At 40.2% G+C, this 143330-nt stretch overlaps 4 protein-coding genes across 13 annotated transcripts in view; 3 read left to right on the forward strand and 1 right to left on the reverse strand.

Moving 5' to 3' along the window:
• HEATR3 (HEAT repeat containing 3) overlaps nt 1-4298 on the forward strand; it is a 24671-nt gene extending 20373 nt beyond the window's left edge. For all 5 annotated transcript variants that reach the window (XM_071440365.1, XM_071440367.1, XM_071440364.1 and 2 more), the window contains exon 15: nt 1-4298. This exon is cut by the window's left edge and continues 1752 nt beyond it. The gene's annotated coding sequence lies outside the window, so the exon portion shown is untranslated.
• Nucleotides 4299-4879: 581 nt separating this feature from the next.
• TENT4B (terminal nucleotidyltransferase 4B) lies at nt 4880-46473 on the forward strand. Its single transcript, XM_071440371.1, is given in 14 exon segments — nt 4880-5125; nt 5127-5188; nt 5191-5563; nt 26310-26433; nt 31523-31569; nt 34333-34453; nt 35461-35568; nt 37569-37697; nt 39012-39225; nt 39560-39686; nt 39787-39890; nt 41354-41541; nt 42116-42280; nt 43485-46473. Coding segments are annotated over 14 exon segments (2046 nt in total). The 5' UTR covers nt 4880-5021; the 3' UTR covers nt 43665-46473.
• Nucleotides 46474-57012: 10539 nt separating this feature from the next.
• On the forward strand, nt 57013-117540 carry ADCY7 (adenylate cyclase 7). 5 transcript variants are annotated; one of them, XM_071440373.1, is made up of 29 exons: nt 57013-57167; nt 74945-75097; nt 75990-76021; nt 83976-84520; nt 86312-86512; nt 88585-88746; nt 89519-89668; nt 91930-92078; nt 92399-92510; nt 94803-94930; nt 95148-95306; nt 98794-98926; nt 100198-100383; nt 101645-101688; nt 102254-102334; nt 103245-103317; nt 104101-104198; nt 104826-104910; nt 106464-106601; nt 107731-107793; nt 108426-108464; nt 109677-109834; nt 110977-111058; nt 111623-111778; nt 112444-112590; nt 113030-113137; nt 113897-114011; nt 114505-114629; nt 114747-117540. In XM_071440373.1, the coding sequence occupies exons 4-29, from the start codon at nt 84350-84352 to the stop codon at nt 114891-114893; spliced, it is 3210 nt and encodes a 1069-aa protein (XP_071296474.1). In that variant the 5' UTR covers nt 57013-57167; nt 74945-75097; nt 75990-76021; nt 83976-84349; the 3' UTR covers nt 114894-117540. The 5 variants fall into 5 exon arrangements, with proteins under 5 accessions (XP_071296474.1, XP_071296473.1, XP_071296475.1 ...); XM_071440374.1 differs by lacking the exon at nt 75990-76021 and adding an exon at nt 57584-57618 and having other exon boundaries at nt 57020-57167; XM_071440372.1 differs by lacking the exon at nt 75990-76021.
• Nucleotides 117541-118724: 1184 nt separating this feature from the next.
• On the reverse strand, nt 118725-132210 carry BRD7 (bromodomain containing 7). 2 transcript variants are annotated; one of them, XM_071440377.1, is made up of 17 exons: nt 132055-132210; nt 131500-131708; nt 130914-131043; nt 130479-130536; nt 129227-129371; nt 127960-128070; nt 127450-127634; nt 126578-126701; nt 125891-125966; nt 125266-125373; nt 124511-124643; nt 123649-123760; nt 122438-122494; nt 121538-121649; nt 121250-121393; nt 120047-120190; nt 118725-119231 (listed from the first exon to the last, which is right to left on the reverse strand). In XM_071440377.1, exons 1-17 carry the CDS (start codon nt 132101-132103, stop codon nt 119167-119169), a joined length of 1962 nt encoding a protein of 653 aa, XP_071296478.1. In that variant the 5' UTR covers nt 132104-132210; the 3' UTR covers nt 118725-119166. The 2 variants fall into 2 exon arrangements, with proteins under 2 accessions (XP_071296478.1, XP_071296480.1); XM_071440379.1 differs by lacking the exon at nt 132055-132210 and adding an exon at nt 131803-132006.
• Between the last annotated feature and the right edge of the window lie 11120 nt (nt 132211-143330).

Consider the following 143330-nt stretch of genomic DNA (forward strand, 5'->3'; position numbering starts at 1 on the left):
CTGCTCTCATTTTTTGGTACTATATTAAATTGCAAAGTTCAAGATTGGAAGGGATCTCTGGAGGTCTCTTAGTCTAGTCCTCAGATCAGAGCAAGGCTGACTTGGGAGACAGGTTGTGCTAGGCCTTGAGCACCTCCCAGAATGGAAATTCTGCAACACTGCATGGACAGCCTTTTCCAGGGCTTGACTTCTCTCACTGGAAAGACTTTTTTTTTTCCCCTTTTCCCCTTGTGCCTTGTAGGACTTTCCCCTGCTGCAAAATGTGCCTCTTGTCCTTTGACTGCACACGACCAAGAAGAGCCTGGCTCCATCTCCTAACCCCCACTTGGCAGCTGAAAACAGCAATTGTATTTCCCTCTTCTCCAAGCCAAATAAACCCAGCTTTCCCAGCTGTTCCTTGTACACCCTCTCACCCTCCAGCCATCCTAGTGGCCTTCTGCTTGACCTGCTCTGCTGTGTCTTGTACTGAGGCCCAAAACTGGACACACTACTCCAGATGTGATCTCCTAGGTGCTCAATAGTGGCAAGTGATTGGTTTTCTTGTCCTGCTGGCCCTGCTTCTGCCAGCACAGCCTGTTATTTGTTAGCTGTTGTCACTGCAAGGGTGCCCTGCTGGCTTCAGCTTGCTGTCCACCAGGACCCTTTGGTCCTTCTCTCCAGTCAAGAGCACTGTCCCAAATGTAGGAATTTGCATTTTACAAGTGTAGCAGCCACAATCTGTTTCCTGGGGACCATTAGAAAACCAAAGTATGTTATTTTTTGTTTTGGGTTTTTCTTTTAGGTTGATAATGACAAGAAACATTTAATCTACAAATACAAATCTGGAAGTTGCAGATTAATATACAGAAGATAAGGCATCCACTAGAAACATGGTTTTCTTAATATAATCAGTTAGACTCTGGTTTTTTTTCCTTCAAGTGAAAAAACAGACTGACATTTAGATCTTAAACTGTTTTGGCAATAGGACAGCACAGATTATTTTTTTGCTATGCACTGATTAGCTGAATGTCTTGAAAAAATATTTTCACAATGAGATTGGTGCATAGTACAAACCATATCACTTAAAGAGGAATATTAATGCATCTATGGAAGACAAAGCAAGTTATGAGTAAAGAAGCATCAAATCAGGGACTAAAACCAGATGAGATACACTGGCACAAAAGAGCTAAGCTACAAGATTGGGGCTACAAAAGTTATTCTTACACAACTAAGGAAAATCAAGGCAGCAGCAGAAGTGATGATAATATGCAAATTAAATGTTTTGGGGGCTCTTTGAACACTGGTTTATTTAATAGGTCTAGGGTAAGCTTCAGACAAAGACAAGATCCTTTACAGGCTACAGAGGGCAAGAGGGATCTTGATGGCAGAAATTGGACTGATGTAGACAGTGTGTAGCATAAGTAAATAGATACTAAATATATGTAAGTGATCTTCATCAGTTAATCTGATCACACAGATAAGACTGGTATCAAAACAGGTATCTGAATTGGGTTGCTTATTCTGGTCCCTAAGGCATCATCTGTCTGCTTCAGTTAAAAACCACAGTCCTTGGAAAGTATGGATTGCTGCTCTGCTTGTGGCCCTGCCTGATGCTGAGCACAGCAGACTGGCTCTGAGCTGTGATACCAAAATAGGTGCTGAGCTTACCTTGCTCTGGGATCAAGTAGAGGGTGAATGAGGCTGTGGGTCCCCTGCCCTGTTCAGGAGCAGCAGGACCACTGACATTTTCTGCTGCCTGCAAAATGTCAAATTCCCAGCTCTAGAAACAAGGAATTACCACTTGTGTGCTTTTATTCTTGCTCTCTATGAAAAGAAACAAGTGGCAAGCTTTAAATGTGTATTTGTTGTTTATATATCATGCCTTGACATTCAGAAGCAGAAGATGGCTGTATACCACAGTCAAGTATACAATAGTTTAACTTTTTGGGGGTTATGGTATAGTAATTTTTTGCACAGTATGGAGTTTTTGGTTTTTTTTTTTTAAGATGGTCTTCCTAGAGGAACAGGAATAACTTCAACTGGTAGTACTTGGCTTGGTTTGATGTTTACATTTTGAGAGACAAATACGAAAAAAAAATGAGAGCACAATAAAATTACAAAATGAGAATTGTGTTGGAGAACTAATGAGTTTAAAATTAGTTTGCAGTTTAAGTATTATAAATTAAATTCATATCTTGTGGAATATTAACATAAAACAACCAGCCAAAAATGTCCATAACCTCAAGTTCTGTTTCCTTAGTGAGGGATTTTCAATAAAAACAGTCCCAAGGATTGGATGGAAAAGTCTAGCCTTACATTTACTGTCGCAAATTCCAGTTCAGGCAATGGTAGTGGTAATTGAAAATAATGTAATTGTTCCTTTCTGGCACAAGTGACTGGAGCAAACAATCTATATATTGTTTGTTCTGGACAAGCTGTTAAGATATATAACTTTAGGATAATTGGCAAACTCTGAGGTCTCTGACAGACAGCAAATGAAGGAACTTGAAGTTTTTCCACCAGGGCTGACACATAGTGAGCCTTTCTATTTGAAAAAGCTTTTATTTGAGTGGTGGGGGTTTTTCCGTCTAATTTTTAGATATTTTGAAACTTATTTTTTGTATCTTCTGGGATAAAAATTGAAGGCATTGAAGTAAATTCACTTTAATTTTGTTTCTGTATAATTCTGTAAGTTTCTTGTCTCTGTGAGAGGCGTTTTGTCAAACACACAGACGTAATTCAGTGACCACCTAAAGCCTAGTTTGAGGCTTGCACACATGAGGATATAGGAGCACGATTTTTTCTTTTGAATCTGGGTGTCAGGAGCTCCTGGCCACTACTGTTACCTTATGGGTTTTAATCAGAGTGTTTGGGAACTGCAGTGAGATCCCGTGGTAATAATCTGTATGGTATGGTATCCCATGGTAATAATATCTGTGGCTGCTGTGTGTTCTCAGCACAGTGAGGTCCTGATGCAGCCCTGGCGTTGTGAGGTGCTCACATAAATCCCTGCACAAAGATGTGGTGGGCTTTCAGTAAAACTTCTGGTTTTATGTTCCTGCTATGATAAAAATCCCATTTAGAATTGTTTTCTTTCTCCTCTGATGTGAGGTTTTTTCCAACTTTTAAGGAATATTGCATTAGCTTCTTCCCTCCTCTCTGCCCCTTCAAATGGAGAGTGAAAAGCACTTCAGAACTTGATGGAAGAATGGCTGATTCAGCTAGTATATGCATGATGTTTCCAGATAACCCTTCCTGGGAAGTTCCATTTTTAGTAAATAAAAGTGTTAAAATTCAGAGCAGCAATAAAAAACCCCAATTTTACCATTTTGATATTAAAGTTTTTATGCCCCCCATGGCACACTTGCTAATCTAAAGCATTTGTGTTACTACACCACCTGTATTGTGTCTTGGCTTGGCACATTTGCTTGAGACTAGGGTTGCTGCTGAGGAATCCTGCAAATTAATAAACCTCAGTCCTATAACAAAACCTGTTGACCTTTATATAAGGTCGTGCTATAAGTGTAGAAAATCACGGATTTTTGCAGAATTAGCTTTATTAAAAAAGAAAAGGAAACAAATCAGTTATTTTTCCTGTTGCATTACCCTTCTTAAGGGTAATGTAAAATCATTTATTTGACTTTGCTTTGTTGCATTTTTAAAAAGGTTTGCTAATTGAAACTTTTTTATTTGAATTTTTGATGTGCAGGGAATATCGTTTAGACTCTTCTTGTTACCTTTTCCTGCCATGCTTATAAATATCAGAATAACTGAAGAATGTGGGGTTTGGAAAATACGGTTATTCATAGTGGTTATTTTCCAATTCCAAGATATGTTCAAGTCCCACTAGCTTCCATTTGGCTTTCACTGGTAGTTTTAGGTGCAGGTCCTAATTCTCAAAGCAATTAAGTTTGTCAGCTTAACCCCCAAATTAACCATCTTGCTGTGGTTAATTTTCTCTTGGGCTACGCAGATCAGACATGCTGTGACATAACAGAGGAGTGCTGAGGACAGTATGTTCTGCTCTGGGGTGGTGGGGAGAAGCCAGAACTTCAGACTTCGGCTGTCACCAGGAAATGGTGCTAAGTCTTCCTTGCAAACTGTTCACTTCACGGAATGCTTGAAATTGGAATGTGACTTTTTAATTCTAAACCCTCCACCTCCAGCTTCCTAAAGAGAAATCATCTCCCATGCAATTCTGCAAGTGGGGGAAGCACCAGGCCCTTCGTGCAAAACGCTGGAAACTTTGTAGCTGATATTAAAGATGTTTTAAAGCTGTAGTATGAAAACACTAAAAATAAAACCGAGTCTGACAAGAACTGGTACTACTCACTGTTGCTGTTTGGGGTATTGTGTATGTGATGTATTTTTCCATCCACAAAAAAGGCTGCACCTAGGCTGCCTTTGCCCCTCCTCTGGTGCAGAATGAAAGGAAGGAAGACCCTGAACTACCCCTACGCGTCCTCACAAGAGTTTTGGGGTGGGGAGGGCAGCGGCAGCTGTCGGTTTGCCCACAGGCGAACGCTGCTCCGGGTGTGCCCACAGGGGAACGCTGCTCCGGCTGTGCCCGAGCCGCAGCCCGGCGCTCTGGCAGCGGCAGGGCCGGAGCCGCGGCCGCTCGGGCGCCCGCGGTGCCGGACGAGCGCTCGGCCCTGGGAGCGCGGCTGTTGCCCCGTGGGGCGCGGGGCCGCTGCGCGCCGGCGGCGGCAGGGCCGGGACAGGAGCCGGCGGCCCCGGGCCCCGCTCCGCGGCTCGGCCCGGCCCGGGGGCAGCGCGGGGGCGCCGGGGGAGCGGCCGGGGCGCCGCCGCCCCCCGTGCTGCGCGCGGCCCGCGTGCCGGCGGCTCTCCCGGCCCGGCCCCGCCTCGCCGCGCTCGCCAGGAGGGGCGGGGGCTGTGGAGCGACGGCGGCAGCAGCGAGCAGGCAGGCGCGGAGCTGCCCTTCCATAGGAGCCGCCATTAGCGCTGGGACCCGCTGACAGGGTCTCGGCGGCGGCGGCCGGCGCGGCGCGGGGAGCGGATCAGCCGGGGTGGGTCCCCGTTTGATGGATCCCCGGATAGCCTGGTTCCAGCCAGAGCAGCTCGGCCCCTCGAACCGCCTGTGGATGCAGATCTGGGAGACCACGCAGGGGGTCCGCAACCTCTACTTCCAGCAGCAGCAGCAGCAGCAGGAGCAGCAGCAGCAACAGCAGCAGCAGCAGCAGCAGAGCGCCCCCGCCGCGGCCGGCCCGGCCTCCCCGCCCGGCATGTACCGCGCCCCCCGCGCCGACCCCCCGCCCGACTTCCTGCCGCTCGAGAGCGCCAACAACCCGCACAGCCGCGGCCACCGCCAGGCCTCGCCGCCCCCGGGGGCCGCCGCCTGGGCCCGGCCCGCGCGGGGGGCGCCGCCCGCCGCCGCCGCCGCCGCCAGCAACAAGAGGAAGCGCGACAACAAGGCCAGCACCTTCGGGCTCAACTACAGCCTGCTGCTGGGCCGCGCCCCCGCCCCGGCCGACGAGCCGGCCGCCCGCGCCCAGCCCGGCCTGGCCGAGCCGCTCTACACCGGCACCCCCTGGAAGAAGAGGAACTACAGCCAGGGAGTCGTGGGGTGAGCGTTCGCGGGGCGGGCCAGGGGGGCGCCGGACCCGACCGCGCTCGGCCTCCGGAGAAGGAGGAGGAGGAGGAGGCGGGGGCCGAGGTCCTTCCCCGCCCCGGGGCCGCACGCCGAGGCCGGGCAGCGGCCGCCGAGGGGCCGCTGGGCCGCGGCACCTGGGGCGCGGCGCGGGCCCGGCGGGTGGCGCAGGGAGCCGGGCCGGGTCCGCGGGGTTGGGCAGGGGCGGCGGGCGGTGGGTGCCGGGCCGGCGCCGCCCGGCCGTGGTGACAGCTACGCCCCGCCGGTGCTCGAGCGGCCTGTGCGGGGCAGCCCCTGCGCCGAGCGTCCCGCCGGGGCGGCGGCTCCGCGGGGCCGGGGCCACACGCGTGCGGCGGCGGTGCCCGTGTGCATGCTGATGGGGCGGGCACGCCTATCCGCAGGGACCGGGGCCCCGCCGGCCCTCCGCTGTCACCACCCGTGCACGTGTTACACGCTGCCGGCCGGTGCCGCCGGGCTCCTCGGACAACGCCGTTCCGCTGTCAGCGCCGCTTCGAGCTCTGCTCGGCGTTGTCGCTGCTGTAGCGCCGGGTGCTGCCCTCGCTGCTCACGCACGTGCGGCTGGCACAGGCACAGGGCCGTGGGACAGGGCTGGCACAGGCACAGGGCCGTGGGACAGGGCTGGGGCAGGCACAGGGCGGGGGACAGGCACAGGGCCGGGGGACAGGCACAGGTCTGGGGTACAGGGCTGGGGCAGGCACAGGACCGGGGGACAGGCACAGGGCTGGGTACAGGCACAGGGCCGGGGTACAAGCACAGGGCTGGGGTACAAGCACAGGGCTGGGGACAGGCACAGGGCCGGGGGACAGGCACAGGGCCGGGGGACAGGCACAGGGCCGGGGTACAAGCACAGGGCCGGGGTACAAGCACAGGGCTGGGGACAGGCACAGGGCCGGGGTACAAGCACAGGGCTGGGGACAGGCACAGGGCTGGGGACAGGCACAGGGCCGGGGACAGGCACAGGGCCGGGGGACAGGCACAGGGCCGGCCCACCTGCCCTCTGCAGCGCTGTCAAGCTCACCTCGAACCCTTTGTGCTGCCTGCAGAACAAATGCGTGGTAGGGACTAGAACTTAAAAAAACAATAATTATCTGCTGGTGTCAAAAGAAAGCGCACAGACAGGGTAATTTCCCGGGGAATGTGTTTTCTGAGACCTGACTGAGAAGGTCTGCATGCAGGCAGGCACCTGCTCTCAGAAATAAACTTCCATGCGTGTATAGTGTGCAGTGGTTTTTCTTGTGGGGTTATTAATGTTTGTCATGGATCTCTGGCTATGGAATGCATATGCTGATCTGAATATTTTGTCATTAGTGTTTTTGTGTTAGCTTAGGTCTCATCAGTGGGCATTGCATGATGAGCCCATGGAGACGGAGGGCAGGCAATCACCTATCTTCTGTTTACCTGAAAACTGATTTGAGCCCTCCCCTTTTTTTGAACACAGTGATGGCTTTTGATATGGGCGATGCCCTGGATAAAGGCCATTCGGTAACATCTGTGGATTTTTTTTTTTTTGTAAAGTTCACGCTTTTCAAAACATAACCTTTGCCTTGAACCCTTCAGGGTCTAGATGACGGAGGTGTATGTAAGAGTTGAAGGCCTGGCAGAGCTCACTTTAGAAATCAGTAGTGATTTAGTTGCATGAGTTTTTGTGTGCTCAGCTTGTACCTAAGGGTCCTTCAGTCCCCTCACACAGGAAAGCAACGGCCTCTTTGCCTTCTGAAATTGCTGTTCTGTGAGATTTGTCAAAATGGCTATTCAAATTTGCTGATCATTTTGGAAGACTAGTTATTACCACCTCTAGCTACCTGTTTCCTTGCCAGCTCCTGTGTTACCTTTACTGCTGGGCTTACAATAATTCGTAAAATGACACGGCAGAAGATTTATTTTAAGTGTTTTAGTTACTGTACCTTGGAACATTCTGCAAATTTCTTCACACAAAAGTAACGTGTGTAGAACATACTAAGTACTGAATTTTTTTAAGTTAGTTTTTGGACTCTGGTTGTATTCTGCCTTGTAACTTATTTACTTGGAGGCTGAGGAACATTTTTAGAAGTGCTTTGCTCTCTCTCTGTCTTGTAAATTTGTAAATTTTTTTCTGTATTAAAGATATAGGGTGGAAAAGGGTAAGTTTCAACAAGAGAGTAATTGTAATAATGGGGTGAAAAAAGAGTGAGCTTCAGCAAGAGATTAATAACAATAATAACAACTTTGCCAAAGTATTCAAAGTGTTGCTAGAGTTAAATTTTGGTGGAATCAGTTTCAAACTCCAAGTGGTAGGCCCTTGTGGAGTTTTTTTTTAACAGTATCAAGACATACTCAGGTATCTTAGTCTGCATGCGTATTGACTGTCTAGTTTGTGGCATATATTTACATGATCCTGAGCTTCTCTTTCAGCTATTTCCTTTATTCAAAGCAGAGCAAGGTCTCTCAAAGAGTGTCTCTCAAATACACCCCTACACTGCTTTTCCTAAATTACTGAAGTTTCCTTTTTAAAAAGCTAAAACAAGTTTGAGAGGCTCTTGGCTAACAATCTCGAATGAAAAATTGTGGAAATAATCGTTAAAAGGAGCAGAAGCTTCCTAGGAAAGCCTAGACAATGCCTAGGTCCTGTGAAGGTTGCAGTGTGTGACTGGCTGCTGGCAGGGCTGGCTGAAGCCTCCTGGACCTGAGGTGCTGCCTTCTCTCCCCACTGCAAGCTTCTCTTTAACAACTGTCTGTTCTCTGTCTGCATCTTGAGGCACTGGGCAGTAAGCATGGATAGAGAGGTTTGTAACCTAGAAAATGAGGTTGTTGCTAAAGTAAATATTTTAAATTCATTGTTTTCAATGTAAATTTCCAAAATTGTGTTGTAGCAGTTAATGGGAAAAAAAGATACTGGCATTACTATGTTAGCATTACTTCTATGTTAACAGGTATCTTTTTCTTCCCTGATTGTTATTATGCAAATTGTGAGAAAGTAGTAATGGCTCTCAGTGCTTTTCCCTCTGTATCATCCTGTAATTTTGTTAAATTGATCACTTCAAACTTTGACTCTTTGGAATACAACAGAATTGTGGAACAGTCCCACCTTCATGAAGATGAGACCAGATTTGCTGGCAAACACAGTTGAAAGCTGACATGTGGCATTCACATTTCCAGTGCAAGGATGTCACTTCTTGTATATAGCTGTGCAAAACCAGCTCTTAATATGCAATTTTATTGATCAGCTGTCTGGAAAACCAGTCCAGTAATTCTTGGCAAGTTGAACAGATTTTGTAAACACATAACAGTATGCAACTAGCTGTCTAAAGATTTAGGTAAGGTAAACGTTGGGATAGAGATTTTGGTTAGAAGCTAAGTAGCTGTTCAGTTAAATCTTGATTTTTTTCTGCCAGGTTTGAGAAATACAATCTCTTAGTTAAGGCTATGTACACATATAAAGAGATAGTCAAAGAATTAAAAAATAACCCACAACAGTATTGGGTTTGGTTTCAAGATAGATTTTTTCTGAAGTATGCACAATATTCCTAACATTTTCCTGTGCTGAAATACATTCAATACAAGGGAGTTTTTGCTCTCTTGGAGTTAATGGTGCTGTTGTGTACATTGTATTCTGGCTTATCTTTAATGTTTTTCCTTAGTCTAAGTTCTCAGACTTGCAGTTCTATTAATAATGCAGGTGTTTGCATGACAGGTACTCTACTGTGTTGTGGCATTCTTAACATGGTGATTTGTGAAATATCACTGTAAATCAGTTGTGTAGTGCTGCCTGCAGGTTGCTTTGCACTAGTCAGAGTCAGCTTCCATGTCTCCCATCCTCTGGGGACTGTCATCAGACAGCAGTTCTGAAAAGAACAGATAATGCAGAATATGAATGAAAAGTTTCACAGCATGAGAATGATGTTACTATTAGCTTAATACATACCTTTAAAGAGTTAAATTGTGTTTGCCTTGGCAGGGTAGTTAATAGCAAAACTCAGGGATGTAGGAAGATGTGTGGGTTGGGGGTTTTGGACAGGATTCTCTGTGTGTGTGTGTGTGTGTGTGTGTGTATCCCAAGGGCACCAGTAAATAATGTTAGTAGTGTCACAATTAGAAAGAAAAAGTATTTGGGATGTGAAATGTCTGTTTTACAGCTTTTACCATGTTTAGATTGAGCATGGCTAAAATGTGAGAAAAGAACTGCTGAAACAAGAAGCCTTAAGTGCAACAAAACCCAAAAATAAAGACCTGCACTTAAGTTTGGCCTATTTATTGTAGGTTTCTGTGATTCTTGTGCCAAAGGAAAGAGCCCAATGCTACACAGTTCCCAGGAAGGAGATGTGGATTTGGGACTCTGTAGGGAGCTGTTTTCACAGTAATCTGCAGCTGAAGGCAAGAGCTCAGTTAATGTGTGAGTTTAAGGAGAAAAATTTGTGATGTGTACTGCTGAGAAGAAGCATTGATTAGATAGAAAACTGCATTTTGAAATACTGAATACACTTTTTGAAGTAGTGATGGAAACTTTGCCATGAAAGGGAGAGAATCCTGTGACCCCACAGGAGGGGGTTGCACACACACATGCACACACTCCCACGCTGCTGAAGTGGTTGGCACAGACTTGAGCACACTTCTGCTTGTTTAATGTAAGGGTTCTCAGCATGTTACCCAGGATTGCAGAGAGTACCATGAAATAAAATCATAACTACTTTAGGGAAGAAAATAGCTTAAAGCCATAAGTCTTTGCTACAGAAATTCCATTATGAGTTTTTCATATGAAGTTTGCCAGCTTCTCAGATCTTTTAGTCTCATTTTTGAAAGAAGCCAAGTGCATTAAGGCAAACACAAACCCATTGTCCCAGGTGTGAGCTGACCAGAGGACATGGAGGCACGTTAAGGCAGCTGTCTGCCTGTGATAACTTACCCTGCATGTCCCTGGCTCTGTTTGCTCAGGCCCTTGCATGGTATCAGCCTTGGGAGCATGATTTCCATGTGGGCTGGAGCACAGACAGAAAGAGCTGAGGGTGATGTGAGCAGAACAAGTCTGTGAACCTCTAGCAAAATATAAAACAAGCTGGAATGCCTGACTTGGGGGAAATCTAATAATTTGTGTGGGTTTTCATCATATACTCTTAAGTGCTTAAATCAAATGCAGGGTTGTTGCCTGATTTACTGTTACATTATTTGACACAAAAGCTTAATGTAGGTGAAACAAACAAACAAACAGACTTCTGGTGAAACAGCAAGGTGTGTGCTGTTAGAATAACAGTAATTCTGTTTGAATAGTTGCACGTGTTTTGGATTTGGTGAACTCATGTACATTAAAACATAGGCTGCCCTGCGAACATCACATGTAAAAAGGAGTTATTTGGAAAAATCCATAGTCACTGCTTGCTTCCTGAGAGAGCCTGCTGGAGCAGCACTCAGTGCTGGCTCCGTGGCTGCTGTGAGGTGCAAGTGCAGGGATGTGACTGGAGTGCAGATCCTTTCTTGTACCCGCCTGATGAGAGCCACTGTCACTCTCTGTCTCGTCCTGAGTCGTGCCACAGCACCCTCCTGGCAGTACCCTTGTGACAGCTTGTGCAGCTCTTGGAGGCAGTCAGCTGTGCTTTATGAAGTGAAACTGGATATTTCCCACAGCCTCCTGTAGTAAGAAATGACTTCTTTTGGAGGGGCTGGGAGAGAAAAACAGGTTTACTAGGGATGAAGATGTGGACTGAAGGCAGTTTGATGAAACCTTTTGAGAAATGTATGGTGAATATTATATAATAGTATTACTTGAGGTTGCAGGATTTTGGAATAGAGCCAACATTTTGGCGTGTTTTGTTTAAACAGTTTAAGGAGGACTTCAGAGGCTGCTGATTTCTGCATGTGCAAGGGAACAGCATGTGGATGTATTCTTGTGAACTGTTCTGTTTTCTCCAATTCATATCTTCTGTTTGGGACTTGGATACCTATTTACCTTGGAGTGGCTATATAAGGAACACAAGTTTGGCAGACTTTTTTTTGGTAGATGGAGATGTCTATATTAAGTAATAGGAAGAGTGTGTCATTCCCTCTTGGGTGCTTGCTGATTCCCAAGAGCTGCTGTGTGTTTCATGCAGCAGTATGCATTGAAGAAGGAGGATCTGTTCACCCTGAATCTTTATTAGTGTCATATCAAACCATGTTGGGGTTGTAGCTCTTACTTTTTAATTGTCAAACTGTTAGCATAAGGTCAGTTTTAGGAAGCCTGGTATCACGTTGTCAGTCCCAGGAAGGACAGATAAATGGAGACCTGTATCATGAAAGCACATTATTGCTTTTCTCTCCTCTTCAATTTTTTTTTCTGCTCTCTCCATATTATACGTTGTTCCTCTCCGTTTCTAATAATTTATTTAAAATTAGAATGTTGAGTCTGTTTATCACTTTAGGGATTCACTTTAAATGTGGTTTTCAGAAGCTGTGTGCATAACTTTTCTATTAAAATGATAGAATAGACTAAAATAGGAGTACTTAATATTTCTTTTTATTGATCTCATCATGTGGGGGTTCTGAATACATCTTTCAATATGATCTATGTGCTCCCAAAATCAGGCATATGCCAAAATTTCAGAGATGACTGTTCCTTCAAAGCTTTTTGTTTATGTTGTATGTGATGTAAAACAGTGGTTCCTGTGCTCTCCTTGCTGGATGTTGGAACTGGCAGCAGGAGCAGAATGCAGCCTAGAGCCAGCTTAGGTGTTGTGTTGAGGGAGGGAGTTTGCTGGTAGTGATAGAGCAACACAACCAGTGCAAATCTTGCATAATACGTAAGATTTGCATATAAGCAAATAAATGCTATTGCTGTTCTTAGTGGGCAGTTGGAATGCTAATTTATTATTTGAACATGCTGGGAATTCTTAAATTATGAGTGTTTCTCTTTTTGAATTATCTTTTTGGACGAACTGCTAAAGAGTGCTCAAAATGTCATGAGTATTTGAGTATGGCTTTCTGTGCCTTTGCCTAGAAATGGGGGCTAAAGGAAATATTTCTATAACCAAGAAAAAGAGAGGAAAACTGCTGAAGTCGATATGAGCTGCAGATGTTTTTCCTAGGCTGCAAATAGCTATAGCAGGAGCAGTTTGAACTTTAATAATTTTGTAACTTTAAGCAATAAATAACAGCAGGAATTTTTTTCCAGCAATACTATGAACTTAAGATATCAAAACAGGAGACAGACATGAATTAAGGGAACAGAACTTTTGTTTGTAGGTTTGTACAAAACTCTCTCCTACACATCACTAGAGCCAGTGTAAATCTTCCCAGTAACTTTGTATTGGTGATCCCGGTGTATTCTATCATAGTCATGCAGTCAAGGTGTCAGTATTGCTGCATTCCGTACAGGTCTTCTGATCCTGCCTGTCCCTGATGGCTGTCTTCCTGACCCTTAAAGCTGTGTCACAGAATCTGTGAGACCCTGAGCCACACAGATCGTGTCCCTTGGGGCTGCCAAGCTCTCAGGGTGGGTCATGGGTGGGAGGGCAGCCCTGGCACAGCAGCTCAGAGTGAGGGTGAGCTGCTGCCTCGCTGAGGCTGGGCTTGTCTTGTGCTGGGATGCAACAGCATTGTTGATTTTCTTCCTCCTGTAGCAACAATTAAGATTATTTGGCAGCCCTCACTCCAGATCAGCCTCTTTGACAGTCTCATAACATCCTCCATGGTATGACACCTGCCTCTGACTTATTCAAAAGTGATGTTCAGTGAAAGAGGCACAGTGTTGCAACAATGCCTTGAGAAGGCTTTATGGTGTGCTATTTTGCATCGCCATACTGTATTGCATACATTGTGCAATTTTTTGTTTTGCATTGCATTTTTTAGGATTTTTACTGGACAGCAATGGTAGCAGAGACATAAAATCAAAGTCAATGTTTGTGCACCTCCACTCTTCTGTCGTGTCAATGTGGTCTCTTATTGGAGAAGTAGCCAACACTGTATTGAAGATGTGTTGAAGGTGTTAAGACAGCATGGAGGAAATAGTATTGTGATTCTGCAAGTAATAAATATAACAGGGGACAAATTCAAATATTAAAAACCTCTAAAACTTCTAAATCAGGGAAATGAGGGAAACTCTATGATAAGGGAGAGGTGTATAGGTGAGTAACAGCAACATTGGCTCATCACCTTCCCTCAGTGTAGATTCACTTACATTTAAGTACACCCATTGAAAGTGTCATATGATTTCTTACAATTACTTTGTTTATGGATGCAGCAACACCTGAAAGAACTTGCACTAACCTGTCACAAATATTAAGTATAGATAAGCCTTTCTTTGAATGTCTTCTAAAATACAGCATGCAGCAATGTTGTGCTGTAGTTTGAGTGATGACTAAGGTGATGATCTTTCTGTTTGAGTCATGGTGTATGGTCTCAAGACAGGGAGTCCTTAATCAAAGCTTGTTGACCCTGCCTGACCTCTTGATGCTGTGTTTAAGCTAGACTGAGGAAGTGTGATAACTTACTTTCTTAAGCTTTCTTAATTCTCACTGTTAATTTTAGAGCTGTTCACTTCCTATGTTACTTTAGGAATAGCTATCTTTTCCTGTGTGCCTCAAAAAGCAAGTGGTTTTTGTTCTGGTTTTGAGGGATTTTTTGTTTGTTTCATTTCAACAGGGTTGTTATAAAAAGTATACTCCTTTCTATGCATTTGCATTCCTCCCCCTTATCCCTCAGTAAGATTTTGGCTTTAATCTAAAGTATGCATATCATTTCTGTAAGTGGTGTGAATGACTTGTGCCTTGCATCTGGCTTTATCTCTTATGTATTCAGAGGCACTCCTGGTTGGCAAGCTTTCCACAGTTGCCAGTTAAAGTCTTGAGTTAAACATAGTGTGCTGAAGGAACTGTCTTGATCTGAATAATGGTCATGATTGCACATCACAGTCTTAGGTCGCAGTACTGAGTCAGGCTGAAAAAATTAGGTCCTAAGGTTAATTTTATTTAATTTTTGCTTTGTTCTGTCGCCCTCTCCAGTTGGGTGATTCAACTCATATGTTTGAGGATCTTCTGTATACTCAGCCTTCTGGTTGTGCTTCAGCCTCAGTATCTTACACTCATTCATCCATGGGGAATGACTACTGTAGTAGTCATACTTGGCAGGTACTCACATGAGAAAATTTTCATGTTGATTTTTGCCCTGAAGAACTAGTTTGTTATTGAGTTAAGCAGCTTCTTTCCATGTACCTCTGCTTCCAGCATCAGGTGGAAGTTTGCCTCATCAAGCTGTTAGATTACTTCTTATGGGATAGTTTTTGAGATGAGGCAGAAAGGACAGTACAGTCCTGCTTCTTTTGCTTTCTTGTAATTACTTTGTACATAATGTGCATTGTTTTCTATCTGAATTTTAACTAACCAGTGATCTTCTGAAGCTGCTGTTGTTACAACCTGGACAAAGGTGACAGGGCACATACAGTTGGTAAAAGATAAAGTTTCAATGCCAGTAAGTAACAGTGTCAGCTCCTGGCATAGAAGTACCCAGGAGTAAAGAAGAGAATAACTGTATTAACAAACTTCCTCCCTTGTTTTTTGTGCAGTGTGGTATTTGCCTGTAGGCAGCGAGTCACTGAACATTATATGCTGTAATAGTTCACTTCAGCCTTTGCTGCTCTGAGGCAAAGCTGCTGCAGGCATGCTGAAACATGCTCTTTCGGTTGCTATTGATTCTGCTCTTTGTGGAGCTCACAGCGACCCTCTTATATCTCTCTTACAACTGGTCACTGCTGCATCTTCTACTCATTTTTTGGGTACACAGGACACTTCTACATAATCTTCAAATTATTTTTAGAGACTGTTTCCATCAAGTGAGTTGGATGAATCTTGAGGGTGCTTCTGAGAGCTCTGCACAGCCTTTCACTCTACATTCGCTACTTCTATTGGAAGTGCACAAATGGAAGTGCATTTGCTACTTCTTTTGTTCTGTGCACAAATGTGTCAATGCACATGTGGATGGTGTGAGCAGGTGTGCCAAGTGAGGGATGCCCCATCCTGGAGGGAGTTCCAATAGTCACCTTTGTGATACTAGCTCTGAGTCAGACCATTAGAAGTCCCCCTTTTTCCATCATGTGCTGATTCTTCCGTCTTCATGTCCAAGCAAAACCCAGCATTTGAGGTAGCTGTGTGAAATCTTTACTAAGTCATCTTTCAGTATGGATTACTCTTTTAACATTTTGGATTCACGGGGAGTATTCCAGTGCAGTATTTTCTAGTATTTTCTTCTCTACTAAACTGCTTCTTGGTAGTTTTCTGACAGATATACTAGGTGAAGCTTCAGGGGAAATTAAGAAGATAAAACCCCATGATTTGATCCTCAGGGTTAGTCAGGGACCAACTTCTCCAGGTACTTGCAAAGATGAGATCTGTCACCTATGTTAGAAGAAGCATTTTTTGCAGTTCATGACATGGAAGCTCTTAAGCATGCATGTTTATCACTGGGCTGATGGAGGTGACGTGGGAAACATTTTTCTGTGATCTGCTTAGGTAGTGTCCTTTTTTCCTTGTTATTGTTTGTAGCTTTCTATCCTGTGACAATAAGGAGACCAAATGGAGGCTGTTGACTGCAAAATACTTTGCAGTGTTACTGCTCCCACTTCAGGGTGTTTCTGGTACCTATGCATCCTGCCTTGCAGATAAGAGTATCTGAGGACAAGAGAACAAATCAGAATATGAACATTTTCTAATTTTAAGGGAGTATGCTCCCTCCTTTAAGGGAGCATAATACTACATCATGAATCCCAAAATGAGTACTGCATTGTTTAATTTGAACATAGTTCACTGTGCACACCCCTACTGTAAAGATAACAATTCATCAAAATAAAAAGTTACCTGAAATGTTCCTTGCACCTTTGCCAGAGTGGATGTGATTGTTCCTTCCCTTTAAAGTGCACCCACTGCAGTGGCTTTTAAGCATTTAGAAGTGAGAGGGGGAGCTACATCTGTGATTTTAATTTTGCCTGACTATGACAGCAGGGCATCTAAGCTTGTATTAGTACTGTAGGAGAGTGTCACCAAAGTAACAAGTAATAAATGGGTGATAAACTTGTTTCAAAACATGTAACTTGGGGTCATTCTTCATTTTGCTCAGGGAATAGAAATTTAACCTACAAACTCAACCTTATGGTTTTAATTGTAATTGTAATAATAGCTTTAGATATTTTCATAAGACATTTTGAACACTTTTGATATAGGAAATGTAGCAAAGTAATTTGGAGCTCAGTTTTGTATTCCTTGAATGTTCCAAAATGCGGTGCAAAAATCCCTTCTCTTAAAAAAAAAACCAACCCTAAAAAAACCCCACTGTCCAAAAGACTGTGAATATAAGAAGATGCTGGAAAGGCTTAGGAATCTGCATTGACTTTCCAGATGGCATACTGGCACTTCAGATTTAATTTGAAAATGTTCTTATTCTGGAGCTGTAAAGTTATTAATGAACTGCAACTGTGCCTAGTTATTGGACTTAATAGTTTTATATTAAATTATTATTTTCAGTTTGATCCCACATTCCTGAAGGAGAGGTGTTGAGAGTTTGATTCTGTTCTTGGTTCCCCTGCCTGCTGAGCAGTTCCAGAGCAGGTTTGCTGCACAGATGGACGTGCAGAGGGTTTCTGGAGCGAGCGGGGCGCACGCAGGGTGCGGAACTGATCTGTGCGGCCAAGCGAGGGTGGGAGCCCCCACCCCAAAGTGCCTTTTGTCCTGGCTTCCAGGTGAGCAGGGTAAGCCTGGCAACGTGGTAGGGTCCCCTCCTTCTTAGGGACTGCTGTGCACTTGTTTGGAGTAGACATCTGAGAGTGTAAATCAACTCTGATGGAAGGAGACAGGAGTTAATAATTACACTGCTCTCCATTCTTTCATTTAACTAATCTTTCAAGTCAAATAATTTATCAAGTCATAAACAAGAATATTTGCCAGGCAGAACCCAGTGTGTGTGTGGAAGTAAGAATTTTTTCCACTCTGTTCTATGTGAGAAAACCCTGTGCAAGGCTTGCCAAGCTTCCTGTTGGGTGACCTGCCAAGCTTCCTGTTGGGTGCACATGGTGGCAAAGGTCTGCTGCAGGCTTTTTGCTCCCATCAGAGTTTTCAGGTGGAGGTTTTTTCCAAGCCTGTTATCCTCCAGCAGTACTCATCAGTCTGCTGGGAGTGTGTTAGTCTCGCCTCTGCCCAGATAGCATGTGGTGCTAGTTATCAGAAGGTCACAGATTGTTTGTTTATGTGATAATATTTACTACACTAACAAAATAGAAGCAATATACTAGAGCTCTATAAAGATCTGTGCTACCTGGCTTTATGGAGACAGACAGAAAGGCAGATTACATGACCTGCTGTTTCCTTCTGGTTTGGTTTAATGGTAACACCACTGGTATGATTTGCAGAACTGATGTAATAGACCTTTATTTGTTTTAAAACTCCTGCTCATACCTGTTGTGCTGGTTCAGAGGGGGTCAGAACTATCTGTGTGTTACAGTAATTTAGTAGTTGTAGCTTTTGTTACAGCTCTAACACAAACCCAAATGTTTCTGTTTTACTGGGAAAGGTTAACTAATTAACATTAATTTAACTACTGTTGATACTACTTTTACTTGTTAGCTCTTGTTTTAAAGCAAACTTATAAACTGTTGTTTGGTCTTTCTGAGTGCTTTTTTAAGCAAAGGGAATTGACAGGCTGAGGAGATCCTAATTCCCTACTGTAGAAAAAAGATACCTTCAACTTCTCTGTGGTTTTGAATATTTAGGAATTTACCTGAAGCTGTAATTTCAGAATATACAAAGTGCATGCTAATAGTTGCACTTTAGGGCTTTGAAAAAATATATATCTGTATTTTAAATGATGAGTTTGCAAACTGCATAGTCTGTATGTGCAGCTGTTCCAGCAGACTAGCACTGTTTTGCAAGTAAGCTAAAGAAAAACCATGTGGCTGTATTTTATAGGAGATGTTAGAATTACTGGTGTGTTTCAAGATAATTAGATATTACTAGAGTTGAACTCTTTGTCATTATGAAATAAATCAGCTTCTTCCCATTGCTGCTCTTCCCACTGTTTTTCCTGCACAAAACCTTTTTCTCCTGCTCATTTTTTTGTTTTGTAAGGACTTTTTCTTTCAGATCACTTGAGGTAACAGTTCCTTTTTTTTTTTCTTCACTCCTCTGTTAGCAAAATGCATCTTCCATCACCTGAGGGAAGAGAAGCAACAGACTCTCACAGCACTTGCTTACAGAGATGGGAAGGAGGGATGATATGGAGATACTTTCCAGGGAAGAAATAGAAGGTTATTCCCACACATGCAGTGATTCAGCTGGATTGTTTTTATGTACAGTGTGATTGAAAAAAAAAAAAAAAGCAGTGGGAAGTAAGGGTATTTCTCAAAACAGTCTTTCCAGTTGGCATTTGATGTTTTTGCTGGAAATGCTGCAAAAAATAAAGAGCAAGACTGAGAATGCATATGGCATGGATTTAAAAGCCAGTGGATTAGTTGCCGAGTTACACTTCAAATCACTTAGTGGTAGGACTAATTCAAGCATCTGATTTATAATTAAAGTTCAGTAGGATTTTTCCCCCTCTTGAAAGACAGATTTCTGTAGGAAGAATTCTAGTACATCCAAGTGTACTTTAGGAAGGCAAAGCACACAATAAACTTTATAAACAGACAAAAAATGCTCACTTTTACCTTGGTAGGAAAAGAGTCTATTACATTACTTCTGACTAAAGAATATGCTTGGGAATTTTAGGTAGAAGTAGCTCAAATCAGTTTAAAGAAGAGAGCACTCATACTGATTGAAACAAAGGGGCTATAAAATAAAGAAAAAACTGGAAAGATAGAGATAACAGTTTAAATAATTAAAAAGAACTGCCCACATTTCTTCTTAGTCCAGGATTTTTATGTCTCTACTACACCACAATGTTTCCATAAAGCAGTGCTATTTTAGTGTCTTTTATGATGCAGTTAAACCCATAAGTTAATGTAAAATACAGAGCATAGGTAAAAAAACCCCATTAATTTGAGGGATTTAGGGGCAGTGAGTGTTGATTGGAGGAAGAAATAGGCTTTCAAGTATTTGCACAGTATAGAAAGTGTAGGTCTTGTAGTGTAAATTTAGTGACTTTTTTTCCCACAGCATTTGAAGAAACATGCATAATCAGTCCACCATAATTGTGGAAGTGAACAAACTATCTCCATGTTTTCAAAACTCAGTATCAGCATGATCAGATTAATCCCAAAAGACTTTAGTCCTGGAAATAAGATCAGGGTTCCTCAATCATTTACACATTTGTGGAAATTTTGCTCTCCCTTGGTCCTAAAAGGCAATTCTTTGAATTTCACAGCAGATAACAAATGTTAGTTAGAAAGGGCAAGCTGGTTTTGGGTAAACCCTGAAAGCTACCAGAGGTGGTTGCCAGAGGTGTTTTTTTGGGTGTAGCTGTGCCCTTTGAAGTTCTGCTTGCATCTTTCCACCCTTTGCCATCCTGGGGGGCTCAGGGGGCTCAGACTCCTCCCTGGGCTCCCCACAGCTCTGAGAAGTGGCTGCTTTACCTGAACTGATCAAGGTGGTGGGATTGAGCTTGGCTAACTTTGCCTGGCTGGGTTAGGTTGGTTTGTGTGATCCTGTTATAACAGACCCTGTGTCTGGGAATCCAGGCACTGGTAACAAACACCAGGGCTACAATGGACAGGGACAGATACAAACCTCATTTGCCGGCCTGTCTGCAAAGGGAAATTCTCCATTTGCACCTTAGAAACTGTTTATACAGTGCATATCCTGATGTTTAGTGATGTTTAGCAATCTTATGGCAGTGGAATACCTGTTTTTTCTGTGGCATGTCTGTTTTTAGGTAAACTGTGAAAAGATGGTCTGTGAAGCTGTAATTCAAATGGGAGAACTGAAGAAAAAAATGTGTGATATCAAAAACCCAGCTCCTTAAGCTTTCTTGGTTTTGTCAAGTTGCTATTATGGACATGTTTTGGGATGTTTGATTTTAAAGCTCCTGTAGGGCATATGTGTCTCAAAAAAAGATTACTGTGTGACCTATAATATATTGATATGGTTCAGTAACTAAGGATATAAAACTTGGTAGTCAAAGTCTCTGAGGCTTTTGAAAATTGTTTCCTTTATTATGCATAATTTTATTTTCTTATGAGGACTGATGTGTCAGTCACCATGAAACTTAAATGCCTATTAAATCACCTGCAAGTGCAGTTAAGTGTTTTTTTTTCAGTAGCTTAAGCCAGCAAATATTAAAAGGATTTGTCTGCTATGGAGGCCCAGGTGGTAGGGAAAGGACCTCAGCAGATGCTTCGTATTTACAGTTCCCTTCAGGACTCTAATGTTTGGTTTTGCCTGAGTTTGTAGGTGGGAAAATAATTTGTGATCTTTACAGTGTCTGCTGTTGTTCCTACTTCATTATTCAGCACATGTAGATGGTAATAGTAATCTAGAAAATATTTTATTAAGCTTGTGGAAAAGCAGCGTTAAAACTGAAGGTTTATTTAGGAAGGTGTTGAATTCCCTAATATAATTGTGAGGGGGAGAGTGAGGATTTGGCTTTCTCTGTTTTTATCTTAATACAATTGTTGTTCAAAACTATTTCAGAAGCAAGTAGGTCATGAATAGTAAGGGGTAAAGCTTTGTTTAGTTCATGAAACTTACAAAATTTTGGCAGAATTTACCATGTTTTTCTTAGTAAAATTCCTTTGGAGGCTTCAAACTGAAGTTATTCTCTCTCCTGTGCAATGCTGTGGGAGTGAAGGGATGGATGCAGTTTGGATTCTTAAGTATTGATGCTTTCAGTGGCTAGAATACCTCAAGTTCCTCCTTCACATTCTTCTCCAAAGACAATTATAATCCTGAAATACTACAGTATTTCTCCTTGTTTCCTTCAATTTTTAAGAGTTTAAATGATAGGGGCAATTAAACACTGTCTTTTAGGAATTACTTATCCAAAGAAAACTCAGATACAAAAGGCCCATTTAGTGCTGCAGGACTATGTTGCAAATATCCTTTAAAGTTTAAAGCATAGAGTTTGGGAAGATGGAATTCACCTGTGTGTTCATTGCTTGCTTCAGCCCACCATCCACAGAATTTCTAAATAATTTAGATTTTCATCATTCTGCAAATGAAACTTCCTTCAGAAAACCTGCCAAAACCAAACAATAGTGCATGAGCACTAGATGATTTCTTTGAGTGTAGTTGATATCCACTGTTTTAAATTATCTTCAGTGATGTTGCAAATAGCCTTTTGTGTGCAAAGGAATATATAAGCCCAAGGCAGAGAAGCTCTTTGGGATGGATGAGCAGAATTTTGAACAGTTGGAGCAGAAGCCATGGGTAACGCCCTGATGAGAGAAATTAGAACATGCATGCCTGCGTTATTTCTCCTGTGAAATGAAGAATAAAGAAGAGCCAGAGGAGAGTGGAAGTATAGCACAATTCCAGAATGTCTAGAACAGGAATTTTTTAAAATAAACCCAATTATTCTGGTTAGTATAATACAGTGTGTTGAGACACAAAACAACACTTAACTGCTATCCTGTGATGAAGCAAAGCAGGTCAGAATGATCCTCACCTCGCTGACTGCTCTGCTTTAGCAGGGCTGGGCTCTGCTGCTCAGCTGCCTGGGACAGTGGGGCTGAGGGAATGGCCTCACTCAGCCACTGGTGTGGCTTTCCAGCCCTGGGCACTGGTTCAGTCTGGCTGGCTTCCTCCAAGCTGCCAAAATCTGTGAGGACAGTGGGCTGCTCATTTATTCTGCATCCAGATCTGAGTGCAGAGAAGGGACACTTGTATATCTCCAGTTGTGCTTCGTAGTGTGATGTCCCTCCCAGTGTCACTTTGGTTCCAGTTCTGGACTTGCAGCAGGAGAGTTGTGCTGGTTTAGGTGTCAGGTAGCTGAAGTGCACAGCTAGGCCATACACTTGTATGTGCTAGGCCACATTATCTGTGCTCTGCATATCAAACAGAAATGACATTTTGTTCATACATGATTATTTTTTAATCGATTGCCAGACATGCAGCAAGATTCACAGTCCAGAACAATGTCTTATGTAAAGGAGTTTCAGATTCCTGAGTTTTACATTTAGAGCCCACAAGTTGTGCTACGAAATAAAGTAAGTTGTGATCAAACTAAGAAAGTAACGTAATGCACTGTGTTCCATGGTACTTGCTCCTCACAAAAGCTGCAGCTTTTCACCTAACAGACTTGAGTCTCACAGTCTTGTGTTCCTGGTGGGGCCATTCAGTGATGTTACCATGGGAAGTAATTCTTGTGATTTTGCAGCCATAGTTTATTTTTTAATGATGCATTACTGTCCTTCTCAGTGGGACATGAAATTAAATTGAGTGGCTTCATTATAATTCTGTTCTTGCTGTGAAATTCTGATGGAATCAGCTTACCAGACTTGAAAACAGGTGTGATGCAGGTAGAACTTTGTTTTAAAACCTGTTTAGAGAAAAGTGTAGGAGAGCTTTTTATTTTACTTTTCCCTACGTGTTAAGATTTTCTGAAGTACAGGACAAAGAGCCACTTGTTTACTCCTATTTGCTGTAACAAAAATGGCAAACTAATCTCTTGTGCATGGCAGAGAATTCTCTCCATGCATCCTAAGTATGTTTTGAGTGTGGCTCAGTATGACTATAAAGCCAAATGAAATACCTTTCAATAGTGAAATCAGGTTTATTACAGTATAATTTCCTTCTATAAACAAGTCTCCTTTTAAGGACTTTTATCTGAAATTACTGATGAATGTAATGGTATTAAATAATAAAATACTGTTATGATGCCAAAAAGAACATCTCAGTCTCTTTGATCTTCATTTTGGCTAAATATAGAAAATTTCACTAGAGACTTTTGTAAACAGACTCCATTAATCCTAACAAATTGTTTTGAAAAACAGCAACTGTAATAGATGTTGATTAAGACAGTGAATAACCTTGAGTTTTAATTTTCAATACAGCATGAGTTAACTCCACATTAATTGGAGTCACGCCTCTAAGTCATGTTGTACTGCTCTGAAATCCACGTGTGCCTACTTCTGTTTGTCTTGGCTTTAATTAATCATTCCCTTATTTCTTGGCAGCAGCCTGCTATTGGGCAGGGAAATATGGATCCAGGTGTAGTCTTGAGCCCCTGTAGCTTCTGCCTGCCTTCTGCACACCATGGCTCTATGCAGCACAGGAGGTCCTGGCAGCAGGAGTCTTGCAGCAGATGAAACACAGATATGTCTGTACTGTTTCCAGCTGGAGTGCTGATGAGAACTCTCTAGTAGTCTTTAAGCCTTTCTTCTGTCATTGAAAAAGTTCAGATTTCATTCTTTTCTACATGTGCAGTGTTTACTAACATTCTGTGCATGTGTAATGTAGGTTTGTGTGTTTGCAGGTAGCTTAATTTTTTGTTTTGCCACAAAGCTTTAAATGACTACCTAAGAATAAGAGGGATTCCATTCAAAGAAATGCAGACATCTGTTATTTATCTTTAGAAAAAGAAATACATCTGGTTCTGACAACGCATCGTTATTTTATGTGCTTCTAAAGAATGCAGCAATTGATATAATTATCTGGATTCAGGGTGTCAGTGGAGTTAATAAAGAGCAGTGCCCTGAGAACTGCAGTTTGGCTCTCTGTGCACTTTGGGGACCTCTTTTCTGATTGCTTTGTTCTTTCAAAGTTCCCTGATGGGACAGGGCAACAATTAACTCCCATAAAGCACGAGCCTGGGAGCAGCTGGGCCCACTAATGATGGGCAGTATGGATTTGTGCTGTGCTGTGCATGAATTTCTCCCCAGGGATTCTCCCTTGGTATCATCCCAGTATGTCTCATGCCATTCAGTGCCCTCAGGCGGTGTGCTGTTGCTCCTCGTGGCTCACCGTGCATGTGGGCATTGAGTCCTTGCTGAAAACACTGCCCCAGAGCAGTTCCATGTGCCTTGTGGATGTCTCCAGTCTGCTCCAGCTGGTCCAGAGGAGCAGAGGCAGAAATGGGGCTGTGTTTCTTGATCGGTTCCCCACTGTGTAGCCCCTAAAAACAGACCTGACTCCCAGGTCTTCCTCTAAGCTGGTATACCAATTACAGTTGAAACATGATTTTTATTTTCAGGAGGTTAATTATTGGGGGTTTGCCCATTTTCCTTGTTACTTCTGGTTTTGAAAGCTAGATTAATGGTCAAGCATGTGGAAACAAATTAGCAATTCAGTACACGTGACTAGCAGTGAGGACAGAATGAACTTGGTCATTGAAGTGCTCAACTTGTCCTTTATCAGCTACTTCTCACCTGGATCCAGTACTTGCACTGGGAAGATAACAGTGAGAAAGTTTAAATGCCAACACATGGAATAGCAGTGAAGAGTAGAATTGACTGGGAAGCTGAAGGCAGAGTAGTCAGTCTGGTGTAAGGTGTAAATGTGGTTTGGAATGTGCACAGTAACTCCAGGATGTAAGCTTCCAAGAAAAGCAAGAAAGCAGCTGTAGGAGGAGGTAAAAGATGTCCTCTGTCAGAGGAGTTTTTCTCTTAGCCTTATCTATATAGAGAGTTATGGGAATGGCCACCCCAAGCTGCCAGGCTAATGTGAGTGTTTCCCTAACTTGGGGAGGAGGGAGAGAAGTTTGTGTTGTTCATAACACTGCAATATTGGAAGAACCTAACGCAGGTGGTGTGAGTTCTTTGCCTGCTCTGACTCTGTTAAACACAACTGTTGGATATTTTAATCAGTTCTGTTGACACCTGTATACAGCTTCCAGTTATTAACATTTGATTTATTTAAGTGTATGTGCAGTAGAGAAGTATTAGATTCCCCATCTCAGCTAAGGGCTTGGTCTTAATAAATTGCTCTCTTCTGGTGGTCCCTCAGAGCTTTAATGAAAGATGCAGTTGTACTTGGTAACTAGAAACAATACATTCTTAAAAGATAACTAGCTATTACTGGAATGGTCATTGCAGGAAACAAATGAAATTAATTTAGTTACTCTGTGGCTGGAATTACGTTATTAGTCAAGTTGATGATGTGTTTCTGGTACTACAGAAGCACAGAAATTTGTAGCACTGTATGGAGACATTTTTATTTCAGCTTTCCTTACAGGCAAGCTAAACATAACTGACAATGAAAAACACATGTAATATGGTAAATTATATATGGGTTAACTGTCTGTCAGTCACTTATTCTCTGAGCAATTGCTGCTGCATGCATGCTATGTATTTTCTGGGGTTATAGGGGGAGAGTACATTTTTAGTTTATGTGACTTCTATAAGCAGTAAAAGAAGCAGTTTTTCTAGCTCTAGTACTGGCACAATTACTGTCAACTTTTGCAAGCGTGGTACTGAATACAGACTGCTGCCTGAAACTCCCTGCCTGGTGCCAAGGGGCTGACTAGGAAGTGTTTTTGTGAAGTGTGTACTCAGAGCTACAGCTGTGTTCATGGTTGAAGACTGAACCATTTCTGTGTTATGCTGGCATTAAAATAGAGTGTGACTTTCAATGTGAATTGAAGGCACTTGGATTTAGATTTGCTTCCATGCTTTTAGCAAATCAAGTGCAATATTGACCTGTTGGCATAAGAAGCTAATTGGAACTAAATGCTACAAAGTGTTGTGAATGTGGATTTTTTTTAATTGCATGCTGCTCTAAAATTGCCCCTTAATGAAATTGAGAACTAGGAGCTTAAAATATTTTTGGTTAGAATAGTTGATATTTCATTTGCATGTGGATTTTTTTCTGATTCCTTGTTCTTTCTCTTTTTATTTTTTTCTTAGTCTTCATGAAGAAATCATTGACTTTTATAAGTATATGTCTCCCAGACCTGAAGAAGAGAGAATGCGGATGGAAGTGGTGTCCAGAATAGAAAATGTTATCAAAGAGCTCTGGCCTAATGCAGATGTGAGTAGGACACTGTTTTATTTGTTAATATATAAAAGCAACATTTTGTGCCTGTTTACTTTATGGAATATTGAATATTGCAAATGCTGTTTGTTTTTCCATGTTAAACATAAAAAGACTTCTGGTGAAATGAGAGGGGTCATCTTTCTTACTCAAATAATACAGGGTAACATTTTCTATCACACATAGGATCAAAGACAAGTTAGTCCTGCTGTAGTCAAAGAAAAGGCATAAGGTGTGGCAATGTTCAGTCTTGTGAATATTTATTTGATAAGATGAATGGAAGCATATCAGACATGTGTATACATGTATTGTGTTTAAAAAAATCTTCTGAAGCTCTTGTCTTTAGTAGTAGGGCTTTTAGTTCAAGGACTTGTGATCTTGAATAAATCTGTTAAGGTGGTATACCAGCAATATCATATTATGTAGACCATGGTATTTTTAATGGGCAGTTATACTACATTGATATATTTTACAAATTTAAAAAACTCAGGAGTCTGTGTTTAGGAAGAAACAAATCTGTAGATCTGTGTGCTGAGCTGTGTAATGCCTCTTTCCACTGAAGATGGGTTTTTGCTAGTATATACTCATTCAAAACAAGAGCTTCTCCTATGCAGAGCTGTGGGTTTTATTGATAAAGGTTGGATTAAAAAGAAGACCGAGAAGTTGCATTTATAAGTCAGTATGGTTTTATGGGGACACAGTTGGGTTTCTGGCATAATTGAATCTAGTTTAATTATATTCTTCTCCTAATATTGTATTCATTTCCAGAATGTAAATTTCAAGCTGTAGTCATCTATTTGTAGAGAACAGTAGCTGAAAATAAGGGCTTGTTAGCCAGAATAGCAAACCAGATTCAGACAGCAGAATCTCTAGTATAAGGAATGCTCTTTGATCCTGCCACAGTAAAAGACAGTGTTTTGACATGAGTGACTTAAATCCACTGTTAATTTCAAATCTTCTTAACCTGTTTTTTGGAATGCCTTTTTAGAAATTGGCAGAATATGACAGAATGTGAATTCTGTATAGGCTCTATGTATGTGTTGTGTGGGTTTGTGTGTAAAATATACTCACATTTTCCAGGAGGTTATTGTTATGGTCAATGTATCAGAGAGCATCATATGGAAGGAGCACTCTCCCCTCTGTGATTGCTGCCTTTGCACAGCTGGAGGGAGGTGTTTGAGGCATTACTCCACGGATCTGGCAATTTTCTCTTTGAGCAAATGCAGTAACCTTTCCATGGGAACTGTGTAAGAGAGCAGCATGTGCCACAGGTGTTGCACAGCTCTCCTCTAGCCCAGTGAGACAGTCAGGTGGACCCTAATCAAGAGCAGGAGCAGTGGTCTGGCAGGCAATAGTGCAGGGAACAGTGTGGGTGCCACACCCTGTGAGTGCCTTGGAGGAGAGGATTTCACCAAAACCACTGAGGCTTCAGCCTAGAGATGTTGCAATTTCCTAGGCAAGTTTGTGTGCTGCAAACCTAACCAGTCTAATGGGGTGAATGGATTTATTACCAGGGGATCTCTCTTTGTTACCACTAGCACTTTGAGTGGGGCACAAGAACATACTGCTTCCAGAGGTACTCTGTGGGACAGGCTTGATCTGTAGAAGTCTTTTGTATTAAAAGTAACTTTTTATGTACATATGTAACATACATGTGTGTGTGTGTGTGTGTGTAACTTTGCATCCTTGAGAAAATTGTCTTTCCTTAAGCTGCTGAAAGGTTTTTGTTCCCCCCAGGTATTTAAGGAGGGGAAGGAAATTACATGTCCTACCACAAGCGACAGCTGACCACTGGGCTTAGCTGTGATGTGACTGAGAGGAAGCACACACTGTGTAGTTGAAAAACTAAAGTTCACTTTTCAATTAGTGCCACTTAAATCTGCCAGGACTGTCTTTCTCCACTGTGCTTGAAAATGTTAGAGAGCAAGAGCATGCCAGTTCCTTTTTCTCAAGTCAGTAACTGTTCTTCAAAGCCCAACTGCATTTTGTCTGCAGTTGTTACGTTGAGGAAGAATTCTCCTTTTGTATGTCCTTCCGTTTTCTGGAGGCTGAAAGGGAACTGAATGGTGACAACAGCATTACTGTGGTGTTATTTTTCTAAAACTTATTTTGCCAGATCAGCTTGGGAACTGAACTGCTGAACTCAACTGTGTCTGACTTGGACAGTCTCTTGTAATTTTTCAGTCCTTTGAGTTAATCACTAACCTTTTGACAATCTGTGTTGGTTTAGCTACTTCTAAGATTCAGGTTTTGGGTACATGCTCTGGGAAGGTGGAGTGTTACCTGGTCCAATGTCCTCAGCTCTAGCTGTAGTGTAAAGTGATGAGTTAATGTTTAAGCTGTTCATTTTGAGTCGTTGATACAGCCAAACCAGCTTAAATAAACTTGGAAGTTAAACATACACATTTAGCTTGTAGTTTCTCACTAAACACATAGGTAAGATATAAAAAATATATAAATACATAAAAATCCAATACTAAGAAAAGAAAAATAGGGCTTCATGAATTTAAATGTGCAGAGAATGTACATGTGGAATGTGCCTGAGCACATCCTTTTTTTTTCCCCCCTCCCCTGTTCCACTTAGGAAAAGGCTGAAAAAGCAGATGGAGGGGGGGTAAAACTAGGTATCCTAAACTGTTACTTTATTTATAGAAGTTAGCAATTGTGTCATTTGCTCTCTTACTCAAGGGAATGTGCTTAGAAGGAAACATTCCTAGTAAGTGAGAACTGTTCTTGGCATCAGCAGGACTCTGACCATAAGAAACACTTTAATTACGCTGAAACCAAACAACCCAAAACATTTAAATGAAAACTTTTTAAGACAAATGTAGAAAAATTTGGCTACTAAACAAAAAAGTACTTAAGCAGTTGAATTTAGGATACATTTGTAGTGATATCTTCAGCTTCATGTCCATGTGACCACATAGATCTGAAAAGAGGGAATGTTATATATTTCACACACTTAAATTATGAAGATCCTAAGATTGAGAATGAAGGTAGAAAGATGAACTCTATTTAGTTCAACAAACTTCAGAAAATTCTACTGAAAGATGTAGAAGAAAGGGAAATTAAATTGGCTGTGGATGGTTTTTTTTGTTGTTTTGACAGAGGGATTTTGGTACCAGAAATTTACCATGCTTTTGTGGGTTTCCAAGTTCTGTTGTGCTTAGTGAGCATATATTTGGACACATACTGTTACTAAAGCTCCTTCAGGAACTGTGGAATTTAATATGAACAAGTTCACAGAAGTGTGGGATAAACAGTAACAATAACATAGAGGAGCAGGAGTCATTACACTACTGTGAAGACTGAAGTTATTTTATGAGTGCAAATACAGATCTCTGTCCTCAAGCAATAAAAACATGATCAGCAGCATTGGCACACCACAAAAACTAATGCTGACATCTCAAGTCATAATAGTGTTCTGGTTTGGGATGCTTTCAATGCATGCATGGCTACAGAGCTTCAACAATTTAAATTCCAAATTGATAATAAATCAAAATCCTTTAAAATTTGTGTCTGATTTCTCCACTCTTCCTCTTTTGTCTTTCCAGTTTTTGTGAGAGAGTGGTTGAAATGTGGGTGTGGGTTTCTTTTTTAATAGTTCAGTGTTTCTCATACTCCAGATTATTGTAGAAGAGCAGATGTTGTCTCATTCCTTTTGGTAAAGGTCATATATGTTGTATCAGTAAGTTTATGAATACTTTCAGGGTTGTTTATTCATTAAAGGCTCTCTTTGCTGTTCAGCTGAACACACTATTTTGTTTGATATTGTGAAAGCACATTTAGTTTTTTCCAAACCCATCAGTGGCTGTTTTATTGTGCAAAAGCACTTTTCTGGTGTTTTTGGTGCCCGAATGAACCCTGGTTTGACTGAATCCACTTTCACAGAGGATACTTTTATTACTACCCTGGATAAACATAGTGATTATTATTATTATTACATTCTTAGTTTTGTGATGCCTTTATGCTTTTGTACAATATTGATGTTCATGCTGTGGCACCTCTCACAGTCTTTGGCAGTTTGAGAAGCTATGAACTTTCAATATTAAGTTGTGTATGTACTTCCCATTGGGCTTGGAGTGAGGGGCTAAGAGGAGTGAAGTGATAAAAAATAATCAGGAAGAAGCACTCAAACTGCTTCTTAGTCTACTAAAGTATTAAGGCACTTGCAAAACATCATCTTTTCTTGTCTCCCCCTTTTTCTTATCCTGAAGGGGAAAAACATAAAAAGTGGGTCACTTGACATACAAATAGGTGGCAATCAAGCTGGAGTATGAGACTCATTAAAGCAGAATACTCAAGTCTGTATAAGATGGCTCCAGGAAACACATCAGAAGAATGGCTGAAAATGAGCCCAAATGTGTAGATATTTTTTACTTTGAAGTCTCCCCAACCCCCCTTTGAGTCTCAGCACATGAATCTGACCTCCCTGCAAGGCTTGGCTAAGTAATGAGAGCGTGGTTTTGGACAGCTTACAGGGGAAACCTGATGGTTTACACCTCCAGTGCTAGTAAAAATCCAGCATAACAAAGTGATTCTGTGGGATGTGAAGCTCTCTGAAACTTCTGTTTGTTGTTTAAGCAGAAATAGAGTTGTGCTACTTGCTTTGTAATGCAGAAAAAAAAATGGGGCATGATGGAATTGATTTTTTTTTAAGTATGCAAAGCAATGCAAATATGTTAAACTTCGAAATGCTTAAATACTGAGAGGTATACTTTGGAATGTGTAAACAAAAATCAAATTAAACTGATACTGTTTTTCTTAAATATTCTGTCATCGTTAAGCATTTCAAAATCTTGGGTTCTGGGTTTTTGACATATTTGGTCATGGGAACAATTTTTACATTGCAAAGCAGTTGTTTATTAGAAAAGCCAAAGTTATTAATGTTTTATGAGTAAAACAATGAGGATGTGTATGCTTTAACAGAAGTGTTCAGTGCCTGTTAGCAATACCAAAATCTACCAATGGAGGGTAGCAATAGCCAGCCTTTACAAGCAGTTTGATAAACTTTGTCTTTTGAAGCCTGAAAAATTTCTTAATTCATCCTATATGTTTTCTTATATATCCTTTTCTTGTGTTTCAGGTGCAGATATTTGGAAGTTTTAAAACTGGTTTATATTTACCTACAAGGTTAGTAATTTTTCAGTGTAAATTCTACACAAAAGTAAAGTAACTTGTTGGACTTGTAACCCTGGGGTCATTTATCTGCTCTCCCAGGATCTGTGTTACTTGTGTCAATACTTGTTATGCTAAGCAAGTGTTAAGCTATTAGTTCTCTGCAAAGTGTACAGAAATGCAATAAATAAGACTATTGACTGTAACACGTGTCTCTATAGATCTTGCATGTATCAGTAGAAGGTTCTGAATTACCATGTGGTCAGAAAAGGCTTATGTTGGAATTTGGCTTCATTAATACAAAAAGATGATGTTGGCCCTAAGAGAAAAGCTGACTTTATCTCCACAGATGACTAAACTGAAACCTTTAACATAACGTTGTTAATATTAGTCCTGAAGAGAAAATGTTACAACAGAATTGGGTTTTTTCTTTCAGTCATCTTTTGTGAAATCTGTACAATAGTTAACATCTACCTTTTTTACTACCAAATTTACTGCTAGTTTTAAAAAGAGTCTTTAAGCAGTGACACTGGTATCTTCTGTGTAGAAATTCTGAGTATTTATGACAACTAAATAGAAATGGAGTGAACGGCTTAAATGGCTGTAGGGGATAAACACATTTAAATAGCATAAATCTGAGGATAACTTTTGAACTGAGTTCCATACTTTGGGAGCAGGAGAACATCTAGTACTGACTGCAGGTGAGGGATATCCTCATCAATGTTTCATCTCTATTTGTAAAAGAAAGAACCTGACAGATGTTTTAGTTTCTGCTTTAGTTTCAGGAGTTGTAAGGAAGTCTAATTTCTCACTTTTTGTTTGTAAAGCCAGAAGTGAGGTGTACAAATACTCATTGTTTTCACATTTGGCCTCATTCCTGGCCTTATTAAAATTTATTTTAAATAGGCTTAATTAAATATGATTTGATGCTGGTAATGCTAGAGAGCTATTCCTGGCCACTTGATGGATATTTTACTATATTTGCTTGATTGTTTTGAAACATATATAACAAAAATGCTTTTCTGTTGTCATATACTGCCTTTCTTGAGTATTTGTTTCAGGTGAGGTTTTGGGGGAGAGCAAATGCAGATACTTCAAATGTAGTACATAAACCCACAAAAAAACCTTCCTGTGGTAGTGCTTGCCAAACTTTTAAAATACTCATCATCTGTGTGTTGGTCATTAATTCACTGTTGCCTTCTATCAGAGCTTCCCTCTGCCCTAGGTTTTCCCTACCTCTCAGTTTATTTAGATCTCAGGCCCTGGGGTTCAGATATGCCTGAAGTGTGTTCTTAATGCTGTGTCTCTGTTGGGATTTGCTCTGTATCCATTAGCTTTAGCTGCTGCTGCAGGTTTGGGCACACAGTGGCTTTGCTGGTGCATCTCTGTGTCCCTTTGCAGGCAGTGTCTGTGCTCAAGGTGGCAACAGAGCTGCTTTTTCTCTCTTGGTGTGCATCAGGAAAATGTCTCCTGTTTTTAACTGTCAGCAGAGGGTTTAACACTAATTTAGTTTAGAAGAGACATGTCCAGCAGCATTTCCTGCTCTCCAAGCCAGTTTTGAGCACCTTTCTGGAAGTGGCAGGTGCTGCCTGTCCTTGTCAGCCCAGGGGTCTGTGGCTGAACTGCTGCTTCAGGAGACAGCTCCTCTAGTGCAGATGCAGTTTCTTTGGGATTGTTAAAGCAGTGGTGTTTGTCAATCAGCAGATCTATAGAATCTGTTGCAGGGGGAAGTATTTCTAAACTTTTTTGTGTTTTCTGTTACACAGTTTCCCATATCACTGAAGCACCCTGCTAGCATAACTATAGGGTTACACACTCACCTCCTCTGTGTTCTTGGCCAAGCAGGAGAATCAAAGGACTTGGGGAGCAAGGAGGGAGAAGCTCAGAATCTCACAGGAGCCCTCCATGGCTCAGATGTGACACCAGCCACCTTTTGAGTTTGAGTTCAGGGATTGGATTAGGGTGTCAGCTTCCTGTGTAATGAAATGGTTTGGTGTGTGCATAGGGAGGAAGTGCAGTAAGATGGAGACACCCCTTCAAGGAGCTGAGTTAATGAGTGAAGTTAATTAGTGGCTTGATCTTATTTAATAGCTTATTGCTTCCTGAAGTCCAAGTTGCCATGTTTTCTTCTCACTTGCCTTGTCCCTGTTCTTGGTAATATAGGCCAGCAGCTTACCCTGGTGCCCTCTGGTGCTCTGATCATCCAGAAAACCAAGTCAGAGATGCAAAGAGGCAGGAAATTACCCCAGAATATTCTGTGGGTTCTTTAAAGGAGTGAAGAAGGTTTCTGCCAGACCCATTAAGAGGTTGAACTGATTTGCTGTGGATTAGGCAAACACGAGACCTGGAGCCAAGGAGGAGACCAGGTCATACATGTGGGGGTAGAGGATGGGAAACAGGACTTTTCCTTTTGGTGTCAGGCTGTTAAATCAACATTCCTGAAGAATACAGCCCAAAGGTGCTGATTCACAGCAAGTTCATTTCTTGCTCTGAATCACTCCAGAGAAGCTGATCCCTCTCTGCTCACAATGTGGCCTGAGGAGACTAATTTTGGGCTTTGCAGCCTAATTGATTTATGTTTATCTGTCCCCTCCTCCAAGTAACCTGAAATGATCTGTATTTCCCCAAGTGTAAGAGTTTCCTCAGAAAAATCAGTATTAATTATTTGGTTCAGCTATGTTCTGTCAGCTTTATTCGAGTTATGTATAGATGTCAGTTGTTTGTATTTTAAGTGTATCATTCTTTTAATTTGAATAAATATTTTTTTTTCCATTTCAGTGATATTGATTTAGTTGTGTTTGGAAAATGGGAGACATTACCTCTTTGGACCCTGGAAGAAGCTCTTAGAAAGCACAATGTAGCAGATGAAAATTCAGTAAAGGTTTTAGATAAAGCAACTGTAAGTTTGGGGGAAGAGGGTATTCTCTTGTTTTAAGCTAAATTTTTAATCAAAGAAAGATGTTGGTTAAAAGAATGAATTTTTATAAGCAGAAACTTATTTTGTATATTAAATTTGAAATAGAACATAAATAACTTTTTTATTTAGTATGATTTTTACTACTGACAAAATAATTGATACTGCAATAACAAAGCATTTTTTCTATTGTGGAAATTGTCTGATATTTGATATGCACAACATGTTGCTTTTAAGAGAGGTTGGACTAGTCAGTGTTGTGCACTGATGTTTTTAAACCAGTGCATTTCTGGACTGAGTTTTTACATAAGTAAGTAATTTTTCTTGCAAGTAAGCAGGTATAATCAGTTTTCACATAGAAGTACTAAGTACAGCATTGTCTAAATAGGTAGTGGTATGTCTTGCAAAAAATAGATTAATTCCATTCTAATTTCCTACCTTTTGCTAATTGTAAGAGTATTGGGATATCTAAGTCATAGCTGTTATTGGTAGAGGGAGGTAATTGGATGGTCACTCAGGTGAGACACATCAGAATACTCTCCATATCTCGTACCTCTCAATTGAAGTTCATTTTGGTGAGGAAGTGATGACCCCGGGGACATGAGTTGTGTAATTCCTGATGTCTCCAGGACCATTTCTCTGTGTTTCTCCAGTGTTTGTCTCCCTCTGGTGTCTGTGGTCTCCACCAGAGCTGAGCTGCTGCAACAGCAACTCACCCAAACCAATCCAAAATAAATCACCTGGAAGGTGAAGCATTAAGTTCTGTTCAGCAGGACAGTAAATTGAAAATAGTGTTTATGAGTCAGAAAAGCCAAGTTTATGTAAACAGATTGGCAAGGCAATGAGTTCATAAATAGGAGTCCTGATTTCACTGCCTACCTCCTCTCTATAAATTCATAAAAAACTTCAGGTTTGCTGGTGCATATAAGTCATAAATGAAACCGAGTGTGTCTTGGAAATCTGTGTTGACTTATTGTATCTTTTATTTGCAGGTACCTATTATTAAACTGACAGATTCCTTCACTGAAGTAAAAGTTGATATAAGCTTTAATGTACAGAATGGGGTTAAAGCAGCCCAGCTCATCAAAGATTTTATCAAGGTTAGGCAACACTCTCATGGAACTACACACTGAGTATTTGATAACTTAATTTTATTTTCTGTTTTACTTTGACTGTATCCTTACTAGAGAAACACTTTTACTCTGTTGTTTTTTGTTGTCTGATATTGCTGAGGGATGGTCTTAAGTTGTAGATATATTGCCTTAAAAAGCATGAAGATACTAAAATAGAAGAATAAAATGTGGAGTCGGTTTAATGGTACAATTATTAAGAAAAATGCACTATTCCCTGTTTTAAGTGTTCTGCTCTTTTAACTGCAGTTCATTGAACTCTGCACTTCTGAATTTCAAGATGGGAGGTAGTCTTCTCATGGAAGCCTGAGAGCATTTTTGTGTGTAAAAGCATAGAAAATCAAGTTGCCTGGGTTACTTGTGACCCTCTGGCCTCGGGTCAGGAGGCAAGAGGGATCTGTGTCCCTGGGGTTGGAGCAGGAGCTGTCTGGGGCAGCAGGGACAAGGCTGCAGCCCCGTGTTACCCAGCCCAAAGAGCAGAGCAGGTCTGGTGCCAGTAGCTGGGGCAGGGAAGTGGCCAGGGAGGATGTGCAGGCTGTGGGTAGGGTCAGGGTCAGGATGAGCAGCAGTGCAGGTGGATCAGGCTGACAGTGCAGGGAAGCAGCTCTCAGCAGAGTGGAGGCACTCCCAGCAAGGCTCCCCACGTGGTGCTTTCCCACAGGGCTGTTCTCCCGGCAGGCTGAGCCAAGGCTGTGCAGCTGTGCCCAGCACAGCTGGCCTTGAGCACGGGCAGCTGAGGAGGGGGTGGCACAGGCTGCTCTGCTGCTCTGGAGGGTCCTTTGTTTGACTTGGAGAAAACTTGCTGTGGTCTTGCCAAGCGACTTTGTTGGTGTTCTTGAGGCACTCTCTATGTAACACTTGCAGGGCATTCTCTTGGCTCTTATTTTGTCCCATAAACCTTCAGTACCTAACTGAGATGTCATATTTGGCATTAGGCTTGGAAATGCCTCTTTCTCTTCATCCAGGTTATTTAGGAAATCCGAGGCAGTTGGAGCCTTTATTAAAGGTGTGCAGTTTTCCAAGAAAAATCCCATATTTAAATTTTGGTGTATACCACACATTGGTATATAGTCATACCACACATTTGGTATATAGTCACACTTCAGCTTGTGACTGGAAGTTTTTAATAGTTCAAAATCTTCAGTTAGATAGTTAGGGATCTTCAGTTAAATAGGGCTCCCAATACTCACCATGAGGCTCCTGCAGAGAGGTTCTTGGCAAAATTCTTCTTTCCCTTTAATCTTTTTGCGGTCACAGACATAGTGATCCACGTTTCATCTGTGACACTAAGGAACTTTTTGGCTCTGTGTTGATAAGAGCAGTGATCTTATTAAGCCTCTTTTGCCCCTCCCCTGTGAGGGGTGTACAGAGTGCAGGCATAGCCCAGCCTCCACTGCTGTCCCAAAGGTCTGTGTTCACCAGACCTCTTAGGGGAATCCATGCAGATAAACCCTTTAAAGGACCAGTTACCCAAAGGTATTTTGCTTGATTGAAAATGTTGCCTGGGTGTAATAATTTTGAAGGGCTTTCTTTAACTCTGGGCATCCGAAGTACTTGCAGGATAGAAATCTCAGTACACTTTGAGCTACCTCTCAATTGCAGCAAGAAGGTTTTGTTACAGATGTCAATATCTCCACAGTTGTTCCTTTGCTATACTTTTCACTTGTATGAGAATAGTGTGTGTATATATATATATATATATTTTCAACCCAAATACTTGTGATTTTACAATGTAATAACTTTTTTCTGTTGTTAATATCTGCCACCAGAGTCAAACAGGTAAAATACCTGTGTTGATTGTAGGCAGGGCATTGGCTCTTCTCCACAGTTACTAAAAATGTTAGGTTAGATTAATAATTAGATTAATGATAGTTACCTTAAAGACAAAATATAATAAAACATGGTTTCAGTATGCTCTCCATTGTATGCATGCATCACAGTATTGTAACAGCTTTGTTTTTCTCTTTCAGAAATATCCTGTGTTACCATTTCTAGTTTTAGTATTGAAACAGTTCCTGTTGCAGAGGGACCTTAATGAAGTATTTACAGGTGGAATTGGTTCTTATAGTCTCTTTTTAATGGCAGTCAGTTTCCTTCAGGTAAGTTCAATGGAATCTATCAATGCCATTGGTGCCTAAGGACATCACCTTAAGAAGGAATTTGATCAACCCTCAAATTTAATCATTTAAGCTATCATTTTTTGGGGTTGCACCCCCTTTTCATTTAAAATTAGATATGTCCCATCTGTCTTCTGTTCCTTCTCTGATGCTGATACTTTTGGTACTAAAGGTGTTTGGAACATCTGTTGGTGTACCAATGCCAGGCACTGATTCATATGATTTTGATACACATGATATGACATGTGTCATTCATGGTAAAACAACTTGAATATTGTTAAATATATAAAATAACTAAAAAATAAAATAACTTGCTTGGAAGAAGTTCCATAAAGTTGGTGTTAGCTGCAGCTGTCCTTTATAACAGTCCTGATTGGTCTCCAGGTCACACACCCTGTATGTGCTTTCACAAATGCAGTGTAATCTTGGTTCTCTGGGTTACTAAGCTGATAGCACACAAACATATTTTACAACTTTCTCTTAAATCTAATAGAACAAAATGCATGAGCTAAATCTGTATTGTTGTGCCTGGGAGAGGGAAATACTGGACAAATATGAAGTAGCTGATTTCTGGCTATATCAGCCCTGTTATTTTCCTGAACTAATGTTATGTATAATTGTTTTTGCAAGTGTATGTCCATACTTTTCCAGACTGTAATTACTCTAAAACCTGAGCCTGGAACTGGAGCTTGGTGTTTGCTGAGTGCCTTTGCAGTTCCCTGCTGAGCACAGAGGAAATAAGAGCAACATGCATGTAGTTTAAAACCAAAATCTCTCCTAATCCATTTTTTTTCTTATGTTGAGTAACAGCACTTCCATATGCTCATTAAAAAATAATTTTAAAAAAAGTTAAATTTCATATCTGTTACAACTCTGAGCTGGTTTTGTCCACTCAGGCTGCCTCTCAGGCTGCTCACTTAATAGTAGAGGGGATCCTCTGTATAGCTGTGCACATGGGGAGTCTGTATTTGTATTGCAGACCCAGGTTTGTGAGGTGCAAATGTCTGCTTTTTCACAAGAGCCCTGCCATTAGTGCTGGAAGTTCACTTATTGAACTAAAAGTTCAAATGTACAAAGATTAGTGTTTGACAGCCTTTTTTGAAGAGGTAATTATTTTATAAAAGTTGTCATAGCATCTTATTTTAAAGATGCAAAACTGCTTTATCAAGGGAAAATACTTTATTTAGACATATCTAGTTTATTATTTTTTATTGCTGTATTGAGACATGTTTTCTGTGAAAAAGAGAAGAACTTGAAGGCTTAAAAGAATGAATTTTTTTTCTCTCTTCTTAATAGCTGCATCCCAGGGAAGATGCCTGTATGCCCAATGCCAACTATGGTGTTCTTTTAATAGAGTTTTTTGAATTATATGGACGTCACTTCAATTATCTGAAGACTGGAATCCGAATAAAGGATGGTGGCTCTTATGTTGCCAAGGATGAAGTGCAGAAAAGCATGTTGGATGGCTACAGACCATCAATGCTGTACATTGAGGATCCATTACAGCCAGGTATCCTCAGAAACCAAAATGGAATAGCACTACTATTAAATGTTTAATAGATGCACTGCAGGATTTTTTTTCTCTTCATATATTGTACTTGTACCCAGAGAATTGCTGGTCTGGACTTCTTTACATCTAAATCCCTGTAGATCTTTTAAGCTGTTTATGCTAAATAAATAAATAAATAAATAATATTTCTGCTTTATGCTAATCCTCTTCTACAAAAGGTGGCTGCAGTTAGTTGGTACTTAAGGGCAATTTTTAAAACAGATAACTGTCTCCTGCCTGAAAGGTGATAACCACAGTTTCAATCTTACTCATTTATTTATATTCTTATTTTAAGGTAATGATGTTGGGAGGAGTTCCTATGGTGCCATGCAAGTGAAGCAGGCTTTTGATTATGCCTATGTTGTTCTGAGCCATGCTGTTTCCCCAATAGCTAAATATTATCCTAACAACGAAACAGAAAGGTAAAGTCTGCAAGCCTAAATCTCAGACATTCATTGCTTACATTTTTCTGTGTCTAAAAATTAATTGTGGTGATTTGGTTTTTTTGTTCCTGGTTTGCAGTATATTAGGGAGAATAATTAGAGTAACACAAGAAGTGGCCACATACAGAGACTGGATATCCAAGCAGTGGGGAATGCAAAGCAGAACAGAATCTTCATGCAATGGTGAGTTCTGACTCAGCAGGGATGAGGGGGAAACTTCCTGCACATTTTGCTTGTGTAGACTGTATTGTTGCTTTTGCCTCACATAAGTCTATGTGTAGCAGTTCTTCTTATTTTTCAGTATTCATGTCTTTTCATCCAGAAAAGTCAGGTTTGTACAAGAGTAAAATGTCCCCATCTTTATTGTACTACAATAGATTTGGTTAGTAGAGAGATCTGTAAAGAGTGCTGCCTTCCAAAAAGAGACTTTGGAAAAACTTCCAATTTAAATTACCACATTGTCAGTGTCATGTCCTTTAAATGTGGATGAGGTTTTAACAAGAATTGCTGGGCATGCTGGTTTATATCTGAATCCTTAAATTCTGCATTTTTAATAGTAATTTTAAAGTCTAATGTACGGTATGTGTAAGGAAGCAATGCTTAAGTCAGGATTCACTATGTAAGTGGAATAAGTCTTTCATCAGAAGGTCTTGAAATGTCAATCACAATCTTGTTTTTAACAAATGGAAACACAAAATCTAGCCAGAGAACTTGGTGACAATGCCCTTTGGAATCATCTTTAATCCATTGCCCATCTTCTGACTTCAGCAGCCAGTTGCCACCCTCTTTTGGTGCAGGTGTATCTGCTGTCTTTAACTAGAATTAATTTTCATACTCTCCAGTTAATTTTAGAATGTTTCCTGTCAGAAGTGTTCTCTTGTTAGCGATTAATCAGAGAAGATGTTTCAAGGACCCGTTCTTTTGGCTAGGCTGGGTTTTTTTTAAACTTGTTTTTAGGACTTGTGTGAGTGATTTGTCAGCTGGATGTACTCTGTGCCATTGGAGCTGTCACCCTGCAGGCCCTGAGCCCCCATCACCTCCCTTTTAGCTGCCTTTGGCACAGACATCATGTAAATCTCTACCTCCTAAGTGTCTTATTTCAAATAAAACAGCAATCAAAAAAGAAAAATAACCCTGTATTAAGGAAGTAATGGTGACAGTAACAGTGGTTGTCTTGTTGATTTAGTTCAGATCTAAGTTCCAATTTTTATTTTTTTTTTTAAGGCAGAGCTTAGTGATATATGAGAGTTCTGTATCTTGAATTTTCAGTATAGGAAATCCTACAAAGCAATGAGGCTTATTTGGTATTCTTCTGATCCTAGAAGCTCCAGCAGAAGAAAATTGGAGTTACTGAGTATTGGGCATATAGGAACAGAATTTATATCTCTGTATTTGAGTGCTGTTGAAGTGTGGCACAAAACAATCTGCAGCAGCACATCTGAACTTTGTTGCTGCCTTCTTTCACATCTGCTGCCCCTAATTTCCATCTCAAACCATGGACAATGCTCAGTACATTAATGTTAATGTTCCCTTGTTACTGTGGATGTAACATGTATTTTGTATCTTAGGGGCTATATTAAAAAACCCCAAGGCAACATATTTTTGCATTTAAATGTGTGGTGATGCTTCTGTTTTGTTTTTACTAGGTAATGGAGTAACCTTGATAGTAGATACTCAGCAGCTGGACAAATGCAACAATAATCTTGCTGAAGAGAATGAAGCACTGGGAAAACCTAGAAATAAAACTTCAGAAACACTTAGTAAACATTCTTCAAATTCTTCATCAGGTCCTTTATCATCATCATCATCTACATTGTCCAGCTCTAGTGATGTAGTAAGTACTGGAAGTTTTCTGACTGTGCTTTTTAAAATTTCTTTGGGTTTTTTCCCCTCTGATTTATATTGTCACAAAATACATTTTGGGAGCTCACAATCCTAGTCAATTAATTCATCCAGAATCCTAACTTGCATAAGATGTTAATTCTTATGCAATTTCTACACATACAAGTTGCAGTGTGTTTTTGACACAATACATGTAGAAAGTGAATATATAGACACAAAGTTCCACAGCCCTCTTTTCTCTGGGAAAACTGTATTTCAAAAGTAAAACAGACTGGTAATCCTAAGCCACATGCTTTAAAAAGCAAACAGGCCAAAAGCTTTGAAAAATATATATTTGGGAATTTACTTAAAAAATAAAGGCAAATCTCGAAACCAGAATCACACATCAATACATCTTTAAATCTGTTTTACTTGATAAGAATTCTGGATTGAAAGAATTTTAATATCTAGTAAAATAAACAAGTTTTCAGTTTTGTCCACTGTTAACTTTATTTTTCAAAGAAAATTCACTTTTAGAAATACTCACTCTTAAGAAAAGCTCACTAATCCTTTACATTTTCCTGAAGGATTCTGATGGAACACCTTGCAAAACCTCTAAACAGTTGAGTTGTCGTCAGTCTACCACAAACAGAGTGGGGTCACAAGAAGTGTCACTGGAATCCTCCCAGTCAAGTGGGAAAACACAAAATAGCCAAACAGCCAATACATCCAGCAACACGAACAAATCTCAGGTTTGTGAAATGTTTGAAAACAACAACTGTGTAGATTATTTGAATATTACACATATCCTCCATGGAAGGGTAACTTGTTCTGGAAAGGGAACACTTCATTTTTCACCTCCCTTTTGCCCCATTAAAAAGCTTCCAGCACTGATTGTATCTAAAGCCACCTGGTTCTCTGTTAAGCTTGCACAGGTGAATTTGCAACCGTGGCTTTCCCAACTTTAAAACAGATGAAGTTGGTCTGACTTGTACACCAAATTTGCCAGAGGTATTCAGCTGTGTTGCACCCATTTCCTCCTTTGCAAAAAGCACATCAGTCCGGTTTTGATTGCAAAATATGAGAGATGAGGTGTGCCTACACTCAGTGAAAGCAGTTAGCAAAAATGTGTGTTTAAAACTCTGACTGACTGCTCTTTTAGCTGTTGATGCTTGTTGATCTGTCTTCCACTAAGGGAGGTGAAGATTCTTTGTGATACGTGACATTCACCCTCATTTTCCCCTATAGCCAAACATCCTTATGATGACACCTATCGGAGCTTATGCATTTAGGAGATTTTCCAACTGAGGAATGCTTCAGTATTCTGAAAATATTCTGTGCCTCTATATACAGTATACTCTGGAGATATGCAGTTTAAATTCTTAGGCCTTTTTCAGAAATTGGGTCTTAATGTTTGAAACATAGTCCAGAACCTTCTGGAATACTTTCCTTGAAAATAATTCTGAAGACATGCCTCTTATCTGCTGATGCTCTGTCTTCTAACAAGACAATTCACACACCTGGCCTTGGCTATGCTGTGAGTGTGTGTTTGTATTATTGGGCAGAACTAACTCCAGGCTGGAATGTGCATGCCCATGATCTCATCTCTGAAAAGATGGGGTATGTCAGATCATGGGCATGCACAGATTTGAGCAATCTTCCTGTGTTATCTTGGATTATGGACATTTCTGTAAAATACCTTTATACTTTCCAAAATTCCAAGTACTCTGCTCCTCTTGTTAGGGGCTGGAGATGAACATTTGTTTGCAACCACCCAGAGAGATGGGTGGGAGATTGGCCCTGCAGTGCTGCTGTCTCAGGTTCCTTCTGCCATGGCAGGTTTTCAGGTGTGCTGTTCTCAGGAGCCAGCGTGCTGGTTGTGCAGGAGCAGGGCTGTGTGACTGCCAGGCTTTATCCACTGCAGGGATTCTTGACCATGTTCCCTTTCCTCCACAGCACGGATCTGCACGGTTATTTCGCTCCTCTAACAAAGGCTTCCAAGGTCCAACAAACTCAAGCCATGGTACCTCAGTCACAAACAAACAGCACCAAGGCAGCAAATCACACCATCAGTTTTTCCACGGCAAAAAGAGGAAACACAAGAGGGATGCAGCCCTGTCAGACCTTTGTAGATAGTTGCCTACTTTATGACTGTTCTTCTGTGTGCAATGATCTCATGCTACAGGATAGTTTGATAGTGACTCCTTGGATCTCTTCTGGAGCTTCAGACTGTTCAGACATAGATTAGCAACTGCATTTTTTTTTCCCAGCTCGCCACGGAACGGAACATGAAGATTGATCACTGCAAAAAAAAAAAAAAAAAAAGAAAAAAAAAAGAAAAAATGGAAAAAAAAGGAAAAAATTAATTTTTTTAAATGAGGAAAAAGGCTGCTCATTTGATAAGTCATATGCTACAACAGGGTCATTTAGGATATAAAAGCTTGAATGTAAAATAAATGTATTTCCCATCAGCTCATGCTGACCTGTAGAGATAGTACTCAGTGTGTCTAGGGGGTGGTAACAAACAAATAAAACACAAAAAATAGGAAAAAAAGGCAAAAAATTGTATTTTGAGGGAAACCCAGCCTTTAAAGGTGAAAGTAATTTGTGCATGATTTTTTAATTATTTTTGCATATACTTACCATTTTATTGTGTATATATAGATGACCATATAGGAAAACTGACATTTGTAATAGTGGATTTGTTAATACTTTTTACATAACATTACTGTTTAAATTGTAAACATAAATTTTTCTCAGGATTAGTTTGGAAAATAATCTGAATTGTCATCTTAACATCCATATAAAGAGACATTACTAGTTATATTGCTCAGATTTTCTTTTCTTGGCATTTGGAAGATCTCATAGAACTTTTGATCTGCAAAAGCTGTTCCTCTGAAAGAAAGGTTTATGGTGACAAATGATGATTTTCATTTGTATAAAGTGTACATGTACTTTGTGTAGACACTGAGCTTGTCATCTCGAGAAGTAACCTTCACCTTGTTTTCTAGAGTGCCATCATTTCAGGCAATGGGGTTTTATAGTTGCATCCTTCTCTTCCTCCCCTTAGTGGTCTCTCCTCGACCCTACCTTCTTTTTTTTTAAAGAAAAACAAAGGGCCACTTGGGGTTTGGGGTGGGGGTTTTTTTGTTTTTGTTTTTTTTTGTTTGTTTGTTTTTTGTTGTTTTTTTTTTTGATTGATGGTGATGATTGGGTTTTTTGTTTGTTTTTGTTTTGGTTTGGTTTTTTTTTTGTTTTTTTTTGGTTTAAAAAAAAAACAAAACAACAAAAGTCAGTTTGTTACAGACGTTTGCATTCCTGGGCTGCTTTAATCCCATGCCTCCTTGTTTGTGCCTTTCCTCCCCCTTCCAGGTCTGGGTTTTTTTGTCTTTTATATTTTTGCTAACTCCTGTAGGAGATGATAACTGTTGAAGCTTTAAGTAAATTTTACAATTAAAGTATTTTTTTCTCACTCCCCTCTTAGGCATTTTTATATATACACTTAATTATTAAAAACAAAACAATTTCAAATAATGAAATATACTTTATATTGCCTTAAAGACCCAAACCTTTCATATCTCATAATATTTCTTCATTGACCTAGTTCTCATTTCATTGAAACTCCACATGTGTGTGGTTCAGTCACATCACAAGTCTAGGTTGCAGTACCTTTGATGCCATGAATGCGAAAGAAATGGAAAATTGCACTCACAGGCGTAGTTTGGAGCAGGAGTGGGGACACTTCAGTGCTAGAGAGTTAAGTGGCATTTACTTTCACATATTTCTGTAAAGAGGAGAGTCTGTACTTGGCGTACCTGGCTGTATTAAATGCAGCAGTTCTGGGATGATGCTTTTATAAAAAGTACTGTTAGCTTTGAGAAACTTTTTATATACATTTACAGAATACTACAGACCAACCTGACCTTTATGGGCACTAATGAGTGCAATGATTTTTAAAGTAAAATGAGACCAGAACCAATGTTATCACTTAAATTAATAAACATTTTCAATGTGTTAAAGTGTTTTACTTCAAAAAGGAAAATATATATATATATATTCCAAAAATACAGCAATTCATAACATTTACTCCAACACTAAGCTTACGTGATGTTAATTTGACAATTTTTTTTTTAATTTTTAGAGTCATATTTTAATTTGATCAGATAATTTTATCAAGATGTTCAGCTTTTCTTCATAGAAACTAGTGAAAGTTGTACCACATTATGCATAGTCACTATTTATTTTGTTTTAGATTATTGTGAATGTGTAGACTTATGTTCACCGCTTAGGGAACAATTATTTATAAATTATATTAATCCAGTATTGTTAGCTGCTATTAGCAAAACTGTTCCAAAACTTAATACTTGCAAAGATCTGTATCGCATTTACCACACTGAAGTGTTTTTTAAAAGAATCACCCTCATTGTTGAAAGCAAATGTACTCCTAGGGTGCAGATATTAGTGTTCCAATAAGCATGTGATAATTTTAAGGTGGTGGTAGCGGGAAGATAATCTTGATTCCATTGGGAATCTTAGGTTTGCCTCAATTTATGGTTTTCATAAATTTAATGGAAAAAAGCTTTTCCTGGACTGCTCAAGTTTCTTTTTGGTAAACAGTATCTTTCTAAAAGAAAAAAAAAAAAAAAGAAAAAAAAAAGAAAAAAAAAAAAGCATGAAGGAAAAATTGAGGTATTTTACATTGCCTCAAATGACCAGCATTGTATTCATAAAATACTGTATATCTTGCAAAACTTTATTTAAACGGAACAGTTGAACTGTTCGTTTTTCAATCTGAAGTAAAATACTTTCAAGACCTTTTAGTTTGCCTGCTCATTTGTCTTGTACATTTCATCTCTGTATTTGACTCAAGTCTAATTCCTTTTTGAGTTTCAATACTTTTGTGAAGATTTTGTGAATATATGAAAAAAATAAATGTTTAATCTAACTACTGCAGTTTATCACCATTCTTGACGCCCTGTCTTCCCCTTCAGAGCACTGTGGAAAGAGTTACTCGAGTTGCATTTTTTGTAGGATCAGGGTCCCTCCCCAGCTGAGTCCTGGGCCCCCCTGCCTGGAGTTTGGAAGCTGATTTTGTTCAGGTGACCCTGATCTGCTGGTTCTCCTTTCAGGAAAGCTGGAGCAGAGTCTGTAAGCCTGAGAATAAATGGAAGATAATACATGTGTAAAGATTTCTTAATGTATGACTTTTGTCTAATTTTCATCCTCAAATACATAGGAAACCTATGGAAGGATCCATTTTCCTTGTCTTCTGAAATTGGCTGTGGGGTGGTGTTGCAGCTGCAGGGCAGCAGCTGCTGAAAGCTGCCATGCTGAGGGGGTTGTGTAGAACTATTCAAGAGTTAATTGGATTTACTTGCAGCTAAAATCCATGTTCAGCAGTTCCTGCAGCACAGCTGATGTTACTGAAGTGTGTTCTTGTCCTTCCCTAGGAGATGTGCACATACTGCAGGTTCTGGTAGCTTTCCTTCTGGTAGTCCACTGTACACCATTGGAAATACATAAATAATTTGAAATGTTTGTATATTGTCCTGTTTGGCATTAAATTGATTTGCTGAGACTCTTTTCATTAAAAAGAAAACTGATCAAATGGTGTTTATGGTTAAAAATCTATGTATTTTTTAATTGACAGTCTTCTCCCTTGTGGCAGAAAAGAAGCTGAAATGTAAGTAAATCTTCCTGTTTGTGAGACATAACTTGATTTCTGTTTTGTCAGAATTTCAGCTCAGGTTTTTAAATACTAAAACCAAACTTGTTTTCCTGGAACTAAATCTTTAGAAAATAATTAATTGTAGTCCAGTGGCTGGTGACAACACTTTTAATGTCCTTTCAAAATGGACCCTTTCCATTTTATGTCTGGAGTCATCATGAGTATATCCTAAATATAATGTGGGCAACTGGTTAGAAATAGTCTTACCTGGAAAATGTATTGTAAATAAATGCAGCCAGTCATTTGACATCTTGATGGATGCTAAAACTCATGATAGATCTTAAAACAGAATGTTTGACTCCAACTTTATTTTGTAAAGAGTAAAAGCCATAGGAGATAAAGTGTGCAATTACTCAAGAAGGGAGTATATTCACCTATTTAGAGGTTGTAACAAAAAATAAATTATTCCAGCTACTGTTAAAGGGCAAAAGGGGATTATTCTGCTGATTCCTAGAACTTAATTCTTTTACTTAACAATGCAAAATGATTTCCTAAGAATCAAGTTTAGTATGTCTTGAAACTGTTTGTCTTGAAAGTGCAGATTTCGAGGGCTTTATATTCTACCTAATCTGTAGTGGTTTCAAAAAAGTTTTCCTCAAAAATGTTTTCTGGGTGTAGTGACCTAAATGTGTGTCTTGACTGTATTTCCACAAGTTATTTACTAGCAGTTCTAACAGATACATTATTCATGATTTCATCTACAGATTGAAAACAGATTTGCTTTTCTTGTGGTGTTTAATTTCTTCATGGTTGTAGATTTTCCTGTGCCAAATATCTCTTAGGCTCTTCCCTGTAGTAATTTGCTCTGAAGCCTAATGAACTAACCTTCAAAGTTGATTGTTAGGATGTTTGAGGTGATCCCAGGGAAAGAAATATCCAACACCAAGAATTCTTTGCAAGTTACTAAGTGTCCTGAGTAACACAGGAATTCAAATTGAAATGGCTTTATTGAGTCTTTACAAGCCCAAAGTTTCTGTCAAATACCTGCTTGAAAAGAAAATAGAAAGGAAAGAGGCAGAAAGTGGCTGTTACTTGGGCATGGTAGTGCTGGATCAAATTGATGTCCATTTCAGATAACCCAAAAATTTAGATCAGTTATTTTTGGCAAGCTTTGATTTTAATTCTTTGTGTATTTAGTGGCTGGCCCACCATGATAATTTTATTAATCTGTGGACTCCAAAAACTTGTAAGAGAGAAGTGTGGTGCCTTTGTTGGGAATCTTGGTTGTGCTGTGCAATGGACCTTTCTCTTGGCAATAGCCAGCTCAGAGGTGGCCTGTTCCACTTGCTCCTTCCTGTAGCAGTGCAGGCTATGGATGAAACTGGGCAAGAAAAAGAATGTGAATTTTATTTTGCTGTAAGTTAATTGTTGAAAGCTGATGGGATCCTGAAAATCATTTAAGTACACCTATTAGTAGAGGAAGATGAAAAATCTTGGGCGTCCTCTGCATAAAAGCCATTTGAGGAATGCCCTCTTTCTGCTTCCAAGGTGCAGAGGTGCTGTGGGTTCTGGTGGGTCCCTTTGCTCAGGCACTGCCTTGGGAAACCAAATGACCTCAGCAGTGAATCTCTTGCAGGTGTCTCTGCTCTGTAGCAGGCCTAAATAGCTCTTGGCATTTGAAACTTGCTGCACTGAGTTTCCTGATCCTTTTTCAACTCTGAGCCCACCCTTTGTTTTTTGATGCTAAATGTGACATTTTTCAAATGCTGTCCAACAGGTTATAGGGAAGCACAAAGGGGATGCAGACCATTAGTGCTTTAAGAAGGGTATTTGCTGCTGCTACAGCAGCTCTTTAAAGGAAAATAGACCAAAAACCCTTTGATTGAGCAGGCTGAAGTAGGAATATGACCCCTTAGCCCTCACATATCCATATTTGAAGCTAGTTTCCATGTAAATCATTTGACAATCTAATGTTGGGATGTGAGGCTGATTTTTTTAGTGAGTCTGTATAATGAAGTCCTACTTTCCCATAGTGCAAAACTCTGCCAGAAAAAAACACTTGACTGTGTGCAAGAGCTGGCTTGTAAAGAATGCATTTGTGTGGTGGTAGAGAAATCTGAGGAACCATGAGTGCACATTTGGTGAGTGCTTTGCTTGTTTAAAATAAATAAAATGCTCTTGTGCGGATATATGAAAAGACCTTTGCTGCTGTATGAAGCAATGTTTGACTCTTGAGCTTAAAGATCATTAAGCAATCAAATGCTTCTGAATAGCTGTTGGTGAAACTAATCTGCACTCTCAGCTGCATTTTCTCAGGTCTAAAGTTCATTTGTTGTGCTAGATTTGGTGACAGCGAAATCTGAAAATAATCCTGGTTCAAATTGCTCGTTTATGCTGCCTGGCAATGTAACACAAAAAATATCTGTTCTGAACTTAAAGCTCCCATCTTAAAAAAAACCAAAATCCCCAAACAAATACATCTTCCTGGTCTGTATGCAACATATTATTGCACCAGGAGTGTGGAGAAATATTTTTCTTTAAAACTAATATGATGTGGTATAGGTGAAATGTGCATTAATGGTTGCTGTTTGCATTTCCCTCCTCCTGTGACCTATTTCCAAACAGGACTGTTGTTCATTCTTAGAATAAATAGGAGACTGATTAAGGCTGGGTTGGGGTTTTGTCCCTCTTCACTAAAGTGGATCTTGAATCAAGCTGCTTTGTGGTTGCCTGGTAATGAGTAACTATGAAAAGACATTCTCAGTCAGAAAAATCAATGGCTAACCCAACAGCAGGTAGAAATCTTTCATATTGTCTTCCTTCAATGCATGTTTGCTTTTCCTTTTCAAAATTTTTCATGGTGCATGGGAGGAATAACTTATAAAATAATGTATTATTTCTATAAGATTATTTTCAGCCCAAAGTGTCTTACTAACCCAATGTTATGGTATCAACTTTTATCCATCAATATAATGTCATAAAGCATGATTGCTGACAATTTCAAGTATGTCTGACCTGCAGTGTGTGCCACCTCCTGAATTGCTTCTGTGCAGTGTTTAAGCCACCAGCTCCAACTATAAAAGGTAGTTTGAAGGCTCTGGCTTTATAATGTTTTTTGAATGCAGACAGTAGCACCTTCAGGTAGTGGTAACTACCCACAGAATCCCACTAATCTAAGCGTAGAACTGAGAAAACTGAAATTTGTTGCAAAAAAATATTGGCACAGTGTTAGCAGGGTGGAAAGGCAAGGGGGTAGGAGCAACACTGGCTCCAAGGGAGAGGCTGCCCTGGCCTTTTCTGTTGTGCAGAGACCACACCGCCCTGCACCTGCTCTCCTACACCAAGTGCTTTGTAACAAGTCAGCGCTTCTGAGCTCTTCAGGTGAGTCACACGATGGTCTGTCAGAAGCAGAACAAACTTCTTGGGGAGTTCAGGCAAATACAGACATTGGGAATCCAGAAGCTGAGGCATTAATGTGAAAAAGAATAAATCCAACCTTTGCAGTTACAGAGAGCACTGGTCTGGTAATTTTACCTGGCATGGACAGTCTGATTATTAAAAAACAAACCAAAACAACGCCTAAATCTTCATATGCATTGCTGCACTTCATTTCTATTGAATAAAGTGATATTTTATGTTACAATTTTAGAGGAGTATTTTTAAAGTAAAAGCTATAGAAAAGAATAATAACAAGTCATGAAATAATTCAGTTCTGTAATTTCTGTATTATGTAATTATTTTGCTAATTATCACACTTTGACATAAAAACCTGTCCACAAAAAAACCCAGTAGTTGTGAACTATATTTACTGTCTTTGGACATTTATGAAAGCCTAATGTTCTGGTGCTGCTTAGTGAGTGAAAACTATAACAGACAATTGTGATGAGCTGGTGAAATACTAAAAGAACATAAATTAGGACTGATGTTTATTTCTCAAATGTCATTATTGGAAAGTTATTAATTTTCATTTCTTCATTAGGGTCTTCATCAGTGTCTCAGTTTTTACAGGCTTTTCCTACCATGGTGCCTCATCTGGCCTGCACAGCACAGCACAGCACAGCTGTCCTGTATCCCAAACTGGCTGCTGGCCTCGTGGAGATTAAACTGCGTGGATTCTTTTTAAAGAACAAAGAGTATCCATTTTGGATACAGTTCTGTTAGAAGCTAGCCAGGTTTTTTTCCCAGTTCAGTAGTTTATCCACATTGAAAAAATTTATTGTAATGCCAGTACAACCAACTGTCATGTGGACATTCTTAAGCACCAGACAATCCTTACCTCCTGAAATTAATCACTGCCCAGCTGATTTCAGTTAATAATATGTTGTACTGAAAACAAATGTAGTGAAGATGCAGAATGAACCATTTTATTGTTACTATGTCAATAAATTCTAAGATTTTATTACGAAGGAGAGAAACCTTTGCTGTTGGAAATTTGAGGTTACTCTTCTGCCTTACTCTCAGAATTACCACAGCCTGGTTTTGTTGAATTTAAGGGGAGTTCTTGCACTGATTTCACAGATAGCAAGCAGGAATCTGTGATTTCAGGATTTTAAGAAAGTATTTTCCAATTTAGCCCCTCTCAGGTTTGGGGCAGTTATTATATTGGTTTGTTTGAAAATACCAACTACTTTGAGGAAAACACACTCTGTTTCTCAGCATAGAGGAAAATAAAGGGAGGGCTACGTTTTTCTTTGTATTCTCTCTTTTAAAATCCCCATTGTGAACTAAATAAACTAATCTTCAAGAAGTAAGCTACTTCTGAAAGGTCAATGAGATAATATGAAAGACTACATCCTCAGGTAATAGAAATAAATTTTATTTCATTCTCACTGTAATAGGGCTACATTGATTTAATCACATGAAGTTTGTCCACACACTTTTAAAATTGATTTGTAGCAGGGATGGGTAGGTTTGGGTTTGTTGGGTTGTTTTGGTTATTTTTTTTGGTAAATCCATGTTTCCTAGTGGATTCTTTTAGAACTTTGTGTTCTACAATTGTATTACAATTTACATAAGAGCATTTTCTCCTAATAATATGCATGGTCCATTTGTTCCTTACTGATTTTTTCCAAAGTATTCTCCTTTTCTTTCCAGTGTAGAAGTTACTAATGCAGAGATACTGAAAGTGCAAATTGAAAACAGTTAGCTAAATAGTTTTATCATTTGCTGTGAACATAAAACAATCTGTTCTTTTCTGTGTTCTTCCAATCAATAACATCTTCCACTTTGTGACAAGATCCACCTGCAGTGTTAGGGCCCCTAATAGGGAAATGGCCTTCTTTTCATTTATTTTCCTTTCTTGTGTAACTTACCAATTAATAAAAAGAGTGACTCCTCAATAAAGACCATCTAACAGTTTTCTAGGAAGCCACAGATCAGGTCCTCTGTCGTTGTTGAGAGTAATTAAATTTCTAGAAGAAAATGTTCCATTTTATTACAGGTCAGCTTGAGTATACAGAAAGATTTAAAGCTCAGGCTGATCTATAGCCCTTGGTTCAGTACAAATCACACCTGCAAGTCAGGTAAAAATGTTAAAGCAATTAACCAGCCACAGATTTTTCAAGGAATAGTGTATTTCCTTGTTCTGGAGATAGAATCTTAAGCATGAACAGGAGAGGAGATGCAAGTGGTTTTTTGGTTGTTTGTCCAAGAATTCAAACAAAACTTCCTAGCCCAGGTTCTGGAGCTGCAAGTGGTGGGACTTGTATTCCTAAGTCCTTCAGTTCCTCTAGGAAACTCTGCATAGGCTCCTCAGTCACACATTTTTTGCACTCTTGGTACCTTCCCTAATTAGCATTTCCAGTGCTGTGAACTTGAGCTAAACTGTTAGCTTGAGTCTTTCTCTCTTTGTTGTCCCACTAACTTTAATGAAGGCTGGAGTCTAGAAAGCACAATCATCTTTCCAAGTCAGCCAAGAGTCTTTGACAACTTTAAAACAAACAAAAGGGAGCTCAATAGCTTTTCACATCCCCAGAGAAATATGTATGACATCTATTGCTCTGCTTAGAGAAAGCAGCAAATTATTCCCCAAAGTTTGGTCAATTAATCCAAAAGCCAAAAGTGCAAACCACATAACAGCAGTGAAACTCTGCCTTCTCTTTGGCCAGGCTGATGCAGTGAGATGCTCATGCATTTAGCAGCATAAACCTTAGAGTCTTTGGCAGTTGATTCTAATATTGCCCTGAAAATAAGGGTGACAGCAATGTAGCAGCTCAAAACAGTGTCTTGCTACATCCTTCCTAAGCATGTCGTGTCTAGCAGGTTGGGATTGTTCTATTATTAGATATCTTTACAGGAAATAGCAAATTATTTACTCAAGTTGTTTGTCTCATTCTCTAAATTGATCAGTGGCCAAAGAGAGTGGAGTGTGTGCGGATGCATACTGGTAAATAGATGCTAAATCTCATCCAAAACAAACAAACAAACAATATTCTAATAAATACTTCCTACTGTAGAGTTCATTTAAAACATTTCATTTCTGTCTTTCTGAATCAGAATCATAAAACTAGTGATGAAAAGCAGAAATTATGGTTGTCTTGGTCACTGTTTCTGGGTATTTGAGGAACTACAAAAAGGCAGCATGGTAAAAGCATGCTACCCTACCCATGCTGCAGTGTTGCAGGACCTCAAAGGAATATTTAAAAGGAGTGAATATATTGAAAGTCTACCTGCTAATTTTACAAGTACAACTCCAGATATTGTGATATTTTATATAATGTCTAACCCACAAAAGAGTCTGCTCTATATTAATTTTCAAAATTTTCCTAAAGGTTTAAAAGAATACTCTCTGAGGTTATAAATATATTTCTGATTTGCTTTTTTCACATATTTATTTGGTCAGCAACCCCTTCATGAGTCCTAACTGACTCATTTATGGGAACTTCTGAAAATCTGAGTGTTGAAACATTTTGCAAATAAAATTATTTAGAACCAAATAAATAATGAACACACAAACTGAAGGCAGGTTCAACCCACGGAGACTTACTAAGAAAAATGTAAACCCCTCACATGAGAATTATACTTGAAGTTACTATGTTTTTCTATCTCTGCTTCTTTTTAAACTAGTGATCTTTCTCTGTCTCATAATGATTCATGATCCTGGATATTGTAGCAATTTACACTGAAGCACACATTTGAATTGTACAAAACAGGCTCCTGTGATGCTCTATAACTCACTTTGCAGCTACATTTGTTTTAAACATCCTATCTACAAATAACATACGCAGAAAACTAAAAATTTTTTTTATTAGATTTTTATCAGCAAATGTGTTGTATTTTAACAAAATCTCTAAAACTATTTATGATATTGCTATCCAGTTCAATCTTGAGAAAGATTAGACTTGTGTGTTTAATACTCTGACTTCATCCACTCAATATGTACATATCATTGTAGAGCTGTTGGATATTTTTCTAAGCAAGAGCTTGAAAATAATAATGGTTGCTTGTCTGTGAAGAAAACTTTCACAGAAGCAAATACAACCCTTTGCTGTACTCAAATTTGGACATTTCAGAAGGACCTCCAATGAAGGGCTAAATATCCACAGTATCCGACATTTACAGCTACCACATATGCATAGGAAATTTATTTTGGATTATTTTACAAGGGCAAAAAGTTAAGGCACTAAAAGCACCGGTGAGATGCTGTCACTGTGCTCACCCGGGACAGAGCCCTGTTGCTGGGTGGTGGCGTTAGCAGGCTCCCAGCAGTGCCAGCTGCTCTCCAGTAAGGGGTGGTAGCATCTGCTTGTGAGAGCCAGCCCTGGCTGCGCCTCGGCTGCCGGCGCTGAGAGAAACCTCGGCAGCACTAAAAAGAACGGGGAAAGTATGTATGTAACACGTGCAGGAGGCAGTGAGCTGGATATTAATTTCCATATATTGGGGTTTCTTTCTTTTACTTTTTTTTTCTTTTTTTTTTTTCTAAAAATATGTTACAGTAATTGCTGATAGTTTAAGAGTAATCTACACAACAGTGTACATAAAGCACTTGGAATGCTTTGGAGCTGCTGCCATTAAAAAACTCCTACAACGTCAGCAGTCGTGTTGAATCATGCAGGAATTTTAGATCTTACTCTGGGATAACAAATACTTTTTGTGGGTATACAGAATGATGTTAAGCAATCTGTGTACTCAGAAGGTCCACAAAATTCTGATGAAGTGATAAATTGAGTCCATCTGTTCTGAAACTACTCCATTTATGATCTCAGCAGAACAATGTATTTTCCATTTCCTGCAGTTTTTAAAATCTTATTATCTAATCCAACTTCCAGTGAAGACAATTCTTTTTAACAATAATTTTACTGGAAGATCCTTTTCCTTTCCCCTATGAAATGGTCTGAACAGCTTGTGCACTGCTTCCCTCTGAATGCTCCTCTAATTTCTGAGTGCTTTTGGACACTAGGTCCAAAACAGGAATGGGAGGACCAAGGTATGATTAGGTATCTTGCCCAAGACTGCACGTAGAAGCGTTGTAGGGCAGGGTTCAGAGGAGCAGAGTCCAGCTCTCCTGCTGCTCAGGCCTGTGCCTCAGGTATGTAACCACTTCTCCAGCTGTATTCCTTATCTATTGTCTCGCATAGCTGAAACTGGATCTAAATTCCTTCCCAAAATTCAGCCTGAACTCATCCTAATAGCTGGGCAGTCTCAGACAACATAGCCTTTGCCATTTTCCCAGCAATGTTGGAACAGGAGCTCAGAGAGTCACAGAAAGCTGTCGTGCTTGTGATATGTGCCCTGAGCTGCTGCTCCCTCTGAGAGTCACCTGCAGCACATCACTCGGGCCTACGGAGAGGGGAAAGCACCAGCTGGCTGGCAGGGCACAAATACAAACTGTATTTGGTTACTAAGGTATTGCTGCAGTCATGCTACGTCCATGGATGACTAACACACAGCTGTAGCTGCAGGTAGCCGGGCACACACCTGCCTGCCATGGGCTGTGTACAGTTGCCAGTGACTAACAGCTCACCAGATAAGCTTAATCCAAAAATCCATGGAAATCAGCATTTCTTTCTGCCGCCTCCAGTGAGCTGAGCATTGGACTTGAGGTGTGGTGGAGCCAGGCTCCATCTGAATTAGTGGCCATATGTTGGAGGCTTGATGCTCTGAGGCATCACTGCCAGCCTGGTGCGAGTCCCAGGGAACAGTCTGGGAGACTCAGTGGAGCACAGGGAGCCTGGTGCTGTGGGGTGGCAGGGCCAGGTCCCTCAGTGGGGCACAGGGAGCCCGGCGCTGTGGGGTGGCAAGGCCAGGTCCTTCAGTGGAGCACAGGGAGCCCGGCGCTGTGGGGTGGCATGGCCAGGTCCCTCAGTGGGGCACAGGGAGCCCGGCACTGTGGGATGGCAAGGCCAGGTCCCTCAGTGGGGCACAGGGAGCCCGGCGCTGTGGGATGGCATGGCCACGTCCCTCATGTGCAGCCCGGTCTGGTCCCTGGTTCCCGGGTGCTGCCTGCCTGCGACGAGGTGGGGAGCCCTGCCAAAACCACCACGGCAGTAGCCAGATGTAAAAAGTGGCTGTAAACTTTTGTATTTTTCAGAATCCCGGGCAGAATTTTGTTTCCACCGCTGCACATCGTGAACGCTGATGGGGGGGACACACGGACCGCCCGGGCTGTGCGGGAATGGGCGCTGCAGACCCGGAGCCGGGCAGCGCTGAGGGGGGAGCCCCTGACGATCGGGGGAGCCCCTCACGATGTGGGGAGCCCCTTACGATGTGGGGAGCCCCTGACGATGTGGGGGAGCCCCTCGGGCCACCCCGCGGCGGTGCCGGCGGCGCTCCCGGAGCGGGAGGAGAGGCAGAGCAGGAGGGGCGATGCCGCCGCGGTCCCGCCCTCGCCGCGCCGGGGAGGCTCCGCGGGCCCTAGAGATACCTCGGGCGGCGGCGGCAGGAGGAGGAGGAGGAGGAAGAAGAGGAAGAAGAGCATAGCCCGGTCCAGCCCCAGCCCCGAGCCGCTGCCTGCTGCTCTGCGCCGGCCACAGGTGAGAGCGCCCCGGGAGTGAGGGCTCGGGGGTCGCGCTGCGCGGCAGGAGGAGCCGAAGGCTCGATAGGTTTCCCGTGTAATGGTTATTTGCTACCTCGTATGGCACCACTTGATACACTTGGGAACGGCGAACAAATGTTGAGGCCCATAAACCTTTTCTCCAAGTTAATTTCGCTCAGAAAAGGCGGATTTGGTAAAGCTGCGAGGCCTGAGTATTGGCGCATGAATGGAGAAGTTGGGGGTGGTCTTTGGCGCTAGGAAGGCAAAAGCTGGCTTGGTTTTAGTAGAAGGTATTTCAGATCCTTTTTGGATTGCACTTTTTAAACACAATAGGGCTTTAAACTGCTGAAGGAGGTACTTAAATACCAGTGAGAACTTGAAGTATCAGTAGTTTTGTTTGTGTCTTTTTTGCAGAAGTTTGGTTTGTGTCTTGTTTTACTGCTGAATAGGTGAGTTATTTCTAATCTCCATGGGATGCGTTATGGCATTTTTATAACTAGCGTTAATAAAGGGGTTAAAACACTTTAAAACATGTAGTACAGTGTTGGGTCACTGTTGCTGGGCTCTGATGTTTGCCAGTGGCAGGTGAAGGATATCTGGGACAGGGACATGTCATCAGCGACCCAGGACTGTACTCAAGTCTCTAAAGCCTGAGACTTCTGTCATAAGCAGTAAGGATGTGGTCAGCACAAGCGCTGAGGACTGGGCAGAGACACTTTGAAACCCTTTTTGGACATGCAAAGTAAATATGCAGTGTAGTGTTTGAATTTGGTTCAGCACAGAAGTCTGTTTTTCTCCTGTCATATGTCTTATATTTTATTTATATTCTGAGAGCCTGACACACTTGGTTGTGGCCCAAGACCACGCTGTGATAAGTGCTGTGCAAATACAAGGTGGGGAAAATCCGCACAAATGTACCTAAAAACTTTGGATTTGATTCTGAAGTGGTTGAGATTTATTATAGGAAATAAAGCATCTAGGCACTGCAATATGAAAATTTCTTCATAGTGGGAAATAGGCTGTAAATATACCTGCATTAGGGACCTTACAGCTTTTGGTTGAAATTCATGATGGAGAAGTTCAAAAGGTGGTGATTTTTTTTGTTTGTTTGTTTGGTGGGGAGGGGGGGATTGGTTTTTTTTTTTAATGGGAAAGAGTGACCTGGGAACTTCTAAAAGGAACTCAAGGGAAAAAAAAAAAAAAAAGAAGAAGAAGGAAAAAAAGAAAAAATAGGAGAACTTGTTTACTTGATGTCCTTATGTCTAAAAAGGAAAATTACTATAAAGAAATTCTGTAGCTATTATATATTTTGAAGACTAATAATAATACTTTCCAATACTATTTTTAAGCAGGATTCCAGGAGAGCAAGAGAAAAACTCCAGGAGGGTTTAATGCTTGTGTCTAGGTCAAAAATAAATAATTTTTTTGTTTGTTTGTTTAGGTATCCTGATCTTTCAAATGCTTAAGTCCTGATCTGGAAGGATTTTTATGATCCCCTGTAGGTGGAAAAAGAATGTCTTGAGGTGTATTTGCCAAAGTGACCACACCTGGACAGTGTCCCCTCTCCAGAAGTGTGGAACAGAAGTGGAGGGGTGTGTGGAATACCTCTCCAAAAACAGTAAGCCAGTACGGATTTCTGATGCCCATTATGGCATGTTAGTTTTGCTTCCAGAAGCCATTAGTAAGAGCAGTTAGGGTCATTGGGGGCTCTTGTAAAGCAGCCATTAAACTTCTTAAATTTTTCTTAATGAAGATAATGTCAACTCCCGTTAAGAGTAAACAAGGGAGAGACTTCATTCCCTAATGTATGTGGGTATTCCCTAATGTGTGTCGGTATTTGTGCCCTCACGGCCGGTGCTAAGTGAAAGAGCAGGTGCTGGTGCACAGCTAATTAATTTAAGGAGTAAGCCTAGGGATAATGATCACTGTTTCATGTCAAGGTGGGTGTTTGTGTAATTGCCAGTTGCTCTTAGATTAAAATAATAGAAAAAGACAGTACTCCCCATGGAATTAAAATAAAATCTCTAAATTGAAATCTTAGATTTATTCTTGTGTTCCACCTTCGACTTGGGTTTAACGTTACAAAACTTCTCAAAATTACTTGTTCTAACTTATTATGGAGTTTGTAAAATATAGGGTGAAATACTTCACCCAGTTATTGTCCCCTCAGTCTTACAGTTTGTGCTGAAGCCACGTTTTATCTTTCTAAGGATAAAAAGGAAAAAGGATCCAGACTACTTGGATTTGTTCCAGATTAATACAATGCACTCAGCATCTGCAAAGCTTCTGTATTGCAAGTGTTACTTGGGATTTTTCTGTGCAGAAACATCCACTCTTTTGTGTAAATCGAGGAGCGTTTTACTGCCCTGGAGGTCCGGCTGGGGGCTGAGGTGTGCAGGGGCAGCAGAGGGAGGGTGTCAGGGAGGCTGGGGAGCCGCTGCCCTCCCTGCCCTCCCCTGTGCTTCACTCTCCGCCACCTGCAGCTGAGCCCGCGGGCAGCTCCGGACACCTGGGCACCGCCAAAGCCTTACAGCCCTTCCTTAAACCAGCGAGGCTCTCCAGGTGAAAGCCGGCACCTGCCTCAGCCAAAGAGCTCTCTCCTTCCCTAGTAAAACCTGGTCAATATTCAAATTGTGCCCTGTAGGGTCTAAAATGCTGTTTGAGGAGTTAACTGGTTCTGTCAAAGACTGAGTACCTTAAATAAAGAGGGGGATAATCTGTTAAACTAGCATCTGCAAAGTTTCAGGATGATTGTTTGCTGAACTGACAGGATGTTACAGTGTGAAATAGTTTGTAAGCACTGTGCACAGATCATCTTGTATTACAATAAGGAAGTGCAACTTCTTCCTCAGGCCGTTACAGCAGACTTCACCAAGAGTCTGTCTTGTGCTTGCAAAAAAAATTGAGTTTTATATTTTGCATTTTGAGAATAGTAAAGATATAGATCTTGGATTTCCTCCTACTCTTAGAAAACCAGAACATTTTCATCCGGAAGAAAACACTGCCTTAAAAAATTAGAAGTTTTACAACACTCTTATCTCATAATAAAAATCATTATCATTGTTATCTCCAGAGACTTGGAAATCACTTTAAATAACTGTTGTTTGTCTTTCACCTCTGACACCATCCTATCTTCCTGAGGCTCCTCAGACAGGATCCAGGCTCTGTCTCGTGGTGCTGAGCAGCAGGGTGCTCCATATATGCAGGCAGAGGGACAAGCCATACAGTGGATTTTTCCTTTGGAAGTGTTTTTCTTTGCTTAATAACAACATATGATAGTATAAATGTGCTGTAATGATATGATATTTCCTGCCCACCATGTGTAGGTTGCTACTGCTGAACGTTACCTCTTCAGTTAATAAAATGAGGGTGTAAAAGGTGGAATGATTCTGTCTAGATTACTCAAAGATAAACAGCAGAATTTAAGTAGAACCTGTGGCTGTTGTTCCTTTTCCAGCCAAAGCATTGCTTTACCTCAGTACCTTGGAATTATGACATGTGTGAAAATGTGCCCTTCATCAGTTTGTTTTGTGTAGTCTCTTTTCAGTAGCACTTTTATAAAAAATAAACAAACCTCCTCATCTGTAGCAGCCAAGCTGCTGGTTTGATTTCTCCAGCACAGGCCCTGCAGTTCAGAGGCTTCAAGTCTGTTGGTGCTTTAAAGAAGAAACAAAGTCAAAGCTGGCTCTCCTGTGACAGCAGGGCTGTATGCACAGTTTTTCCTAAGAGCTTCCTTCACAGCTAATGGCCAAAACGTTCCTCTCTTAGCAGCTGTTCTGTAATCCTCTTTTCAGCATTTAAAAGTGGCTTCTGGTCTGTAATTAGAGAGAAGGAACCAACAGGGTGTGTTTAGCTTCTGTCTGTGGGCACAAAATTAAAGTGAATAAGCAATGATTCTAGTTAAACACGAATAACAGAGATTACCAAGGCTGCACCTGGTGTAAGTCAGAGAAAGAGGACAAGTTTCTTTGAGCAGAGCTGGCTGTTTCTGGCAGCTTCTCCCTCAAGTGCCCCTGCGTGCTGTGTTCACGCCGTGTCTGGGTGTTTGCTCTGCTCAGGTTGCTGCTGGCGCCTTCTGGCCAAGTGAAGTGAAGGGAAGGAGGTGAATTTCAGGCTCATTCTCCCGTGTCCCTTAAGGGCAGTGATAGGGCTTTGTCCCACCTTCGGTCCCACCTTCTGTTCTGTGGGATGCACAGACAATAATGTTTGTCGTGCAAGTTGTCATTCAGCACACAACAAAAGGAATGTATTTTTTGAGGTGTTCAGCAAGAATAGCTGTAATTTTTTTTTTTTTTTTAATAACGCTGCCTTGTAAATGGCTTGTTATAAAGCCACAAGCTTAGTCTCAGAATCAATGCAAAAATGCTTTAAAGGGCTTTAATAAAGTTGTCAGGTCTTGAGACTGCATGCTTTATTTCAAGGGAAGAGACAACATAGTAAATGTTTTATAGGTAGACAAATGTAGAAATAGTTTACCTGTGATTGTATAATTTTGGGTTTAGGTTGTTACTTTTCACTCCATGAATTTTTGTAATGACTAATAATAAGTTAGCATTTCAATGAGTTGAATTGAAATATTGTAGTAAGATGCTCTTCATTTATTATATAGCCTGAGTTTCAATATTCACTTATTTACTTAATGTCCAGTCTGGGACATTTTCTGTGTCATTTATGTAAAAAATATACATTTACTCAGGGGGTTTTTGAAAGAACTAGTTGATGATCAAACCATCTAGCAGTGACTAATTACTGGAATACTCTTTTCCACCCAAGTAACCAAAATGGTGAGGGAACAAGCATTCCAGTAGGATGACAGAGCAGATGGAAGGGCTGGGCAAGGAGTGCAGCTGAGAAGGATCTCACAAAGGTGGATTGGGACAGACTGAGCTCACTGGGGTTTATTTAAACTCAGCTGAAATTATTGGAAATGGTGATAAAGCCCCGATCACTTAAATGGCAGATATTCTTAGCACCTGGCTCAGGTCAACCTGAGGCCATCTGCTGTGGTATGTTAGGCAGGACCTGCTTGCTCAAACAAGCTCAGACTTAGTCAGGCTGTGGGGAAAAACCCAGACTGGGTCAAGCTGAGAGAGGATGAACTTTGTGCTGGAGCTTTTCTGTGCGTCTTTCTCTTTTACCCTGTTATTGCTACTGAGCACATGTGGGAATAAATCAAAAAACTAAATTGCAGTAGCAGAAGAGAATTTTGGTTTCAATTTTCTCATTTGAAAGGAAGTTGCTATCAGAAGTTTCTCACTTCCTGACGCTCTTTGCCTGACCTGCTGCTCCTCCTTTGCTGGCAGTTCCAGCCATGAAGATGACAGGTATGTCAATGCTAAGGAAACAAACATTTATATATTTGTGAGAAACATGTTTGTTGCAATAAACTAAGATAACAGAAAATGTGTTAAATGTATGCCAGCATTACTAATACATCTTAATCAGGAACTGGGTTTTGAGGTTAAAAATTTATCTTCCTCTAGATTTGACATAACTACCAGTCACTTTGTAGTCTTGTGAACAGATTGAGTTTTAGGGTTTTTGGGCCCAGTTTTGTTCTCATATGAAGTATCCACCTTGTTAATGATTTTTCTTTTTCTTTTTTTTTTTCTAGTAAGGTCTCATGTATATGCAGGAGGGAACAGCCTCTTTTGGGAACATCCTGGGAGCTCTAAATCCCTTTCTGCTCACTTGTTATGTATCAGTGACTGATGATGTTTGGGTAAAAAAGTGATTTTTTTCCTAGAAATATATGGTTTTGAACATGAACACAGAAGTGCACAGAAGGCTGTGATTTTTAGGGGGCAGCTAAGATGGCTCAAGGAGCAGCTGTCACTAAAAGCCAGCAGCTCTGTTCACTTCCTGCCCCTGTGCTTCCACCCCACCCTGGAGTCAGCCCTGGTGCTCTTCTGACCTGCTGCAGAGATGATTCTTGAAGCTAAATGGACAAAATGCAGGTTTTTTTCATAGGATAAGCATTTTTTAAGTATGATTTTTTTTTCCTCTGTAGGAACAAAACAGCCAGGCAGAGGAAGTGGCCAGAACATATTGTTGAACTTCTAGAGAGTCAGACAGGGACAATTCCCTCCTTGTCAGTGGTGGCTGTGCTGTGTAATTGGGCTCCTGGTTATCCAAGTAGTAAGTTATACTTCTGAAACATGCTGGAAAAGTGACCTGGACTCTGTTTTGGTTGAAGGTATTGCCAGCTGAATTGTTATCCCAATTTTGGTATTTCTTAAGAGTGAGCTCTGTTCCTCTGTTTTACTTGCATAGCAGGAAATGAACATAAAATATTTCACAGTAGTACTTTTTAAAAATAATCTATTTTTTTGTCAAGTTCCTGAGGAGTATCCTGTTTTGAATGTAGTACTTTTTACTTATTATTTTTAGATTGTTAATTGTAACAATTACAAGCCCCATCCTCCCTCGGGATGCTGCACTTATAAAATAAGGCAGAAGATGCTTTGCAGTGCTACAGCTACAATTGAGCTGATGCATATTGTGGTTTGCTTGGGACTGTGCAGTTTTGTTGCACATTAGATAACACAGAATTCACATTGGAAGGTACTCAAAGCTAGGAGTTGCTCTGAGAAAGTAAGAACTTGATTTGAAAACAGTAGGAACCACCATGATTATCTCTCAAAGAAATAGGAAACCCCAGTGTAGTTGGTAAGAGCAGTTTGATGCAGTTTATACAGTGCCACAAAAGGCAAAATTCCACACAGCCTGTTTAATTTTCCCCAGTGAGCTGATGTGTTGATTGCTTGCATGTTCAGAGCTCACTTGTGGAGTTGTTGAACACGATTCAGTGCCACAGGTTGTCAGCCTGAGCAGAGCTGCATGTGGGTGTTAATTGCTTCTGGTCAGGTGCAGACCAATTATCTAACGATCTTTTAGATAAAGGAGATTAAATTGCAATTAATGAATAGTATATTGGGAGTTCAAAGGGGAAAGTTTTGCTTTTCAAAATTCTGGACAAATTTAAGCAAGAAATAAGAGTTGCTCTTTTCTTATATTAATTCTGTATTCCATAACTGTTTGTCAAGCATGTTTACACAGGGAATTTGGATGTAGTTGTAGCTAAACTGGTTTATCAGAGTAGCATGAAACACTTGTTTTACATATTGAATTAATTTCTGTCCTGCTTTTGTGCAGGCAACTGTACTTGGAAATAGATTCTCCTCTACTTGTTTTAAACTGGATTTTTTGTGGTTAGGCTTTTCCTGGAGCTCTCTGCTGCCAATAAAAATGTATATGTATAAACATCTGTTGGTATAAATAAAGAAAACTAAAGCATCAGTTCTGAAGGCCACAGAATCCAAAATATTGTGCTTGTTTCTTTTTATCTTTCTGAATGGCAGCTCCATCATATTCTGTGTATCAGTATCCCAGGCATCATTCTTTGGGCTTGTGCATTTACAAACAGCCAATTTTTTAAGAAGCAGTGGCCAAAAAAACCTCTGAACAACCAAACTTACTGCTTGCCATTAAGTCTGAGGAGTGTTGGTTGTAGACAGTATGGGAACTCTGGGAGCTGGAAAGCCATGAATCAGTTGTTGCAGTTTTTACATGCTATAAAAATGTTCTCATTAAAAACAAAAGGATTTTCAAGAGGTGGAAAAAGTGAGATCAGGGGGAGAAGGAAGGATTTCTTCAAGTGTGCACTGCCCTCACAGAAATGGGATGGGTTACAGGCAGGGGAGACCCGAATATATTGTATTATTAATGCATAATGATACTGCAGTGGACTTGGGAAGAACTTTCCTGATCCAGAGTCAGGCTTGGGTGAGTGCCCTTGATGAGAGGGGACTCTGGAGATACCAGAAGGAAGAAGGCAGCCTATGTCTTCTGAAACCTTGTGTCTTTTAAAAGCACTTCTGAAGCAGCTGCCTAACACATTGGAAATCAGGTTATCCAGAAATACTTTTAAATTGCTGTAACCTGAACTGTGCTGTCAGAGCAGAGGCCTGGCAGTGGACAGGGGAAGTGTGCCAGTTCTGAGGGGGGAACAGCTCCACCACTCTTTCCAGCCTCGTGGTTGAATTTTAATAAGTTCTCTTTTTGTATGCAGCTTAGTGATGCTATCACCCTGATTTGTGCCTTCTTTGCAAGACACCAGCCAGCTGTATTTGTGTCCACCCCATGTGCAAGTGCTTTAAGCACCTCAGGATTCTGGGTGCTGCCTCTCTGCACTCACTCACTGAGCCTGGACCTTGGGAACAAATGCCCTGGACATTAAAATCAGTTCTGAGTCTGTTGTTTTGAAGTAAACAAACTTCTGGAGTCCCATGAGCTAGAAATACTTAACTCTTGGAGGCATGAGGTAGCTGACAGTCACAAAGACATAGAGTTAGTAGTGGGGGGAATTTTTAGAGAAGTTTTCCAGGTGATGCTAGTGATTGCCTGTCAGTGCAAAACAAACCATACAGCAGCATACTGTTTGCTGAATCTTCCCTCTTTGAAGTGTTTAGGATTTGGTCAATGCTTCCCAGGGTTCCCATATCCCTGTTCCTGTGCTTGACACCCTCAGCACAGGCTTTTCTTTGCTCTGTGAGAAGGATCAAGCAGCCTTTGATTCCTGTTCCCTTGCTGCTGTGTGACCCTCTGGCCAGTCACAGACCCTCGGGTGGTCTGTTGCATGGTTACCATAGAGTTTGAGTTCAGACCTGAAAAACTGGTTTTTAAATGCACCAACCACCTGTTCTGCTAGGGAACAGCCAGGTGATTGTGGATGATCTTTGTGGCTGTCTTATTCAGCACAGGAGGCTGAGTGCTGCTCCTGCCTCCGTGCAGTGCCATAGCCAGCCCTCCCTGTGTCCCCATGTCACATCAAGGACTGTTAGCTTAAAGAGCTTTAGTAATGTCCAGGCAAACTCCAGATATGTGTCAGATCCTGTGGCAGCCAGGAGGAATTTGTGATTGCAGAGTAGAGCTTCCTCAGCTCCCAGAGCAGTGCACACAGGCTGCACAAATGCCTTCTAACATAAATGTATGTTCTTACACCAGGGGAGCAACATGGTGATTATGGTCACACTCATTTTTAGACAATAACCTGAGACTGGCTGCACAAAATGTTGTCAGAGGGTAAATTAAAATGCCTTAGTTATTACCTGTGTATGCTGTTATCCAACATAAAGTAAATGTGGGACAAATTATTCTGCTTTTCTTTACAGGAGTCTGTGAGTTTGTATATTAGCAGTTACTATGGGAAATTTTACATGCTATTAATCCTCATGTTTTAATTGATCTGCTGATAATTTGTGTAACAAGCTAGGCAGTTTTCTTTGCCATGGTAGCCTTTAAAAAAGTCTTTGATAATTTGGGCAGATCATTTGTAGCACACAAACTATATTATGTAACTTTTTATTGGAAGTAAAACTTGAGTCAGAATGATCTCAAGATGTAGTTTTCTCTAGTTCTAACCTGCTTGGGGTGATTGCTTGTATTGCTAAAAACTATTCATTAATTATTTTTTCCTTTCAATGTTGCTATATAGCTAACAGCATGAAACATAGGCAGCAGTGAGTTTTTAATAACATGATGGTAACCTGAGGGGTCACTGCACCTTCCTTGCCAAACATAGCTTTTGCTTATGAATTGTTTACAAAAAGAAAAAAGGCTTTCCGAACTCTATGCTGATTTCTCACTTGTCTTATGAATTTTTATCACCTTTCACCTAAGGCAAGTTCTCCTCTGCAGTTAAATTTTAAAAGCTCTGCTTAAAACACAGTTTTGTGATTTAGGGTTCATTAAAAAAGTCTGCTAACATTAATATTCTGATAAAACACTAATGCTGTGTCAGTGGGCCTAAACATTCTTATAACTTCCTTCCTGTCTTAATGGAGAAGTCAGCAAACTTTTCAAGATTTTCTTAGGACCTTGAGTTTTTTACATGTATTTCCCAATAATTTCAAGCATACTAATTGAAGAAATATATTGTGAACATTATATGCTCTGTTTCTGGACTCTGCCACAGGGTTTTGTATTGATGCAGTTACCTTGGGTTTGTACTGTAGCTTGCTTGTGCAAGAGATTAATTTCAGGCCAGAACTAGACATACTGCCTGCTCAGAGCCAGAGAACTGACACAAAAATCTGCCTTTATTGATGAACTTCCTGGCTGTTCTTTTGTTTGACTGCTGCCAGAATGAGAATCTGCCTTTTCTTCTTTGGGAGTTCTTGACCCGCAGTCTGAGTTTGTTGCTGCGTCATTCACTGAATCCCTGTTCCTCAGACTGACCTCCTCCTGATCCTTTCTGCAGGGTCATAAAACCAGGGCAAACTGGGAGAATCACCCAAGGGCTCAGAGGAGGAGCCAAGTGCTGCTCCCTGGCTGCAGGGGACAGCTCCTCTGGTGTCTGGGGAGGTCACTCATGCCTGGCCCTGTCAGCCTCCCCTGGGAACCACAGTTTGTGCTAACATCCACATTCATCTCAGCCAAAGGAGGAAACATTAAAGGAAATTGATAAAAATCTAACACCACTTAGAAAAATTGATTACTTACTATATTTTCTGCCATGAATATATGTTTTTGCAAAATTTTAAACTTTGTTTATTGTGGCTGATTTGAGTCCTTGCTTTATGTTCACAGTACAGATTTGTTTCCAGCCATGATGTTGGTAAAGTGGACATCTAGTATTCATAGTACATGTAAAATCTCTCTTTTTTGTAGTTTGTTTGATGTGCAGCTTTGATTTTACTTTTACTTCTTTTGTTTGTCATCCTGTCTAGGCAATCAGGATTTCATAAGTCAGTGGTGTGGGTGGAGAGTTCAGCGAGTGTTGGTTTCCATGTCCATCGTATTTAGACACTAGCTAGTGTCTAAATATAAAAACTTGTCTTAATGCTTTCTGAATTTGTGCTTGATGTCTGCAACTGACAGTGTGCAGTAGGTTTCCCAATGGGACGCTTTTTTCTTGTACCCCACTGGTTTTCTTTGAACGTCACTGGAACTTTTGCACATTTCTTGCAGATCTGCTGTCTCCCCCACACACATTTTTTTGAACTCCACCTAAAGCTGAGAGCTCGTGTGAAAGACTTAGAAATCTTTTTTCTATGCTTGCCACTGAATACTTGCAGTGTCTTTCTGTAAAAATGCTGTGGAGCAATTGGTGTTTTGAGACCTTAGTTTTGACTGTTTGCTTATCATTAATGTCAACTTATTTTATCATCTGGGGTGTCTTTGTGCTTGTATATGCTTAGAAGTATATGAAACAATTAGACAGTGAGGAAATTAGTGGTATAGTCCAATGTATATGGATGTGCCTGAATAGAGTAACTGCTAACAGTCATTTCAAGGAGTGGATTTAAACAAAAATTCCTACCAGACACTTATATTTTATTCCTTCTCTTCCTTGTTTTAGGTTTGTATGCTTAGACTTAGCATGGTGATCAAGAAGTTTGGGTGTAAACCATTGTTTTATGATTTAAATGAATGTTACAGCATTTTTATGTCAGTGTGTAATACATAGAGTACCTAGAAATGTAGATTTGCCTGTTTCATTCACAGGTAAGGTCACTGAAGGGTTGCATATGGCTTATGATTTTCCTTACCCTGAAACACTTGGATTTTAGTTCCTGGATGAAGTGGGCTGACTCAGTGATAAATATGAATATGGGATTTGTCATATTGTGCATTATATTGTATTTTAGTGGCTTCTGCTTCATTTATTGAAATTAATTTATAACCAACAAAAAGAAATTTAGTGTGTGGGGTTTGGATTTATAAATATTTGCAGATTGTGTTACATCCGAAACACTCTAAAAATGTAAATGTTTGGCTTTTTCCTTTTCAGTGTGAACTCATATGTCTTTTGAGGCTGTAGTCAAAAGCAAAAAATACTTAGTTTGGAGATTAGCCTCTAGAAGGTGTGCAAGATAAAAAACATATTAGAAGCTGCAAATTGGTCACAAATGATTGATATTTTTTCTGTTTGTGTGCTTAACTCACTTCTGTCTAAAAGAGTGAGCTAAGCTTTTCCTTTTGGTGTATTTCTTGCCAGGCAAAAATTGTAAGTTGGAAGGGAAGAACATCTATTTTTCTCTGTGTTAAATGACTGGATTTTTAGGTAGCAGACTTGAAGTGTGTTTACTGGTGGAAGCAAAAACCTGGCACTCAAAAGATGTGAGTGGTGCTCACAGGGTGATTCTAGCAAGTCTGATTTATTTCTGGCTTTTTCATTCTGTGAAATGTTGATAGAAATAAGAGTACATGAGGTCTTATTTACTCATCCTGGAAGCTCCCAGACAAAAGTGGAAAGTGTTCTGGACATTAACAGTAATTTGGCTGCTGGAAGTTGCCCAAAGTACTGGCAGTGTGTTCTTGCTCTTACAGAAAAATAAAGTAGCAGCTCTTCTTTCTCTCCTAAGCGTATTTGTGTCTGGATCCTGCTCAGCAGCCTGTTGTGAAAGTCATCACTTCCAATAGCTCCGTGCCCCAGGGACCTCCACAGGGCATTGACGGGCTCAGCACTGACTCAGAGCCCAAGCTGTTGACACTGCTCATCTAGAAAAATGATGCAATTACAGCTCTCCTCCCTGCTCTGGGAAAGCATCTTGGATCTCCTCATTCAGTTTTCAGAGGTGGGGTGAGCCAATCTCACTGCAGTGAGTCTTCCCTGCTGGCATATATTTATCTGTCCCTGTTTTTTACAGTCTTGAATATTTCCTGCAGGTCACAGACTGTGCATAACAGAGCTGTTAATGGCTTTTGTCATGTGTTAAAATAGAGAATTTCAGACCACCCTGACTACTTGCTTGGTGCCAAGGCATTGAGAGGTCTTTTCTCCTGAGGAGCTGATCTCTTCTGTTCCTGGCTCTTGCCTAGCATCTCTCTGGGTTGTTCCTCATCTTGGGGCACATGTGGGACCACAGTTCCTCCCTCTGACTTAGGTTAAGGAGCACATTCCTGCTGTCACCTCGTTGTTCTGCCTCTGCTCTGCAGCCAACTGCTCTCAGCTGTGCTGGCTGAGTTGCCCTCCAAGCTGCTGTGCACCATCACTGATCCTGTCTGCCTCTTGGGCAGAAAGGAACAAAACCTAGGAGAGACAAATGATTATTTTTGTGTTGGTCTGTAGTCCTAGAAACAGTGGCATGCACATACTGAAAGAATGGTGTGGCAACAAGATAAGAATAAGTGGTGGGGAGGAAGAGGGAAGAGGGAAGAGGAGGAGAAACTTGCTGAGCAAATATTACTGTAGACACCCCAGTTGTGGAGTCAGAGCCAGGATCTGTGATAATTTTATTTCTTAAAATGAACAGCAAAACTTCCTGTTTCTGTTCATTAAACTGACCTAAACCCTGTGTGTAGGGAGGATGGTGATTTATGAATGGTGTGAAGCTGTTTGCAGCTGAGCACATCCCAGACACCTCCTGTTCCACACGTGGGCCCTCTGTGTGTCAGGTTTGCTGCTCAGGCAGGTACCCATCTGTACCTGGGCAATAAGGCAGTGACAGCTTCAGCTGCACCTCAGAAACACTGCTGGTGTTTCAGCCACGTGAAAGGGATGAAAGGAACCTCGTGATTCCATCCCCTGTTCTGTCACACCATTGCTCAGAGGGGCTGATTCCATTTGCTGCTGAAAAGCTGATGTTAAGGGATCCCCCCGAGTTTCTGTAAGTGAATTTACAGCTCTGGTTGCTGTGTTGTTTTTGTAACCACCATGTCTGACAGTGGGAGCTGAAGCATGGGCATTCTGCTATCCTCAACATTATGCATTCTTATCTAATTATATATTTATTTTTGAAAATATAATGCTATTACACAATAACTTAATTATTATTTTATGTGATATTTAAAGCCCAGCATTGTGCTTCCTGCCACAGCTGAACAGACATTCTCCTCCAGGAATTATGTTTCTGGAAGCATGAGAATAAAGTCCAGCAAATATTTAAGTGCCAGCAAAGATGTTTGCTGTAATAACTTTTTATAGTTCAAAATTATCTGCATCTTATAAGCTTGGAACTATTCCTTGGAAATATTCCTAAAATGTCTTGTGAATATTCTTTTATTTTGTTTGCACCTTTTGTGGGTGGATATTGGTATTAGGTCAGTTCCTTTAGGAGAGAAGAAAGGGGATACCACACACTTGGAGTCTGCCAGGAGAAAATCCATAGGAGGGAGGAAAGAAATGAATTTGAGTTCTTTCCTTTAAACACATCAGCTGTCCTTCTCACACAGGGGCTAAGGGCTTCAGAAGGTTTTGAGAATTTGTATTTTCACAAGATGGAAATATGGGATTACAAGGGAGAAAAATAGCTCTGGAATTTACTGTGTTTTAACTACAGGATGTGGTTATTGAAATAATGTTCTTGTGCTTTTGGCAATAGTTGACTCTCAGGCCTGCTCTTAAATTGTGCTGAACAACTTCAGTGAGAGTTAGAAGTAATTTTGAATGGCTGACACGAATTAAATGGGTGATTTGTGCTTCTACAGGAGCTCCCTGATCTACCAGGGAGGAATTGACAGTGAACTCTCAACTTTGGCTGCTCTCCCCAGACCTGCTCCTGAGGTGCTTCATAGCATGGGTTTGACTGAGCACTTCCCGTGCGTGTAGCTGCTGCCTTTCTCCTCAGGGCTCTGTGCAGAATGCAAGCTCTGTGAATCAGGGTTGTCTTTAATAAACTACCAGCAGCTTGGATCTTTAGGCTATGGCTTATGGCCATTAGTAGTTTGTATTTTTTTGAGGCATAGCATTAATGAAAATTTGTTTTTTCCTTCCTCAGCATCTAAAGATAAACTTGGGATAGATGAGTTGTGTAGTTCAATTACATTCTCATTGAAAGATATTACTTTTTCTTAGTTTTGAATTGTTACTTCCTAGATTGTAATTTCTCAATTGTTGGCACTTTTTAAAAAATCTCATTATGCCATTTGATCTGATGGTGAATAGTTGATGTTGCATTTTTATTTTGGTATATTTTTTGTTTCCTTTGGTTAAGTCTCCCTAACATTAATCAAGGACTGCACTTGTTACATACACAACTGTTGTTGTGTTCTTCTCTGTACTCTAATACTCCAAACTTCAAACAAAGGAAACATCTGGAAAGTAATAGGGGTGTTACAAAGTAACTAAGTTACCTTTTTTTAATACTGTAAAAAAAGGTAACTAAGTTACCTTTTTTTAATACTGGGTTTTTATTTTCACTTTTGACCAGTTTTAGCTTGATAAAGTTCAGATAGTCAAAAAACCAAAAAAAATAAAACTCAAACCACCAAAAAATGGGAAAGTAAATCTGTGCTGCAGGTGCAGCATTGATCCAGCAGCTCACTGCCACACAAAGAACAATTTGGTAGGTGTGAAAAGCAACTGCTGCTGTAGCAGCAAGGTGCAGGGCTCATAATGTAACTGGTTAAATGTTCTTCAGTCAAAATGAAAGCGCCCCACAAGCTGTTGCTAGGGAAATAGGTGCCTGTGGTGAGTGTTGAATGCAGAGAGGCTTGTCTGTCTTGCAGATCAAAAATTGGCTCCAAGCACTTTGTGTATCACTTTACTGCCGGAAACTTGCTGCTTATCAGCAGACTGGTCTCTGTGCCTCTGAGGAACTTCAGTTACAAACACAGACAGAACCTTTTTCTTTTTTAACTCTCTTCTCTTTACATTTTGATGTGAAGTATTTCTCCTGTGCGTTATCTTTGTTTATAATTCCGGTGTAGGACAGGAATATCCCCAGGACCTGATCCTGAGGACACTTCTAGGGAGCAGCAGCTTCATCCTTCTGTAACTAAAAGGAATCTTGCATACAACTGTTTATCGGGGCTCTGGACAAAATAATGTTTTTAGGCATAGCTTTAAAAAAGAAAAAAAGTTGAAGTCAGTGAAACTGTCAGCTTGGTATAGTCATTATATTAATTCTCCAAATTGCATTGTAATTCTCTAAGGTGTGTTATAAGCACCTTCATAAACATGGGGTGATTTTTAAAAACTGTCACGGTTTATTTTTCTAAAAGGCACTCTGATAGTTCTGGGATGCTCTAACTATTCAGCATCCTCCCCATGTGCTGCTCTCCACATGACACTGCTCCATTTCAAAGGAACACAAGGTATCTCTTGTGATTATCAGAGACTCATCCTTACTACTGGATACGTGACACAGTGAAAGTAAAGCAGCAGCCTATTTAGGCATTCCAATTGTACATGTAACAGGTTTAACAAAGTCTTATTTTTATCTGCAGTTACGCATGCACAGACACAGCAGATTCATATCTGCCTTTTCAGATGAGTTCTCTGAGATCTCCTGTGGCTTTTCTTCTCATCTCTCTCCAAGGCTCCCAAAAGCCTTTGTCAGGGTTTTGACCTTTTACATAACAATCTTTTCCATCTTTCACCCAACTTTTATGAATGCTGATGCATGTAGGTCTTGGCTAGGTACAGCTAAATCTAAAGGAAATGGCCACAGCTGTCCCAGGACTTAGGTATGGGCTGGACATTTAACCCACTGTGAGAGAGTGGAGTGCCTATATTGAGTGGTGGTTCAAGTAGTTTGTATATTTTAGCAAAAATTAACAGAAAATGGCAGTAGATTTACTTCAGTTCTTGTTGTGATAAAATACTTTGCATCCACTCTGATTTTGTGCCAGATTATTTGGCAGTTTCCTTTGCCTTCTGCTTTCCAGAGTGGGTCCCTGGGGACAGAGCTTTGGGATGAGCAGTGATGTAGATGCTGATACTTTCTCTTTCCAGCACAGCTGTTTAACTTGAATCAGACTCCTCAGTGCCATCTTAATTCTGATTTCCTGCTCTGGGCCTTTCTTTAGGTCATTGTTTCAGCATTTCTGTGTAACCATTTACTCCTCTTGGTTTGTGCCCCTGGTGAGTGTGCACTGGATTCCAACAAGGAACAGTGAGGAGCCAGGGCTCTTGCCAGAGCCTGGTACTATGCTGAGGTGTTGAACTTTGGCATTTTCTCACATCTGAAGAGCTGTTCCCAGATTGTGTATAAAGAGGATGAAGCAGGAAGAGAGTGAGACAAAGCCAGGAGCTGTTATGTGTGATATGAATTCCCCTACCAGACACCTGGTGCACTGGGTTCAAGGATGATACTTAACCATGTCTTTGTCATCTGCCTAACTGGAGACACAATTTTCTGCTCACAGCATCCTAGGAATATGCACTTCTGCCCTTTGGTACTCCAAGACAAGCAGATTTAGTGTCAGAATCTCTTCATTTCCACACTAGCACTAGACAAGTCTCTATCCAGAGTTATAAGGTCCAGGGAAGGAATGTTTGCTCGTGTGCTTTTGGGATTTTTTTCCAGCTGCTTTCCTGCCATATTGTCATGTTTGCTGATCTGCAATATTTTAAATTGTTTTTAATTATATAGTTTTTAATTTAAGTTACCTTTTATGGAGTGGTTTTTTTTTAATTGCTGCTATTTGGTCTTATGTGTAACAAAACTCACTGGAAAAGTAGAACTTTCATTATCTATGATGCTGTGAAAGTCATTAAAACATTCTTATCCTATTTTAGCAGAGTTCCCTTTGCTGTCATGCAGGCCTTGCTTGAAAAAACTTTGGGATCAGTTAGCATAAAGACAATGCCTCTCATCACTCTTGAGCCTTCTTAGACATTTCCAGCTGTGATTGTTTCAATCAGGTTATATTCATGTCACAATACAGTTAAATACTTTTTCTTCTACTGATTGTCTGAGTAAAGGTTCATAAAATGTATGATGGAGATAGAGTAGATTTTTCTTCCTTTAACTATGAAGGGAAGAAATAAAGCATTATTAATGCCTACCGTGGTCCTTGGAGTAAAGATTCCCTGTCTTGTTGCAGGTTCCCATGCATGGTACATCAAAAGATTTAGTGTCAAGGATTTAACCTGAGTGGACTGCACTCACTCTCCTGTAGGAATTTCAAAATAATGGAACAGACCATGATGGAGTGGAGAAATATGGATTTTGCCAACGAATCCTGTGGCCTGTAATGGTAAGCAAACAACAAGCATGTTTTTGTTAGAGGTCCCAGTAAATAAAAGCCTGGATAGTCTGCTGTGCACAGCTCAGCACTGCAGAGCAGGTGGAAATGCTTTCTCAGTGCTGCTGGGGTGGGTGAGCACCCAGCCCTGGGGCTGGCTGGCACTGAGCAGGGCAGCCTTCACTCAGTGTTAGAGAGGCCTCAGTTTGGAAGGTTCTCCTGTAAACCTCCTGGAGCCGTGAGGCACCAGCTGCAGGCTGTTTGGAGAGGTGACTTTTGCCACTTCCTGAAGATTTGCCGTGTCTGCGGTATTGTTTCAGGTCTGGAATTAACTAGTTCTGCTTTAATACTCATTAACTGGCTTTAGTATCAGCAAATCCAAAGGATAAAGCTGCTTCAGGAGAATTTAATTTACAAGTGCCTGCTTTGTTTTAGCTGTGCCAGGTGAGATATCCCTGTTTCCCCTGGTGAGTCAGTGCTTTGCATGGTGCAAGTTTCCAGTGGCCTCTTGGCATTGGGGATGGTTTGGCAGGGCTGGCTGTCAAACAAATCTTTGGAAATGGCAAGATGAAAGATAAGATGAAACAAGAAGAGTGATTGTGATTAGATCTGTGTTCAGACATTTTAGTATCTTAGTAGACAATCAAAACTTAGTGTGGAAACAAAATTCCCTGAAGCATGTTGGTTGTCACTGGAAAGCTCTCACTGCTTCTCATGGTTCTCTCTTTGTGATTCAAAGCACCTTACCAGGCCCTTGTGAATGTTTGGCTCCTGTGGCCCTTTGCCTGCATCAATGAAAAATATGTGTACAACTCTGAACATTTTTTTAGTGTGTTGCTATCAAGTGAGACTGAAAATAGAAGATATCTGAGGTTTTCAGTGATTTATCATTGTTTTATTTCAGAATGACTCCACAAAGGACCTTTCCAAAACCAGGTACTGCATTTTGGAACAGTTTCTAAAAAAGAAATGTGGGTGTTTGACAGCTTTGTGTCCTGAGGTTGGGTATGATTCTAGAAATAATGCTTCCATCAGAAATATCTGTCTCTTTGGTGGTGTTTTTAGTATTTAACCTCCAAGGGAGGGAACTTCCTTATTGCAAGTGTTACTTTTAGGTTTTTTGGCTGTGAAGTACGGATGTGGTGGTGTAACAAATGTTGCATGGTTAGTTTGGGGAATGTTAAAATTCCCCTGTACTGAATAGTATAGAGAAATAAGATTTTTAAAACAGGTATTTGATAGGACTTAGTCTTGAAGTAATCGCCATTAAATAAAGGGGGATTAAATTTAATCTGTCTCCTTACCTTCCCCCTTCTTCCTTAAATAGTATGAAGACTTTGGTTTAGTAAAGGACATTTTATACATTAACAAAAATATTTGTGCTGCAGGAGCACCCTGCAGTGCCCTGCTCCAGGTTCTGAGGCACAGTCACATTCTTACTGTGTCCATCTCTTGGGCTGAGAGAGGTGAGTAAGCAGAAATTCAGCTAGAAACAACCATGTTTGACAAAAACATTTTAAAAAAATACTTTTTAAAAATTAGAGACTGGGACAAACAAAGCTGTTGTTATATCAATGCATTGTTTGAATTTCAGATCCCAGTTTGTATTTCTAGTCACTTCAGTGGGGTGGGAATATTGTAGGTAGGAGAGAGAGGAGCCTCCTTCTCTGTTTTACTGGTTTTGGAGGGACTTGACTGAAATGGGAAGTGATTTCTTATCTTACTCAGGGCAGGTGTTATCTTTTTCCTGCCTTCTCCCTGTCATATTGTGATTGCACCTGCTCTTTGCAAATACACTATTTACCCTAGACATGGGTAAATAGTACTGGGTTTCTGTATTGAACTGTACATTCCCCTCAAATAACTTTGTGGGACAGGAAAAAAATGAGAGCAATGTGTGATACCCATTACTCTCTTGTTCACAGTGATTTTTAAAAAATATTTTGTAATTTTTTACTTTTTGCATATCTGTGCTATCGAGTGATAGAAGATTCCAGTTACACCCTGGTACTCTGACTCTGCCACATCTCTGCTTCTTCACTCCTTTATTGAAATAGATTATCTGAGGCATATTCAAAATTTTGCCAAACAGGTGACAGAGAATTCACTCTAGGTGTAATTAATTATATTGAGCTTAGAAATCTTGTGAGCCTGAGCTTTTTGTTTGCTATTTGTTATAATTCTGTAACCTAAATGAGATAATGCCTGAAAAAAAAAAGACCATTCAAACACATCTTTCTTGAATTTTTGTTTTATTGCTGATTTCAGTAAAGGCTCAGTATTACCTAGTGGGATGCCTTTTTTTTTTTTCCTTAAAAAACAGATCTTCTGAAAATGTCAGGAGTTTCACTTTCTGTGGAAATCAGGGAAATTCTTGTAGAAATTATTGGGGCTTAGACACACAGAGACTCTGTCCCTGTTGCTGTCTTAGCTGAAAATATTTTTCTGCATGGTGTTGAAGTTTATTGTTCTGTGTTTTAGGGGTTTTTCTGCAGTTTATGTAGCTCAACATTACAGGTTTTAGTACTTTCAGTAATGGCACAAGCACACTGCTTTTGACCTAACTAAACTGAAATTACTCAATGAAAAGCTATTCTGGCTTCTGAGGACAGTATGTTCAAAGACATGAATTTTAAATAGATATGAAAACTGAAAGTGTAAGGGGAATATTGACTTGTGCAGTGGTAAGTTCAATTTTAGATCAGCTAAAGTCAAAAAGTCTATCTGTAAGATGTGACAGGGGGTCGGGAAGTCAAGAAATAATCACACACCTTGGTTTTGAAAGATGCAAAGCACAGCTCAATTCCCCTCTGGTGTGATGTATCTTTTTACACCCTGGAGTTTGCTGCTTATGAAAACCTGTATTATACAAGGGCTGCTTCCTCCCCCACCCTGCTGAGCCAGACCCAGCACTTAATTATAAGGCTTAATAGATTTGTCGGTTGAACCATTATGTGTTTTCTCAATAAAAAGTTCCTTAGAACAGTAGTAAACTGTCCTGTGTAGTTCAGTTGCAGCAGTCTGGTTATATGGACTCTTCTTTCTTTTTTACTGACTTAGTTTGTGAGCTGGTCTTAAATTACCAATAGGTTTTCTGAACCATACTCTGTCACCATTTTCTGTCCTACCAGGATCAGTAGCACAGGGTTTCTTTTTCTTCAAAGCACATCCTGTAATAATAGTGGTATTTAAAAATGAGCAACAAGCACCCTTCCCCTGCCCCCAGCTTTAGCAGTGGTAATCTTCATGTTCTTTCCTTAGGCTGTGGACCTGTGAGAAGTGATGAGTCAGTTTAAGAGCTCACTGCTGTGCTTGCTTTCCTACTTGTGGTTTGCTTTTCCTTTCCAAACCCAGGGCCAGCTGTGGAGCTCATCTGTGCCTCTGCTACCTGCTGCACTCCCCCACCCCACAGGGAAGTAACCTGCCCAAGCTGGCTTTCCATGCTGTGTTTGGTGAGCAGGAGCTTGGTGCAGGGCCTGGGACAGGACGGGGGCTCTGGCTGGGTGAGACCTCCTCCTCCTCCTCCTCCTCCTCTGACTGGCCAGAGCTGGCTGGTGGTGCTTATGAAACCACAGCCTCTGTTATTTCACATCTTCCACTTGTACAAGAGACTGAAAAACTGTTTCCAAATTAAACAGCTCGTTACTTATTCCTACTTTAAATAGCACTGGAGAACAAATATTATAAGAAGCAATCTACTGAAATAAGAATGTGAATTAAAAAGTTCATTTTCACTGCTTTCTTTGCAGCACATTTAACACTATCATTGCTGTGGCTTTCAACATTCAAGGGCAAACCCTAAGTGATGTAGTGTCACTGATTGCTCTGATATGTCATGGGGTATTTTTTTTTAAATGACAGACTACTTTTTGTATTGATTTCGTGTTTTAATGTAAATATAGTTCTGAGTGCTGTTGTGTTGAAGTATGCTCACTCTTTGTGAGAAAATAGAAGGTGAATATAGGTAAGATTTTTTTTTCTGTATTGCAGAAGTCCTTCAACAATTAAATGTAACTAAGGAAGGTGAAATTTCACATGAAAAACTTCAAAGTATGTACAAAAAGAGGTTTGCCTCTGTAGAGAAACTCACTGCTAGCAGACAGATCATTAAAAACACACCTGCTCTCCACTCAGTATTTTTTTATGGGTAGAAGAAGCTAAGGTGGCTGCAGGCTAGTGTTTGAAAGCAAAGTCTAAAAGGAAGAAGTGCTGTCTTTAACATGAATGGTATTTCCTGTGCTGTGTGTTCGGATTGCTAAAGTTCGTTTCCTAGACTGAACTAGTCATGGAGTCTGCTAGGCTGGAGATTATTTTTGCCTGAGATTCATAATTCATCCACTAATCTCCTTCAATTATTCTATTGCGTGTTTATAGATTCCTGATTCCCTTTTAGTATCTGCTAATGGGTAATTAGAGTCAGCAATCATTCTTGTCATGGAAATTGCTAAAGTAATTTCAGGAACACTGTTGTTATTTGTGTGAAACAAAAGATGGAATGGAAATCAAAACTGTAATGTCTGCCTGGTTCTGTTGTAGTTAAAGATAAAAAAAGTGGTTCTACTTGCTTTTATACAGAAGTTATTGAGAGGAATAAGGCAATTTATATAGATTAATTTGGTTCTTGCTATTAGGGTTTGTTTTAATATTTCAGACACTGCTCTTTGGTAACCAGGCAGCTCTGGGTGATCAAGTCTTGAGTTCTTGGCAAATGAACAACTAAGAGGAAAAATACTTGATAAATTATCCAGGTGGTTACTGTGGCTGTGTTCACTTGTGTATATATCAGGAGTTTTGAAATTAAAATCAGAACTCCAACATACTTGGATTCTGTTTGGAAAGGCTTTAACTTGGTCAGGAGCTGCTGTGAATAATTCTCCCAAGAGAGAGGGAATAGGATGTGATCACTGGCTGTCTGTCCATCCTGGTGTGTGAGTGAGAGGGTGGGAGGAGGGTGCAGAGAGTGAAAGAAGCCATCCCAAGAGCTGTTCTGTTGTTATCAGTCTGACTTCTGTCATTCTTTCTGTTGCTCCACTGTGCAGTGCTGAGGGCAGGGCTGCTCTTTGTGCCAGAGCTCCAGAGATCTCCCTGGGATGTGCTCTGTGCTCTGCTCTCTCCACATCTTGGATGCTCTCCCCATTTCCCTCCCCCAGCTGCCCTCACACTGCTCCATGCAGACAATTTCTGGGGAGGAAGGGGCTGAAATTACCCCATGCATCAACGCCCTTGGGCTGGTGTGTGTTCTTTAAAACACTTGGGCTCTACAGGCTCTGTACAGACCATGCTATTCTGCAGCTGTTGAGCCTTCAGAAATGGTGTGTGTCTTCAGCCAGGTCTTCAGAAAATGTGGTGGATTGACAAAAAGCCTGGTGGAGAGTTTTAACTAGCCTGGGAGAATAAAAGAGCCTCAGTCCAAGCCTGGTAGGCTAATGAAATAATAATTGCTTTTTGTATTTTTGTGTCAGTAGGAGACTGGAGAGTTTAGCAGTGCTTGAAAGTTCCCATCTAAGGGGAGGAAAGCATAGGACAATACCTAGATTTGTGGGAGATAGAAATATTGTCTTTTGTGGTTGCAGGTGAAAGGTGGCTGTGCTTTTGTTAGGTCTTGCCCAGCACTCTACCTAGAAGAGGTTCTGGTGCTGAACCTGAGCACATCCTTGTTCCCACTGAAACACAGGAGGTTTGGAAGGTAATAGGTGTTTTGGTTCATTTTCTGGAAGGTATTCTGTTGTCCAGTTTTTTTACCTCTCACATATCCAATGTTCTTACATATTCACTGGGCAAAAATTCTTCATGTTAATTGGCTTGCAAATGAAGCTCACACAGATGTGACTAAATCATATTGGTGTGTTTGGTGGTTGCTCCCATAGGCTCTCAGTGCAGTTTCTAACCCACAGTGAGAGGGCTGCTTCTTGTAGATCCTGACCTGGGTGACAATTCCTTCTCTTTTTCATCCAAACACAATTAAGGCCTCTAAAGAAATGAGGCTTTTTCTTGATAAGCTGCTAATCAGAGCTCTGTGGCTTTATGGCAACAACCCAGATCCAGTCCCTGTTTGGCTCAGTGTGTTTGCCACCGCTGCTTCTGGGAGTGTTCTTTGGTTTTTGTGGCCTGCTGCTGTTTCAGGGTTACACCTCTCCTGGTGTGTCATAACAGCAAATCTTCCAGGAACAACGACCAAAAAGAGTAAAAGTGATGCTGTGATGCACAGTGCTCACATGATCCTTAAATGTATAAACAGAAGCATGTTGAGTTGATGTTTTCCCCAGTGTGTGACACCACCCATGATAGAATCTTTTTCTCTCTCTCAAATCTACCTTCTACATTTCCAAAAGATTGATGGAAAAATTCAAAGGAGGAAAGACACAAAAAGTGGGGACTTTTTTAAAAGGGAGGTGGTAGTGTCAGTGGGACATGGGATGCAAATTGAAACTAATTTGGAGTGGAATTATTCACCTCAAAGTAGCATTTATGTGGTGCATTATGGGTCCTTGGTAAATCAATAAAGTACTGTTGGGGAGCTTCTTTGCCTGGTAGAGTTCTGAGAAGAAAATTGTATGACCCAGGGGTCATTCATAATTACTTGCAGTGCATATCTACAGAGATCAGCCAGGAAGAAACAAATCAATGAGATATCAATCTCTTTTTAATTAAAATGGGTTAGGCTATTGAAAAGACATGTCTCTTCAATCTTCTGTCCTGTAAAACTCTTCAATAATATTCAGAGAGAGTGCCAAGCTGACACTGCACCCATTTTTCATTTTTTGAGCATCAGATAACTGAACCACAGCCACCCAGTATAATCCTGTAGAATAGATGTAGTTCTTGGTACTGTTTTTTCATTCACATAGTCAGGAGAAGTTACAGAAAGCAAGCTGTGAAGTAATTTTTCCTGGACTTTAATATTAAAGTAGCCCAAGACAGGATAACTTGTTCCACATATTTGTGAATGTATTGCTGCTTGGCAATTAATAGTTATTTTTTGAAAATGGATTCTGCTAATTGGAAAAATTGTTCCCTCTCAAAATACATCTATATAATAAAGATTACCACTAAAATCATATTTCTGGAAGTATATTAAAGATGATCTTCATTGTTTTTGATCTGAAATACACTTTTAGAAGGAACTGGGACAGCAAGCCTGTCATCTCTTCATGCAGTTGCTCACATCAGGCAGAGTGAGTTCCTGCACACCAGCCCCATGGTAAAGGATTTCCTCAGGATGTTTCATGAGCTGTCTGCCTCTCTGCTGCATCAGAGGCCAAACCTTCCCACTGTCTGGAGTGTGCTGTCTTTGTTACTGAAAGACAAATTCAGATTGAAATACTTGCCCCTGTGCACACTTTCTGAGAGTTTCTTCTTCAGGAAAAACTGGCTTACACCCAAGTGAAGTAATTGTGCAGTTACCTTTGACTTGGAAAATGCAGTAAAACATGATGCAAATGTTTCAGTTTCTTCTTCATCTCTCCTTTAAGTGTCAGTGGTTTCTGAGATTCACGCTTCTTTTCAAGAGCATTATTATGCACATGCAAATGGTGTGAGTACCAAAAGAATTTTTTAGAGTGAAAACTGGGAGGACTTTAGTTATGATGAAGAACTCAGTAATAACCAGTACAGGTGAGACATTAGCTATACCATTAACTATAAATGGGAAAGATTCAATTTTATTTGTTTATTATACATATTGATATGTTCATATACATGTCAGTTTATTCTGGGTATTACTGAGTAAGAGTGATGCAATATGGGGTTTTTTTTTTGTGATTAATCCAAGTTTGGGGGGTACTCTGGAAAGAAGTTCTAGTTTCTCATTTTGCAAAAGTACCCTTTTTTTTTTGGTTCAGTCTCATTGTTGATATATCTGGTTTTGCCTGCTTGATCATTAATAATTGGATAGGATGTTAGTGTTTGGCTCTATTTACCAGAGGCAGAATTTCTCACTATGGTTTCTGAAACTTTTTCCTGCTTTTAGTGTGAAAGCAGTCCGAATGTGTGCAGTTAAGCATTTGGTTTTTGAAAGTAACTGGCTGGGATTTGGCTTTTCTGAGGAAAAAAAAGAAGTGAGGTTTAGTGTGTTCTTTCTCCCTGGAGCAATGGCCTTGGGCACCATGGTGACAGCAGTCAAGTGAAAAAGAAGCTGTGGTCCTGTTGTCAAGTTTTAATAAGACTTACAAAATCCTGTTTTTCATGCTTCCCTCCATCACATCCCTGTGCTTCTTTTTTATGGCTCTTGGCATTGAATGAACTATATTAATGAACCTATTTGAAAAACACTGGTCATTAGAAATGAACAATACAGTTTATTCCTTAATGTTCATTGTTAGCAGAACACATGTATTGCTTTGGAAACAGCATTACTTAAAGTGGAATGAAATGTACAGAACTAGATGTTAAGTATCTTTAAATAAAAGTTTAATGAATTTTGGCTTGGACAGCTGTATTCTTTTCTCATTTTTCTATGCCTTAATTAAAAGTCTGAAATTAATAAAAGAGGATTTCTTAATTTTCAAGATGCATGTTTTGAGAAAGAATACCAAGTGTATTGTGATTGAAGATTATACACACACACACACAGATGCACTCAACTTCCAAAGAGCTGTGGGCATTCAGTTACACGCTCACAGGAGCAGTGTCGTTTGCTCAGAAGGAAAAAGCCCCATGTAGCACTCTTGTACATGAAAATGTTTGAGCAGAGCAGCCCTTGGGGAGTGCTGCCCACGCATGAGGCTCCTGGGCTCCCTCCCACCAGCAGCACGCTGCTCTTGCTCACTGGTCACAGCATGCAGGTGGAAAGTTCACGGAAAGTTTAAGGAATCAACTGTTTTTATTCCCTCCCCCCTGGGGAACATTGTGGATGATTAACTATGAATTTACTAATCCTGTCTCTCTGCAGGATTCATCCCAGGAAGTGAGATTCAAGCTTATGGAAAGGAGTTTGAGACTTGCAAAGTAATAATTAAAAAAACCTCATGCCAAAAACACCTGTCTGCACCAATGCAAGTTGACCTGGAGCTTCATGCTTACTGCTGATGATGAATTGCCTGTGGTTTTGGGGAGGCTAATTCTTGCTTTTGATTGCATTGGGAATCTGAAGTCACTGCTCATGAGATGTAAAATCAGAGAATGTGGGTTACTCAGTGTGCCTGAAGATCACAGAGGCAGCAGCCAAACGACAAAACTTCTCTTTGAAGCAGTGGCTTCAGTTGTGTCATTGTGTGCACTGGGAACTGAGAGAAATAGCAGAAATAGCAGCCAGCCTGGGAGAAGATGCCAGCTAAAGGGAAATACTTCTTCAACGAGGGTGATGAGGGCAGGATATCAGACCCGCTCTACGAGAAGTACCGCTACACCAGCCAGCAGCATCCCCTCCTGCTGCTGCTGCTCTTCATCGCCATCCTCTTCTGGACTACTCTAATCATCATCTTCTTCATTACTGCTGTGAGTAAACTTCTTTTGTGTGTGTTCAGTCTTGCAGAGAGGATAAGGAGTTGCTCTGACAGCACACTGAATCTTTTTGGCTATATAATATTTTGAGCCACATGGTGTCAAAGTTGCAGTGCTGAAAGATATCAAGTAACTGTGCATGTATTACTGTGTATGATTTTGAAACAGATGGGAAGAGATTGTCAGGCACCTGCACAATTACTATAAGGAATTTTTTTCCTTTCTATACATTAGGAACAAATCCTGATCTCTATTGAATGCTAGCTATGATAGTAAGTACTAAAAGGGCCAAGGAAGGAGCAAGAACAGAAGTTAAAATGTCCTGCACTTCTCATATTACGGTGACTTGTTGGTTTTTCATCAGGTTATTCCTGAGGTGATTTTTTTTCTTAAAAGATTTGCAGATTGTTAATTTCCTTTTTTAAAAATATTTTTTTTTTTGTTATTAAAAACACAACAGGAACCTCCCAGTACAATGGGTTATCTGTGGAATCAATATTTAGTTAGCAAAGAGTGGTGATCCTATAGGCACAGAAAAGATGCAGCTTAAAGATTTTTTTGTTATGTAGTGTAATTTGATTTTTTATAAAGAAATTTAGTGTTGTACAAGCCCAGTTGACAGCTGGTAAGAAGAGGAGTTGATTTAAAGATAATGATGTAAAAAGGTAGTAAAGTAGCTGTTATAATCCTTCATTGCCTTTTAACTCTGCTTTCCAAACAACTTTATGATAAAGAGTCTTCAAGTCTCTCTTTAGCAGCAAATCAAATCTTACCAATTGCACTTGTATCCCTTTTATTTCTTAGGAAGGGAAGAAAAGCAGGAACACTATTTTAAACAATTTATCTTCTGTGAAAATTAGAGCACTGTTACACCTCTTCAGCAGAGTTTGAACTCTAAATCCATTTCTTTGGGTACATCTGCATTATAGACACAGTGTAGTTAGAAGTTAGTGGTTTGGGGTTTGCCTTTTAAGCTAGTTTGGAAAGCAGCAGCAGCGGAGCTGGGGTAGTGTCTCAATAGGACACGAAATGAATGACACGCACAAGCTGAGATGTCCAAGGCAAGAAGAGGGCAGTTTATTTCCAAACTCCAATATTTATAGACTTTCAAAAGTGACCATGGATTGGGGGATGAAATTGCTACCTCTCTAGCTACACTGGTTAAACCAAGAGTCCATCAATTTTCTCCTCCTCCAGAAAGGAATGCAAAACAATCATTATTTACATGAGAAATGCGTGAGAAACTCCATTACAAAAATGTAAACATCAGAAGGCTTAGAAGAACAGGGCAACAAGGTAGAATGAGTGCCTATAATAGTATTTATTATATTTGCTCTGTATGTGTGAATATCAGAAAGCATTCATGCTGCCACAGCTAGTCTACTTAAAAACCCAGGTTAACTTATTTCAAAGGTGTCCAAGCTGTTTCCAGGGCAGTATAGATGCATCTTTCATTGTTCTGAAGGGATATTTGTAGCAGCTGTCACCCTTGCTTTGCCTTTGCAGGAAGCTCATTCCCACCTTGCCTATAATAGTATTTACTATATTAGCTCTCTATGTGTGAATATCAGAGTGTTCATGCTGCCATAGCTAGTCTACCTAGTCTACCGAAAAACCCAGGTTAACTTATTTCAAAGGCGTCCAAGCTGTTTCCAGGGCAGTATAGATTTTCCTTTTCCTGACGGGAACATTTGCATTTTTCCTTTTTTCTGAAGGGAACATTTGCATTTTTCCTTTTTCTGAAGGGGTCATTTGTAGCAGCTGTAATCCCGTTTTGCCTTGCAGGAAGCTCGCTCCCACCTGCCGTTCCTGGTGGCGGTGTGCGCGGCCCTGGCGGTGTTTGCGCTCACGTACCTGCTGCTCTGCATGGAGTCCCTGCTCCGCCGCTGCCTGGCGCTCTTTGGCCTCGTGGCCTGGCTCTGCTTCCTCACCGTGGGATACGTTTCCCTCTTTGAAACGGGGAGTGATTATCAGCTGTGGGAGCAGGTGGGTATGCTGGGCTCATTCAGGTACTTGCATAGGGCTGGTGGTCAGCTGGGGATGTTTTTCTGTGCTTCAGTCTTTCAGGATGTTGTAACTGTGTAATAACTCTTCTGAGATTTAGGTTAACTTCTAAAAACTGGCTTCACTGATTTGTGGCAGTAAATTGTAGTTGGCATTCTGGATTATAGTGAAAATACGTTTCAGTGAAAAAATTGGATAATTGCATAAACCTATGTGGGAATTGCATCTTTAGTAGTGAATTGGATTTTTGTAATTAAATTGGATTTTTTAGGATTTTTACTAAATCTTAATTACTATGAATTCATCTCTGATTTTTTTTTTGTTTTTTGTTTTGTTAATAATACTTGCTTTGTTAACTTATTTGGGTCAGAGAAGTGTTCAAGAAATGTATAAAGGACTCCAGAGCTGGGTGTGCCCTAGGGAGCAGGTTTTTAAGTCAGTGTGAGAGGTGAAGTGAACAATAAGGATTAATGACACATCCTGGCATTGCTGGGTGTGGCTAAACTTTGTTGCTTGCTATCTCTGATCAGAAGATGGGTGATTTCATGAAGCCAAAAATATCATAATTTGTAGGAAACTCCTCCTAAGATCTCAGAATGCAAGCAGAAGAGCTTTAATTAAATGAAAATGACTTTTTATCTTGTTTTATGAGCTCTGCCCCTTCCCTTCTTTATTTGAATAAAGAAAGATATCAATTATCAGTTAAACAACCCAAATCTGATTTGTATTATGGCCTGGATCCAGCACTGTATGTTTAGAGTTGCTGTCCAGTATTTTTTAACTTAAGGAAGTGCCTATTACCTTTGGAACCACGCCCCCTGCTCTCAAATGTATTGATCTAAACTATAAATGCAAATATGTAACAAAGCACGATTTGGTTTAGCTGCTTTCAATGCTGCAAGCCAATGTGGTGCTGTCATGTGGTAATCATTCATTCATATTGATTTTAAGTCTAAAATATAAGGATGCCCTACTCTGTAAATGAATAGATTTATTTCAGAATTTCAGCTCAAGTTATGAATTTATCACTAATTAAAGCTACTGTTTAAATGCAGGTATGGCCTTTGCTTGTCCATCCTTTTCTTGTGCTTATAAAACTATCACACAGCATTCAGAACATTGTGTGATGAGGGTTGCAATTATGGCAGAAAAAATGTCTTTGCTCCAGTTAAAGTAGTAAGATATACAGGGGAAAACATTTTTGTTGAATGAAATCTTTTATTTGCCTGTTTGTCTGATTACTGCTGTCCCAGTCAAACTATCTGTTCTGGGAAAATATTTAAGGGCAGACTGGCCCTTGAGACTTCCTCGAAGGAAGCTCTTGTCTGGAATGGCACAATTTAGTTGCTGTGATGAGATGGAGCTGAGCCAGGAGTGCTGCAATATATTCCTGTGATCAGGGCTGTTAGTTTCCCTATATATATAAGCTGACAATTGTAACAAGTCTATAAATACGAATTTTAATTTTACAAACCTTCCCACTGATCTGGAGCAGTTCAGTAGTGCATTTTATAAAAGGTGTGCAGCTAAATATATGGTTAGTGGTAATAAAGGTTATTCTCTTGTGGGAGGACCAGGAAGTATTGGTTGGATTTTTGGTTTTTATCAAACACGAAGCAAACATACACATGTGACTGGGTGATGTTAAAATTAGAAAAATATCTTCCAACAGGTGAGAAATCTGATTCTATTCAGTATTGCTAACCTTGCAACACACTGTTCCTGATGTGTGAGTACAAAGTGCAGCCAAAGTGCATCTCCAGCTGTAAAGGATAAGTTCAGGATAAAGGGCAAGGACAAGTGAAAAAATTATGGGTGATATGTCATGTTAACCCATCTTGTCTATGAAACTAGAACTGTTAATCCCTCAAACTCTTAGAACTACCACTGTCCTTCTGGTTTTTATTGTCTTTTGAAACATCAATATCTAATTGTTCAGCCTTAAATTGAGTAAAGATCCCACTGCTTTGCTCCTGTTTCTGTAGTGATTTTTGGCATTTACTTAATAACATGTATGTGTGATTCTTTCTTATTTTTTCTTTTTCTTTCCAAAGGTGCCATTCTTTCTGTTCATAATCTTCACAGTTTATACCATGCTACCCTTTGGGATGAGAGGTGCTGTCATAATTAGTGTTGTTTCTGCTCTCTCCCACATTGTTGTTTTAACTGTGGTAAGTGTAACATCTCAAGGAAACAAGGAACGCATTCCATTTCAGGTAAGGAAATAACCTGGTTACATAATGCAATACTCTAGTCAAGCTTCTCTTTGCTTTTGGCATAACTATTCTATTAAGAAAAGTTCCATTGATGTTTCAAGTTTGTGGATTTGGAGCTTGGGCCCAAAAACCCTTGGGCTTTTTGTAAAATTGCAAATTTTTAAATCTACAGTGCAATTTTGTTTTTCTGGCCTAAGTGGAAAAAGCAGGGCTGTTAAATTAATTTTTAAGCTAAGCTGTTAAAAACATGCCTAGGTTAGTCACAGTCACTCTTGCCAACCCGTGCTCCTTCAGGTGGGCCTACCCACCTTCACCAGGCACTGCCCACGGGGTGGATCAAAAGGGCCCCTGCTGCCCCGGGGTGTCAGAGGGGCTGGGAGTGCAGCCTGCTGTGTTCAGGGCTCCAGCACTCATTAACAGGGTGTCTTCATTAACAGGAGCACCCAGCTCCTTGGTGCAGGCATGTGCCAGGCTCCACACAGCATGCTGATGCAGGAGTTTGTGCATTGCTTTTCCACAAAACAAACACTGGTGCCTGCAAATAAACGTTGAATGATAGCATAGCATTTTCTGTTTCATTATTGTGACTGTCAAAGTCAGATTACCTCTGCCAGGTCCATCCTGGGTAATAGCAACAATGATTTGTTATGGGATGGGGTAAGAGGAAATGAGACATGGTCTGGGATTTGCTGTGTTTTATGGGACTAATATGTGTGTTAGTGAAGTACCAGTGACTGCCCTGCAGCAGGTAAATATTTTTCTTCTCGTGCAGCTCCTTGCCAATGCTGTAATTTTCCTTTGTGGCAACTTGATGGGTGCGTTTCACAAACGCCAAATGCAGGTTGCTTCGTGGGATTTGTACAGATACACCTTAAAGTGCATTCAGGTCCGAATGAAACTGAAGATTGAAAAGAGGCAGCAAGTGAGTGAGCTACTTCATGTTATTAATTGCTTGTTTTCATTTCCAAAGTCTGCATAAATTCATAAAGTTGGTGACTAATCCATGTTGAAAGGTTTGGTCCAATCTTTGAGATACCCACCTAGTGTCAAAAGTAGAAGTTGTGCCATTTGTAACAAAAGAAGGAAGTTAAAGGGAGGAAGCTATTTTCTGGGGCTTGTCTACATGAAAATCACAGTATTTGTAATGGGAATGTAATTGCCAGTCATTTTTAGTTCCTTTTTTCCTAGAATAAACTGTTCCTGGGACTGGCTAAGATAACTTAAGAGGACATATCCTTAATGCCCTGAAATTTCTTGGAAGGTAATTTTAGCAGTTAGTTTTGTGGTTCCCTTGGTCACATTTTTTTGCATTGCATTCTAAAGTATTATTTATTCTTATATCTTATTGTCTCACAAACTGTTTTTCTTTTGCTAGAAGGAGAAAATTGGATGTGAAGGGAGAAAAAGAAATAATATATTAGATTAAAATATTTATTGCCATAAACTCCAGTGGTATTCAAAGAATAAACAAGCATGAATTTCTTACTGAGGAAGGTTTGTAGAGGGATACCAAAGATGAAACTGGGGCACCTTTCCTGGTATAAATAGGGTTAAGAAGTGCTCTACAAGGCTGATGTGTATCGTGTTCTCTGCCCACCAGTTATTAGATAAAAAGAAGAGGCTGAAAAGTGACTGCCCTGATCAAACCGGGAAGCAGAAAATGCCACACTGCTAGTGCGATCTGTTCTCTGATGCTAATCTTGTGAGATGAGATTACAAATCTGCATGAAAGCCCTGCCAGAATTTCCCCACGCAGCTGCTGGGGAAGCCTCTGATCACCTTACACAGGCAGTGTGCTCTCATTTCCTGGGCAATATGCTCACTTCCATGGGTGTTCAGGATTTTGGTTTCGGGATTGTTTGTTTTTAATGGTTATGGTTGCTTGTTTGAAGTGTAAATGTGCTTAAGTCTACGGAGGGCTTTCTTTTCAACCATGCTGCAGTTTGTCAGGCAATTCTGAGTATCCTTTCTGCCACCCACTTCTCTGTGAAAACGATGTGAGAATTGCAGTTTTGGGTTCCTCACTGCTTCCTTGAACACTGTGTGATGTGTCAGCATCCCAACGGCCCTGTTATATTCCCTGGGATTTGTCTGTCAGTTTAAGTTCTTTCCCAGGGCTGACTCTCCTAGTACCAAAACAGTAGGTGAAGGAAAGGAGGTGTTTCTAGTTCTGGCATCAGTCTCAAGCTAAGCTGCTGCCCATACCTTGTGCAGACAAGTACTTGATGCTCAAGGACTGTCTCTTCCCACTGTGATCCCAGGGTATTTCTTCCTGGGGGCAGGCACTGGTTAAACAACCCTGGCAGCTCCCTGCTGCCTGACCAGGGCTGCGTTGGGCAGCCAGGGAAAGGGGACGAGGGCTTGGTCCCAAAGGACAGCCTTTAGCATTTTTCTTGGCTGCACAATTTGCTAATCTTGCTGTTGATATTGTCTGAAAAAGTTCCTGCTTGTAGCTGCTCCACACAGCATTTCCTCTTCCATCTCTGTGGTGGGAGAGCCCTTCCTCACTCAAAGTATTCTTTTTGTCATTGTCTTCTGCCCAGCAACTTACCAGGGTCTTCTTTGAAGAATGGGCTTTTTGAGTGAGAGCCAGTGTAAAAAGGTGCTCTGAATAGTCAAACAATGGAAGTGGGTTTGGAGGAGTCTGTTTCTCTCAGTTCAAAAGGCTTCATTTCAGTGGCATTGCTTCAGGTTAGCTATAGCAGCATGCAGCTGACACTTTTGTATATGTTGCTGCTTTTCCAGCATTTGAGAATTTACAATTTTTTTTAATACTGAATAGATTGTTAGGTACAAAACATAAGCTTTTACAGAACCTTTATCAGACAATGCCAACATAATACTGACATCAGAGGACAAAATAAAATGTAATTTATCGAGAAAATGTAGTACTGAATACTGACATTTTTTGTGTGCATGTTTCATGGTTACAATGGAATGTCACATCTAGGCCACAAGGAACAAAAGAAAAAATATGCAACATAATTGTGAAATCAATAATTTGGAGAACAGCAATGTAAAAATGTCTTCTGGAAAACCTGACATGCATTTCTCAAAAACTATTTGAATAAAGACATTTTTATTTTGGTTTTTTTAATGCCTTCTTGCAGTCAGCAGAATTCTTCAGTTTCATACTTACTGTGTTAATAATTTTGCACAATTACTCCTCTCCCGACTTTTTAGGAAAATTTGCTTTTATCCATCCTGCCTGCTCATATCTCTATGGAAATGAAGTTGGCAATCATTGAGCGACTGAAGGAAACTAATGATAACAGGCAGATGCATGACAACAACTTCCACAGCCTATATGTAAAAAGGCACCAAAATGTTAGGTAAGTGGAAGCCCCAGAAATAATTGTATTGATTTAAACTTCTGATTCTTATCAGTACATATGGTCCAGTGAAATTGAAATTTGAAGGCAGACTTTGAGGCTGAAGTGAGCTTCTTTCCTGCTATGGGAAGATAACATGTGTTGAAGTCATGCGCTGTCTTTTAAATCAGAGGAGATACTTGAACCCTTTTTGCTGGAGCTGTTTCCCAAAAAGGAGGGAGGTGTTTTCTGTTAAGTGCATTTCAATAGTTATGCTGACTGTGGAATTGATGTATCTTCATATTTCACTTTCCCTGCTTTTTCCTTTTGCTCCTGTCTAGCATTCTTTATGCAGACATCGTAGGATTCACTCGCCTTGCCAGTGATTGCTCTCCTAAGGAACTCGTCGTGATGCTGAATGAACTCTTTGGAAAGTTTGATCAGATTGCAAAGGTAGGTTTACAGTTTGTGCTGTAGGATAAAGGCCTTTGGAAAAAGAAGTCTTTTTGCACCACAGGAGGCAGTTGGGTGTTAGTCCTCAAAGTCAGGAAGGCAAGACTGCTGTTGCTTTAAAGCTAACTGGAAAAATCACATTAAAACAAAATGTAAATCAAAAATGGGAAATGTAGCAAGTTGCTACTGTAATTCCAGTTCTTGGGTGTGGAGGTTTATCTGTATCATTTAGGAAATTGTCTGATGGTGGTAAGTGATTGCAGCAGGGCTGTGGGAGGTTCTGTGTACAAACTCCACTGAGGAGCTTTGCTGTGTTCAGCTGGAAGGTTTGTTTGACTCCACAAGTGGAGAACTCTCAGACACACACTTAAATTCATAAATTCAGAGGCATCAGGCAGAGAGTTCTTTAGCTCAGGAGTGAACTAAAGAAAGCTTCCTGTTACTAATGGATACTGACAAAAAAGTGTAAGGCTGGGGAGTAGTTTAAAATGGTCCCTGTTAAGACATCCCCTCAATACTGACCCTTCAGCCTGGCAGGAATTGTTACCACTTCCAGGTGCTGCTTGAGGTTAATTTTTTGCAGCAATCACAAACTCAGATTTTTATTTCTTACATTAGAGGGACTGTATCACCTACATGCTTGTGTGTTGTTAGTGAAATCCTAAAAATTCAGAAAAAATTGGAAAACTCTAAAATTATTAATGTAGCAGAGGAGTGAAATTGATGTAATTAAACCCTTGTAATATAATTGAATAAATTCTTAAATATACCACTGATTAAAACCTGACTAAGATGCTAGTAATATTTTTGACTGAATTACGTGGCTAATTTTTGCATTTATCTGAATTCAGTTGCTGTTAAGTGTTCAGGTGTGAGAAATTTGAGAAATAAAATGTGTATTTGAGAAATAAAAGTTCTACTCTAGCTATTGCAATTGTATTGTTGTGAAGCAGCTAAAAAGACAGAGTAAGTTATGTCATCTTAGTTGCCAAATGGCAAAATTTCCTTTAATGCTGAAGTACAAGCTGAGGTTATACACACTTGGTAAGGTTTTGTAACTGTTTTGCAGACAGAAAGATAGAAAAAACCTAGATTTTGAGTGATGAGTTTTAATTTCTCACTGCTGTATGCAAATTGCACTGAAATGTCTGGATTTAGTGAGTCAAGGTCTTTTGCAACTCTGTGGTTGAGCTGTGAGAAGAGGTTCCTGCTTTTTGTGCTATTTTTGTTCTGCCAGGGAGTACTCTGTCATCTTTTCCATAATGTACAAATCTTGCAAGCTCCAATTTACCTAATAAAAAATGATGGCTAAGCTGGACACTGGGCTGGATGCTGAAGTGCAGCAGCTCTAATCCAGGGCTAGTTTTCCCTGCTGATCCCTCTGAGCTTGTCACTTGTGGCACTGCTCAGAGCCCACTGGGGTGGATTAAGAGGTGGAGAATGATGGATGTTCCCTAAAGGCTTTAACTGATGAGGGAGAACAGCTCCGTTTGGGAAATTGCCACACATTTGGGCTGATTTTGCAGTTGATTTAGGAACTGTGTTCCCACAGCATGTAGTGTTGAACAGCTGGAGCTACTGGCTGGCCCAAATTAAGCCATCTCTGCTCGTCAGTCAAACATAACACAGCCTTGCAGAATTAGCCCTGGCTTGCTTGCAACCTCTGTAGTTAAAATTCTTCAGTAAAGTCTTCACAAAAGATAGTATCAGAGACTTTTTGCTCTCTCCTGCCAGACACTGGCAGCAGTATCCTCTGTTGCACAGTTAGGAAAAATTTTTTTTGCTACTATTTAGTATTGTGGGATTTTTATTAGCAATAGCAAACAGTAGTGTGTGCCAGCTTCCTCTTCAGTCATGTTTGAAATAACAAAACAACCCCATTTTGGTTGGGCATCTGAATTTCTAAGTTTTCCCTCAGTGCTGGGAGGTTTTATGACACCTCGTACTGTTACTTATGAGGCTGCCGTGTAAAAGTAGAGGGAAAATTGCCGATAATTCAGACGAAGATTAAAAGATAAGTAGATTTCATCTTTTAGATGATGTCTTATTTATAGGTTTTTCAATTTCACACAGTTTCAAGAAAAAGGCAAGAAACTAACAAGATGGTTTTATTTCAGAAATGCTTGAAGTGGTCATTTTTGCTCTCTCCAGTGAGAAATGTCCAGGCATTCAGATGTAGGGCAGAAGAAGTAAACTTTGTTTCAACAAGGAGTTAGCAAAGCCTGACTTTCTGAAACCAGAACCTTTGGAGTTAATTTTTTCCCGTTAAAAATGTTTGGTGTAATTTTACAGGAGAATGAATGCATGAGAATAAAAATCCTGGGAGACTGTTACTACTGTGTGTCAGGCCTGCCTGTGTCCTTACCCGTTCATGCCAGGAACTGTGTTAAAATGGGGCTCGACATGTGTGAAGCAATAAAGTAAGTGTTACACAGAAGGCTGTTTAAAATATAGATACTGTGCAGATATTGAGATTTGAGATATTGAATTAAGTATTTAGTTTTCTTGTCAACATTCCAAGTGTATTTATTAGCTGTAGTTGCATAGTTCTGATCACAAGTTTTGCCCCAAGTGTATGATGAGACCGGAGGAGGAGATGAAATGTCAAGTCTGCTCTAACCCCCGATGCCTCCCCAGGCAGGTGAGAGAAGCCACAGGCGTGGACATCAACATGAGGGTCGGGATCCACTCCGGGAACGTGCTGTGCGGCGTCATCGGCCTCAGGAAGTGGCAGTACGACGTGTGGTCACACGACGTGTCCCTTGCCAACCGCATGGAGTCTGCCGGAGTGCCGGGGTGAGCGAGAGCCCTCCGTGCGGGGCCGGGGCCGGGGCCGGGTCCCCTCCGTGCCGGGCTGTCCCCGCTCTGTGCGGGGCCGGGGCTGGGTCCCCTCCGTGCCGGGCTGGCACGGCCCCGGCTCTGTCACTTCCTCACCTGGGGTGGTGGAAATAGAACAGATGTGTGCTTAGCAGAGCTGTAAAATGTTCGCGTTTTCTGATTGCGTTTTCAGCGAGCAATAAAATTCTATTCTTGGGCAAGAGGTTGCTTCTTGACCTTCCCTTCATGGGAGAAACATGTGCATTATGTTGACTTAGTTAATCCATGCTGTACACAGGGGTAATTCTACGTTTGTGAGTTTAGTCAGAGCACAGTTGGGCTCCTTAGGTCAACAAGGCCAAGCTGTCTTTACCCAGTGTTTCTGCTAATGCATCGATCAGCTCCACTTGATTTATGTCAGCTCTATATTCACCACTCAAACCTCATAAGCAACTCAGAAATTAAAATGCACCCTGATGGGGAGTACCCCAGCAAGGAGAGTCTGGAGCTGTTGTTTGTTGTGCATTTGCCATGGGCAGAAGGAAGGGAAGGGAGTGGTGCTGAATGGGAGGATTGAGGCTGAGCAGGGATATAATTTGCCATGTGCTGCTGCTCAGTGATACAAGGATTAGGGCTGAGGTTGGTCTCCTGTAGCCTTTTTAAGACACTCATTGAACAGAACAAATATAAATGTTTTTCAAAACCACCACCATTTGCATTTTCTTTGTTTAGGAAAGTACATTATTTTCCTGTTTTCTAAGTAAAATTTAAGGATTAGAAACAATCTAAGAAACCCTCTTTTTTGTCTTTCTTATTTTGGTAATTTACACTAACAAAGGCTGTTATAGGACTTTTTCTTTTTTCATTCCCAAATCAGAGCATGTTTTTTTTTTTTTTTTTTTGGTGTCGTGGTAGTCTGTGCCAATTGGTTTCTTTTAGTAAGTGTTTCTAACCAGTGACATTATAGCTTTTCTTATTACTTCTGTACCTCAGACAGCTTTTAGGTATATGCTTGTGACTTAAAAATTAAAGTGGTTTATTAAGTGATAAGAGGTTACGAATATCAAAATACTTTGTTGCATTGGTCACTGAAACAGAAAGAAAACTACCTGGAGCTTGGTTAACAGTTACACTGCCAGCCAGGCTGAAGGGTTTAATGTGTTGATTCAGTGTGATTAAACAAGAACACAGAGTTGTAAAGTTTCTTTTGTTGGTAAAACAAACAGCATGACTCTGAATATGGCACAAACTCACACTTTGTTAGTCATGTTTAGGACCTCTGCCTAATCTTGAAAGCTCTGATTATTCCTGTATGGTTGTCAGGTTTATAGTTGATAAGCTGGTAAGGAATTAAGCTGGTTTAGTTTGTCATGCTGATCCGGAAACATTTTCCTTATTACTTCCTCTACCTATAGCTGTGTAGTACTCACTATCTTCTGTTTCAAAACTGGCCAGGGGAAACACCTTCCACTTGTGGAAGACTGAGCCTGACAGGGTGGAAGGGGTATTATTCACTATGCAAGTGTTACGCTGTATTATTTTCCTACTCTGCAAGGAATTATTTTTTGGGGATTCCTCGGTCCAATGTCAGCTAGTCCTGCTCCTTTGGAAGCAGTTTTGCCATTAGGAGCCAGCCAGAGGTTTTGTTTAAAAGAGGAAGCATATATATTTTGAGTTTCTGTGAATGAAGGAATTCTAAAGACTTTTGAAGGGATGCAGGAAAGCTTCTAGCTTTCAAAGTATTTTCTGTCCAGTGTCAGAGTAACCTTGTTCATCTTCCTTGTGATTTAAAAAAATTACTTACATTCATAACAGTGTAATAAACTGCTAAAGCAGAAAGGAGTAGCATAAAACCAAAACTAAAAATGCATTTATGACCAATTCTCTCTGATGTGTAAATGCCTGGAAGCTCAGCACGTGTTATTCTGCTGTCAGCATGGGAAGCTGGGCACAGCGTGCTGGGTGTTCTGTCCTGGCACAGCAAGGGCAGCAGTGCGTGCTCCAGCTTGCCCGGGAGAGCAGCTCTTGGTGATGTGCTTGTCCTGGAACCCAGGGAGCAATTAGTAACTGCTGAGAGATCACTGGCACCTAACTGGAAGAGAAGTTTGCAGTAAGATCAGAAATGTCCTACGCAGTGTGTGCTTTGAGGGAGAGGGGAGAGGAAGCTTGGTAAAATGCAAAATGGTGGGTAGTGAACAAATGTGCTGCTTTTTGGAGGAAAGGGAAAAGCACAGCAAACTTGCTGCAGCACATGGCTGTGTTTTAAGGCTCAGGCCACAGACATCCCCCAGAATGCCCCAGTTTCTGTGGAAGAAAATTATGCTTCAAAATTTCAGATTTGAAGGTTCACTTAATTGCAAAAGTATGTAGTCAAAGTAACAATTAAACATTTTTTTGAGGAAAATTACTAGTAAACAGATAAAAGCAGGCACCCTCTGCAATTCAGCTCTTACTGTTGGCTTCAAAAGTACTGAGGCAGTTTTTATTCCTCCTTAGAAGCTACAGCCAGTAGTTTTCAGGTCTTGGACACATTACCTTCATGCAAACCTATGTCCAGCTTTAGGAAGGAGAGGTGGATGGAGGAGTGATTCCCTTGCTCTCTGTAGTTAGGCAGCAGTGCTGCACACTGCCAGTTTCCATTCTGGAGTTGGGCTTTTCTCTGCCCTGAGCTAATGGGCTGTAGGACAGTGTCTAACCCTCTGTGCCAAAGGGAAGTGAGAAAAGCATGGGCAGATGAACAATGAGAAAGTAGAACTTAAGAAATGCTATTTTATGAACTCCCTCCAGCCTCTTGTTGGGAAATTATATGGAAAGCTATTACTCATACCTTATGTGGAAATACATGATTTGAGATACTGAGTGAAATAACATTTAAGGGGAAGTGTGAATAGGTACAGAGAAATACTGGCTGCTCTCCTCAGAAATGCATTGCTGTTGTTGCTGTGTTGACTTTTCCTTGGATTGTTTCAGTCAGAAAAGGCAGACTTTCAGAATTCTCCTTAGAGTTAACACAAAACCTTCCCCAGTTTTCTTTTCCCAGACTCTGTGTCTCCCCCGACTCTCATGCATTTCTAGCACAAAGCAATCCTTGCTTCTGTTTTGTTCCTGAGTTTTCCCTGCAGCTCTCACAACCTGCCTGTGAGCCTGCCTGTCCTGTGAGTCATCAGATCTCCTTTGATCACATTTCTTCTTGTTTCATTTACTTCCCTGCTTATTCCAATTTAATTTTATACCAATACTATTTCATTATGGGAAGTGTTTTTAAGGACACTTGCTATGAATGATGTACTATAGTAAAAGATTGCAACTATAATTTTAAGTACTGCCAGGATTTTTCAGTTGGCTGCCAAAGTAGGGGATGTCTGAAAAGCAGAAATGTCAGCAGGGGCCATTGAAATGTAAATGAAATGCTTAATGTGACCTTTCTGTGAGTGTTTGGGTCTCTTGTTCTTTCTCCCGTTCTCAGCCGTGTGCACATCACTGAAGCAACACTAAATCACCTAGGCAAGGCTTATGAAGTAGAAGAAGGGAATGGACACCTGAGGGATCCTTACCTTGAATCCATGAATATCAAAACCTACTTAGTGGTTGATCCAAGGGTATGTATTTGTTTTTAAACATATATATTTATTCAAGTGTATACACACATAAGTACATAGGTTTCTGTGGTGCATACAGCTTTTTCATTCAGGAGCAGAATTAGAGCATGGTGTGAGTCACCTGAGTAGCTTGGATTCGGGAGTTCAGATATGAAAGCACATCCTGCATTTTTATGACATGCCTATTACATTGAAGGTAATAAGTGTTATGCTGAAACCTCGTATGTGACCCACTTAGAGTAAAACCACATATTTGACTATGTATTTGTGTGAAGTGTCTCAAAAACCCAGGTCAATACACGAGGAATGAAAGAATACCTGTACTATGTGGCCACTTCCAGCTAAAATATTCCCTGTAAAATAGCATCAAACATCTTCCTCCCTATCTGAAAAGGAAGATTCACCTTCTGTTCAGGGTGTGAAGTTGGCAACTGTGGGTTGCTCCCTTAGAGCTTGCTAACTATAAACACCTGGATTATTGCTATTTGGAAATGGCTTGTGGTTGATGAGTAAAATGTTTCAAATGAAAAAAGAATGCAGATGAGAAACTTCTTTCCTTTCTGAGCTCTACAGGAAGGAACAGCATAGAGCCACTTTTAATTAGCAAGAACTCAATCTTATCTTGGTTATATTTTTCAATACTGCAGTCCCCCTCTAGCTGCACACAGCACATATTCTCAGAATGAGGACCTATGAATATTATAATGGTCTCTGCTCCCTTGAAGATACTTGTGAAATGTTAGAGAATTATCAGTCATTGATGTCTTGGTTTATCCTGTAGTTCTGCAAGGGTATTGCTGTACACACTGTCTGTACTGCCTGACTCAGCACCTGTGACACAGATATAATCTAATGTGGAGTCTGCAATTTGTGGGATCTTCTAACCACTGTTTTGATACACCCCAGCAGCTCAGGAGTTTGGCACCTTTTTTCCCTGCTGTAGTGCTGACTGCAAGGGAACTGTATCTGTTCCTAAGATCCTGTGAGCCCTTGCATCACTCTACATAAACGTGGAGTTTGTTGCAGTGTTGCAAGCCAAGTCTGGTGAAGGCAGCTGAGTCAATTCATTTTGTGTGTGCTGTGATTTGCTTTAGCTCACCTTAATTAAACGAGATAAAGGAGTTGAGGTTGGCTGACATGTTGCTGATGTGTCCAGAGCCCTACAAAACGGCGAGATTTGTGTAATCTTACTCAAACTACTACAGAGCTTCAGTATATTGTAACTTGCCTGAATTTCTGTTTTGTCCATGGGCGTGTTTTCTTTCTGCTAGTCCAAGCAATGCCTGTCAAACAGCCACGTCCCCAAAGCGCGGGTGAACGACGGGCTGAAGATGCGCGCCTCGGTGCGCATGACGCGGTACCTGGAGTCCTGGGGGGCGGCGCGGCCCTTCGCGCACCTGAGCCACCGCGAGAGCGTCAGCAGCGACTGCTCGGGCTCGCAGGGCCGCCGCAGGAAGGTCAGTGATGCTGGGGTCATGGGCAGCCTGCGGCTCAAACTGCTCCAGTGCCGCTGCACGCCTGCCTGTGGTGGCTGCGTGGCTGCTGTGACCCTTGGTGTGCAGTGCACCCAGCTGAGAGGGAGCTGTGCCTTGCTCTCTCTAGTTAGGCAGCAGTGCTGCACAGTGCCAGCTTCCATTCTGGAGTTGGGCTTTTCCCAGCCCTGAGCTAATGGATTGTAGGACAGTGTCTAACCCTCTGTGCCAAAGGAAAGTGAGAAAAGCATGGGCAGATGAACAATGAGAAAGTAGAACTTAGGAAATGCTATTTTATGAACTCCCTCCAGCCTCTTGTTGGGAAATTATATGGAAAGCTATTACTCATACCTTATGTGGAAATACATGATTTGAGATACTGAGTGAAATAACATTTAAGGGGAAGTGTGAATAGGTACAGAGAAATACTGGCTGCTCTCCTCAGAAGTGCATTGCTGTTGTTGCTGTGTTGACTTTTCCTTGGATTGTTTCAGTCAGAAAAGGCAGACTTTCTGACTTTCTCCTTCTGTCAGACCTTCCCCATTGTCACACTGCCTGTCTCTCTAGCATACTATAATCATAGTATATCCTTATCATAGTATATCCTCAAAGCAAAACTATCTATTTTTTCCATCTTGAGGTCCTGCCTGGTGCATGTGGTTTTGTAAAAAACAAAAAAAACCCGATAGATGCACTCAATCTTTAATTGAAATGTATAGAAAATAAGTAGTCCCTCCACATGCTCTCCTGGCAACTGGATTTTATCAGTAAAGAATTTTTAAGATCAAGAATTCTTTAGATTTTTAAGATTTTAAAATATAAGAAAACTAATTTTTCCTTCCATCTTCCCTTTCTGAAAGTTGGAAGCAGGAGATGTGCATGCTGTCAGGTGTGGTCCTGGAGCCACAGCTGTAGTAAATTTTAATTTAAGCATCCATTCAGATGTGTGGAAGTGGTTTCCAGTCTGCTTGCTTCTGCTGGTGCTTGCTTAATTATTTTGGTGTGTAGAGAAAAATGAGAGGGAAGATCTAACGATCTTTTTTTGTCAGAAAACACTTCTCACTTGTTAAAGCAGAAAACGTTGCTGGAAAGGATTGCTTTTTAGAAACATTTCTGTTTGAGAATGGTTCTTGATTTCTTTTATTTCTGAGTAAAAATGGTTTTGGCAGTTTCTTGATGCTTGTTTCCCATAGTTGTTTGCTAATCAAAGAATGTGTAACTTATTCTGAATTCCTCTTTTATTTAGGAAATACCTTTGTGTTCTACTGGGCGCCAGAGAACTTCTGATAGGTTTGTCAAGTACCTTTTCTCTTTTTTGTGGTCCTGTGCTCCTCTTGCAGTTCAGTGTGCTGTAAGGATCTGATCATTTGGTTGATTAATCACTGTGTGTATGGTAGTCCTGCCTTAGAAAGGTTAAGCTAACGCTTTGGCCTTTGGAAGATTTCTCAGCTCATGTTTGTTATTGTTAGCAGACTCTAAAAGGAGATTCTTGTCTTACTGTCCCTCCCAGTCATTCAAATTCCATTTTGCTTGCTGGGTTGCAGCAAGCAAATTTGTATTACAGTGTGATAAGAATTGTCAATGGTACCCATAGCACTGAGGTAAATGAGAAGCTGATTTTCACTTGTGGATCATTCCCTCAGTTTGTCAAAATGCTGTCTTGAAAAATGCATGATTTGGGTAACTAGAGAAATGCTTAGTAAAGTCCTCATAGGTGTGTTTTTTAATCAGTTTGGAGCATTCTGGTTTAACTTTTCCCTGGAGGCTTGCCCCAGTGTGTGGTGATAAAGTGTGCTCTGTACCCATTACTTGTTTCTGAGTAGCATTTGTCACACAGACTTCTTTTCATCCTCAGAAATTCATCTCAGAAGGGAAGGATAGAAGAAGATATTTATGATGAAATGATGTCAACCATTGAAGGCCTCAGTTCAACTACGTATGCAGTACTTTCATTTATTCTTCATCTTTTCTTTGAGATTACCCTGCATTCTCAATTTAACCCTAGATATAAAATATATGTATAAAGTTATCAGGATTTTTGTCTTGCCCTTTTTTTGGTCTTTTTATTTAGTTTCTGTTTTATTTTTGATTTGAATATGAAAGTGTTACTGCATTATTTAGCAAGAAGCCAGTGATTAGTCTTGCTGTTCAAAGTCTTCTTTATTAAAACAAGAAGTGTCATGAGATGGGGTGCTGTTCTGAACAAAAAACTATGTATAAAGTCAAAACAGTGTTGGGGGGGTAATAAAGTTGCTTTAGTGTCTGGTCCACTGAAGGCAAACGGTCTGTCAGGGGCAGGTAATTCCTTTGGCAGTGCATTTGCATTTAAAAGCAGACTAACACAGGCAGTGGTGATGGTTTGAGTTTTCTTTTTTTCTGTTTTTTTTTTTTTTTTTTTTTTTTAAATTTAAAATGCAATATTTACATTCCTAACAAATTTCTCAAACACTGAATTGAAGAAGAAAAACTTTCTTCCATCTAAATTCTAGGAATGCTGTACCTCAGGTATTCCTAATAGGAGTCTGACATTATTTGGGGGATTTTTTTTGGAGGCTGTGAGCCCTCTCTAACAACTGCTGTTACACTTTCCTATTCTTTAGCCTTCAGAAAGGTTTGGAGCTACATTTTTCATCTAGCTTAGGCAGATGTTGCTGTCCATGAGTGTTGTGGATCTGCCTGTCAGATGAGTAAAAATGTTATGTTTTTAGTGCTTTGTTTTGCTGTGAAGCATAAAGACCTTGCAGCAGCATCAGTGTGTTGGGAGTGGCTGTGGGTCTCAGGTGCAGGATGATTTTGTGTCCTGGCCCTGTGTGCTCCTGGTGACCCCTGTCTCTCTCTGGCTGCAGTCCCTGGTGTGGCAGGTCAGATGACTTCTGTGGATTCTCACTGATCTTTGCAGAACCTGGTCTTGAAAAAGAGGTTGGTAAGAACAAAATAATCCTTTCTGGTCTTTGATTTGCCCTTTGGAGCAGCATAAGAATATGTTGGAAATTTTTCATTCTGAAACTGGATTCTGGAGGTGACTGCACATCCTAAGAGGTTTCTGGTAACTAATGGAAAGCAGATTTCAGGAGTGTTTGAACTGGTCAGTGTTCCTTGAGAATGAAAATTCTGAGCTTAAATAAGATTGTCTCTAATCTGTGGTCAAATTCTTGCTATAAGGGAGTTAGTGGGAGTTTGATAATTTTTTTATGTAAACGACTTCCCTCAAAAGTAATAAGATTTAAAGAAGGAAAGAAAAAAGAAAAGATTTCTGAATCCATAATGAAAACACTTTGTTTGCTGTGGCTGTTCCATTGTAGATATAATGCTGATATTTGTTAGGTGCAGTGTAGTTTTTATGTTTGAATAACTGCTGTTCAATGTACTGTGCTGTGGATGTAGTTACTGGTGTGGGTCTGTACATACACTTCTGTGTATGTCCTTTCCTGAGGAAAGGATTTTGACCATGGGCATCTGTGGAGAGCTGTTTTACATACTGCTTAGCTTGGAAATTTGGAAATTATCCTTTGGCCTGGGCTGTTTCCTTGAATGATGTTCAAGTGATTGGGTTTTTTTTGGTGATGGTCTTCTTTTGTTCTGCTTTAGTATATTTTTAATAATACAGTATAAACTTGTATATATGTGTCATCACAAGAATGTAATAGAACTAAGAAGAAACACCCCTGAAATGGCCCTGATGCTTTGTTCTCTCTGTTTCAGTACCGCACCATTCCTATTCTGAAACTCAAGAGTTACTTTGCGTGCGCCAGTTTTGTGTTCCTCTGTATATTTGTGATCCAGATGCTTATCATGCCAAAGTAAGTGCTGGTATTTTAATTATTTATAATTCAGATTAACCAACAGCCAAAGTGAACCTCATGTGCATGGAACTTTTTGGAGTTCCTGAGGGGTTAAATTTAAGAAATATACATTCATTTACCCCATGATAAGGGATTGCATTCATGTTGTTGGCATAAGAGCCAAGATATTAGTATGAAAATAAAATAGAAATATTTCTTTAATATTTTGTTTGCTTAGTACACACAGGGAGGGGGTCAGTTAAGAAATACTATTTTGTAAGAACAGTTGGCTGTAAGGCCATTGAGCAGTAGGAAAATGGGATTTAGCTGGTTAAACTGTGCTCAGTGATCCTTTTCTGTAGAGCTACAAGGAGACAGCTTTGAGCTGCTAGTCACAGCTCCAGGAAAGCAGAGGATGGATAATTCTGAAGTGTATGGCACCTTTGTTTTTCATGGCTGTTGCAGTGCAGTTTCCATGTGGTTTATGCACAGGGCAGTGGCTCAGGCCATCAGAGCAGAATCTCTTAAAGCAGAGATTGTGCAACAGAGCAACCGTAACCTGTGTGATGTTACTGTTATTCAGTGCTATTTGAAGAAAAACCATATTTAAACTTGGTTTTTTTAGTGCTTTCTTCTTCTGTTTAGAACTGCAGAACTGGGAATTTCCTTTGGAGTTGTTGCCATCATCATTGCACTTATTTTGTTTGTGTGCTTTGCTGAGAAATGTCTGGTAAGTTTACTTTAAAAAACACTTCCTGTTTTCTAAAGTGGATATATTTCAGCAACTTGGTCTGTCTTTTAGGCTGATGAAATTTTAGTAATTTCAATAGGAGCTACAGGAGCCTTGAACCTCAGGTTACCTGAAGATTCCATTGCCTGAAACAGATTTTCATGTCTGAAAATTCTCACAGTAATTCAGAATTATTTGAGTGCAAGAGGGTAGGAGGGAGGACATGGGGTTGGTTTTCTAAAATGTATTTTTATGTTTGTCATTAATAGTAATTTTGGTTGTAAATAGTGTTATTCTCTGTTCTGGAAACAATATTGAAATAAGTTGGAACAGAAGATCAGTTTTCATAATAATTTATGAAGTGTAATGAAAATTGCAAACATATGAATAATTTATTGGCAACAATTTCATGGCTGTGAGAATTCCAAATTCACCATTACATCAATTGAGACACTTTGCACTTGTAGTTCCTTTTTCTTTGCATTATTAAACACATGCAATTACTGTTTAAAAATATATAGTGACAGAGAGAGCCCATAGTGACAGAGTTCAATGATACAGAGTGAAAAAAAAAAAAGTCCTTCTCAGCTCAAGAACTGCCTGGGGGCAATGTGGGAAGAGGAAAGGGATTTTAGAGAAGGGATTCTAGAATGTTCCTTGTGCTCATCAAACCTGCACTGTGCCAGAGCAGGGGCGTGCAGCAGCACTGCACTGCAGCACCCAGTGAGGGGATGGAGATCTCCAGGGAAAGAGAATCTCTTCAGAGCCATGGTCAAGCTGTGTGAAGGGGAAAGAAAAAAATAAGAGAAAATTGCACTCAGGACATGGGATAAAGATTTACAACTCATTTAATTGTATGGTCAGACAGATTTATGGATTTTATGTATGTATGGTATTTATGTATAAACATGGATTTTTGCATATATGTCTGTAGAGAGAGACAGGTGTGTGTATATGCATTCATGTGTTTTTTCTACATGGGTAGAAACACATGGAGAAAACAGAAAATTCCAGGAGTGGAATTACATAAGACTTGAATTTTATGCTTGGAGTGTTTTGGTGTCGCCAAATAATGGAATAATGCTTGAAGTCATTACAATTATATGCTTTAGTGTGTTTTTTTTTGTCTATGGCAACAATTAGAGGACATAGGGATGGCAAGAATGGGGGCTGTCCAGAGTTGGTTTCAATTTATTAATCTGAAAATTTAGTTCCAAATATTATAACTCTATGACTAAAAAAAAAACCCACAGAATTTTTACTGCATTTTTATTAACTTTTCTCTAGAACTTTCAAGCAGATCATAATTCTGTATTTTTAAAGCACAAATTCAGAAAATTTTAGCACCTAACCCCTTTGAAGAAAGGAAGCATTGTCTCTATTTTCAGCTGGGGAAAGGTGTTAGACATTGAATCCAGTGAATCCAATTAGAATTCCAGTGAAGGCTCTTGACACTCTCCTGCAGAAAAAAAGGTCAACTTTATTTTTAGAAATATTTCTTCTCCTGTATCAAAGTGTTATCTGCTACTGAAACTAATTAATTGTGTTTACAGAAGTGCTGCTCAGACCAATGGCCTCCCCTGCGCCATCTGTGTGCTGTCTCAGAAAAGGTGGAAACAATGCCTCTGCTTAGGCTGCCTCTAGCAGTCATCACTATAGCTGCCTTGCTGACTATAGCCATTTTTAACTTGGTAAGTAATCACATTAATTAATGAACTTCTTGTCAAATCCACAGTTGAAGTAACTTCCTGCTTTCTTTTCATCAAGTACTGGATTTTGCTGCTTTTTCTAATGCCTGACTTGCAGCTGAGTTGATTTGCACAGGGATAGTGCCTGATGTCAAGTAAAAGCATTAAAATAAAAGCTCCTAGTTTGTGGAACTGGAAGTACACTTGATAGGCTTCAGTTCTACAAACTTTTCTGGTTTTCAAGATAGCACTTACAACAGCTCTTGATTGTAACCCTCCTCACTAAGATGTTTTCCTGTTTTAATGTGGTTTGAAATGTTTGGCAGTGGCAGGCAGCACTTTAAGCAGTTCACTGTGGTATTTGCACTCACTGGTAGTATGTGGGTGAGGGAGGGAAGAATATAGCCTGGCTCTCTTCTAAAAGCCAAGGCACTGGGGATAGGTACTGCTGGAGTAAAGTGGAAATGGCATCTGTCTTTTGAATTTAGTTTGAATATTACATTGCACCCAGGGCATGTACATTTGAATAACTGTGCTTTTTTTTTATTAAGACAAGCTCTGTGTGTTAACAGTTCCACTAAACTGATAGTTAACTACTAAAACTGGTGTCCTGATCCCATGTGTTCCTTTGCCTTGCCATTCTTCTGATTCCATGGGGAGTTCCTTCTGAGAGCAATACTGCAGAAAATGCTTAATTTTCTTTCATAGGGTATTTTTTGCTGGCTTAGGTCCTTGAAGTGACTCATAGTGGTGTCATGTGAACACCACCAGAGACAGACTGAAAGAAAACAGGAACAGCAGCTGTGAAACTGGGGGGTGAGACAAAACCACATGTTTGTGCCAGATAGCTGCCAAATTAACATAGCCATAATGTAAACCTTTACCCCCAATTAGAAAATAAGTAAATTTTAACCTTCTTGCAGCTTGTGTGTGCATATATGTTTAGTACAACTACATGGGATGCAATTGTATTTCAAAATTTATTCAGTAGCACTGAAAAGACAACCAGATCATCGCTCTTTGTAAAATATATAGGGAAAAAATCAGTGATTACCTGCTCATTAGTTTGTATGCTGGTTTTATTGATTTGTTTTGCTTTATGTTTTTTTTTCTTCCCCTCCAATAAATCAAGACTACTGAAAAGAACAAACCTGCCAACTTTACTGGATCAAATGACCTGAATGCTACCACCTATGTGAGTAGAGTACCATCTTAATTTCTAGGATTGAAGTGAAATGAGTCTTGGATGGTGGGTATAGAATCATAGAACATCCTGAATTGGGTAGGATGATGTCATGATGGATGGCAATATTTTTATATTTTTTTCTTTTTATTTATAAAGATAGGGTTTTGGGTTTTTTTAACTATTGAACATGAAGACTTGCTCATGGCACAAGGCAGTTTTAAGGGATATTTTGTATTTTTATATATAGCTTTCTTGTGCATCCTTTGGGGATTTTCAGAAATCAGGAGTATTCATGTATAAAACTGAAGTTTTGGTCTTTCAGCATCTTTGAAAGGTGTTCTCCAGCATTTCTGTAAGGGTAAATTCAGCACTTACTAGTGACACAAAAGTATTATTTCTGGGAGTTTCACTTTTTATATCTTTAATGCCAAAGTAGTGCTCTATTTTGAGTTCATCCAAATGTTTGGGATGCTCCTTTGTCACCTGGACACCTCTTTAGATGATGGATATGTTTTTGAATTATGTGCAGCAAGGTGTGTGAGGAGCCTTTCATTCAGGTGCTTATGACAAATGATAAGTTACAAATGAAATGCACATTGTGCTCACCTGGTGATTTTTTTTCTTGCATGTTTGTACATCAGGGTTTTGGAAACACAACTCATTCCTGCATAGAGGAAACTGTAAGTAGTGAATGCATCTTAGGCCTGATCTTTGAATGTGGTGTACATTACTGACAAATGGCAGGTTCTGTTGTATAAAAGGAAGCTTTTCTAGATATATGACAGCAGAAAAATTGTTCATGAAATCAAGATAATTTAGCTGCTGTTGTTTTGCCAAGTAAAGTATGGCTTTGCAGTTTTTAGAGATTTCAGACTGACAAGTAGGTCTAAATCTTTAAGGAAAAAACAGCAGAACAGGGTGATGATAATGTTGGAGTCTGAAGATAAGAGCTGTACTTGCAAGTGTCCCAGTAAAGTGTTTTTACAGAGTGAAAGGGCTTAAGTGGTTGACAGACCTCTCTTAGGATGACAGAGTTGGGGTAATGTGTAATATATGGACTCTGATTAGGAGTTGCTTCATAAATTGTTCTGGTTTCATTCACTTCAGTAGAAATGTTAATTATTTCGCCAAGAATCTCACAGTTCTGTAGTAGGCCTGTGCTATTACAGATGGGAAAACTGTGCTTTGTGCACTGAGGAGCAGAAGCTGAGGTGATTTTGGAGCTGCTTGCAGGCAGCTGACACCTGTGCCCGTGGCTGCAGGCAGCAGTCCTGTCTGCACCACACACCTGGTGCTGCCGGCCGCAGGCTGACCTTGGACACTGTCCCTGAGCTGGGATTCCCTGGCAAAGGGCTCAGCAATTCCATCAAGGGGACAGTGGCCATAGCTTGGTAATGCTTCTTAGCATCAATCACAGCTCTTCTGAGGAGCTGTGTCCCAGGCTGGATAACCAGGCACAGCCTCCATGTGTTACTGGTGTGGGAGCTGGGAATGGGGCATCTGCTCTAGGTTACAATGGGAAAGCACAGTCAGAACAGGATTAGAGTGCTGGATTTGCTGGTTCTATGGACTGTGAACCTACTTTAGATTACTCTCAAACTTTAAATAAATAATTGCTTAAATTAATAAACTTCAGAAGATAAATTCTCAACACTTCAGTTTTTATTTGGCATTGCTTACTTACATTGATTTTTTTTTGTTTAAATATTTTTGTTTACCCATAACAAATTATAAAAGTAAACGAAAATCAATATTAAGTTCATCCTTTTCGTGCCATTAAAAATAAAGTTTTAATTGCAGTGATCATGAACTCAAAGAATTTGCTGTGGTTTGAACATTTCTTAGACATAAGTTCTGAATAATGCAAAGGCTCTTTACATTTCTCTTTACAGTATTATGCTTACTGCTGTATACTGGGGTTCATTGCCTGCTCGGTATTTCTTCAAATGAGCTTCGAACTCAAAGTTCTCTTCCTGTCCATTGCTGTGACTGTCTACCTCATCATTTTTAATACCCTTCAGCACAAAGACAACTATGGCAACAGTACCAGGTGCACTGTGAAGTTTCTCATCCTTTTATGTTTCATTTAAGGAAGTGTTAGATTTTTGTGCACTTACTGGAATATTGAAATATCAAAATCATGTAAGCCAGACATTGCAAACCTTTCTGTAAAGTTAACAACATGGAAATCCTATTTGACCATGCCACCTTTTTTTACATATACTTTTTAAACAAAGTATATGTTCTCTGAAAAAATTCTGTCATGTGGCTTCTGAGATCCCTAGAAGCCTTGGATTACATTAAGGACTAGAGAGAAGAATATTTATGTCATATTAAGGTTGATCTTATGTTACGAAGAAAAGCTAAAAGTCTGAGGGTCAAGCTTGGTAGTCAATAGGATGGTGAACTCTTACTGGTACTGTGAAAAATAACAGCAATTTACCTGATCCAATTGCAGAAACTGAAAATACTGAAGAGAAATCACATGCAAAGGCTTTACTGTTAGTTTTTAAGTCTTTCTCAGATTCCTCAGCATAGTCTCATAGTTGAAGATTAGAATAAATTTATTTTGCAGGGGCTGTAAGCTGTCAGCACACCTTAAAAAAGCTTGAGTGAACTTAATCATTCATATGATGAGAATTTAATTTGCATTTGTAAAAAGTAATAGATGTGGTAAGACTGATCTTACTATGAAATATGAGCAGTGATTCAGATACAGATATAATTTAACTGCTGTCTTTGTCTTAGGAATTCAGGTTTTTAATTTGTTATTGTCTTTCCTTCCACAAATAAGAAAGTTTCTTTTACTACTCAAGGTTTTGTTGGCTGTGTTTTTGTAGGGTGGTGTGGGGTGGGAGCTGAAACTCAGTCTGGTGGAAATTAAGATGGCTCCATTAAGATAAAGCCCTGTTTACCTGAGCATCTCACTCAGCATCTCACAACAGCTACTGAACAAGGTTTCAACACCCAGTGTGCTGTGATGTGCAATGCACCATGCCATGTGTTGGACTGGCTGATAGCCCTTTCTGGTTGTTGGGACAGGACCTGTCCCCAGCCAGCCAATGGCACAAATGAACCCTGTGGTGCAGGTCTGGACAGGCACCCTCTTCCCCTCACCTCCCACCCCAACCCTCCAGTGTGCTGATTTTCTTAAAGCATACAGATGACTTTGTATTGCTTTCTTATTTTCAGGTTTTTCATCAAAGAGCCAAGGATAATGACTAATTTGTATCTGGTTCTGTTTTACATAACCCTAGTTTTACTTGCAAAACAGGTATGTATTTAAAATGCAATCCTGTATAATTCCTTTACTTGCAGCAAGTTGATTTAAATAAAATGCAAAAGTGTTGTTCCTTGAAATTGTGCTTTTAATAAGTATATATTTTTTGTCTTCTTTTAGTATTCTGGTCTTGCAGATAACACACATGTAATTAGGTTTTGGTAATGAAAGAATTTTTACTGTGGAAGGATGGGAACATTTTTCTAGTTTTCAACAGTGTTTGCATCACAGTCATGAGAACTTCCTGGTTCTTCCAGTTTTGATCTATCTGTATTTATATACCATTATTCATTCTAAATCAACATAGCAATTCAAGATGAAAATAATTATATTACTAAAGTGTCATTTTGGTAAATACACCTGATGGTATCAAGTGACATTTGGTCTTAGTGGCTGCTTCATATTTTTCTGACCTTTGCTCTCAAAGCACATTTTTCATAACTATATAGACTCAAAAGGCCTTGAATAAATTGCTACTACACTTCTTCAGAAAATTGCCTAATATTTTTCAGTGAGTTATTTTATGGATTTAATTTGTCATATTTGTTCTCTTTGCAGATTGACTATTACTGTCGACTGGATTGTCTGTGGAAGAATAAGTTTAAAAAGGAACATGAACAATTTGAAACTATGGAGAATGTTAACAGGCTTTTGCTGGAAAATGTTCTTCCAGCACATGTTGCTGCATATTTCATTGGAGAAAAACGAAATGAGGTGTGTTGAGCTTCCCCTATGTGAAGGACAGCAAATTGGGTTTCTGTGATATATAGTACACATGATGTGAAAAATAACACAGACTGTAAACTTCTGCAATCTTTGCCTCTTGTTTGTATTCCAAGACCTTTGTAAACCCAAGAACCTGTTAACCAGATAGCCTCAAAAAATGAAAACTTCTAGTGTCAGTCCCTGAAATCTGTTCTCGGAATTAGTAGTTCAGCTTCAGGACACAGTTTAAGTTTGGCAAATATTTAAATGAGATTTACTGCTTTCCAAAGACTGTATTTTACCAGAGAGGATAGGTCATAGTTTCTAGAGATATGAGTTGAGGAGCAGATAGTGTCTCCCAGAGAAAAGTTCATTGATAATGATTTTTTTTTAAAGAAATCTCATTCTGCCAACATGTCATAAGAGAGAACAATGCTGTGTCTCAGAAGAGTGACAGTGTCCAAGTGGATGAAAATGTTTAAGGTATCTTTAAGGAATCTCAGCTTTTCCTTAGGAAAATCCACTTTGTTAATGTTTCTGATAGAATAAGAGATGTGGTTGACTTCATAGAAAAGCTGTAATTTGATTACTGGTTACAAACAAGTATCATGAGTGTGAGTAGCTGTGGGGGAATGTGGCTGCTGACAATGTGTGGGTTTATTGCTTTCCTTTAGGACTGGTACCATCAATCCTACGACTGTGTCTGTGTCATGTTTGCATCAGTACCAGATTTTAAGGTGTTTTACACTGAATGTGATGTCAATAAAGAAGGCTTGGAATGCTTGAGGCTGTTAAATGAAATCATTGCTGATTTTGATGAGGTAATTAAGCTTCTGTCATAAATGCACTGGATTACATATTTACTGCAAAATGAATGTTTCACTAGATCTGTAAGCATTAGAGGGGGAAAAACCATTTTTTTGCTGTACTACTATTCTGACTTTATCCTTGCAACCTTGAAAGATATTTTCTCATCTGGTTGGGATTTTCAAGTACATTATCTAATCTATTAGAAGTATGGTTTGAAAGTCCTGACTTTAGGGACTTTATTTCAGTACTTCAGTGCTTTCATTTCTCCTGTGAGTGGGTAGAGCAAGACTGTGAAACTAATCCTCAGTATTTTATCTAATCTTCATGTGAGTGATAGTATTGCTAGAGATATTTAATGCTTATGGTAGACAGTATAAGATTTCTGGTTAAATACTACACTGAAATGAGGTATTAAAATCTCAAGTTTTTGTTTTCTTTCCATTCAAACAGCTCTTGTTAAAACCTAAATTTAGTGGTGTTGAAAAAATAAAAACAATTGGAAGCACTTACATGGCAGCAGCTGGTCTCAGTGTTACACCAGGCCAGGAGAACAACCAGGTATGTTGGCTCTGAATCTGCCTTCAGTATTCTGTGGGTGCATAGGTGTGTTCAAAGTAACAAAATGTAACATGATATGAAAAAGTAAAACATGAGTGGTGACTTCCTGAAATGTGGAAAAAGATGACAATATTGTATTGTCTCCTGTTGAATTCACTATTTATCTCCTAGTTCTATTTTATTTCTCAATTAAGGTATTCAGTCTGTAATCCCAGCATACTTTTTACATCTTTCATCTTTGATTCCAGTAGTTTAACATTCCTAGATGCATAAGAGAAGGGCTCTAATAATAAGGGAGTCAAAGAATGGGAGCCAAAGAAAAGGCCATTTCAGAACTGGGCAGTAGGCTTTTTGTGATACCTGAGAACTGGCACAGAAAGAGAATCTTCAAGTGCCACATTAGGTCTGTTACCCAGAAGAATTAATACCAATTTCTCTGGCTCATTTTCAGTATAGCAGGTCTGTGTATGACATTAAGATGCATATAATAATATACCCAAAACATGTAAAATTAAAGGGGAAACCCTAAAGGACAGGCAATAATTTGTTAAAAAATTTAATCATATCATGCTTGTTGCCTCACAGACATCCCAGCTCTACTTAGTGGAGTTCTGAAATTCTGCAGTTCTGCATTGACAAGGATGAGTGGTCTCATCCTTATAAACACTCCAGTCACTTCTAGCACTGCTTTGGAGTAGCAGCCTGACACAGCCTTTCATGTTCCAGTTTGGTCATTAATCTGTGTTATGACTTGCACAGGATAGGGAAAGGCAGCACGCTCACATTGGGATTATGGTGGAGTATGGAATTGCCCTGATGAGCAAACTGGATGGCATCAACCGACATTCCTTCAACAACTTCCGCCTACGTGTGGGTGAGTTCTGTGTGTGGGGTGTGAGCCCCACAGCTCAGACAAGGGAGGAATGGCAGGATGAGGTAGGTCCAAGTGCTGAATAGCAAAGGCAATATTGTCTGGTCAGCTCCTTTAGACAGGCCAAGCTCCTCCACAGATGGGCTTTTCTCATTACTGGAGGGAGCGGCAGGAAGAGTGCATGCAGCTGGATGACTTTGGAGGAAATGAAAGATACAGATGAAGAGCCAAGTACCCTGTTAGTGACTGTTGACTAAAGACAGTATTGTCATTACAATGCTCATTTCTGTATATTAAAAGTAGAAGAGGAAGAATTTTGCTTTGTGCCCTGGATCTCCTGAGCCTCGGTATGAATACTTACAGAACAGCACTAATACTGATTGCTAGAAAGGTGTTGCAGAGTTAAGTTTTGGGATATTTTTTTCCCCTGAAGCTACAGCTAACACAATCACATCCCTTTCTACCTCAGTAATGACACCTGCCTGTGTTTCTGCAGGGATTAATCATGGCCCTGTGATTGCTGGAGTGATTGGAGCCCGGAAGCCTCAGTATGACATCTGGGGCAACACTGTTAATGTTGCCAGCCGAATGGAGAGCACAGGGGAGCTTGGCAAGATCCAGGTAAAACTATGAGCCTTGCAGTGTCCAAGGCATTATTTCTAATTGGTTGTGGAATTTTGCTTCAATGTGAATAATCAGAAGAATTTCACAGGAGTTTCTAATTCTTTTCACACAAAGGTCACCGAAGAAACAAGCAAAATACTACAGGAGCTGGGATACTCATGTGAATGTAGGGGACTCATTAATGTCAAAGGCAAGGGAGAACTGAGGACTTACTTTGTTTGCACTGAGACAGCCAAATTCCAAGGCATGGGACTGAACTGAGGCTACAATGAAGTTAATCAAAATAGACTTAGATCTGCCTCCCTTCTGTGAAGACGTAGAATTTCCCTCCTTATGTGAAGGACTTTATTCTAAAAACATGTATATACTGTTCCTATCTCTTCTACATCTCAAGATGAGAGAATTTTTTTTTTTAATAGAGAAGAATTCTGAGAAGTTCCTAGAAGATACACAACCATCAGTCTGAAAAAGGTTACTTTTTCCTGAAGTAATTTGAGGATTTACCTGGAATTGCCATGAGGCCTTTTCAGTTAGTTGCTTTCCTTACCTGCACTGGGAGTCTTAACAGCTCCGGTGACAACAAGTGTGGATACACTGTAGAACTCATTCCTGTGTTAAAACATTCCATTGCCTGCTTGACACACACCTGCTTCCAGTATTGTGTTTGTCCTGATGTGTGTGCTGATACTGAGGGCACTGCTATCCTGCTTTTAATGCTGAACACACTGCACAGCACAAGACAGCTGAGTAATGGGAAGAGGAATGCAAGGAAACTCAAGTGTATCACATGATAACTGTGCTGAGCTCTTTTGGGAAAAAACCTGAATTGCACAGGATGAGGTCACTTCACCACCCTGCCTCCTCCACAGCAGTACCTTGTGTTCTGCAGATATTTCCATGACCAAGAGCTGATCAGAAATAACTTTAATCTAGTTCAGTGTGTTTACATTATATTACATGTTCTCCTTTGTATTTCTCTGCAATTAGTGTCTGTATGTGCATTTTGTTCTGTCACGGTAAACCTTTAATTTTTTACTTTAAATTTCAAAAAGTACAACTGATGGTGAGGAGCACAGGGATCAGGCTCTGACAGCAGCTGGTGTTGCTGATCCCAGCAGGAATTCTGATTCTATGCTGTGCTCTTGAGGGCACTTAGGAAAGAAAAAAAAACTGTTCTGAATTGCTGGGAAGCTGAAGAACAGAATTACTGAAATAGTATTAGAAACAGTAGCAGATACTGTATAAACAGAACTGTGTCTGTGGTGGGGTTTGCTTTTTTTTTTGTGTTCTTATTTCTAAGATTTGACCAGCCACTGGCTGGTTTCTACGCCTTTCAAAGGCAGTGCAGTTTTTTTCATAAACCGTTTTTGAGGTTACAAAAGGATGTATGGAAAAAATGTGTTCATAATGAAATGTTTCAGCAGAGCCCCAGTACTGGAAGTACGAGTAGAGCATTCATGAGATCATTGTGGACATGGTGTAAATTAGTTTAGTTTGTAAGGTTTTGAAGCTGTTAGTGTCCTTTGCTAATTTCTACATTGGCATTTTTTACCTACTGCAACCTCCTCACCTGTTTGCTGTTGGTGGAGATGACAGTAGTTGGGTAAGGCTGGCATCTTGTGCCCTGTTATGTCCCTTACCAAGGATGGGTTCCCCCTTTCCCCATACACCAGGTTAGGGCTGGACAGCAGCAGTGACTGGGGAGTACAACACCTGCTTGGTTGAGCCTTACTCCTACAACCAGCACTTCCTAATGCTTCTGGGTTTAGTACCAACCCATCCTGGACAAGTGTTTCAGCAGTCCTGTGCTTCACTGCTGCTTTCTAATTACTGTGTAATTTCTTTAGAAGAGGAAGGGACTATATTTCAAGACAGGAACAAACCTAAATATTGTCCAGCTGTGGATTAAAAATCATATGTGTAGTCTTTGTCAATTTTGTAGATCAAATCTATGTGTGTAGTAGGTCTCCAACAGAAAACAGCATGTAAGAAAACCTGAATTTGAGGTTGTAAGTTCAGGCATGGGCTCTGCTGAAGAAAGAAGTGACATACTCACTGTTGTGTTAGTGCAAGTCAGTGTTGTAGCTGAATAAACCTTCAAACAGCTTTTACTACTCTTCTATGTTGTGTATTTGTAGTTACAGGTGTTTAGCAAGCATTTCTTTAGAGGTATTTATTGTTTTACAGGACCATGCATGTGTCAAAGGCTCCTTGCAGCAGTCTTTGATGTCATGTTAGGTAAAGTGACCATGTGTCTCATGTATCTATTTTGAAAAGTGCATTATGCCTATAAATAGAGCTGGCTCTGAAGTGCTCCTGTTCACAGACCTAGTAGACTGTAGATGTAAGTTATCTATGAGAGAACATTTGCTGTCTGTAACAGCATTTTGAAATGCTTTTGTTTACATGATGTTGCCTGTAAGGCTGGTAACTTACTTGGGTGTAACTTCAACTCAACCTCATTTGCAGAAGTGGCAGGAAGAGCTGCAGCTTCCAAAGGGGAAGGAGTTGGGTTTGGTTGCAGGTTTAAAAAGAATGCTCACTTGGTGTGCTGTGCACAGCCTTCTTGGGGAAGTTAGAAACTGTGTGTAATGAAAAAGAGGATGACTAATTTCTCACCAGAATTGGAACTGTATAATATGAGAGCTATATTCAACCACAGAAAAAGTGCAACTTAACAAGCAACTGTATTGAAATAATTGTTTTCAGCAGTCCTGAGATTGAACTGTGAAACATTGAAGAAACAATCTTGGTGGAAAAATCTTCCTTGCAGCATTATTTTTTTTTCTTAAGTGGAAAAAATGGCACTGTATCTAATTTGAAGAGCTAATACTATCTGGAACTAGGAATCTGGTTTAAAGAACAAACTTTTGTTTTTACTAAGAAATAAAAAGCTTATTGAAACATGTCTGGTTTTGCAATTATTTTGATGGAGATACCCATGAAAAGGAGGTATGTATTTTATAGTGCTGCACACTTAATGGAAATGTTTTTACTGATAAACTAAACTCAGTATTTATCTTTCTAAAAAATGTTGCCAGTAGAAAATGCTTAGAGTGATATCCACGTGTTCAACAGCTGATGAGAAATCCTTCTGTCACTGGCAGCCACCTCCTGCACCATCCAAAAGGTGAGTGATGGGCAATGAGATGCTAGGGAAGGAGCCAGGAAGGATTTGGCTGGCACATTTGCCCTGAATCTTGTAGCATGAAAATGATTTATATGGTAATAGAAGAATTTATTCCCTGGGGTAATAATTCAGCTGCTATTACCTAGAACTGAAAAAACTCCAGTGGTGACTCTTAAGTCTTCTGGGACAATTGAAACTACTGGAGAAAAACCCAGGCTGACAGTTAAAAATTTTGCAATATATTTTAGTAATTGTGAAAGTTTAAAAACAAATCTTTCTGCAGCATTTTCAGAGAGGAAGGAAGGGAGGAAGGAAGCAAGGATGATGTTGGCCAGAAGACTAAGGGGAGAGGGAATTCACAATGCTGTTTGGCCTGTAGGTTACCTCTTAGTTCAGTTCCCAGCCACTGCACACATCAGCAATGGCTGGAACCTTGCAGCTCATTCCTCTTGACTCCAGGGTTATACTGGAATCAGGGATTAAAAAAAGCAACATTTAAAAACAATTCAGGATGCCTATGGTAGAAGCCATGTGTGCAGCACTGTGTGACAGTGTGAGAGCAAATGGGGAGCACAGGGGAAAAGCCTACTTGGGTGTGGCACTGGCAGCACCTGTACCCAGGCCATGCTGCAGCTCTCTGTGCCTGAGGGCTGTGCTGCTGGTCTGCACCTCTGGTGAACAGGGAATGTCCCTTCATGTGAGAAGGCTTTCTGATAAGCAGGCCTAGAACCATTATCCAGGCATAATAAGAACTGTCAGGCTGCATGTCTCAGAGATGTGCACCACATCCAGGGGTACTTGTACTTGCTGCCACTGTTAGTCTCACTTCTGGTCATGGGTCTGAGCTTGCCCTCCAGTTTAGGATAGTGTAAAGTACACAGCAAGGTTTCTCTAAGAGGAGATTAATCCACATTCAAAGTATCACAAAGCTGAGCTTTTGTTAATTCATCACACTGCATCAGTTTTGTATAAAAAGTTTATTTCTCTTCATGTCCATGAGAGTTGCACAGTAATTTTAAAAAGGGGGAGTTGTAGACACTAAGGATGTTTGCACTAACCAGACTCAGAGACAAGTCTATACACTACTTCTAGAAACTTTTGGTTGAGTCCCTGCACCATATATAGGCACATTGTCATTATGCTTTGACTTTTCCAGACACTTGGTAATTTAGGAAAACTTAAATGCGGCAGAGGAGCTTAAAAACATTAGAGAATGCAAAAAGAATAATTTAGTGCATTTACATAGCAGAAGTAACTAATACAAACCCTTCAAAAGCCATCAGCTCCAAAATTTAATAAACAAAAGTAATTTAACACACAAACACACATGGTGAATGCACCTGAAGGACGTTTACCTGGTTCTTAAACAGAATCAAACAAACAACTGTAAGCTGAACAGAATCTTCAGCTTGTAACTGCACCACACTCATTTTCAGGAACAGTGATGGTCTTTTTAGGCTCTTCGAAATCTGAAAGTTTACAACAGGTAGCAGGTCACTGACCACAGAATGCTCAAGTGGAGACATGCATATACAGCAGAGAAGCCTGTGTTTCATTGGTTCTATTACAAAGCCTCTGTTAAATGTTATGAAAAAGAAAAGGCTCAATAATTTTGAAATTGAAATTTCTTGAGCAGTTTCTTTAAAAATAGGAATGAGCTCCTGAATTAATCCTGCTCTTTCAGTTAAAATGTTATTTAATGAAAACTTTGATAAACCACGGATTGAGTATTTTTGTTGTGCATGTTATAAATGGGGGAGGAGAGGGTCTGGCACTGAGACTCCACTGACCAGACTCCCTAATCCAGCAAAAACAGCCATTACTTTTGGCTGGATGGGGTGAGCTGAACTCACACTGTCAGGTTCCAAAGCATGACAGCTGGCCAAACTAAGCAAAAGGAGTGCACAGCCAAAAGCCTGGAGAAGAAGGAGTCACAATGTTCTCATTTTAGCAAGTGAGGAATTTTAACTCCTCTCTTGCAACCTCACGCAAAATGGAAAAACTAAAATTAAATGAATTATCGAGATTTAAAATCTGGCAGTGCTGTAAGATGGATTGTAAAGTAACCATGTAGCTGAACCAAAGTTCCATACGCACAAAAGATTCAATTTGGACTGAGACCAAAGGCAGCAACTTTCCATTTGAAACAGAATTTAAAATGGAGAGAAGAACTGAAAATTGGAACCACGCTACTGCCAAGTTTTACCATAAGCCAGTCTAAGGATTTGCAGATGTGGTTTTGTTCCAGCTGAACAGATGCTACAAGATGTTTTCATATACTCACCCTCTGTCAAATCTACCCAGCTGTCTTCTGTCTCAGGCAGAGGGACCGAGATTCCCATTGCTTTCCGGATTCCGTAGGTACTGACAATGTCACCTGGAGTCACTTGCTGGGCAAGTTCCTTCAGGTTATTGGTTACTCTCTCCGCTGGGAAAGATAAGAGGATGTGTTTATATGCTAGATATAGACACCAAATTGCTGAATCACCCTGCAAACAGTTCAATTATTTAGTACAAAGGCAACTATGTTAAATAATATTTCTAGACCAGAAGATCTGTGCTGTGCTGTGTGCAGCCATGCAAGACATCCTGGGAACCAAGAGACAAAGTGAGAAGAACAGGAGGAATGAAACAGCTGCTGCCCAAGGCTTGCTGCCATCAGGAAACACCAGAAGTTAAAGAGTAAGTTAATGAAACCTGGGCCACACATGCAGCAGCTGGGAGAGGGCTGGTGGCACCCACACAGCACTGCTGTTAGTAATGGCTGGAATCTGGGATTCAGCACAAAGCTTTGGATATAAAGGGAGACTGTTCTTGCTGCTACAAATGTGGTTTTCCCTCAAGAAGGAAGCCATAAGTAATGAAACATAAAAAAGATAGTACTTGATCTGGTTTAGACTTGGTCATATTTCTTAAGTAATGGGGAGTTTATCTAATCACATCAATGTGGTTTAGACCATGAACAGTCTTGCAGAAGTCAGTTTTACTTGCCAAACAGGCACTCTGCACACAGTCCTGTCTTAGAGGGCTGCCATTAACAAAAGCTGTGTAGCTGATCTGTGAGACAAGCAGGTTTCAAATAACTAAAGAATGTATGACTGGTATTAATTCGTGTAACTCAACAGACTGATAACCAGATCCATCCTGGACCAAAGCTGGCCTTGCAGTAATAACCTGGTAATACTTAAGCAGACCTGTTCAAAGACACTACAGAACTCATGGAGTTATTGGTACTTGGCTATTGTCTGCCCCATGGCATACAGAAACTTCAATCACTTCTAGGGACATTTAGGAATAAAGAGGGAATACTTGTAATTACTATTCAAGATTTTCATCTGGTTTTACATCCAAAGAAGTTTAAGTTAATCCTCTAGGCCTAACAGAGCATATAATCTACACCACAGCCCTTAAGATTTTTTCGTCTTGGAGTTGATACCAGTTGGGACTTCATCAGTTCTGCAAGAATGATCAGAAAAGGTGTATTTACCCAAGTGCATTTCTCTGTAAGATGGACCCAGAAGACAAATCATATTAGGGGGTGGTTTTGTGCTCAGTCGTTCATTTTGAGCATCCTGGAGTTCTCTGAGCAGCTTTGTTGTTTCATCAAGTTTCCTTTGGAAGATTTCAGCCTCTGTTTAAAGAGAAAAAGAAAGTCCTGACTATTAAGATCTAAGTAATGTCTATTTACTTACTTTATGATACAAAATATTGTGAGGGACTGAGAAACTAAAAGAGTTACAGACATATCAGAACTTTGGCTACCAGGAAGACTCACCTTCAGAATCAAACTCTTCTATAGGCATGCCAAAGTTTGTAACTGCCTTTAGGGCTGTAAGTCTGTCACTATTAGCAGCATCCAACCTGGCAGCAATATCAATTTCCATGATCTGAAAAAAAAACCCCAGCAAGTAATAATTTAGATTATACTTAGCTCAGCCTTGAAACAACAAAATTTTCTGGGGAAGATCAGAACACAAAGGTAAGAGAGCCTGCTCTACGAAAGTAAGTGAACATACACAGGGAAAGCTGAAAAGACAACCTGTATAACTTACTGTTCTACAGTTAGTGTTTACTCATTCTATTTCATATGCAAATAGAAAACAGCATCTGCCAAAACCGTTGGGGATATGCACAAATGATGGGGTAACTTAAGACCAACTAAAAAACAGTTTTAGAATTCCTTCAGCTCACCTAAAGGAGATTTTATCAAAGATCTGGTTGCAGATGAAGAGATGCTTCAGGAGAGCACCCCTGGCCCTAGAACTGCTTTCTCTAGCTGAGCAAAGTTTGGGGGGAATGATTGGAGATCTGTAGTGTATTGTCTATAAGGGGCATAAAGTGAGAACTTCTCAAGGTGCTACATGTGGCACCTACACTCACACTACAAATTCAAGTTAAACAAAACCAGATTAATTTAGAAACAAAGCTATAGCTCCAAACAACCACAAACAAAAACCCATAAGCATTTTCTTCTAGCTCTCTTAAAATATAGGTAAGATGTAATGTTTTGGAGAACCTTACTGTCCTCAAGCCTACAAAGGGAACACACCATTTTTACGAGATTTACAGCTTGTCCAAGTCTCAGTGCTGTTGTACAGCCCTGAAAGTTTTAGGCCATTTTATAACTGTAAGCTTGGGCAGGTTGGTTGGAGAAGTTAGTAAAGAAAAATTTTACCTTTACATCTTTCATTGCATCACTTCTTTCCTGTGGGCCTTCAGCTTCCTCACATGGCTGAATAAAGAAAGGATTTTAAAAGATGGCATTAAAATGACTCTTTAAAATTCGAAGTAAAATCTTAAAACATGCCATTTTTAGGTAAGTATGCAATGTCATAATGTGCTTTCACTGTAAAGTAAGTTATGAAGCAGCTATTTTTTAGGGTCTTTCTGGGGGTACTGATGTTTACTGAAATACATTTTTTTCAGCTCAGGTTTTATTTCTCTTTGCAAAGTTCACAGTGATGTCACATCAGAGACTATTTACTGGGGTGCAGGAAGAAGAGGAAGGGTGGTTATTAGAGGCTGAAATGTTTTCTGTTTCTCTATGCAATTAATATTGATTAATAATTAATCTCTTAATACTGCCAAGAGTAAGAGGCCAGACCCTGACAGTCAGTGCCACTACTGGGTACAAGAAAAGAGATAATGTGTAATGCTAAGGAAAGGTGTGAGCTGAGCTGAGGCAAAAAGGTCCATGAACTTTTTCTTGGATTAACTTAGGTAATATTTGATCCATTCAGGCTACAATCTGTTTATTTCAATAAACAGTTGGCATTGATTTGAAACTCAAAGGAAGACTTTTAGTTAACAGGAACAGCTCTGAGGAGATTCTCAAATAATTTCTGGATTGTCAATTAAGCTAAGGTTATCAAATGAGCTCCTTTGATTCCAGTTGTATTTAGCACAGACAGGACTGGAATTTCCTAAGAACCTGAAGTCACTGTTCAGTATTTTTACATAGCACATGTTTGAGTTTAAAAGCATGGTACCAAGTAAAGGGAAAAACTATGTATTAATTCACCTGAACTAAACAGTGGCAGCCAGAAATCTGATAAAATTTTCATGGAAAAAAAAGCCTGTCAATGATCACCTTATTTTTAAACAACTGCTTATTGGTCTTGAAACAAGAGTTAGTGATAATGGGAATGGGATAATGGACAAAGAATGGGTAATTATATCTCTATGTACAATATGCTAATATTCACTAATTAACAATACAGTAATTCCTTTCCAGAAAATCCTGCCACTGGAGGCAAAGGCCAGTCTTTACCTTCCAATTCTATTGGTTAAAATGAAGCCCATCAATAGGATCAGCATAATCTATCTCTTGCTTTAGAGCTTGTGTGCTAAAACCAAAGACCAGATAGTACACAAATCCACTCTTACCATTTCTAGTTCTCTGAGAGCCCTAGAATGTCCTCCTTTAGTTAGAACATCCAGCAAACTATCAGCCATTAAGAGAGGATAATCCTGGGATTTCATAAAAAAATCTTGAATACTGAAAAAATAGAGATAGTTAAGGTAACTACTTTCATATCAAACATTTATGTAAAAATGTTACATAAGGTCAAACCAATATGTAGAGCACAGAAAACACAAAAAGTAGCACAGGATCTGATCAAAATAGATTGCTTTAGTTTAATCATGCCTGCCTTGTGTAGCTGAGGAATCCATTCTGCATGGGACACTGGAAAAGTTGGAAAAGTGTAGTGTCTCAGGCAGCTGCATCAACACAAAAGCAAACTTGCACAGGCCCTTCACATTTACACTGTACTAAAGCATTGCTCCCTTTCCTAAGAATTTATATCACTGTGCCTGCTCCTTGTGAAATTCTCACAAAACAAAGGGACTTTTTGAAATTTTTACAATCAAAACCAAGAAACCAATAGAATTCTTTTTACAAAGCTGTATCTCATTCAAGGCAGTAAATAATGTGATAAACCCCCACCAGTTTGTATTATACCAACATTTGTACAACTCAATATTCTTCTGGCTTGGAACATGAGTCTTTCAGTTAAAAATACATTTAAGTTTAGACAGTGTACTCCTAGGAATCAGCAGCATCAAAACTCTTCCATCTTGGCTAATTTCACTTTAGAGGCAGATTCTTCTGAAGTGTTTGTTTCTAACACAAACAAACCCCTGTGAGCTCTAAAGACAGTGGGGCCATCACTCCACAGCAAAGCCAGCCCATCCTGCAGAGAGCTGGCCATGGGAGCTGTATTGTGCACCCTGCTTGCTGCATTACCTGGAAGATCCTTGGTTAGAGTCTTCCCCATATGTTGAATAGATCAGGTCAGAATCTTCTTTGCTTATGTTGGCAAACGTCGAATCGTACGTTGGTGCATAGGAACTGAAGGGTCCATAATTCAAGTATGTCACTAATGAATAACAATAGTATTAATTATTACCCTGCTTTGTATGCTTCAGATAGAAATGAGAAGGGGCTGTAAGACAATCCCCACGAAAAAATTTTGAGGGAATGTATTTCTTAAGGTGAAAACAAGCTTTCACAGAATGCCATCTGTTCACATGGGAACAATTTTTAGTAATATCTAAATCAAATGCATTTGTATTTGCAAATTGTCATTAATACCACTGTGTGCCTTAGCACACCATGAAGAGTCTGATGCTGGAAAAAGGTTCTCAGGCTGACCCCTGCTCTTTTAAAGCCATCAAAAACCTTTCCCTATGGGGTTGTTTCTCTTCTCAGTGTAGATAAAAAGTAAATCTCTTACCCCTTTTGTATGTGTGACTTAAGCTGGACTCTGGGATACGCTGTTTAATTGTGCAATGGATACGAAGAATCACAGAATGGTTTGGGTTGGGAAGGTCCTTAAAGATCATCTAGTTCCAACCCCTCAGCCAGGGGCAAGGACATCTAATAATGTGCTTTATTTTTAGAAATCCTTAGCTCCAAGTTTATGTGCTAGTAACAAGATCAATACACTTTGTTTATATAAGAAGAAAGATTTGTATTTTTTTTTAAAAATCAGAACTTACCTGGAGTAACCTTGTTTCTTTTATCTTCTTTGAACCCCTGTAATGTATTAACTCCTGACTGAAGCCTTCCTGCTGTCATTCCCAGCTTTACAGGGCAGTAACCTGGCTCTGCAATAGGACATACCAAAATACAGAAACAGAGAAGGCCATAGGAACATGACCAAACTCATTTAATTCTCACAGCTAAGAACTCAAAATAAACAGGACATAGCTCTCAAAGTGTGCTTTCCTATCCAAATGCTTCATGCTAATGATCTGGGACCCAGACAGTTCCTAATTCTAAAACATCTGTGACCTTCTGGGTCAGCAGACACTGCACTCTGTACATGAATCAGAAATAAGAGGATCCCAAGAAATTCTCCAGCAGCAGAAGTGTTCTTTTGCAGCTTCCACAAACAGCTGACACAAATCAGAGAAGCAACAGCACTGAGGGCATCCACCAGCTGCTCCTAACAACAGCCACAGCTGAGGCCCATCTATGTGATCTCTCAGCTGCAGCTTTTCCAATCCAGATCTTTATCAGGCTGGAAAGAGGCATTCAGTTCTTGGCCAGGATTTGCTCATCTGCCCCTGCAAAATGCCAGGTACGTGGAAGTCACTTGTTACCTGAACCGTGCCAACTTACCTCCTGCAGCGAGGTCAACGGGATTAAGAAGGCCCAGAGTTGTTGTGCCATCTGGTTTCCTTCGTTCAAATTCACACTGAAATAAGATTGGACTATTAGACTATGGTACTTGAAATTCATGGTCCTTAAACTAATGAAAACACTTAATGAAACTGTCCTATCTGCAGGAATAAGAAAGGAAATCAGTTACTCAAAACTGAGTGCTGCTCTAAGTTTTTACTTTCATCACATACATTTATAATTGGTATAGGCACAAAGAATTAAGATATTATGATAAATATTAATGTTTCTGCAGAGGCCAAGTGACAAAAAATGTAGAAAATGGAACAGGCATAGTATTACCAATCTGAGTTTTTTCTGTAATATTAATAACCTTTGGTCAGGTATGTGTCTGTTTCAAAACTATGAGGTTTTTTGCAGGTCAGATTTAGTTTCTTGAGCTTTCTACTATTCATCTTTTTCTATTACTTTATTGAATATTTTAGCTCTACTTGCTCTGCTGATGAAATTCAGCATGCATTGAAATTGCACTTTTTTTTCAACCTTATGATGTTACATAGATGATCAATGGTGTAAAATGGTGTAAGCTGCAGTAAAAGCAGATGTAAGGTTTCAACTGGTGTAAGAGGTCAAGGAAACCTGGTTTATGGAAAAGGGAAAGGAGCTACCAAATCCCCCAGTGCTTACCTGGCTGTTTGCAAGGCGTCTGGTTAACTTCCCTCCAGACTCCTTCACAATCCGATCAATCTGCTCTTGTTCCCTTTCCAAGCTGCTGCTCCGTAATTTGTCCTCAAGCAGGTCTTTATCCTTCCTGTGAAGGTACCCACACAGCTTAGGGACTAGCTGGACACCAATTGCTAAATAACACAGCAGGATACTCTGACAATAGTTTTAGCCAACTCTGCTTTTGTAGACAAAACAACTAACAACAAAAAAAAGTGCTATTGAACGTGACTGTATTTAATACAGCTGGGGAAGGCATGTGACAAACACAGTTAATAACTGTAAAGGTCTCCTACAAAACTAAGATACTCTTGGAATATTGGATGCTCTTAATTTTAGTATCCAGCATTTATTTACCTAAATATTTACCATCTTCATATCTGGTATTTCTAGAAATGAACAGCTATTTCAGAAAGTACACTTTCTGTAGCTAGGCAGCTCCATGTTTCAAATACAACTACTATGTAAACAAACAAACAAAAAGTAACCAAATTGGCTATGTAGCTTTTTGTACCAAAATGTTTAAAAGCACATGTTTGCAAGCTTTCTCCAAAACTACACAGTGTCTGTGAAATAGATACTAAACCAGAAAATAATTGAAGGAATGGAGTTGATGAACAGTACATGATTACCTACACTCAAAAATGATTGTATCAAAAATGATTCTAAACTTATTTGGCTTTAATAGATGAGGATGCTTTATGTAAGTTTTGATCCCTTAAGATGAAAATGTCTAAGCAGTACCAGAGAGAAACCCACATCCACTCTACCCTAAGTCAATTTGTTTCTGTGGCATTTAAAAGGTGTATCCTACAAAGACTCAGATAATACTTCACTTTTTGTGCTCTTTGCTGGGTGTTTTGAATGCTTTGGTGTCACCATCCACAGGTTCTCCTCTGTCCTTCCCAGGACCATTTTCCTCTTCCCCAGTTTGCTGCACATCTGTCTTGTCCTTCTGCTTCCTTGTCTTCTGCAGGTCAGCCATGAATTCTATACTTTGTTTCAGGCTCTGAATTCTCTCCTGAATAACATCAAAATCCTTTTATTTGCTGCTTCAATTATTCTTTTTGTAACCTACCCATAGAAACTCATTTTATCTGAGTTCTTTCTTACACTAGCAAACAAACAGAATCTAGAAGGTGAAATACTAAATGCAACTATTTCTATAATGACTGATCTGGCAGCACTACTAAAACAATGTACTATTTATATTCCAATATACAAGCATTTGACAAATACCATGCAAGGTTTTATTAATTTTCAAGAGATCCCTGTAAAAGGGATAAACAGAGATCAAAAAAAGAAGTAGTATACTTTTGAATATTTTGTTTGGTGTTTTTTGTTACCTGGCTAAGTATCTTCATCCCTGAGTGCAGCAGTTTTTTTGCAGCTTTGTAGTAAATGGTGTCTGGTTTGTTGTAAATCATTGCATTATTACACATCAGTTTGAAGTTATCCTGTTCAAACATGAATAATTTTGGAATGAAAGTTAATTTTACAGTGTACTATACTGATATTGTTGATGCAAATGGGGTCTCTTGAGCTTTAGGGAAAAAAGCTTAGAAGAATACTTTTAATTAATGAATTTAAGAAATCTATTGAAAATGTAAACAGTATGTTTACATACATACAAATGTATGTAACTTTATTTTAAGACTTGAATCTATCAACCCAAAAAACATCCTTGAAGTATTCTAAAGTGTTCAGTACTGTTTGTAGTTTTTAAAGTTTTAAGGAAACCCTCTGAACTACAACTACCCACCTCCTGGCCACTCAGCAGTCATTAAAACAAAGTGAAGCAACATAACAAAGAAAAAAACAGCTGCAGTGCCAAGTTAAATTATTACAAAGACTATCCCAAAGTTTTAGTTACAATGAAGAAATGTATGCTTGTTTGAAACTCAAGTGAGCTAGAAACTGCATTCTTAGCTCACTGCAGCCTCTGCAGGTGAGTATGTTTTATCACATCCTCATCATTTACAAAGCTAAATTTAAAAGCTAACCAGAAAAAGCTGTTACAACAGGGAATGCTCTTCTTATGGTTTGGTGATCTAAAGAATGTGCAAGAAAATAAAACCAATGCTATTAACTAACATCTGCCTAATTGATAATTACACACAATCTAGCCCAGTAAAGAACTAGAGTATTTCTGATGAAGAAAACAAAACAAAACTAGGCCCCACATCTCTTAGAAGTTCAAGGAGGTTTTCAAACCAGGCCCTTGAATCCATTAGGCACACTACAGCACCAGGACAAGTGGCTGCTGTCAACAGGACCAAGCTCACAGTGCCTTTACTCATTGATCTCCATGACCAGACCAGCCTGGGAAAAGTGACACATCTAAAATATGCTGAAGGACAGATGGACAGATTCCATGCAATCCTGCACAAAACCTGGAACCATCTCCATCTTTTTGAGATGCACATTTACAAACCAGAAGTGCTTTCTCTTTTACACTCAGAACTTACTTGCTCACAAAAATTCAAGAAGAAACATTCCTTGAGGCAGAAGTACTGATTCATTTTGGCATCTTTCTATTCCCATAAAGTCCTAGCCTTCAAGTCAATTGAGCATAATACACCTCTGTAGTCAAAACAAAACTCAAAACATTACCTTTAATTCTTCTATGGACTGGTACCCATTGTTCTTGATCTTCTCTTTCATGGTACTAAAATCCATTGGGTTTTTAATGATCATGGAATAGCCAGGGGCAATAAAGTCAGTCACCGGAAATGAAAAGAAAGAACTTGGATCCTTTCTGTTAAGAAATGAAAGACATTTTTTTATGTTTCAACTTATAACAAAGAACTGAGTTTAGAATTAAATAGAAAGGAAATAACTAAGCTGAAAAGAAATTAGAACTATAAAGAGAGAAACAGCTTATGTCAGCATAATCTTTCCCTTTTAAGGTTGAAAAGATCTCATATGCAGATCCATGTACCAAAAAAGTACTACAAATATATTTCAGAAGTTCTTTCTATATTTTGATAACTATCTGTATACCCCAGAAAATGAAAAAAAACCCCATTTTTTTTAAAGGTTTTACATTTTAACAAAGGTGTTTTGTACCATATTAGGAATAATTAAAAAAATATACAGAATATAAGAATATTCTTGTGTTTCACCCCTTACTCAGAAATTATCAGAAGGGAAGAGACAGAGTTCAAAACCACAAGTGCTGCTTTTTGTATGCACAGAAAGGGAGCCAAAACTAACACAGGCATCTTTGGATATTTTAAGGTTCTTGAAACTGACATCACATCTAGGTCTTGAAAATTTATAGATAAGAGAAAACTTGCAAACAAAGTTTCAAGCCTAGTGAGACAGCTAAAGTGAAAGATCTTTCAACCTAACTTGTACAAGATGCAGATAGTCTTAAAGTCAAGAAATATTATCTTAAATAGGAGACTATTTGAAAAAACTGCAGACTTGATTGTTTTAACCAAAAGACATGTGGTTAGTAAAACAGTAAGAGAACATGAGTTCTCAAGTGCATACTTCCCTTTCATAGGAAATAACGCTAAAATAGGAGAATTCAAGGTAAAAGAAACTTTGGCAAGTTAATTATAATCTCTTGTGCCTTCCTTTCAAAAGGTTCCTCTAAAGAAAGCATCATATTATTGGAAAACTTTCCTGGTTTTGAAAACTTTTTAAAACTACAATGAACTTGAAACTGGAGGTGTTCACAAGAAGCCTAAGCTGAAGTTCTAAGTACACTTTCTTAAACTAGCACTTAAATTCCTCCAACAGCCCTCTTAGCAATATATTTACCAATAATATTTTCACTCAGCTTTGTGTGTGCCCCTTCCCTTACTGGATATTATTTTCCCTTCACAGCTCTGCAAGCCTGTAGCACAGACATTACCTCTGCAGCTGTCTCATGAGTTGATTCAGAGCCTCCTGAAGTGGTGTCTGCTCCACCTCTAGACCAAAAACAAGGGGGGGGAGAAACAGTGTGAGGCAGAACTGACTGCACTCCCAAGATATCAGAAATCAACCAAACAAAACTGATGCCCCTTGAGAATTCAGTACAAAGAAAAGAATACCATGGCAAACCCCACAATACCTACAGGGGATCTACTTTTCCCATTACCCTTACTTGACATTCTGCTCACTCTGACAGAAATACCAAAGGAAGTATACAGAAATCTAATTCCAAACTTTGGTACAAGATGGAGAAAAACACTGAGATGGCACAAAATGCCAAGTCACTTACTACAAAAATAAACAAAGAATGATAAAACATGAGTCAATTACAGAAAACATGAATTAGCAAAAGAAATTTCTTTTTTCCCCCTACCCTCCTGCTTGGATAAAGTGCTGGTCAGTGGTTTCTCTGGTGACAATTCCATTCTGACGGGGGTCTGACATTTCAGCTCCTGCTCTCCCTCACTGTCTCCATGGTCTCGATCTCGTTTCTTTTTATCCTCCTGAAAAGATTGTTATGGAAATTTAAGAGCACCTGCAAACCTGCATTATTAATGTACATAATGCTCTCTAGATTGTTGCAGTGTGATGAAACATCGTCATTGGGGACACTAAACACACACCACTAGATTTTTCAAAACATATTCATAAAGTTTAAAAGATAAGAATAGTTTGTAAGTGCTTAAAAATTCTGTATTCTTTATGTACTGTCTCCATCTGCTGGACACTGAAATAATTCAGCCATACAATGCAATGTATCACTGAATTAGGTTTTTAGAAAATGTGACAGCTATGTGGTGTGTATCCTTTAAAAATGAGACAGGAACGCCTCAAACACCGAGGCTGAATGTATTCCAGCTTAAGAATACAAGTTACAGTCATATCTGCTGACTTTTTGCTGAAACCTAGAGAAAGTCAAAACATTTTTTTTGCTAAAATGCAGGCGCATGAACACATACCTTAACTTTTCTCCTTCTTTTCTCCTTTTCTTCGCCAGGAACTTGTTTTTCTCCTTTCTTTCTCTTTTTCCTTTTTCTGTCCTTGTGTTTTTCATGTTCAGATTTGTCTTCGTAGAGGCTGGAATCAAGTCCTGCATTTCCAGTGGACAGCTCAGCAACTTCATTTCCTCCAACTTTCAGCACCAGCTTCAGTGGCTTTTCTACATATTCTTAAACCGGCAGAGAAACAGGCTGTGTGAGTATCAGATAAAACACAGTCCCGTCCTCAGTAACCCCCGCGATCGCTCCTCTTCCTCACCGCACCATTTCCTCATTTCCAGTCCCTGCAGCTGCTTCTCCCCCGCGCAGAGCCGAGCCCGCCGCCCATCTCCCGTCCCCGGGCCCGCGGGCGGAGCGAGGGCCCCGCTGCCCGCAGCCTCAGCCCGGAGCGTCCGAACAGCCCCGGCGCTGGGCCCGGCGGGGCGGGGCGGGCGCCGCTGGGGGCTTCGGGGCCCGCGTCCGCTTCGGGCCGCGCTGCCCGGCGGCCTCTGCCCGCCCACCCCCGGAGGGACCCACCCTCGTAGGGATGTTTGTCCGACTTGTGCTTCTTGTGCTTCTTCCCCATGGCCTCGGCCCGGCCCGCCCGGGAGAGGCCGCGCTGTTGAGGCGGAGCCCGGCCCGGCCTCGCGCGGCCCGCAGCGGGCGGTGGCGGCCGCAGCGCCCCCTGGCGCGCCGGAGGTCTGGCGCAGGGCAGCGGTGGGCGGGTGAGCGGCGGCGGGGCCGGGCAGCGGCGGGGTCGGGATCCGCCACCCCCGAGCCGCGGTCGGCCCGCGCCTGTACGGGGCGAGCTCGGGGCATTTCCCCTTGTGAGCAGCCCCCTCCGCTCCCCGGGCAGCGTCGCCTTTCCAGAACCCTCACGGCATCCTACCGAATCAGAGAATGCTCAAGGCTGGAAGAGACCTTTAAAGTCATCAAGTCCCGCTGACAAGCCAGCACTACCCCTAAAGCGCATCACCCTGAGCCAGATGCACACACTTCTAAAATACCTCTAGGGATGGTGACTCCACCACCAGATCACCCGAATAGTGATTTTTTTTTTTCCCCTAATATCTGTCTGATCTCGCCTGTCCTGCGCCTGCCCTCAGCCTCCCGCGCCCTCTCCCCTCACGCAGCCGCCGGGAGCTCCTCGCTGCTGCCCCGGGGGTGCCCCTTGCTCCCGGCCTGAGGCGCTCCGGGCCCGCGTCCCTGCCCCTCTGATCCCACCCTTGGGGACCCGGGCCAGTGCAGCGCTTCAGAGACTTGGACAGGATTCACGGAGTCACAGAATCACTGAGGCTTGAAGGGAGCCCCGCGGCCATCCAGTCACTCCTGTGACCGGTCACCACCGTGCCAGCCAGACCCTGGCACTGAGGGCCGTGTCCGGTCTGTCCCTGAACACCCGCAGGGACTGTGACTCCACCACCCGAGTACTCAGCTGAGTCCCGCTTGTTGGCAGAACCCGGTGCCACAGAATGTCCCCTGCCGTGACTGCGTGTGCCAGGGGCTGAAGGTGACAGCAGCGGGCGGGGTGCTGTGGCAGTCTGTCCTTCTGACAGCAGAGTTTACTCTGCTCCCGGCTGGGTGCCCAGGGGCCTGCGAGGTTTGCCGGCTTCTCGGCTGCGATGTGGCCACGACCTGGCTGCTGCTGCCGGCCGGGCTCGTCAGGCGAGAGCTCCAGCTTGCCACAGACCCTCAGCCCGGGACAATGGCTCGCTGCTCCTGGAGTTTGAGAACCCGTGCCTAAATTTGTACCAGTGAGGAGAGCAGAGGATGTACCCACCCGAGGAAGGGTTGGCAGAGGTGTGTTGAGCCTGTACCCATCCAAGGGACAGGTCTCTCCTGTGCCCTGGCAAACAGCAGCGATGGCTGTGCCTGTCCTGCACAGGCTGGGACAGGCTCTGCCTTGCTGGCTGAGTGCCTAAACCTGCTCACTAGTTTTGAAAGCAAATACTTTACAATCAGGTTAAAACTCTAAGGAAAGTATATATATTGTCCATTACAGGTCAAAAATAAGAAATTCTGATCTCCTAAAAATGCTGAAAGTCACCCATTTGCCTTGTGTGAGAGTGCTCCCAGAGCAAGCAACTGGTTTTCAAAATTAAATGCAATGCTGATAGTATAGTCTTCCAAAGTTAATAGTGTATTTATTGCTATTGCTTAAGCTGCAGTCATTGCTGTTTCAACAGCACTGTGTTGTTCAACAGCATTGTTTTCTGCCAAGACCTCTTCAATAGGGCATCTTGAAATTTCACTTCTCTGAAGTTAGGAGTGCAAAAATAAACTCTTTCTATTTCAAAAGAGAAGCTTTAATTTATTCCCACACAATTGTCCTGTAAGTATTCCTCAAGTTTGTTGAATCATAAGTGATGTTTTATAGCCAAAAAGAAAAAAAAAAAGCTGTTAATTAGAAAATTTATGATATGTATGGCTGTACAGCAATACAAGGTTTATTTTGAGAGGTTGTGAAGATTGAGAAAATCTCTTATCTGCTGTCCATTCAGTCACTGGGAGTGTAATCAGATGTGACAGCTTTGTTTTGCATTTTGCTGGTTACATTACTGTCATTTGGTGTCCTACTCAGAGAATTGTGTGGGTGGTGCTCTGGAATAAACCACAGCTTTCCTGTTTGATCTTACTCCAGTAGTTTGAAATTCAGTTATAATGGACGCAGTTGTTTTTCTAATTCACATCTGGATCCTTTAAAACTCTTATTGCATATGCAGTGAATGTTCTTAAGCATACTTTACTGAGAGGTAGAGGGCTTTTGCTTGGGATATGGCCATATGTAGAAAATACAAGACTAGTAAATATTTAAAGGACATGTTTTATAGAATGAAAAAAATGTTGCTATATCCTCTGTTCCCACAAGAAGATTGGCAGAGTTTCTAAGGTTTTTTCTTTTAGATATCATATGGTAAGATCATTTGTTCAATTGTTATTCTGAAATTTCCTAACTAATCTTCTCTTGAATTTAATAAAATCTCAGGGAATTACACACAAACAAGTAACATGAGACCTGGCCAATACTGAGAGCTGCTAGGTGTGTCCTTCAGCAGCATCCTCTGGGTCAGAGAAGGATATTTCTGAACAGTTAGTCCTCACACACACCTAGAATACACACTGGCTTTGCCACCCTTGTCTCTAGCTGTGCTTTCCCATTAGGAGATCAGCATTTCTTCCTGCTCCAAAGCCTTCTTACCCTAGCTGGACATAGTGGCTGAAACACCATTTGTAAGCCTATGAAGAGTTATCCTTGTTTGATAATAGAAAGGTGAGGTCTCGTTCTTGTTGGTTGAATGTGCAGAATTAATAATTTCAACTCATTGCATATTTTCTGAGGATCATATTCTTAATCTGTGTCAAGTTTCTAAAGCACAAATTTTAACTCAAGAGTGAGAGACAATGATATGTGTTGTTATCACTGTGAGCCACTAACAGAGAAAGTGTTCAAAAATAGATCATTGACTCATGAATGGTTTGGGTTGGAAAGGACCTTAAAGACCACGTAGTTCCAACCCCTCTGCCATGGACAGGGACACTTTCAGTAGACCAGGTTACTCAGAGCTCCATCCAGTCTAACTTTCAGCACTTCCAAGATGTCCAAGTGTTTGCACATATACCTTTTCCATCTCATAAAGAACTTTTATTGAGACCCATGGAAAGCATAAGATCATATTAGTGTATATCATTTAGCTAGACATCAAATACCATAATTATTTAAATTGGTAATGTGGATTTTTTTGTTTGTTTTGGTTTCTGCTTCAGGAGGAAGAGGTAGATCCTGGTAACTGCAGAAAGGTGCAGGGGCTGCTGCAAGGTACAGGAGGAGAGTGTGCCAGTCTTTGGAAGCAGGTTTCTGTGGATGCACAAGCATATAGAAACCTGGGATGCTAAAGCCACGGGGAGGTTTTCATAAGTGGGTTTGGTTTGTAGTCTGTGACACATGGAAACATTGGAATAAAGTTTTTGTGACAGACATTCATTTTAAACCAATGTTTTACCCCAACACACCTTTCTAAAAATACCTGAACACATGTGGCTGAAGTAAAGAATGCAGTCAATATTTTATTGTTGAGTTATTCATATGACTTTTGAATCAGTTACTCATTAGCTGAAAATGTGATCGATATAAATATTTTCTTGATTCTGTGAGTATCAAAGGGACATTGTCATTTTCCATGTCCTGATAAAATCCACTGTGACAGATGGAATTTTTTCCCTTAATTTGAATAGACAGTCTCATCATTATGATGCATTTGCTCTTTTTTCAGTTTAGCACTGAAGTGTCTAATTCATTTACTCATGAAAATAGGCAATTATCTGTTTCTGCCCCAAGATCCTTATGACTGTAATAAACTTTATAGTAAGGTTGTAATTCAGTCATAGGGATGATTATCTTATTGTCCATAAAGCACTCACATGGATCATGCTCTAAGATCTGTGTGTGTGTATATTTGTACAAGTCTGTGTTTTGTAAATATCTTTCCTGTGACCTTGCCCAAATTCTGCTGGCACCTCTTTTAATAACTCTCTTTTGAAGTGATTTTGTGCACCTGAAGAAATACCTTGTTGCACACCTCTGAATTAAAATAGCAAAATTTTTGCTAGACATGCATGAAATTGCATGAAATTTAAACATTTATGACCTTGGTTCTTGGCTGCTATGGCTGCACAGGTAGGGAAAATTAAACAGGATTCAGCTGGATCCTCATGAGAGAGGATTGATGGACAAATGGGATTTATCCATCATCCCTAGTCAACTGCATTATTTGGAGCAGAAGAAGGGAGAAACATGAACAGCAAGGAAGTTGGAACTGAAGCCTGTCTTAGCAATTGCAGCAGGTAATTTCTTTGGGGAGGAGAGATGTTACTGGCAGAGGCCATTAGGTTATATGTACATATTTTTTTTTTTTTGGTCAAAATATGGAATGGATGTCCAGATAAAACCACACCATCTGCTAGCAGCATAGGGCTGGGCATTGGAATTGAGGATGAAAAGTTTGAACTCTAGGTTGAGTCAAACTTAGGTCCTTTGAGATGTAACCAAATTATATTTACTCATGATTCTCAGCCCTGATCATGAGATTCTCTGATCCCATTGCCCTCACTCATGTGTGTCGTCCTGCTTGTTTTGAATACATGCAAGATTTGTCTGTTTGTTCAATTAAGATTAAGATATTAAAAGCCAGTTCTGAACTTCCTTGATTCACATACTTGGCCAGCCTTTAGTTAAAGTACTAAACATTTGTTTTCCCTATGCATTTTAATTACTTTTTGTCATATTTTGAATTGAATAAAATAACTGAAAATGCCTGTGCTCATAGCAGGCACATCACAATGCTCCATTAGATATATGTATTACCCAAATAATGTGGAGAGAAACCTTTTCCTAATAAATTTAAGTGCTGTAAGAGGAAAAATGATGATGAAATTTGTACTTGGATTAAATTTGCACTTGTAACCTATAATAGGAGAAAGTTTAAAACAAGTGTCTAGCTGAATGTCTTAGATGATACTCCAGTTAATTTTTTTTTTGTTTATGTAGCAATTCATCTTAAATCAAATTTTGTTTTCTGTAGTGGTGTCTCTAGAGGAAACACATTGAACAAAAAATAAGAGCATTATGCCACTTGGTGGTGTAATATGCAAAGGAAAAGCAACTTGTCTTCAAGAGAAGGAAATTTACATAATAGACAATTTTTGTTTTCTTATTATCTGATTAAGCACAGTATAAGACATTACATGAATGGTTACTTTTTAAAGACCTTTAATTTCATGCAAGTAGTCAAGCAAATTTTGTAGGATAAATTCTGGGTTTAGCTCAGCTCTTTCTGAAGGTGTTTGCATTCAAGCTATTAATGGTCTGTTAGTTGGTTCAGAAATCCTGGTACAGTTCTCTGTGGGAAATGTATAATTTAAAACTGGAGAGGGCCACATGAGATCTGCAGTGTCCCCCCACTGTGTAACAGCTTTGGTTTGCATCTGCTGGAGTCTGGTGTCCTTCATTCCCATTGCCAACAGGTGCAGGAGCTTCTCCCCAGGTGTTTGTGTTTTGTGCACTGACTGAGGAGCTGGGAGGAGGCACCGCAGTGCTTTGGGGGTGGCTGGAGCTGCACGGGCTGTGACCAGAAAGAGGAGATGGCCACCAAGAGCCCTGAAACACATGGACACATGTGCAGGGAACACCAAAGGGGAGGGGGATGTGTGCAAGGGCATCTTGGTGGGGCCCATTTATATTTCTCCATGCAACAAGGAGAATTAAAAGTCCAGCCTTCTCTCACCTTTAGTTTAAACTTCTTTAAGGAAGGTGTTTGGGCTCAGCAGGGTCTGCAGAACAGTGTGTGCAGAGACTAAATTTTATATTGCATGCACTGGTGTTCATGTGAAGGGAGAAAAATGAAGTTAAAAGAATCAGTAGGATGCCACTCTGCAAATTCTAGCAGAAGTAAACAGTTTCTGTGCTAAATGGGGTCCACTAAGGAACATCAATGTTAGTCAAACTATTGCTCTGAAGCAGTAATCAGAACTTTCTTTTCTGAGGGAAATGAAAAATGAGGGAAAAAAGAAGAAGTTTCCATTCCTGTTTGACAGAAACATCAAACTAACAGTTAAGTTTTATTTTCAGATTGAGGAAGGAAAAAATAAAGATGTTTTGACTGGTTTTTGGCATGAGTTTGGTTTGGCTTTTTAGTCTACAACCTAGAAAAAAAAATTAAGAACAACTTCAGCTTGGGCTGAATAAACTGAAGATTTGAGGTAGCTTTCTCCTTGATGACTGTACCATATTTAGGTACTAAAAGAAGTAGCAGTAGTAGTTAAGTAGTAGTAGTTGCTCATGCTAAGAACAAGGAACCAGCACAGTCCCAGTAGGTACCAATGTACCTGGGACCTTGTCCTAGGTTTTGCTACATTTCCCTGGCAATCCAGAATGTGTAGTAAAAGTGAGACCTTCACATGTCATCTGTAAGGAGGGGCTGACTCTAAATTTGTGCAGGCTGTACTCTGGTGCTTCAGAAGGCAGCCAACACCAGTGATGGTTATCTGCTGCTTGTAATGCTGGTTCTTAAGGATGATGACATCCTGGATCACATTCTCCTGGAAAACCTTCTCCAATCCACAAAGTTTTGCGTAAATTAGGGCTGGAATATTTTTAACTTTCCCATCACTAGCCAGGTGGCAGATTACTGATTTCCTTACATTACACATTCTGTCTCCTGAAACTTTCCAGTGCTACTGATACCCAAAGATATAGTGTGGATGGGAACTTACAATTTGTAACATGCTTCTATAGCTCCTGTGATATGCTCTGCAATTTTGTTCTCTGAGTAAAAGCTTGGAGGAGAGCAGCATAAAAAGAATGTACTGTAAAGTCACTTGACCCTTTAGATTACTGATTGTATGTAACCAAAAGAATATTATTTCTATATCCAGATGTTTAGGACCTGGTGCAAACCACAAATCTCTTAGAAATTACTAAGAATTTTTGGTTTAAGCTTCTTTTTTTCTTGTTTGTTTGTTTGTTTGTTTGTTTGTTCTAAACCATGTGGCAGAATACAGTCTTTAGAAAAGACTGGCTCAGGTCAGAAAATGACAATTGCACAGAAAATGAAATCAAATGAAAACTGTGAGAGGTTTGTCTGGCTGGGTTGATTTACTAAAATTCTGAAGCAATTTTAGTTCTTTCAAAGTCTCTGTGAATAACTAGCCTGATGTGGAATGAGAGGGGAGGTGCATGCAGTCTGTGAGGAAGAACATGGCTGTGCTGAGGCCTAATTAGGTTTCTGTTTATTATACTGCACTTCTATTGAGGGGGTTTGCTGAAAAAAGGTATGAAATGACAATGAAATGACAGCTATATGATCATTTTTTTTCACCTTTAAAGAAAGAACCCTAATTTGCTTAAGGGAGATGGGGAAGAAGTTTAAGGGTTTAAACATGAAACTGTTCAAATGGAGTCTGTTTGGTTAGACCAAAATTCCTTATGTCATCACTCATTAGTGTTGTTGCAGCAAGTGTTTATGCATGAGTGTCTGAGAAGAACTGGGTGTGATCAATTCAAAATGGCCTTGTCAGACTGCATGAAGTATTCTCTCTGAGATATATAGGGAAATGCCTATTTTATAATTTATTCTGACAGGGTATTCACGTTGCTGCTTTAAGTATTTCTCCAGATCTTTTCACAGTAGATGATCAATTAGTGCTTTACTTATTCTTTCTATTAATTTAAAACATGGAAATGACAATGTGGCTGCTTCTTGTAGGACTTTTGTGTATGCTGTGAAATGAAATCCATCAGGTCAGTGATCTGTCTGGTTCTGTCACCAACAGGTTCTTCGAGAGCTGCCTCTGGTTGCAGTGCCTTCCTTCTCCCCACTCTGGTAGGTCAGCTGAACCACAGCCCTCTGGAGGCCCCAGGGCAAGAATCAGAATCTGATCCTGGAACTGGAATGGACTTTTCATGTAGGTTTTTGTAAACTCATCTTTCCCTTCTGTGGTCATTGTGTCTCCAAAGGAGACTAAAAATTCTAAAAATTGCTTAGCATTTTATGCAAGTTTACATAGAGTTGCATTAGGCAATTTAAATGTGTGGTGGCACAGTCTGGATGTTACAGCCCAATGTTGGGCATTTATTTCTTGAAGGGCTTTGTCTTGCATGCTGAGAATGAAATGATCACCGGTGTCTGAAATTTTTAGCTCATGATTTGTTTTTCACCATATCTCATGTCAGGTTGTTCCTCAGGCTGATTGAACAAGTGTGTGTTTTCTCATTTATCAGGGTTTTATGCTTTTGTCCATTTCATTCACGTCCCTGTTTTTCTATACAGGAAACCTGCATTTCAGTCATAGTTATACTCATGCCAAATTTTCTCAGAAAATCAAAACTGATTTTGTTTAACCTTATAGCAAGCTAGCCAGTGTTTTTATCCTAAAACCAATGTATTTTTAGTCATATAACTTCTTGTCTTCAGTGCTTCTTGTTTTGTTTCTTTGTTTTTCAAAGGAGCAATTCTTCATCCTTGTTGATACAGGCTATAAGGTGAAAGTGTGCACCCCAGAGAGTAAATTCACAGAAAATGGAAGTGTACCACTTGTTTTAAGGTAATGTGGTTATTCTAGTGGATAAAGTCAAACTTGTTACATTTTGAATGTTTGTATATCTATCTTTTTTCTTCTTTTAAACATTGTCTACGTTGACATGTCTGAACATCAGAGGTATTGCTAAATGTGGTTTCTGATCCCAAGCTACTCCTAAATACTGTTGTTCATAGGAAGCAGTTCAGGAGAAAGTGCTACCCATATCTTAGATGGTACTTTCAGAATCCTTGCTGGACCAACAATATTGCTGTATTTTACATAATCTGTAACGGGAAAATGTTTTTCTGCTTCTTGTAGAATCTCCCATGTTGCAAGTGGATGGTAGGTAAAAAGGGCAATACAACTTCAGAAAAATAATTTAAGATATTTTTGTTTGATTTAATTGGAGGCATAAATATAAGAATCAGTTATTCAACTGAAACCTTATATTTATTGCTACCTACCAGGAATTTGTACACTTCACATACACTGAGTTGCACTGGAGATGAAGTGATAATTTCTGGCTGTAAATTGTAAATTGCTTTGGGATAAAAGGTACTGCATAAATGTAAATCATTACCTTATTAAATGCAAGTCTAGCATAGCATGGTTTTCAAATTACTAATGAGTATTTCTTTGCAAGTCTGATCTCTTTTTAAAGATAAAATAGCACTAGGTTTATTTAATCATCCTAAAATGTTCTTATCTAGCACATTGTAATAGTTATTTTTATAGCTATAAACAAACATTATTGAGAAGAATTGCAGGATGAAATAAGAGCAAGTTTACAGTGTTTTTCTTAATCTTAATGTTTTGATTGCCAGTCAGGTTGCTTTTTTTTTTTTTAATTCAAATATTCAAATCAATATTTTATGATAAAATTTACTGAAACACTTTTTTTTTTTTTTTGCTTGTTGTTGTTTTTAACAAAATACTGAAGTCAAAATGTCATAGAATCTATTCTGGATATGCAAAATGATTAAAGATGTTGACATCAAAAACACTCTGAATGATTGTTTGGGGATATTTAACTGAAGAACTGATGAAGACCATTAAACATATCTCTGTATAATTTGTATTACTTCATTTCCTTCCCCCCATTTATATGTTTGGCTTTTACTAGAGTGAAGGAAGAAAAGTTAACAAGACTGTAATTTAAATGAGAGTTTTCACCAGTACGTTTCAAGATCATTAATTTCTTATCAGTCTAATTGTAGTTTTTAGTCAGTGCTAGCATCTCATTTCTACCTGACTCAATTTACCCCTCATTTGAGCAACCATGAGAAGACAAATACATGTTTACATAACAATCACTGAAACTTGACAGGTAATATGCTTAAAATGACCTTGTTTCACAGACTTTATTCGAGGAAGAAATGGATGAAAATAACAAGGTTTTAAGAAAACATTGCTTAGGAAGAAGGGCACAGCTGATCATGTCCTGGTACATAGAGCAAATGGAGCAAAATTCCAGATAATTGGAAAATTTGGAGTTCTCTTAACAGTTGAGAGAAAACCATTGAGAAAAGCTTGATGAGGAATGATATGACAAAATAGAAAAAAAAAAATCCATAAGGTTTCAACTATGATGCAAGAGGCTCCTAAAACATGTAAAAGCCAATTTTTGTTGGACACTGAACTTGTAGCAGATCCAGCATGGTTTCATTTTGTGCTGAACTACACTTTGTTCATAATATGTACTTACATATTTTTAAGAACACTGGATGATGTATATAAAAGATGAGAGTTTTATGCATGTGCATTTTAGCAAGTCTAATTTCACTCTCAGAGCATGTTCACATCAGGTAAACACTGTGATTCTGTGTTTTGATTTGATTCATTATTATTCTGACATAATTTGTGATGTAAAACATGGGAAGGGAATAATTCTGGCACAGCAGAACGTAATATGGTGAAAACTAGAACATTTTCCTGAGGTCTATTGCTAAGCCAACCTCATGGCTAAGAAGGAACAAAAATCAGGAGTTTTGTGCTTGATATGAGTACACATAGAGGAGACAGGGTGAAGGGATATTAAATATCAATAGTGATCTGTACCAAAGTGGTGTTTTGGTCCTGTATTGGTGCATCGAACAGAGCAGCAGTGGAGACAGAAATGATGTGGACACTATTAACTCACAGTCTCTGCAGAACTTTTTCTTGGTCTGTGTTGCAGTCACATATTTGGTTTGCTCTATTACCACAGCAGCAGTAGAAGCCACTCTACCTAAGATTTACAAAAGCTTCTGTTCAAACAGCTTTCTACCAATCCCCTGGTGGTAAACTGCAAGCTGCCATGGTGCCTTGGGAATAAACAGTGAAAGAGTACAGACAAAAATAGTAATAGTTAATTTAGAAACTCTATTCCCAGCTCTTTAAGAGTTAGGGTTCGGAATTCAAATGCAGAATTGTACATGCAATGTTGGCTGTGATGTTTGCTTTTACATTGCTGGGGTAGGAGGAGAAAGGAGTATGTGCACTTTTGTTGTGCAATTTTTGAAATTTCTTGCATGAAATTCTTTATGGTTTTAATATACTAGAATATTTAATGGTATTTCCTACATATGGTTTAGCTATTCTAATTTGTATTTTTATATACTGTACAATAAAGATGAAGTTAGTAGATACAGTAGTCCATTAAGATGCTCTATACTTAATCAGCTTTGCCAAGGAGTAGTGGAATGAGGAGTTAATGTGAGAGCTAAGGCAGAGAGGCCCACTATGGACAGGGAGCCAGG

Source organism: Agelaius tricolor, unplaced genomic scaffold (genome assembly GCF_023055355.1).
Source record: "Agelaius tricolor isolate 1412-34295 unplaced genomic scaffold, bAgeTri1.0.p SCAF_15, whole genome shotgun sequence".
In the NCBI taxonomy this organism is placed as follows: domain Eukaryota; kingdom Metazoa; phylum Chordata; class Aves; order Passeriformes; family Icteridae; genus Agelaius; species Agelaius tricolor.

What these genes read in the sequence shown, in the direction of transcription:
- ADCY7 (XM_071440373.1), top strand. Translation starts at nt 84,350, where the DNA reads ATGCCAGCTAAAGGGAAATACTTCTTCAACGAGGGTGATGAGGGCAGG. An exon ending in CTATAGCCATTTTTAACTTG is followed by an intron (nt 106,602 to 107,730) that starts GTAAGTAATCAC and finishes CAATAAATCAAG; the next exon opens with ACTACTGAAAAGAACAAACC. An exon ending in ACCTGAATGCTACCACCTAT is followed by an intron (nt 107,794 to 108,425) that starts GTGAGTAGAGTA and finishes TTTGTACATCAG; the next exon opens with GGTTTTGGAAACACAACTCA.
- BRD7 (XM_071440377.1), bottom strand. Translation starts at nt 132,103, where the DNA reads ATGGGGAAGAAGCACAAGAAGCACAAGTCGGACAAACATCCCTACGAG. An exon ending in CCCAGCAAAGAGCACAAAAA is followed by an intron (nt 126,702 to 127,449) that starts GTGAAGTATTAT and finishes GTACCTTCACAG; the next exon opens with GAAGGATAAAGACCTGCTTG. An exon ending in AGAAGAGTTTGATTCTGAAG is followed by an intron (nt 121,394 to 121,537) that starts GTGAGTCTTCCT and finishes CTCTTTAAACAG; the next exon opens with AGGCTGAAATCTTCCAAAGG.